Here is a 102,241-nt window from a genome sequence, read left to right as displayed (position 1 = left end):
AGTGTGGAACAGCAATATTGACTTTGTTTAGAGCTGTTCTAGGGAATTTAATCTAGGTTTTTGTCAGTCCTTGGTGGACATATATGATGGAGACCATTATGAAACAACCCTGAGAAGGATTTAAGCTAACCAATGGACTTTTCACGTGAGTCTGTCCAAGGCCTAGGCTCCTTGTCTGGAAATGGATGGTGGACTCATAGTAAATGAACCTCTGTGAGTCATTAATCGCTACTAAAACCTGTAATGGCACATGAAGCCAGAAAGCCTCAAAGGATAAGACAAGATCACAGCCAAGGACACCTGGATCTGATCTCAACTAGATAAAGATAATAGCCTCAGGCATCTCACTCAGGTGAATTAATTTAATCCTTATTAAGGATTAATTTAATGCCTTACTTGGAGAAGTCCTGAAGTAATTCTGTCCTTCTTGAATACTCTCCTCCTGTCTTTTGATAACCAAATAAATATGGGCCACCCAAAGAAGGTCTTGGTCTTAGTCCCAAGAACCCAGATTCTGTGAGAGGGTTTTGATCCTCCTGGAGCCCTGAAATCATTCCATTTGCATCTTTTTATTTAGCCTTCTCCATAAACTCATTTGGGAGATTGCAGACCTGATCAGCCCACAATAACTAAGGGATATTATTAACCTGATATATTGATATATATTTGCAGACACGAAATGAAATCAAACTTTCTTTGCTTTTGTTTCTTATCCTGTGAAGAAATGTAAGAATAGTGATCTCTTTAATATGGTGCCCTGGCATGGTGATTAAAGGAGTTTAGAGTACAGCAGATGTCCAAGAAGCCCTACTCTGACACCTCCTTGGCTGCTGAAGTCTAAAACAGCTGAAGAAAGAAATAGGCACCTCTAGTCTCTTCCCTGAGATTTCATGAGCTCAACTAATGTTGCAAAAATAAAAATCAAAATGTGTCAATACACCTGGGTAGACTTGTCATACACTATCATTTCTTATTTTAGTCCCTGTTTTCCAAAGATAATCCTTTGCAATCCATTGCTCTGTGGACCTGAAAGACTTGTTCTTGGCCACTGAATGTTTCTCCAAGTCCACTGAATTCCCCTAAGCATCATCTACTCTTCCACTCCAAACCATCTACACTGTCCTTTCTCCCCATCCCAAACAGAAAAGTGCTACACAAGCTTCTGAGTGGGTAGTGATACTTTGACTATTTTTGTGCATGTAACACATTTGTGTATCTTTCTGCCTATTTAAACTATTTCCAGCACACTCCAGCAAACCTTCACAGAAAAAATGGAAGTCTTTCCTTTTGTCCCTGTATATGACTATATAAAAATCCTCACAGTTGCTCAGTACTTAGGTTACTTGAAAATATTCCTCAATCACAGTTCTCAAGGATGAAGGGAGCTTAATTCTTAAAGCATTGATTCTGGAGGGATTAATATAAGTCACACTGGAAATTATTTTTTGAATTTTTGTTCTGAAAGACAAATTTTATTTTTATTCAATTTGTGAGACTGGATGCTCCCAACTCATCATTACCAGCTGAAAGACCTCTGCAGATTGTGAATAAGTATGTCTTTCTAATAAGTCTATGTTATTTCCTTGTTTCTTTCAAATATTGAGATGGGTTTTCTCTAAAATTACATATGTCAACTGCCAAAGGATGTTATAAGATTTTAGCAAATTTGAGAGTAAGGAAATTTCAAATTAGAGAAGTAAAACAAGAGTTAGATATGTAGGTACAATTCTGCCTAATTTCAAAAGACAACATTTTGGTGTTGTGCTTTCTATGATGTCATGGCCAGATAATGAATCAATCACCTAAAAACAGATGCTACAACCAACAAAATGCTTAAAGAACAATAATTTTTAAAAAGCAGAATTCCTGGTTTTCAGAATTCGAGAGGTTTGTAATAAACTAGAAGGAGATGAGGCATAGTCCACTTGGCTTCATAATTCTATGAATACGAGAAGGCTTATTTACTAATTATATTTTTCCCTTTCACACATGGTACAAAGAAATTAATCACAATTTAAGGCTCTAACTTTCCTTTCTGGAAACTCTCATTAAGCCAATTTATTCTGTGATACTCAAACGTTAGAATAAATGTGTTCTATCCTGTTAGATAAAGAATTATACAGATAAAATTTGCTATTGATTCTACATGACTTTTGCTATAACATTGTGTTCCTATAACTATACTCTCTCAGAGTTATAGTGCTAGAAAATTGTGCATTTTACATCAGTGCTGTTATTAAGTTGAACAGTCATGGAGACACATTCTGTCCTTAAAGAAGGTTCCTCTAACATTTCTTTATATTTGATATTTCCTGATTAAAATAAAATTAGTTCTATTTTTAACAGTGATATCCCTACACAAGAAGTTGACAAAACCTAAGCTACTGTATATAGATGGACATATGGACAGATGTACTTTTATTTATCATTAAAAATTATATAAATATGGAGAGGGGCAAAAGTTCAAGAGAAAGCAATGAGCAGGATATTATTTTATATACTGGCAGTGCAGATATAAGTAGAACAGATCTTAATCACTTGTATTTGTTGGCAGGAGACAGTAAAGACATGTAAGTAAAATATGAAATAGCACATGGTGGAAGTGCTATGGAGAAATATCAAGCAGGTAGTGATGGTGGAAGGGCAGGGAACGGAGGTGGTTTGCTGTTTGACTCATGAAGTTATTTCCCAGGAGGATGTACCTGTCTGACATTGTTTCTTATTACTTTATTACACCCTGTGTGTCCTTTCAAGTGGTGCTTAACACATGCTGAACCAATGGATGGAGAACTTGGTGACAAGCAAATCCCCCTTTAGCCTGATGTACTCTTTCTTGCCTTACAATTAGAATGTAACTTACTTTTTACTTAGTTTGTTGGTGATCATCTGCCTCATCCAGCTAGAAAGTAAACTGTACCAGGCTGAGCACTTTTATATTTTGCTCACTCACACACTCAGAACACTGATTCTTAAGGATAGCAGGATTCATTAAATAGTTGGTGAATGAAGAAATGAATTATATGATATAATTTGCCCTAAGAGGAAACAATGTAAGTATTGACTTATGAAATATGAATTTTCTTTGCTGGTTTTAGTAAATCAGCTTTTTGTTCTGCCAACAACACACATTCTGACTGCAACTCAAAAATTCACCATTTGTGTGCTTAAGAATGCCATATGTACACACTTAGGAAGCTAATCCTGATGCCAAATTCTGATACTTTGGAAAAGCAAATATTAAAGTATATTAACTGTATGATTATGAGCTACCAATGAACCAACTTAACCTTTATTCTTAAGATTTTTAAAGGGGTTCTAGCCAAGAAAACTATAATATTCATCAATTTTTAGAAAAATGAGGAAAGAATGAGCAAATGTAAATGAAATAATTTATTGAAGTAGACTTGAAAGATGAGTGGTAGACATTTTCACATGTTGAAAAGCAGCAACAATGTGGTTTTTGCTTTTAGCTGAAGAAAATATTTTTGTCCTTTCTCATCACAGACACATAACCACATCCACCAATTGTTTTCTGATAAATATGCCAGGAGTTTCTTTGGTTATTCAGAGAAAAGAGTAAGAACCCTCAAAAGGGACAGTTTGTACTTGAAATAGTCACAGACACAAGCATTGTAAGGATGCAGCTTAGTAGAAGGAAATTAGAGAATAAATGCCTAAGAGTAATGTCATTGTTGATTAGCGTATGAAAGTCAAGTGCATGGTGTTTTCCTTCTGGGCCATCTTGAAATGCTCAGTAATTTACTGACAACATTTTGGAAACATTTTTTCCTCTTTATTTATGTATGACTATTTTATTAGATTTTAGTTTCTTAAGAGAAAGGCAGTGAGACTTAAATCACAACCCACCCAAAGTTGCCTACAGGTGGAAGCTATGCTTTTAAACAGTGATCAATATCCCAAAAGCTATTTCAAGGTAGAAAATAATAGGCTGATTTATTCCATTGAGGAAATTATGGACATTTATGGACATCTTAAAAATCTCATTACAATAGGTAAAACCTGTTAGATTCTGATGTGAATTAGAATTAATTTTCATAAACTTACTTTGCCTGTCTGCCTTTTTGCGGTCTTACAATATTATTTACAATAACAATTTTTAAGTATTTTCTTTAGAATCCTACTCCAATTCAATAAGCTACAGCAAAGAGTTTTATGATAAAATACATAACAGTATAGTGTATAGAGTTTTCTTTCTGTCAGAGAGCTGTAAGGACAACCAGGATTTTAAAAGTCTTAGAAAGGCTGCATTGAAATGGTGCCTTTAACTTTGCTTAGAAGAACATTTCTTAAACTTATTTTCCATCAGAGCTCTTTTTTGGTGTAATGGTGAGTTTATTTTTTAATTTATATCATCTGTTGCAAGTCACAGTATTATTTTATATGGCATCAAAAAAGGAAACCAGTGACAGCATTCCTTTAAGACTAAACTTTAGGAAATGCTACTTAATATTATGTGATAGGGCTCTCCACCCTCTGTGCACCTGGTGCAGACAGGAGACCCTCACTCTGAAGGCTCAAGAACTGGCAACACTGAGAATGGTGTTTGGTCCCTCCTTGCACATGCCCTGCACCACCTGAGGTACTAGAGCAGGAGATCCATGAACAGCTAGCACCATGGTTTGCATCTGGACTTTACTTGCTCCCTGATGTCCTGGAGGTCACAGACACAGGCAGTCCATGATCACCACCAGTGCAGCCCTTGTCTGGCTCTTTTGCATACCAAGCTGACTGGAGATGTAGGATCAGGCAGTCTGTGACCCACTGATATCACAGTTAGAAGCTAAACACCCAGAGAACCAGGTATTTCCCATCTACTTCCTGGGGGTAGAACAGGCAACCCAGGACTACACCACCATTACATTCTGAGTCTCTGCCCTCCATGCACCTGTTGTAGACAGGAGATCCTCATTCAGAAGGCCCATGAGCTGCTAACACTAGGGTTCGCGTTTGGGCCCTCCTTGCATGTGTCCTGTGCCACCTGAGGTACTAGAGCAAGTCATCCACTAAATGTTAGCATTGTGGTTCTCGTCTGGGCTTTACTTGTGCTCTGACTCCCTGGGGGTCACAGACACAGGTGGTCTGTGATTACCACCACTGCAGCCCATGTCTAGCTCCTGTGCATGCCCTGAGCTGAATGGAGACATGGAATAAGGTGGTCTACAAATTGTTGACCCTGCAATTCATGTCTGGGTTCTGCTTGTGCCCTGAACTGCCTGGGGACACAGGACCACTGGTCCATGATTGTGATACCAGTGCAACATGCTTCTGGGTTAAACACATGCCCTGAGCTGCATGGGGACACTGGATCAGACAGTCTGCCATTGGCTGACTTCACAGTTCATGTCTGAGACCTGGGAGAACTAGGTGCACTTCACCCTCTGTCAGAAGGTTTCAGACTAACCAGTACATCTTGGCGCACACTGAGGGGCAAGCCTGACCATCAGGAAAACTAGGGACACTAGCGACATTTGCTGAACTGTCAGGGAAGAGGGAGACTGAGCATTCGGCTTCACGCATCAAACATGACAAGACGAAGAATTAAAATGCAATCTCAGAACTCCACCCCACTCAGAACAACTCCAGGAGATATCAACATAGGAGGACATGGTAAACATACACCTGAAACGATTGCAATGGAAATAAACAAACAACTCCATTAGGCCATAGAAAAGATCAGATTAGAAATAATCTCTCAGGCAAAACATGAAATGACAATAATAATGAAAGTATTGCTGAACACATCTAAAGAAGTAATACACACACACACACACATATATATATATATATATATATATATATATATATATATAATAGATGAATGTAGGCAATGGATGGAAACATTAAATGAACAATATAAAAATGAACTAGAATGCATGAAACAGGTTCAAAGTGACATCTAGGAAACCATAGCTTCCATTGAAAGCTGCCAAAACCGCTTGAATGAAGCTGAAGATAGAATTTCAGATTTTGAAAACAACATGGCAGCTACCAATTGTGAAAGAAAGGATCTCGTAAAATCAACAAAGAACCAGGAAAAATCAATTCCACAGTTGCACGATGAGGCAAAGAAGAATAATGTATGACTAACAAGAGTTAATGAAACAGCAGATGGCAACACAAACAACATAGAAAGAATATTTGCAGAGATAATAGCAGAAAATTTCCCCAGCATGCAAACAGAATCTGATACACAGATTAATGAGGCATGTAGAACTCCAACTAGCCATGACCAGAAAAACCTTCACCCAGACATATAATAATCAAGATTCCAGATCTGCAGCAAAAAAAGAGAATATTAAAAGCTGCTAGAGAAAAGAAGCAGGTCATCTATAAAGGAAAGCCCATCAGAATCACAGCAGACTTCTCAACACAAACCATCCAATCAGAAGAGGCTGGAGTGAAGTATTACAGGTCCTGAAACAAAACAGCTTCCAACCAAGACTGATGTACCCTGCCAAACTATCCTTCAAATTCAATGGAGAAATAAAATATTTCCACAACAGAGAACCACTGAAGAACTTCATGAGTGCCAAACCAGCCTTGCAAACCATACTAAAAGATATCCCACACAAAGAAAAAAAAAATGTCTGCAATTTCAAGAACAACAATAGGAAGGACCACTCAAGCAGAGCAAGCAATTAAACAGGTAGAAAAAGTAGGAAACCAACAGCAAGTAAATAACATGACAATGACAAGTCAGCACATGTTGGTTATATCCATAATGTAAATGGCCTCAATTCACCAGTTAAAAGAAACAGACTGGCAGACTGGATTAAGAAACAAATACAACAATATGCTGTACACAGGAAACACCTTCTACTCAAAAGGAAATCCATAGAATGAAAGTCAAAGGATGGAAAACAATCCTCCACACAACAGGAACCGAGAAGAAAGCAGGTGTAGCAATTACATTTGCAGACAATGTAAACTTCAAACTGACAACAATCAGAAGAGATAAAGAAGGGCACTACATACTTGCTAGGGGAAAACTGCAAGAGGAACAGATAAGAATCATAAAATGTATGCACCAAATATCAGAGCACCAAACTATATAAGACAAATATTAACAGACATGAACACCCATATTATTAATGATACTATTGTAATAGGGGACCCCAATACCCTTTGACACAAAGAGATAGGTCAACTGGACAAAAAATCAGCAAAGAAATAATAGATCTGAACCAAAGCTGTGAACAAATGGACTTAGTAGATGTTTACAGAGTGTTCCACCCCACAATATCAGAATACACATTTTTTCTCAGCTGCACATGGGACTTTCTCTAAAATAGACCATATTCTAGCCCATAGAACACACCTAACTAAATGGAAAAGCACTGAAATTACCCCATGCATATTATCTGACCACAGTGCAATGAAATTGGAAATTAATGACAAAAGGAACTCCAGAAAGTCCATAAACACTTGGAAGTTATACAAAAACATTCTGAAAAACCAATGGGTCACAGAAGAAACTAAAGAAGAAATTTTAAAAATACTTACAAACAATGATATTGCAAATATCACTTACCAGAATCTGTGGGATGCAATGAAAGCACTCTTTGGTGGGAAATTTATAGTGGTGAACTCACTCATAAGGAAAACAGAAAGAGAACAAGTAAATAGCCTAATGCTGCACCTCAAATGTTTAGAAAAAGAAGAACAAGTCAAGCCCAAAGCCCAAAGAAGGGAGGAGATTATAAAGATCAGGGAAGAAATAAATGCAATTAAGATGCAGAAAACCCTGCAAAACATAGATGAATCAAAGAGTTGGTTCTTTGAAAGAGTAAATAATTGATAAACCCCTAGTCAACCCTATTAAAGAAGAAAGAACAAAAATTCATGCAAGAAGGACTGAAAAGGACGAAATCACTATCTATTCTACTGAAATTCAGGAGATCATTAATACCTACTTTGAAAATCTTTACTCCCATAGTATAGAAAACTCAGAAATGGTCAGATTCCTAGATATGTACAAACTACCAAAGTTCAGTCAAGAAGATATAAAAATCCTGAACAACCCAATCTCTATTAAGGAGATTGACTATGTGATTAAAAACTTATCTACAAAGGAACACTGAAGCCCTGATGGATTCACAGCAGAATTTGACAAGAAATTCAGAGAAGATTTAATACCAACACTCCTCAAACTCTTCAATGAAATTGAAAAGGAAGCAATTCTCCCTACCTCATTTCTGGAGGCAAGTATCATACTCATACCAAAACCAGAGAAAGACCAAATGAAGAAAGAAAACTACAGACCAATCTCCCTAATGAATATAGATGCAAAGATACTCAATAAGGTACTAGCAAATAGAATGCAGGAAATTATCAAGAAAATCATACATCACAACCAAGTTGGAGTCATTCCAAGAATGCAAGGTTGGTTCAATATTCACAAATCTGTAAATGCTATATGCCATATCAATGAAGCCAAGGACAAAAACCACATGATCATCTCAATAGATGCAGAAAAAGCTTTCAACAAGGTCCAACATGCATTTATGATAAAATCTCTACAGAAAATGGAAATGGATGGTTGGTACCTTAACCTGATCAAAGCCATCCATGACAGTCCAACAGCCAACATCATTCTCAATGGACAAAAACTGAAAGCTTTTACTTTAAAATTGGGAACAAGACAAGGATGTCCACTGTCAAGACTCCTATTCAACATAGTTCTGGAAGCATTAGCCAGAGCAATTAGACAAGAGAGGGAAATAAAAGGAATAAGGACAGGAAAGGAAGAAGTAATATTATCACTATTTGCAGATGACATGATACTTTACATGAAAGACACCAAAATCTCCACAAAAGACTCCTTGAATTCATCAACAAATTCAGCAGTGTAGCTGGATAGAAAGTCAACACCCAAAAATCAATAGCATTCCTATACACAAACAACAAATAGACTGAAAGAGAAATTAAGGAAACCATACCTTTCACAATAGCATCCAAGAAACTGAAATATTTAGGGATCAATCTAACAAAAGAAGTAAAAGCTCTCTTCAATGAAAACTACAGTACTCTGAAAAAAGAGATTGAAGAGGATTTCAATAAATGCAAAAACATGCCTTGCTCCTGGATAGGAAGAGCCATCATTGTGAAAATGGCCATACTCGCAAAAATGCTGCACAGATTCAATGCCATTCCCATTGAGCTGCCATTAGCATACCTCACAGATATCGAGAAAACATGCTTTAAATTCATATGGAACCAGAAGAGACCCAGAATAGCGAAAGCAATCCTGGGCAACAAGGACAAGTCAGGTGGAATCACAATCCCTGACCTGAAATTATACTACAAAGCTATTATAATAAAATCAACTTGGCACTGACTGAAAAACAGAGCAGAGGATCACTAAAACAGACTGGAATAAACAGACAAAACCACAAAAACACTCTGCCACCTTATCTTTGCAAAGGGGCCAAACAAACTTACTGGAAGAATGATAGCCTGTTTAATAAATGGTGCTGGAAGAACTGGCTTGCCACCTGCCAAAGACTGAAAATAGACCCAAGTCTGTCACCATGCACCAAACTCAAGTCAAAATCGTTCACAGATCTCAGCATTAAAACAGAAACACTAAATGTATTGGAAGAGAAAGTAGGTAAAAACCTTGAAGACATAGGGGTAGGCAGAGAGTTCATCAACAAAAACTAAATTGCACGTGAAACACTTGAAAGAATCAACTGGGATCTCACCCTACTGAAAAGTTTCTGAACATCTATAGAAATCATCAGCAGAGTAAAAAAGAAAACCCACAAACTGGGAAAAAATTTTAGCTGACTGTCCCTCAGACAAAGGGCTTCTATCTAGAACATGTAAAGAATTAAAACATATCAGCCCCCCCCCAAATTCAAAGACCCAATCCAAAAATGGGCAGCTGAGATGAATACACACTTCTCAGATAAGGAGATACAAATGGCAAATAAATACATGAGAAAATATTCAACATCATTAGTCATTCAAGAAATGCAAATTAGAACAACACTGAGATTCCACTTTACCCCAGTAAGAATGGCTAGCATTAAGAAATCAACCAATAACAAATGCTGGCGAGGCTGTGGAGAAATAGGAACCCTTCTCCACTGCTGGTGGGAATGCAGACTGGTGAAACCACTGTGGAAATCAATTTGTAGATTCCTCAGCAAACTAGGCCTAGAGGTCCCCTTCAACCCAGCTATCCCCTGCTGGGTATTTTCCCAGAAGATCTGAAAGCATCATATCACAGCGATATATGTGCTTCCATGTTTACAGCAGCACAATCTGTAATTGCTAAATTGTGGAAACAACCCAAATGTCCATCCACTGAAGAATGGATGAAAAAATTGTGGTACTTTTATATAATGGAATATTACTCAGCTATAAAGAAAGACAAACTCGAGACTTTTACAGGGAAATGGTCACAAGTAGGGACCATACTCACAAGTGAAATAAACCAGACCTCCATGTGTAAGTAACATAGTGTCTCACTAGTGTAAGAACCTTAAAGAGTGAATAAAAATTAGAATGTATGACAGACATTGTGAAATGAAAGGAAAATGCTCAAAAAGGGCAACAGGGATGAGGGAACAGAGAAAAGAAAGAAGGGGAAATTACGTAGGTATGTATATAGAGGATAGCTAAGACAGTTGTACTACTGACTTCTATCACTTTACTGAAAGGAACAGTTAATGATTGTTTAATCAGTCTTTTACTTCTCTATTTGTTTTCCTGGGAAACCACTTTGAAGATACCAATACATAGTGCAACAACCATTGTTAATTTCCTGCCACTTTGTCTGTAACTCTGTGTTGCTTGTATTGTTCTTAATGCTATTTTGTAAATGGATGTCTTTTTGTTAATATGTTTTCCCTCTTTTATTTTTAAAATAAATTAAAGAAATTATGTGATAAAATGGTGCTATATATTCTAGAATTCTATATATTATAGAAACAAAATATGAAATTTAAAAAAAATAAATTATTTTGCTCACTTTAGTTAAAAATTTCAGTGAAACTTACAGGTTCCTTTATAGTTTTTCTGGAACTATGATGAACAGACCTTTGAGATGTAACATTTGCATATATAGGATGTTTTGCTGTCACATGGCCATGTACATCTTATTACAGTTGTAGACTCACAGGCTATGGTCCTTACTGTCTTTTACTCTTCTAACTGTGTTTGAGGAGTCTCTGCATTCAGAGGGCAAATCAACAAAAGTTCAGGGCCTGAACTTGCTCATTTATGGTCACTTGTGGCCTGTGATAAACTATATTAAAGATCATCTTTCAGTCTTCATAGTATTTGCATGTGTGAGTTCTATACTAGATTTTAACTACTGCAGACAAGATCTATATCTTTCATTTCTGTGTCTCCACTTTACCTACCATGTATAAAAGTAGGGCCATTATAAGTGTTATTAGACTTATCCTTGATTCAGTAGCCAGGTAGAAACATCTCGTTTGTAAAAGTCTCTGTTATATTACTGTGTTAGCAAACCATACCTTCAATTGTGTATTTGTCAGGATAATTACTTGCTGCAATAAATAATGTAGCTTTCTCTGGAAGTCTAGAAGCTAAAGCAGTGAAGACACACTATATTTGCTGGTGCCATAAAATAGATCATTTTAATAATTAATATACATAAATAGTTTATGGTAGAAACAATAAAGTTGTATCAACTGCACAAGCACTAAATTTCCAAGTAATCTTTAAGGAATATATTCTTAGTATTACATTCAAAATAGTAGCTGAACAATGATTACCATTTTTCTGAATAATTTCATTTTTATATTTTATAAATTTATTTTTCAATATTACAGTCATTTATGATACTACAGTGCTTGGTAATTTTAAAGAAATGGAAAAAGTTCTTGCAATTGTATGTAGAAAATAAAAATAAAATAAAGTATTTGTATAACTTTTATGAAAACAAAATATTTTTTCCATAAAAATAAATTATATATTTTATATTGAAATGTGATTTTATTAAAGTTTAGAAGCAGTTACATTCCTTTTTGGCAGTATACTTAGGCATTCTTATTTGCCTTTCCTTCATGCATGATAAAATGAGGTGCAAGTTGTTCACATGTGAGAAAAAACAGCTTATTTCCATAAGAAAGGAAATGATACATAAAGTAGAAATAATTTAAAAACCCGAGTGTCATGTGAGAAATACAAAATTCATGGAGAAAAAATACTTTTCAAGGCCATTGAGGTGACACAACCTGACCATATCAAAAGTAGTTTTGAATCCTAAGACCCTATAATGTCTATCACACTGGCTTGCTCATTGCTGGCAGGCTGAAGTCCTCTCTCATAATTTACAGTGCAGTGTTCAGTCAGTTGATGGAAGCACAGAAGGTGAGCCCCAGACTGACCACCTTTTATAAAGGACCAAGACCAGTCAACATTTCCAGTCTCCTCTGACTGTGGCTTCAAGAAGCATCACCTTTGGCACCAGGCAGACTGTTTGCATGTGGCAGCAGCGGGCTGATATCTGTGGCATGACACAACATGAATACAAGCCCAATGCTTAAGCAGTGATATTTCTCAGCCAAATTTGCTGGTTCACCTAGAAAACAGGTGAAAACTGGATTTCTGTGCAAGACTATTTAAGTAAATGTACTGAACACGTACCTAACCAGGTGTAATACCTGAATGGCAATTTGGGGATCAGAGCACTTTGGGCTGTTTCTTTTTTTTGGTCTTACTTTTCTTTTTCTTTTTTTCAGCTTTATTTTTGGTTGTCTTCTTTTTCTTGTTTTCCTCTTTGTACCATGGTCCCCATACTCCTCCATTGAGCCGAGGGTTACTCCTGGGGTCTTTGGGTGGATATCTGACAGGCACTGCGGTCTTGTTGAACTGGGAGAGCCTCTTCAGGAGCTTCTTCACAATGCCTGGATATCTGCTAGAGAGGTCCACCCTCTCGTATGGATCAGCTGTGATGTTGAAAAGCCATATGCTCTTACCAGTTGACAAGGTAATCCGTTCATTGTGCCACCTGTTTGGTCCCAGGTTGCTGAAAGCCTGAGGTGGAACCCAGTCACTGTAGCCCGGGTTTCCCGTGAGCAGCTTCCAGTGCTGCACCCTGATGGCTGACTGGATGGCTGTGTTCCAGATCCCATAGCCTGCTGCCCAGGAGCCATTTTTTGCCTTGGTATAGATGGGGTCAATGTTGTGCAAAATATCCACTCGAGGTGAACGAAAGCCTTCGCTGATGGTCTCCCAGACATCGTAACCATCGAGTTGAGTGTCTTCATCAATCTGTCCTTCAGCCAGTGAAATCAGGGTAGGGTACCAGTCAGTGATGTGCACAAGTTCCTTACATACAGTTCCCTTGTTTTTCAGAAGTGGACTGTGCACAAAGCCAACAGCCCTGATCCCCCCTTCCCAATATGTTCCTTTGCTACCTCTGAGAGGCCAATTGCTTCCTCCAGCAGTGGGCTGACCACCATTATCTGAAGAGTAAATTATAATGCTGTTGTTATAGAAACCATATGCCTTCAGGGCCAGGGTCACATTGTGGATTGCTTCATCCAAGCAGAAAAGCATGGCAGCATATCTGCGTCGATTTATGTTGATAATGGATCGGTAGTGTTCAAAGTACCTGCCTGGGGCTTGCAATGGTGAGTGGACAGCTTGGTAGGCAATATATAAAAATATAGGCTTTGTAGGGTTATGGGAAGCTAGTATTTGCTGCACTCTCTGTGTGTACATCTGTGTGGAGTATATGCCGTTGTCATGGTCCCAGGCAGCATTGTCGTTCTCATACAAGTCATAGCCACACATGCCAGGACTGTCACATTTGTAATGTGTATAATAATCACCACTGCCCAAAAGGGAACCAAAAAAGGTATCAAACCCTCTCTTGGTGGGCATGCACTCTTTCCTGTAAAACCCCAAGTGCCATTTTCCCACCATATGCGTTGAATATCCTACCTCCTTCAGCTTCTGAGGTAGGGTTGTGTTGTCCAGAGGTAAACAGTTGGGTTGGGTAGGTCTTATGATAGAATGTTGAAGGCCTGTGTGTATCTGGTACCTTAAAAAAACATAAAAATATTGTCAGGGCAGCGTCAAAGAGATACTCCACATAAAACAATGACTCCTGAATTAAATGTTTCTATAAATATAAATTAGGTAAACTTTACCCTGTTATGGCTTGTGTCTAGATGTCCCCACAAAGCCTCACGTAGTCATGAGGCTTTTTCAGAGGTGCCTGGATCTAGAGTGTGCAATGCTGGGATTAAGGGCGTGTGATTAGTAAATCAGTCCACTGGTTGGTTTGTCATAGTTTTGGCTAGGAGTCAGGGTGTGAGAGTACTTTACTGTGAATAGCCTGCAGACAACATGGGACAGAAAGAGTCTTGTCTACCCCTCGTTCCTTTTGCTGCCTTGTAGATGCCATGTGTCACCTGCCTTGGAGTCACCTGATTATGGACTGAAACCTCCACAAACTGTGAACTAAATAAAACTTCCCCCTTTAACTTTGGGTTTTGGGTATTTTATCCCAGCAATGAGAAAAGTAGCTAAGACAACCCCAAATGATGTATGACCTACCAGCATTTTCCCTTTGACTCAAAAGTTGCACTTTAATTAACTTCAATTTATTATTTGAAATTCATTTGAATACTCTAGATGAATATTTTTGGAAATAAGATTTTTCCTATTTATCTTAAAGTCTTTTTAAAGTCCAGTACTTTTAACAGAATGTATTCAAATAAATTTTAGTGTCTTAATTATATGACCCCCAACTAACAAGATCAGAGAAATGCTGTACAGAATTGGAATATTATTACCATTCATTCAATGAAGACCTCATATTAGTTTTTAAATAATTTCCTGAGATCATTTATTTCAAATTAACTCTTAAGTACAGAAAAAGCAAAATTAATACAAAAATCTCCTGGTTGATCATTAAACAATATTTTATACTTAGTGCCTAAACTTTTGCATCTTTGAGAAGAAATTGAGAAGGTTTCTGGCTACAGAATACTTATTATTGAGAAACCATTTTAGAATAGATGTTGTAGCTTGTGCTAAGAATATATTTTTCCATTAATAGCAGGAAATGAGTCCTTGGAAAAATGTCTTTGGAAAAAACAATGTTAAAAATTAACATTCACTCAACGTATAGAAAGGTTACCCTGTTTTCTTCGTTGAGATTACAAAGGACTATAATAAAAATAAGGGATAGAAGGAACACTATGGGAAACATAGGACTGTATTGGAGAAAAGGATAATAATCTCATATTTTAATGCCACTTGATGTAACACAGAAAATTTTCATTTACATGTTTTTCTGTGCCTTCTGAATCTGTTATGCTGTTATGGTTTGTATCCAAATGTTACCCCAAAGGCTTATGTGCTCCTGGGTGGGAGTGATCAGGTCCTGGGGGCTCACACTCATCAGTGGATTAGCCCACTGATGACTTCAAAGCTAAATGTGATGTTGAGAGGTGAAGCCCAGTCAGAGGCTGGGTCACTGCTGGCCTGGCCTTCTTCCTCCCTCCCTCACAGTCTGCTTCCTGTCTGCCATGCCACGAGCTGTTTCTTCTCTGTCATGTCCCTTTGCCTTGCCTCCCAGCCTTGGATCCAGCCAGCAATGGACTGAAACCTTTACAAACTGTGAGACATAAATAAACCTTTCCTCCTTTAATTTGTGAGTTTCAAGTATTGTGTCACATCAATAAAAAAGTAACTAAGACACCAACCAAAATAAAACAGTCCAAAATCTCTCAGATTCATATAGTGCAAGGTAAGTTTTACAGCTTATGTCCTGAAGGTCTATTCTGGATCCAGGTTTTTAGCTTTGCAGATTCTTTTGTGTTACACAAGTGACTAAGTAGCTAGACCCATTTAAATTTTGGATTAATTTTCATTAATCTTTGGTGTTTATTAACTTGTTAGTATTACTACATGTACTTTGACATCACCAGGTGAGCTGTACGTCAGATCCCAGTAGCCATGGGGAGTTCAAAGGCACTACTTCTCTGAGCCCTGGCATCATTTAGGAGGGAGACAGCACCTGACAACCTGTGCAGAGTAGAACTACTGGTTCTGTTGGTCCCCTCTCACCATAAGAATGCCAAAAATAGACATTGCATTTCAAGAAGAAGACGGTCGATATCAAGAGAAAAGCTCCCCGGTGTATGTGGCTTGAGAATGACTTTCACTTGACAGTAGCAACTGACTTGGAGAACAATAAGGCAATTATCCAAAATATACTATCAAATTTGGATTAACTGATTGAAGACTGATCTGGAAGACAGTTTCTGGGGCTGCACATCAGGACCTTTTCTTTGGCTTCAATTTATTGGTAAAATTTATCTATGACCTGAATATGGCAATAGAAGAGATGCCTATTATCAGGAGGAATAGCTGATATTAGAAGTGGCAGAATCAAGAGCCAAAGTGAATCTAAGTGACCTGAAAAGTTGAAACACAGGAGATTAAATATAGAAAACAAGAAATAGCTTGAAGGGAATATGTCAAAGGAATGTAGAAGCCTGAATGAAAAGGCTCTTTAGGGTCAAATCCAAGACAATTGGGCATCAGAATAAATAGAGATAGTAAAAAATTATATTCACAAGTAAAGTAGGAAATACTGAGACCATACTGATATAACTAAGTAAAAAGTGTGATATGAAATATGATACCCAGAGAGTCTCAAATTACCTCATAAAACACTTGTTAATTATGTAAGGAAAACAGAAATTGTGAAAGAAGCAACCTGAGAGACACCATTTTAATCAAGTTACCAAAGCTAGTATTATCAGTAGAGTGATAATACAAAATTGTGCAGGGCATAAAACTGAGAGGAAGGCAGTATAGTTTCTATGATGTTCCAGTCAAAAAACGTGACCTGAATTTAACCCTAAGATTCTGTCATTCAAAGGACTCTTCCAGTTTGAAATAGACTGGAGGGACACAACACTTAAATTCAATGTGTGACTCTGGGAGAACTGGGAGATGTTAAATGGAGCTTCGGGATTAAATTAAAATAGTAATTTTCATTTCCTGTTTTTGATGGCAGTTTTGTGATTCACACAGGAGAATACCCTACTTTGTAGAATATAAACAGTATTGAGGGCTGTGGATCCTCATGTTAGCAATTAACTTTCAAAATGGTTCAGGCAAAATTGCTAGTTTGCTGTAATTGTACTTTTTCTATAAACATGAGATTGTTTCAAAATTTACAAAAATGTATAAAAATAACTAAGATAAATGGAAGACATTTCAGTTTGAAAAATATCAATTGTTTAACCATTAGTTATATGAGTGTGTAAATAAATCTGAGAAGTTGGATATCTCAGATGATGAGTTTAATAAAAGAGCAAAAAATGAGAACTAAAATATTAATTATATAATATATTATATAGGCCACATGAAAATTCTGAGAATCCCATTCTGTGCTAATGAGAATGTATATAGAAAATAGTATTCAATATCTAAACCCCAGTTTATGTATATTTGTTTATGTTACACTCATGTGCTCTTAAATTAATTCATGATTATAAAACACACAAAATAGAAATTAAAATGCATGAGATAAACATTAAATATGAATAGAATCTATGACATTTCTTTTAGCAACTTAATGAATCATCTTGTGTTGCCCCAAGGTCAACGGACTCCACCCTGGATTGCACAGATGAGAACTGAAATGGCCATGGTGTAGAGGGTCGCACTGTTGCCTAGGGCTAAGATGATGATGGCTTGGACAACCATCTAGCGGTTGTGAAAATGGAAAGAAGTGGGTGGATCAAATGTATCCTTTGAATATAAATAAGATGGAGCTAAACCAGTGAGAGACAAATAGAGGAAGTGAGAAGAAAATCAAAAGATTGAGAATGATTCCCAGATTTGGAGTTTTTATTAACTTGGTGAACAGTCCAAATTATCTCTTGTTTTATTCTAGAATATAGAATTAGGGCTAATAGGTAATATTTCAAGGAGGCTGATTTTAACTCAATGCCCAAAAAGATATTTGAAGAAAGCAACAAGAAACAGTAAAAACAGGTTAGGAGATCAATTGTCAAAGATTCTGAACCACCTCCCACCAAAAAACAAAACAAAACAAAACAAATCCTTGAGCTGGAAAAGAAGTTCTAGATGACTGCTAAGATTCCTTCTGACCATATGAATCCATAGGTCACAAACAATAGCTCAGTGTTTCAATAAAGTCTTCCATAAAACTTCAGAACAACTTTACAAAAGCAAATTTGTAACATTATTTACATGTATTTGATAAAGAAATTTTTATAAGCACATCAACATATATTTAACTTTGGTTTCATAATGCAAAAAACATTTTAAATATTTTTTCACATAATATATTTTGAATCTTTGTATCATCTTGGCTAAAATAAAGAATTAATAGCTGTGAAATGGAGTAGACTTTTTTGTCATCATTTGGCTGTCTGTAAAGAAAATTTCATGGGAAAAATATGGAACCCAGCGTTGATGCCAAATTTGTTAACAGCAATGGGCATTGCTCTTTCTTCTGCCAATTTGGAGAAAAATGCTAAGTGGGCCTTTCAGCTTGGCATATGAATATATGAAGGCTTTTATAATCTTTTTGTATTAATCTGTATCAATTTGTATCACTAGGTGTTTGATGTTACAATTTATGAATTCTCATTTAAGAATATTATGTACAATACTGTTGATTTAATCTAATCACATATTTAGTGTACTCTTCTAGGTGGAATGAAGTATGAATCCTAACAGTTCTATGCAGATTTTAAAATCTAGGATGGTTAAAGAATGCAAAGTAGTGGAATATAAGTTGATTTTTTTGAAGGAAAAGAAACAGGAATAAAAGACTGCAGTTTACAGATCAAGTATCAGTAAGATATTCACAAGGCAGGAAAATGTAACTAATTTTACATATTCTGAAAGGTGTTTATTCATTCACTTCCTTCCAAAGAGACTCTTATCTCAAAGATGAATTCTATTTATAGGTCTTAATTTCATCTTTTAGCTGATTACATGTTCTGGAGGCAGGTGCAGCTCCAGGAGAGGTGTCACAAAAATACTGCCTACATTTGCATCTTGCAAACAAATGGATGACTGAATTACTCTTCTGACACTTACCCACTGACTGTGTGCTAGACACTGCTAGCTTTGGGGGTCACAAAGATGACTACAATGGGGCCTGTTATCAAGGAATTCAGTCCAGTGGAGAGAGAAGCCATTAAAGGACTTTAGCGATGGTAGGTAGTGCTACCAGCAAACAACCATAGAGTTTTACTGGAGTCTATACCAAAGTCAGGAAACCTCTCCTAAAGAAACATGCTACAGTCCTCAAGGTAACACACCCATGACATAATCAGGCACACCCAGAAATGTGCTTTACTAATTGCCTAGGCAATTAGTCAGTAGTGGCAAACTTGTGGCACTTGTGCTGCCATGGGTTGTTTGTGTCACTGAGAGCTCTAAAAGGTTCACCAACATTGATCTAGACTAACTGTCTCGGCAGGTATTGAAAGCAACTGAAAGAACATGGATGAAAGCAAGAGAATATGAATCCTGACAAAGTAACCAAAAACATACACTGGAGGAAAGATAACCGATTTAATAAATGGTGCTGGGAAAACTGGCTATCTACAAGCAGAAGATTGAATCTAGACACATATGTTACCAGGCAATGAAAACTTTTTAATTTGATATGATTACATTTGCTGATTCTTGGTACTACTTCTTGTGCAAGTGGGGTTTCATTCAGAAAGTTCTTGCCTACACCTATGACTTCAGGACTTTTATACCTATTTAATACCTGTTGTATCTTCCAGCAGGTTAAGTGTTTCTTTAACATTTAGATCTTCAACCTGTTTTGATTTTAGTTTGGTGCCTAGTAAGATATGTGCCTCTTCAGCTAGAGGTATCCATCAGATTTATCCATCTGGAGATGGAAAGGAAGTAAAATAAAAAACTGAAACCCATTAGCCTGTTACTCTTGGCTGAATTCATGAGACTGTACAAAGACATACAGAGAATATGGGCCAAAAATAAATACAATTTAGAAAAAGAGAAAAGTACTAGAAAAGATCGAGATGAAACAAGTACCATGTGAAACAGGGTAGTGGAGGAGAGCTTTAGAGATTTGACTGTATTGTGTACTACAAAGGAGCCAAGAAAAGAATTGAAAAGTATCAAGTGATTTTTGATAATCAGTATACATGAACCTAAATTATACTTTAATAGAGTGATGTGGAAAGAAGCTCAGAGTTCAGTGAGTTGAGATATGAATGAAAATGAACCAGTACAGATGGTGAGCATAGACTCTCAAGTGTTGGGACTACAAATGCTGATGTGGAGACGTGTTTATGAACCATTACTGAAGGAACATCTGGCGGGCAGAGTGCCTGCTGTATTTCAGTGGTACCTTGGCTCATGAACTTAATTCATTCCAGAATATTTTATCTTGACATGTCACCAATTCTGGGGAAGATGACTGCAGTCATGCCCATCTCCTGATGTGGAGTTTGAGAATGGATGCAAAATTTTGTGGAATGCTTCTGTTTGTGAACCAGACTGTTGACAGACAGAAGTGTTCGTGTATTAAATATGTGTAATAAAATGTGTAATTCCCATGGAGGCTGGAACTTTGTTCATTGTTATATCCACATCACCTAGAAAAATACCCGGCTCATGACAGCACATCAATAAATATTTGCTGAATGAATTAGATGTGTGTTCACAAGGAGAAGGAAAAAATTACAAGGATGTAAATTCAAATCTTTCACGATTATTTCCAGGGATAAAATAATTTTAGGAGAACAGAAACTTTTGTTGTGTGTTATATTTTATATATATATATATATATATATATATATATATATATATATAATGCATTCATGAATATAATTTAGATTACTAGATTTCAAAAACCTTACCTTATTCTATTCAGACTAATAACAGACTAATGTTATCAAGGCAACAAATTAATTTAAAATGAAAAAGATTAAATCTACCTGCCAAATTAATGTTGAAGTGTTTTTTCTAGTAAGTGCATTTACTGGGGAGACTAACTTCAGACAAGAAGAAAGGGATGGAATGAGCATCTTCTCAATGGCAAAGGAAAATGCTCCTTTCATTAAACAAGTAACTTTTAAATTCCTGCCTTTAGATAATTTTTCCTGATCAGTAGAACCTGCTGTTTTTCCTTGGAAATGCCTTGCTCATCCACAATATATTAACATTTATGGCATCAAAACTTTTTCTACATTAATTACAGTTTTTCTGTTCTCTATGGAAGCATGGCTGCAAATCACAATAGGTGATTTCTTCCTGGAAACGGTTCCCATCCAAAATGTATGTTTCTTCCTCACAGAAGGGTCTGTTCTTGGGTTCTTTTTACCACGTTCCTTTTCTTTTGCTTGCCCTTCTCCCCTCCCCTGCTTCTTTTCCTTCCCTTTCCCTTCTCCCTCTCCTCCTCCTTTTGTAGAGCTATTTCTTTGAAGATTCATACTCTAAACATGATTTAATATATAAACTACGGACTACCAAACTAAAATGAATCTTTAATTATATAATTAATGAATTCTTCATTTGTAAGAAAGAAGAAAGTTGAAAAAGAAACTTTGTGGGTGCGTTTAAAAATCACTTAAAGATTCTACTTCAAGGATATTATATATTATACATACATCCATATATGATATTACACATAAAATATATCTGCATTGCCAGCAAATATTTTTTCTTGTTATTTTCAATATTACTGCACAATATTTCGTATCACTTTTTAAAAATGTATGTGTTTCAGTCTCCTTTATTCTAAACAGAAAATACACTTATAGAAGATAGTTTAAATATTAAACTATGCCTTATACTATCACCATTGCCCAAGGGACAGATTGTATTAAGGAAAATGTCCTTACCTGAAATCCGAGTGATAATAGTTGGAATTTTCAAAGTAAGATATTGACTCCATGAGAAAAATTTAAATCTTTTGCATTACTTTGAAAATATAATCTCTCACTTTTACATGGATTGGTCCATCAAGATTTATTTATTACCCTAGAGAGAGGGCTGCCATATTGAAGAAATCCAACATATTGTTATAGTTGTGACTTTTACAAAAGAAAAATTATGAAATTTGACATTTATGTTCACCAGGTATCTTTTCTAGAAATAGCCAGTAAAAAGTTTCATTCTTGGGGCTGGGGATTTAGCTCAGAGGCACAGCGCCTGCCTGGCAAGCGCAAGGTCATGAGTTCAATTCCCGGTACTGGAAAAAAGAAAGTTTCATTCTTGAACAGAATTATTTTCTCTTAGACATTGTTAGAAAGTACTTGTCAAGTAACTGTCTTGCACCCGAAATTAGCTGTGCAGTAAGAAGGTATTTCATGCATGTGGGACACATCAGTGCTCTAGCTACAATCCATGTGAAACAGTGAATTTCAAGATGATCTAGTAGAGAAAGTGAGGCATTCTCCTCAGGGAGGGAGGGAGCCACAAATTTAGTTAGTAGAAACCCCACTTATTAAGTACCTATAGCATGCCAGGCAGTGTTCTGTGGGTGGCAGAAAAGGAAATAAGGGTTGATGACACATGTGCTATGGGAACTGTTGTGATATATTAAATATCACAAGGAGAGAATCATTTTTATGATTTAGAGAGCTGCAAGATAATGCATCTGCTTATACCTCAAGACAGCTGGGTTTATTACATTTTCTGTTTATTATTTTTAAAAGATATTTATAATTCTACATTAAGTCCAACTAAAGATAAATAAAATTATTGAGCAAAAAATTGCATTAATTTGTCTGACCAAAGCCTCAAGGATAGAGAAATTCACAGAGGCATTATTAGAATAGGATGTAGTCATCAATTAACATACTTTTTCCTAAAAGATAAATTCATAAACTTTAGTCTGACTGTGACTTTACCTTTCTATTAGTGCATTTTCTAAATTCTAAGAATGATGGTTATTGTTTTTATCCTCAGTACAATATTGAGCTATTTAAAATAGTTTAGGATTTACTACTAAAATGACCAAATTACTAACCAATTAGTGCCGATAGATAAAAATACATAATTGATATTCTACAGTCTGAAGTGTTGAACCTTGAAAGTAGCTATAACAGAAAGGGAGGAAATTTGAAAATTAAAATAGATTCCTTTCCGTAATGTTTCTTAGAGCTCATCATTTCCGTTCTGTGGTATGCACAACAGCATGGTCATAGCTGCTTTAATTTTGCATAGTATTTATTTTCTTTTAACCTTGTCCTTTATGTAGAAAAACTATGTAGGCTATTTCTTACATCCTTATTAAGACATTTTTAGTATGTTTGAAATATTTCATAGTAATAAAAATTTTAAAAGCCAGAAATGAAAAATAAGTATACTCAGAGATCTGTGGTAGATAAAACTCATTGCCTGGAAATACTTGAGGATAAAATCCACACACATACACCCCCACCTCATTCTCAGGATATCTTTATTGCAGTTACTCTCCATCCCTCAGGCTGCCATTCCTGAATATTAAAAGCAGATAGTCAGCCCTCTCTAGGAAAATAGAGATCATGTATTAGAAAAGCTCACTATATTAGAAACCAAAATGCCTGGATCTGAATCAAGCTCAGTAAATTTGAACAAGCCGCTTAACCTCAACTTAAGTTTCCTTTTGTAAAGGATATATTATTAGCAGACAATATGCTAACATCACAGGATTTGTTTCGGAAGGGGAAATATAGCATTAAATGATATAGAATACATTATAAACTGCACAAGTTTATTCAAATGCTAGTTGTAAATATTACATTTTCTCCCTTCTTTTGCCATCCTTGTCAACGATCGCTTCAACTTCTTATTCTTCCTGTTCCATTGTGCACAAATGAAGAAATTAAGACCAAATCAAAGGCAAGCACGGTACCATTGCTTGGGACTAGCTGAATGGTAACTTGCCCACTGACATTCTTCTGGTAGTTAGATTGGAATTTTCAAGAGATATTTAGCCATGGAGTTGTCTCCATCTCCCCACCAGCCTTTACTTGTCTATATGTCCATTAATATGTCTACAGATAAATGAAAAGAAGTAATTCTAAATTGCTGTAACTCCTACCAGGAAATCCAAGTTATTTTCCAGTAATTCAGTTTATTTTTACAAAATAATAAATATTGTGAATGGACACACCATTGTAAAAAGAACAGGTGTTGAATCTAATAGGGCTATTCACAGCATGCTGAGTTCTAATTGTTTATAAACAAAAACTGAACAATCTATTGGTCGTCTGAGCTAGACTTTTCATTATGAGTTTAATGTATGCATTTTGATATATTCCTGAAGTGGATATAAGTGAGCTCCCCAATTTAGATTGCTTCAATATTGTTCAGTAATGTTCAATTCATCCATCAGATTTCATGGGTAAATCTAAGATGAGATTTTCTATTTATTTTTTCTTATTGTTTGATTTTCACAATATTACCAATACTGCATCTATGACCTACTATTGACCATGGGTTTCTTGATCACTGTATCCTGGGGAGTTCCAAGTGGTGTTAAGAGGCCTTGTAAATGTGCTTTAAAGAGCTGCTTCTAGTGCCCATTATCCTTTTCCTATATCAAGGTGAATCATGTGTCCTGCAGTGCTTTGCCGGGTCCCTCCTTTCAAAATTTGTGTTATCCAAAATTGTCACCCCTTGTTCTTAAATTTTTACAACCATGAAAAGTGAGTGTTGTTTAGCTGTCTTTCTTCTAATATCTAAAACACAGCTTCTCAAAATCAGTTTAATGACATTTCGTAAAATTATAACAATATGTATACAAAAAGCACAATAATCAGCTAAAACTTATATACAGAAGCTATACCAGTGTGGTTCTTATATGTCCTATTTAGAGAAAATTATATTAGAAATACATGTATAAAAATAGATCACTCATAACAAAATGTTATTTGACCTCCTAATGGATAATTACGTTATATTATTTCCTTTATAATTTACCAGTATATCATTAGAGCTTTCAAAAGAACATAAGCTTACCAGTAACTCTGCAATCTCATTACACATCCTTTTCATTAAGCTTTTTGTTATTTTGAAGTTACTTTCCTGGAAAACTGTAGCTGAGGATTAAATGGCAAATTTACTTTCAAGGCTTCTATGTTTTTGTCTTTGCATAAAATGGGGTTAATAACCATACCATTCTCACTGAATTTCCATGAGGATTAGAAGAGTTAATATTTGTGAAGTGCTCAGAACAGTGCCTAGCACATGAAAACACAATTAGGAGAGTTATAAAATTCAGGCAAATGACACATTTTGTAGCCTAGTGATTGTTGGCAGGTCTTACCTAATAGTAATAGTCTCTAAGAAAGTACTGCGTGTCAATTTTAAATATAGTATCAAAGAAGAAGATCTAAAATTACCTGAAAATACAACTAAAATAAATCGTCCCTCCATTATGCACCTCTGTGAAGCTATAGTTTCTTTCCTATACCTCAACAGAAACAAAGACAGCAATGAGAAATCCAGTTGCCTTCAACCAGTGTAGATGAGGAAGAGACTAGCAAAAATGACAATAGTGTGATTTTTCTTACTACTTATATTTTGTTTTGCAAAATATATTTTTGTGCACTAAACATTTATATTAACATACAATCAGTTATTTGCAAATATTAAAATTTCTGTTCTAATATCTAGTATGGTATGAACCAATAGTTATAAATGATATAAGCAAATATTCTTTAGGATTTTCACATATTGCTAAGAGTACAAGAGTTCTGAACTCAAAAGTTTAAAACTGCTGATATCTGAAATTGCTGTAAATTATTCTATCATTAAAATTCTCTGAATGGATATGCCAACAAATGCAGATAAGCTGAAATTTCTCCTTTCAAATTTCAAACATTTCCCATTACCAAACCTAAAGAACAAACAATTTTATGAAAGAAGATGTAATAAATAGAACACGGATTTGGAGAAAAATATTTCAATACTGAATAAATTACTATCTTTGTAGTAGGATGCAAAAATTTTTTGTTAGCCCTTAGTGTTAGAAATATTACCATAGTCCCCCATTCTAAAATGGACATTTTTAATAACCTAATTCAAAATTGTGAAGTATTTTACAGTTATGTAATATTTACTGTGGGGTTAATGTTTGGAGTTCTCTGCTATTAATAAAATCTCACAATAAGTAAAATATGAAATATTATGTTCCTAGAGCAATTCACATGCTTCAACCTTACATTTCAAAATGATATAAAACTTTAAAAGCATCATAAGAAGGAAATTAAGCAGGAACATTGAGATGAACAGCCTGCATCAAAGATAGTTTGTCTTTATTGTACATCTATACTATAAAAGCTCAAACTTACATCCCTATCCTTCATATTATTCAGGGTTTTCACCACTTTTGTTTACTTAAGGGTGGAAGCAAAGACCCACCACTATTTGGTCTTCTTTAGTTCTATAGCAAAGTACCCCTTCCCCTTTCCCTGCTTTCCTCCCACTTTTGCGTTCATCCTTCCTTCGTTCTTCCCCAACAACATACTGCTAAAACACAAGTGAACAAGACGGAGTGCCTTATTTCAAGGAGCTTACATCCAAATAATAAGGATATAGTAAATGTACAGGTAACTTTATTTCAGTTAAGTGCTTAAATAGGGTTGATGTCAGAGTCATATGGGGATTCAGATATTTGGTCAAGGAAGTTCAAACAAATATTCTTTAAGGAAATATTGAAGATGAGAACTGAATGTGGAATAAAAAGGTCAACAAAGATTAGAAGGAACCTGTGAATTAGAAGCTAAATGATGTAAACAGGCACAATGCCAGGATTTTAAGTAGTTTAATTATACAGAAAAGAGCTGGGGATGGGGATATGGAGGAAGGGATGTGAAGGAAACGACTGGGTAGAACTGGCTAATTGGAGTGTCTGCTGACTTTGATAATTTTCACATTGTTCTGCCTTTCAGGAAACAACAGGAAGAGAGTATGCTTACTAACTATGAAAGGGAAATTAAAATTTTAAATAAAGCCTGCCAAGCATGCCCACCAAAACCAGATGGACATGTCTGGAAAAGCCTGATAGTGGGATGTTTCTTCCTTTGTGTAACCCATACTTGTTTAACTGATGGCCTTGCAATGTAACTTGAGATGTTAAAACTCCCTTAGCAACCCATGATGTCATCCAAATCTGCAATCACAACGCTCCAAATCTGCCTTTGTGCCTCCCCGCTTACTCTCTCTATAAAAGTCCTAAAACCCTGCCCAGTGAGGCTCTGACTTGTTGGGAGCGATACCAGTTAAGCCCACCAGGGTAAGTAACTGCCTCCCAAATCTTCTCAGTGCCATTTCTTATTCTGTTTGGTATTTTTCAATAACTAAACTCATGGATGGGCCAGATAATTGCTTTACTAAGAAAACTAAGCATTCATCATAACCATGATAAAGGTGCATATTACTAGTGAAGCCTAGGCTCTAGGGTATGGAAGGGAAATATGGGAGACAGGAAGTGACCCAAATATTCTGTGAAACTACAGATTTTCTCAGTAAATTGCTGACAAAGCAAATATGAATTCCTAGAACAACAGTATCAGCCTGATCTGATAAAACTTATAGAACCATTTCCTACTCAGGGTTTTCTATCACAAATGAAGAGTCAGCTTAACCCAACACACCTCTCAACTAGTTAGAAGTAAAGTTCCTTTTATCTCCATCTCTTCTAGAAATGATCTTTTCCTTTTTGGTACCACTGCAAACTGGCTCTCTGAAGGCCCTGCATGCCCCGTGGCTCTCCTCCAGTGGTGGCTTTGTTCAACACCTTCACACTGCTGAGCATAGAGCTGGGGTAGACATCAAACTTGCATTTACTATCACTTCCTAATGGTTCTTTTTCTCTTCTCTATAAACCCTAACTTTGATTCCCATGCTGTTAGACTATGTAATCTACAGCTTTTACTTGGATCTTGGTTAATTGTCACATGCTGTTCAATTTTGACCTCAGTAGTGACATGAAAAATTCTTCCAGTATCTTAGACTCTTAGTTTCCTGACTTCCCCTCTTCCTGTGATTCTGCCTTTCCAGTTACCAACTACTATGCTCATGTTGTAGAAGACTCAATCTCTACATTTATGGAAAGCATAAATCATAAGTTTAAGCACCTTATATCTAACCCCTGATTTTCTTTTCTGCAAAATATGAATCTACTGAGACTACTAATCTACTACTTTTACAAGACCCTTGGGTCTCCTTGCCAAGTTTAAACTCCATGCCCATCGTGATAATTACTTCCTGCACATGTATATCATTCTGTGTCATTCTCTCTCACTTTATCACATTCACTTAGTAAAACTTTAATTCTGCCTAAGTGCAGCTGTCTGCTGTTTTCTTAGAGAAAAATCTAAAATGATGCATACTGGTTGCTATGGTGCTCCTTCAAAATTTATATGATGGAATTCAACCCCCAAGTGTTAATTTCAAGAGATGTGTGCCTTCAGGAGGTGATTGACTTAGAGGTGGAGCACAAGAAGGAGGCAAGCGTCCTGATACAGGAGGTTGGAGCACAGTGTTCAAGCCTCCCGTCCCACTTCTGCCATGTTACAACTTAGCCAGAAGGTACCAGATTTGGTGCAGAGAGTAATCCCTTTCCAAATATTGAATCTTGACACCTTAATCTAGGACTGCTCAGCCTCTATAACTGTAAGAGATAATGTTTTATTATTTATAAATTACTTGGTCTAAGGTGTTTTGCTGGAATAGGCCTAAAGACTAATAATTTGGTTTCACTTTAAGGTCATGACCAAGTAGGACTTTTTTGGGTCGCCAACAATCCTACCCTAGTTCCCTTGTTTGTTGCCTCCTTCAGTTTCCTGGATAAACATTTTGTACCATGCTTTTCTTCTCAGACCTCTAACAACTCCTGTCTCATCTTCACTCTCAGCTGTGGAACTTGCTTCTTGTTTTGCAGAGGAAACAGAATTACTGAGCTTCTAATTTCTGTAAGAAATCATCCAAACCTACTACATATTTCTCTGTCTCTACATATATTCAATCTCCCTTTTTATGTTTATGGCCAAAATGCCCTCTCTAGTATCAGCAACTTTTTTCTCTCTAGTGAACAATTTCTAATGATTTATACATATGCTGTCTTCTATTTCATTTTACAAACCACCTCCCCTTGACTCTACTTCCCTCTTCACATACTGCCTTCCTTTTCACCTTTATGGCAAATCTCCTTTAAATACTTTTCAATGCTTGTCTCCACCCACTCCCTCCCATTCTCTCTTAAACATATCTACTACTCCACTAACAGATTGCCAGTGGTCTCCATGTTATCAAGTCCATTGGTCAGTTTTGTCTTCCTCTCACTTCATCCCTGAGAAGCCTTTAACAAGTTTCCATTGCCTCTCCTTTACGTGCTTTTTTCTCTTGGCTTTGGAATACACTCTTAGTTTTCCCCCAACCTTACTGCATGCTTTTATGGAGACGAAGATCATCCTCTCTTCAATAAACAGTGTTGGAAAAACTGGATATCCACATGCAGAAAAATGAAATTAGACCTGATTTCTTACCATGTAAAAATTACTAAAGACTTACAGGTAACACCCTAGACTATAACACTTCTAGAAGAAAGAACTCATGATCTTGGTCTGGAAAAGAAGTGTTTGGATAAGACCGCAAAAATAGACACATGCAGTTATATCAAACTGAAAGTCTGCAGAACAAAGGAAGCATTAAACACAGTGAAGAGACAATGCACAGAGTGGGAGAAAATATTTGCAAATTACATCTGCCAAGAAGTTAGTGTCTATTTCCTCATTTGATTGCTTGGCCATCTATTCCTCTATCTTGTAATTCATCCATTATTCTCAAACTTTCTCTAAAACAGAAATGAATAGTAGTTGGATTTCACATTATTTTCATTCTGAAAGTCAATCTCCATACAATCTTTAAATATATTTTAAATATTCCTTCTAAACTTAAATAATTAGTCAAGGGTAGTTGATTGAGGGAATGACATGTCAAAACTTCATTATTAGGCAGGTGCTGGCCATCAGATCCTTGACATAGTTTCCAATGTAAATAAATGCAAACTATAATGCTACAACATAAAAAAGCAATATGATCATGTAAGTATCATGGCTGATTTCATTTGGTCTTTTCCTCATTCACGTAATGTACATATATTGAGCAACTTCTACAGATGAGGCAGTTTTGGATGTTCTGAGGGACACCAGAACATATAAGAAATAAAGATCTCTGTAAAGAGGATAGCACTTGGAGAGAATGTATGCAAGCAGAAAGTTCCTCAGGTGCTCTAAAGAGGAGAAAACTAATTTTGGTTGTATGGACAGAAAGTTAAAGGATGGATGAAATGGAAAGACATCATATAGTTTATCATTTGCTGGAGTAAAGTCTGACTCTCATTCTGATTTTCCATTTTGACCAAATAGTCTGAAATATAAGTGTCACTTCAGAAGTTATTGAATGAATGAGTGCATAAAGCAGTGAAAATGCAAAGTTTATGTAGCCCATGGATCAGATTTTGACATTCAAAAGAAAAAAATAATATATCTGCTACCTTAAAAAGGAAGATATTTTCAAGTAATGGCAGCCAGCAGTGGGCCACACAAATGCACAGGGCAATTTGATCTGGCTGGGTGAAGAAGCAGTGGAGAACACTGGCAAAAACATCTATGACTCCAATAAGGAGCTACTTCACACATTTGCATTCAGGCACTTGAAGTCTGTAATTTCTGTTAGACACAACAGCTACTTAACAAATAAACAAATTGGATGAACCCATTGTCCAGTGAATCTACAATGTTAACTATTATTCTCTATAAAGTCAACCTGTTTATTTCCTGATTAACATAAGCTGAAGGAATGTCACTCACTGGGTTGTTATTTGTCCCATTCTCTACTCACTAGACTGTAAATTCTCCATAGACAAGGGCCTTTCCTCACTTGTTTATCACTTCAGTGTTGGTGCATTGCACAGTGACAAAGGGTGTGACAGGAATAGTGCAATTTATACATAAATTGATTGCCTTGCACTGAGCCACACCCTCTGATTTTTTTATTTTTAGACAGGGTTTTGCTAAGTTGCCAAGTTTGGGCTCTAACTTTTGATCTTCCTGCTTCAGCATTCCAGAATGCTGGGATTACAGGAGTGCACCACCCAATCCGGCTGATTTTTTTAAATGTATCGGTATGGCAGCAGAATGGAGAAGGTAATAACGTTATCTATTATAAATGAAAAATGTTGCCTTAAAAGTGGGCCATCAATAATATTAGATATTTGTTAAATATTCACTGCTCAAAATATAGCAATGGGCAGGATGCTATTTGGTATCTATCCACAAAAGACTGGTTTAGGAATATAAAAGGTTAAAGTTTCTGTTTTTAACCACTGATCACAAAATGAAGAAAACATGATCTTCCCCACTACAATGAATCAGCACAGAAAAACAATTTCTATTAAAAATATTGAAGTGATTAGACAATATTGCAATTTTTCTTTTTTGAAGACAAATTTTTAGTAGCTAGAATTAAAAACAGTAGACTCATTTTTTTAAAAACTAATTTTCTTTCTACTGTTTATACCTCACTGACATAATATCATCACAAAATAACTTATTAAAAAATTTTAAAAGGTACCATGCATTCTTTTAAAATCAGAACCAGATTCATGGTAGGCTTTACTTCATCTAAAAATAATTGGAAACATAACATCATTAATCATAGAGTTAAAGACATTTTATTATAGGGTGAATATCAAACCATTGTAATGTTACAGCTAGTGCAAGCAAAATAACAATGAATCAAAATGTAAAAAAAAATACTTCTAAGAATATAATAGTCATCTGGTTATTTCAGATAAAATATTAATGTTTTATCATCTTCTTTTCATATGTTGACATCTCTACTTTCACTTTTGTTGCATTTAAGTCTGAATACAAGAACATTTCTGCAATCCTAAGAGTACATAATCTTGAAAAGACTAACAGACACATCAAATGATTTTCAAAGAAAATTAAGCAACATAAAAAGTACATGTCATCATTGACCAGTGAATAACTATATTCAGTCAATAAGTAATATTCCCTGTCTATCAGTATATTCTAGGTGTAGTGTGATTTTAATGGTCTTAAGAAGATCCATTTCCTCTGATACATTCTCTTTGGAAATCCATCTTTCCACTGAGTTCTATGTCTGAACTTCTGTGAGTCTCACAGAGCCAGGAAAATGGTAAAAGCTATCTGAACATTTGCCCAGCCATTCTTTCAGTGGTATCTTTTCCACCTGTTTGTAGACATTCAAATTGTGCCAATGATTCTAGTGATACACAATGACATTAAGCAAAAATAAGGTTTTGCCAAATACCAGTTGCAACAAGGCCCTGAATACCCAGAAAGTATGGATAAAACAGATGTTACCTGCTTTAAATCTTTGCCTAGACTGGCTCAAAAATGGATTACCTTAAAGAGCAAATTCAATGGATTAAATATTTTAAATGAGAGAAAAATATTTTTTTCATGTTAAATTTAAGTGTTTTTCTAGGCAGCATTCATGCTCCTTGAATGTAGGTGTGTATTTTAAGTCAGGTTATTCGTGGGGTAAGGTTCTTATAGGTCCTTTACATGATTGATCTATTCTCTTCCAGTTTGTACAGAATCTTCTTTAAAGTAAACTTCCAGATTCCAGAGGAAAAGGAGACAGTTTGCCAGCTGAGTAGCTACAAAGCTTTATTAACAGAGAGCAAATACATCTTTCCATTGTATTCTACATCTGAACTTCTGTATGTCTCACAGAGCCAGAAATATTGCAAGGGCTATAAATATTTCTAGAAAGAATGAATACATTTTTTTTCTGTAAGTGTGATGAACACAGCAACATGAGAAAACACTTCACATTTTGAAAATAAGAAGAGCTGGCCAAAGTTTTTAAGGACATTCCAAATTATAAACAAAATGAGTACCTCTTAATTATATAAACGTGCAAGCCAAAGTGTAGTTCTTTGGCACAACAGGGAATTTTAAAGGATATGGGATTTACTCTCTTTTATTCATGATCTGGGTTAGAAAATGCCTGTTTGGTTCCTACCATATGAAAGAAAATCTGTGAAAGTTTAATAGAATAGTTTAAGGATGAGAAGGTACAACCTATATGCCTTCAAAGGAGTTGCATCTGGTACTGGTGTGTTTCCAGGAAGCCACAAATAACAAGTCAAGACAAATATGCTATTAAAAAGTATAAAATTCCACTAAATTAAACTTAATTGAAATTAAAACTATGAATTAAATGTCACATGTGTAAGGCATCACACCAAACTGTGTAGGAAATAAACATAAATACACATTTTACTTTCAATTAAATTATCTAGATAAAGTAATAATTCGTGTATTCAAATTACCATTAGCAAGACAAAATGCTAAATTGACAAGACCAAGTTAAAACTAAAACAATTGAAAAATAATAACATGAAAAATCTTTTCATTCATATGCTTAGCAAAAATCTGAGGTAGATACTTTGCTTATAACAGACTTAGCATGAGGGGGGTTTACAGAGGTAAGAACTGTGTGAAAGGCCATGTTTCTGAAAAGGAGAGCTGCAGGGAGAAGCGGAGGAGAAGGTTAGATAAAGTATCAAGAACCTCCCCTCCCTGAGCTATGAATTAGACTATAAAGACAGAGAGGAAGGGAGATGGGCTCTCCTCAGGTAAATGTGTGTGACCTGACAGAAACCAGAGGACAAAAACAGCACAGTTTAACCAGAACAGTTTTCCATGTTTTCCTAACATGGAAAAGTTAGAAAGGCAGGTGAAGGTCAGATCAAGGGAAGACGTGAACATGTCAGTTACAATAACAGCCATGTTGCCATTTCTCCTTACGTCTTCCCACATCTTTCTGCTCAAATTAATTTATCAAACAGCTTCCACATCAATATTGTATGAGTAAACCCAATGATACAATTCTGTGGCTAAAACAGTTACTTACAAAATGGCATATCCAAAGTATTGACATCTTATAATAAAGACTAGGTCCTTGATATTATGGCAGCAAGTTTTCACAAACTCAAGTTGCAAAGGTTCCCTCCTCATCTTTCTGAAGAAACCCTCAAAAACATCACTCCTGTGACTTTACTCAAGATGCATCTTTGTTCTGAAGCCAAGTTTATACATGAAGGCCCATTTCAGGCGATATATCTTTTATAGATTTTCTCCTTTCCCTTAAAGACAGTGTAGAATGCCATCAATTACCACTAGGGAATGTTTTTCCATCTTAGCAAGCAGTAGAAATTAGTGATCTTTCCATATTTCTGTCTTCATTTGGCATACGACAAGAAGCAGTGCTTCTAGAATTTGAGAGCTTTTTTTTTTAAAAGAATGAAAGTCAGAGTCTGTGCCTCCTCCATTCCTTCTGTGGGACAGTGGGGCCTGTAGGCCAGCAGAGTGAGTCCACACCAGCGATCTCTCCATTCTCTCTGTGGGATGGTGGAGCCTTCCAGCAGAGTGGGAGTGTATACTCTGTGCTTCCTCCATTGTCTCGGGGACGGTGGGACACACGCCTTTGTCAAGTAAACTGACAGGAACTGCAAAACCTGAGTCCCAGGACAACAGCCAGGTCTCAGGTGCAGGGGCACACACATGACTTTGGAGGGCAGAGCAACTGGCGAGACCAGCAGCGTAGAAGTGTCTGACGCAGCAGCAAGAGCCAGCTGTTGAACTCCGCGGAGAATTCCACCAGCAGAAGTTTGGTCCCAACACCCACATCTAGAGACCAAGATCAGCTCCATACCCAACACATTTCTGGGATTAAATACAGACACTATCACAGAACTATAAGCACCAGAGGTATTTTACTACTCTGATTCTCTCCTGTTTGTCTGCTTGGATATCCTTCTCCTGTCTGATTGGATATCATTTTATTTTCTTTTGTATTCAATAGTTATTATTGTATTTGAAGTTTTTATTTTTTCTTTTTCTGTTTTTCTCTCCTCTCTCTCCTCTCCTTTTTCTTTCTTTCTTTCCTTTGGTTCATTTTCATTCTCTTTCTCTTTTTCCTTTCTTTTTTCAATGCTTAGGTTTCTTACCTTTTTTTTCCATTTTCTTCTATGACTCACTTTCTCTCCTCAACTACTTCTTGAGTTTGAACTTTCAAGTGAGTAAACATTGTCTCTGCCCTTTCTAACTACTCTTCTGTATTCTACTTTATTGTATCCCTCCTGTGTCCTCCAGTTTCCCACTCGAGTGATCTTCCTTTAATTTCCAGCCCCGACTCTACTATACTTGATCTCATTCATCAATTTAGCCCATCCCCTAAACATCTTAACTCCCCTGCTCCTGATAGAAGCGTAAAATCACCTGACTAAGGGGAAAATCACTGTCTCCAAGTGCACAGTATATGTTTGATTTTGTTACATAATTTTAGGCTTTACTCACATGGTCAGAGGTAACAGGTTAATGGTTACCATAGTTTATCAATACTTAAGCTACACTTGAAACTATTGTTATTACTAACTGTACTATTTTAGGCAGGATGTCATACATGTTATAAACAATTTTTCTCCCCTATATGATAACATTACAACTGTATGAGATCATAATCATCACCATAGCCCAGTACCAAAGGATTAGGAGCTGAGCCAAATAGTAATTGTCTATTCTTTACAGACTGGGAAGCTAGGGCCTTGGGATAGCTATAAGAAACTACCTACATCCAGAAGGCGTCCCTGAAGAACAGACGCCCTCTAGGGAAAGCTAAATACTAGTGATAAAGCTACATATCATAAGAAACTGGCAAGTATCAACAGAAAAAACAAAATACAAAAGAGAAAATAGAAAATGACAAGATACAGAAGCAAATGCAATTCTAGACCCCCACCCCACACAGCACAAGCCCAGAACTCAAGGAGATAGAAGAAATTGGAAATAAAACATTGGAACTTTCTGAAATGATAGCAGAAGAAGTGAAAAAACAAGTGGAAGAGGCTATAGAGAAAATAATCTCTCAGGTACAGGAAGAAGTGATGCTTAAAATAAAAGATATTAGAGAAGACAAAAAAAAATAGATGAACTTAGAGAAATGATGGAAGCACATAATGCCCAGCATAGAGAAGAAATGGAATCCATGAGACAGATCCAAATAGAAATCCAAGGGGTTGGGGATTTAGCTCAGCAGCACAGTGCCTGACTGGTAAGCACAAGGTCATGAGATCGATTCCAGGTACTGGAAGAAAACACAAACAAAAACAAAACAAAAAAAAAGATTCAAATAGAAATCCAAGAGATTCAAATTTCCATTGAAAATATATGCAACAGGTTGAACAGAGAGGATTGGATTTCAGATTATGAAGACAGAATTACAGACAGTGATATTGAAAAGAAAGATATCTTAAAATTAGCAAGAGACCATGAAAAATCAATACAATAGCTACAAGATGAAGCAAAGAAGAATAACATAAGATTGGGGTCAATGAGAAAGCTGGAGACAGCACAAGTGACATAAAAAATTCTTCATAGAAATAATGGCAGAAAACCTCCTAAGTGTGGATAAAGAATTTAACATACAAATAAATGAAGCATTTAGAGCTACAAACATTCCTGACCAAAATAAAATTACACCAAGATATATAATAATGAAGATTTCAGAAATTCAGCACAAGAACAAAATATTAAAAGTTTTTAGAAAAAAGAAACCAATCACCTATGAAGGAAAGCCCACCAGAATCACAGCAGACTTCTCAGCACAGACCCTCAACCCAAGAAGAGCTTGGAATGAAGTATTTCAAGTCCTGAAAGAAAACAACTTCCAACACAGACTGAGGAACGCTGAAAAACTATCTTTCAATATTAATGGAGAAACAAGATACTTCCATGACAAAGAACAACTGAAGAGATTTATGAACAACAAACCAATGAAAGAGTGCTAAAAGATATTCTAGACTGAGATAAAAATGATCACAGTTCCAAGAACAATAACAGAAAGAAACCACCAGGCAGGGTAAGCAATTAAATAGAGGGGAAAACCAGGGAATCAACAGCAAAAATTACCCTGACCAAGATAAGTCAATACATATCAGTTATAACCACCAATGTAAATGGCCTCAATTCACCAATCAAGAGAAACAGATTGGCAGAGTGGATCAAGAAACACGATCCAACAATATACTGTATATAAGAAACATATTTAACACAAAAAGAAATTCATAGACTGAAAATCAAAGGATGGAAAACAATTTTCCACACAACAGGAATCCAGAAAAAAGAAGGGGTAGCTAGTCTTTGTGCAGACAATATCAATTTCAAACCAAGAATGATCAAAAGGGAAAAAGAAGGCCACTGCATACTTATTAGGGGGAAACTTCAAGAGGAACATGTTTAACAATTATAAACATGTATGCACCAACTACAGCAGCACCCAATATATGACAATTATTAATAGACATGAAAAGTCAAATAAGCAATAACAAAATTGTAACAGGAGACCTGAATACTCTATTGTCACAAAGAAATAGTTCGACTAGACAAAAAAATTAGCAAAGAGTGAGAACTGAATCAAACCTGTGAACAAACTGACTTAGTAGAGTTTTTAGGCTGTTCCACACAGCATCATCAGAAGACACATTCTTCTCAGCTGCACACATGGAAAGTTCTCTAAAATAGACCATATACTAAGAACCAGAACATGCTTAAGTAAATGCAAAGGAATAGAAATTATCCTATGCATAATATCTGACCATAGTGCAATGAAATTGGAAATTAGTGACAAAAGAAACTGCAAAAACTCCATAAACACATGGAAATTCAATAAAACCCTCCTAAACAAACAATGGGCCACAGATGAAATAATGGAAGAAATTAAACAATATCAACAATTAAATGAGAATGCAGACACAACATACTGGAACCTATGGGACATAATGAAAGCAGTCCTAAGAGGAAAATTTATAGCAGTGAATTCTCACATCAGGAAAACAGAGCAAGTACAAATACAAGTACAAATCTTGCATCTCAAGGTTACAGAAAAAGAAGAGCAAGACAAACCCAAAGCCCATAGAAGGGAGGAAATTAAATAGATCAGAGCAGAAATTAACACAATGGAGACCAAGAAAACAATACAAGAAATTAATGAATCAAAGAGTTGGTTCTTTGAGAAAATAAATAAAATTGATAAACCCTTAGCAAACCTTATCTAAAAAAGGAAAGAAAAGCTCAAATTCATGCACTGAGGAATGATGAAGGGTGAACTCATTACAGATCCTGTGGAAATCCAGTTCATCAATACCTACTTTGAAAAACTTTACTCTCATAGGATGGAAATCATACAAGAAATGCACAGATTCCTAGATACATTTGAATTACCAAAGCCGAATCAAGAAAATATAAAATTTCTGAATAACCCAATATCGGTTAATGAGGTAAAAATGTAATTAAAAAGTTATCAACAAAGAAAAGCCCTGTTTCTGATGGATTCACTGCGAATTTTAAAAGAAACTTAGAGAAGACCTAATGCCAATATTCTTCAAACTCTTTAATGAAGTTGAAATGGAAGCAAAACTCTCTATTTCATTCCTGCAGGCAAGTATTATCCTGAAACAAAACCAGAGAAAGACAGAACAAAAATGAACTACAGGCCAATCTCCCTAATGAACAAAGCTGCAAAAATTTTCAATAAGATACTAGCAAACAGAATTCAACAAATCATCAAGAAGATTACACAACATGACTAGGTGGTATTTATCCCAGGAATGCAGGGATGGTTCAACAGATGCAAATCAGTAAATGTAATAATCATGTCAACAGAGCCTGAGACAAAAATCACATGATCATCTCAATAGAAGCAGAAAAAGCTTTTAATAAAGTCCAGCACTCATTCATGAAAAAAACCTAACAGAAAATTGGAACAGATGATATTTATCTCAATCTGATAAAAGCCATCTATACCAAACCAATGACCAACATCATACTAAATGGACAAAAACTGAAAGCTTTCACTCTAAAATCAGGAACAAGACAAGGATGTCCACTATCAACACTCTTTTTCAACATAATTCTGGAAACATTAGCCAGAGCAATTAGACAAGAGAGAGAAATAAAAGGAATAAAGATAGGGAAGGAAGAAGTAAAATTATCATTGTTCACTGATGACATGATACTCCACATAGAAGACACCCAAAAGTCTACCAAAAGACTCCTAGAGTGAATAAACTAATTCAGGTGCATGGTTGGATACAAAGTTAGTACTCAAAAGTCAATAGCATTCTTGTACACAAACAACAAACTTACTGAGAGAGAAATTAGAGAAACCACACAATAGCATCCAAAAAATGAAATACAAATGAAATACTTAGGAATCAATCTAACAAAGGACATAAAAGATTCATATATTGAAATTATAGTATTCTAAAAAAGGAGATTGAAGAGGATATCAGAACATTGAAAGAGATCCCTTGCTCAAGGATAGGAAGAACTAACATAGTAAAAATGGTCGTACTTCCAAAATTGTTATACAGATTTATGAAACCCTGATCAGAATGTCATTAGCATACCTCACAGAAATAAAAAAAGCTATTCCTAAAATTCATCTAGAAACAGAAGAGACATACAGTAGCAAAGCCAATTCTGAGCAACAAAGACATGTTAGGAGGCATCACAATCTCTGACTTGAAATTATACTACAAAGCTACTGTGATAAAATCAGTATGATCCTGGCACAAAAAATAGACCCAAGGACCAGTGGAACAGATTAGAAGATGCAGACAGAACTATAAACACACTCAGTCACCTTATCTTTGACAAAGGGGCCAAACATGTTCATTGGAAGAAGATAGCCTCTTTAATAAATGGTGCTGGAAAAATTGACTCTCTACATGCTGAAGTCTAAAAGTAGACTCATTTCTATCGCCATGAACTAAACTAAAGTCAATACTCAACATTAATATTTAAATGCATCAATATTTAAATATTAAAGTAGAAACACTAAATCTACTCAAAGAGAAAGTAGGTCAAAATCTTGAAGACAGGGGGGCAGGTACAGTCTTCATAAACCAAGTCCAAAACACTTCAAAGAATCAACAACTCATCCTATTAAAATGCTACTGTACTTCAAAAGAAATCAGCAACAGAGTGAAAAGACAACCAACAGAGTGGGAAAATATTTTACCTAATTGTCCCTCAGAAAAAGGACTTATATCTAGGACATATAAAGAATTGAAAACACTCAGACCCCTCAAATTCAAAGACCCAATCCAAAAATGGGCATCTGAGATGAATACGCATCTCAGATGAAGAAATGCAACTGGCAAATAAATACATGAAAAAATGTTCAACATCTTTGGTCATTTGAAAGATGCAAATTAAAAAAACACTGAGATTTCATCTCACCCCAGAAAGAATGGCTATCATCAAGAAATCAACCAACAACAAATACTGGAGTGGGTGTGGGGAAAAAGCAACTCTTGTCTACTTTTGGTGGCAATGTAGATTGGTGCACCCAATTTGGAAATCAGTTTGGATTGGGTCTTTGAATTTGAGGGGTCTGAGTTTTTTCAGTTCCTCAAAAAACTAGCATTAGAGGTTCCCTTTAACTCAACTATTCCTCTTCTGTATATTTTCCCCCCAAATTAAAAACATACCATAGTAATATATGTGCACCCAAGTTCATAGCAGCACAATTTGTCATAGCAAAATTTTGGAAACAACCTAAATGCCCATCAACTGAGAAGTAGATAAGAAAATATGATATTTTTATACAATGGAACATTACTCAGCTATAAAGAAAGATAAACTTTAGGCTTTTATAGATAAATGGATGCAACTAGAGACCATACGCATAAGTGAAATAAATCAGACCTGTATGTGTAAACACGGTATTGTCTCCCTAGTGTAAGAACCTGAAAGAGTAAATAAAACTCTTTATTTGTGAAAGGGAAAGAAACTGCTTAAAAGGAAAGAACAACTGGCATGAGAGAAAGAAGAAAAGAAAGAAGGAAGGAAATATATACACACACACACACACAAGATAGCTAAGATAATTGTTTAAATTAGTCCTATTAATTTCTACTGGATTATTGAAAGGAACAGTTAATGTTTGTTTGATCAATCTTGCATACCTATCTTGTAATCTGTAACTACTTTGAAGATAACGGTAAGTAATACAACAACCATTGTTGATTTCCTATCATCTTGTTTTAAAATTCTGTACTGTTTTTATAGTTTCTATGTTGTTTTTTTACTTTGTTTTTGTTTTCTTTTTAAAATAAAAAATTTAAAAAGAATGAAAATCATAAACTCTGAAAATTTACCACATTAAATTATTAAGTAGCACCAAAAATGTGCATTCCATTATGACCTGGAATCACTCTTATCTCTTTGGTGCATCAAATGGATATATGTGAAGAAACTGTCTTCCTAAAGAGTCAGAAATTCATCTAGATATTAAAAAATAGAAACAACTAAGAGTGCAGCGCATCCTTCCACTAGGAATGACATGACAGTCATTCACGGAGGTAAAATTTGAATCTCTTTAATGGATTCCAATGTGTTATGAATCAAAGTTAAATTGGAGGCCACTAACCTCCTTTTGAGCCCATCACCGTGGACTCAATGTGACTCAGATGTCTTTAAAGAGAGGAGTCAGCATTCAACACCTGAAGATGAGATGAAGCCAGTTAAATCCAAGATGGGAAGGGAAATCATCTGAACAAAAGCCACAGTAAAGGCCCTGATCTAGGAATCAGACAGGTATGTCCATGAATAGCGAAAGTTATATACATCTTCTAGGGAAGAGGGTAGGAAATAAGACCAGACAGATTTGTGGGGGTCAGAACAGAGTGTGCTTCTCTGATAATGCCACGGAATCTGGATTCTCTTGTAATTAAAATGTCAAAGCCATTGGAAAGTGTTAAGCAGGGAAAGGTAAGACCTGATTCAAGTTTTTTCAAAATATCTCTGTCATTTTGGAGAATGCATTTAGGATGGCAAAGAAGAAACAATATTAGTGCTGCTGCAATAGTCCAGGAAATGATGCAGATGGCTTGGGGGCTAGGGCTTGCAACCAGGAGACTCTGAGATGTGATAGGAAATGATTTGCAGGCAGATCTGACAAGGTTAGACACGTGATGCATGTGTGCATGTGGAAGTGTATATATTTTAGGGAAGGGAAGGTGGATTGACAGGAACTAAAATGACATCTAGAATGAGAATTTAAGGAATGCCACCAAAGATGGGGGAAAAATTAAAAAATCAATAGTTTTGTCTTAAAATTTTCAGATTATTACATTAATTGCTTAGTTTCTTATAAGGTTAAGTATCTAATATTTTCAAAAGAAAATTGGTCTTGCAATTTTAGTATCACCTAACTACCAAAATGGATCTATTAACTAAAAAGAAAATTAAAACCAACATGTACAACGAAATTATGAATAGTGTCAATGAGCTATTGCCCAGCACCTGGAAAAAGACAAAAGAGATTTCAAGGTATTCTTTCAGAGGAATTCTGGAAGGTACAATGTTCTAGAAGATCCTCCAGGGACCTTCAATTCTGTACAACAGTGATGTGAAACTTTTGACTGATTTTCCCATTTTACAGCTTTGTAGGGGTAGAAGATAAGTGATAGAAAAATACAAATTATTTTTGCACATAGCATGTACATGAATTTTTTTCAGTGAAGATACAACTGATTTCTTCCCTAAGCAAAATATTCCTCCAAAAATTATGTTTCATAGACTATGTAGATTAACTTATTTTAAGCTCAGCAATAAATTCACCTTGACCTTTCTAATTGCATATTATATGTTTCTTCAAAGTTTCATTTGAAATAATATTGGTATTTTAACCATTCTTTTCTTAATTAATGACTTTAATAAAATCTTGAATATTCTTTTACTCTATGTTTAAATTAGGATAATATTTTTTAGCTTTTAAAATTACATGTTAATATGAATAACAATGCATTAAAAATCAAGTAACATCTCTGAAAGCAGGTAGAAGCACATATGTTATAATTATTCTTTGCTGGTCTCTTCAAATGTTCTTTTCTGGCAATGTAACAAAAAGAATAGAAATAAGTGAACTTTTTCTGATCATAACTGAGCAGAAAAATTATGAATAATGTCATTCATGTGGTTCAGTACATATGGAATTGATACTAAGTCATTCACATTATATGTAATTTGGGAGGGATGTCAATTTTTCAAAAAGTCATCACACATAACTATGAGAAAATTAATCACCATCATAAATCTCATTGCTCCATTTACATGCTAAAATCTTCAGTGCAGCCTATTTTTATGTGTTTCTTTCAGTAAACATGCAACTACTATTATTTAGAAGTATACAATATACTTGCATTTTGTTTATCCTTTGATTTCTTCTTACATCACTTTCAGATGAAAAGAAAAATAATCCTCTCAAGTAATTTCCACACAGACTCTTCTCTGACTTGAACTATCCATCTTGGTTGTCCACAGGATCCTTAGGGACTTAGAAATACCAATCTTCTTCCCCCTTAAGAACATTTTCCCCATTGGCATAAATATAATTTTCTTTTTGGTTATTTGAATGGTTAACTTACAGTAAAGGAGATGTAAGTCGCTTCAACTGGATTTCCTTGGTTTGGTGGAAGAAAAGAAAAAGTAAATCAGAGTTTATTCCTTGCCTTGATACAACGATACAGGTACACACAGAAATGCCACAAGAAGAAAACTCTTCTCCAGATCCAGTGACATTTTGGCAGCATAAACAACTATACTTGAAAGAAAAGAATGTTGAGATATTAAAGATAATTTAAATATGTGTTTTATGGTGGATCAGTGTCCCAAATTTTGCACATGGTTGCTACTGAATATGTTATAATAAAAAATAAATTTAGAAAGGTGATATTATATAAATACATGCAGTGCACTTATACACATGTGAGTAAATGTGATTTATATATTTAGTATGCTAAACTGCCCAAATTACACTCTATTTTCCATAAAAGTACACTGACCTCAATAATAGTAATAATAATGTATCCATAGTATTTTATATTTGCATAAATTATACAATTTATTTTCACTCACAATATTATAGTTGAGCTCAGTAAGTATCCTATGAGGAAACAAATGCTTTATTAAACTTATTTTGGTTATCTGAATTATAGTCACTTTATTTTCCTGTACATACAATGTTTTGTAGTTTCTTTCACTTATAAGTAACTTACAGCTTTTGTACACTTTCTTATTTATGTGAACTTGAGTAGGAAACTACTAGTTGAAATTTATATCCTATCACAAATGTGGACCAGTGAATCTAGATAGTTAAATCTCCCAGAAATTTGAGTCAGGAAAAACTTTAGAATTATTATTCTTTTCTTCCAAAGCTGTTAGAAATGATTGGCCATTCCTTGTAATTTTAAAGTTATATTAAATGCCAAACTTTAAAATATCTGGGTGGTTTTATTTATTAAAAAAGTACTTATATTTTATTTGTTTCGATCATAGTTGTAAGAATGTAGCATGCTAGGATTTTTTCCAAGTGTACTGCAAACCTAATCCTCATAGTTTGGAATTATTTATTATGCTAATTTTATTTATGTATGTCCAGGCAATCATATTTTATAACAAAACCCAAAATTGCATATTGGAGAACCTAACAATTACATTGCTGCAGGGTCAACCAGAGAATCATGTAGTTTTGTGCTCTGCAGAAGCTGGCTGTTGCAATTCCTGAGCTCTTCTGGGTTTCTCGGATAGTATCTAGCTTTGTTCTTAGAATTTTCTGTATGTCTTCATTGCAATAACTGCTCAAAGTATTTGTTTCTTAAATCCCACTAGTAAGAATTTGCTACCTCTTCTTTCACTTTTCTTGTTTTTGTTTGGCTACAGTTGGAGATATGGTGAATATTAGAGAACAATTTCTTTATGTTTGACTTTCATTAAAGGAAAAAAAAAGGAATATGGATAAAACACGAGGTCTGCCATTTCTGAAACAAAGTGAAGATCTACACATTCTGAACTGGGTCTGGTATTCAGTGGGCTGTCCTCATTCCTGGCGGACTGACTGATGGTTCCCTCAAGTTCCAACTTAAAACAGGAATCTCACTAATAGCAGAATGTTTGGTGGGATTTCCTGTGCTGAGGACTTTACCTCCATCATCTTTTCTTCTCACAATTTCACCATGGGCTGGACATATCAGCATCATCTTTAAATGTGAAAAAATCAAGGCAGAACAAGACAGAATTGATGATCTCATCCATGATAAGGCTCCTTTGAAATCCCATTAGCTCCTTACACCTCCCAACACTTCTGTGAAGTAGGTCATTGCTATGGCTCCCAGCTTCTCTGCCACTTGATTTTAAAAGGAAATTCTTCAGAGGGGGGAAATAAAATCAATTCTTCAGAGGAGGAAAAAATGAAGGGAATGGGGTTTTCATTCCTCTAGATTTTCTCTACTTCTAATCTGAGAAGAGTTACAAGGCTCTGTGAGCCCACAGACATGTGTGCTAACCAGATGCAAACTAAATTATTTCTCAGGAGACAGAAGAGACTTTGAATGAAGTGTAGTGAAAAGTGATTACACAGCACTAATAATATTAGGCTGTCTGAAAGGAGAAAGATGCTCCTAAAAGATCAGCTTCTTTGCCTTTGAAGTGATTTCAGCTGTCCGGGGCTGCCCTGAAAAAGATCTGCCCCAGAGAAGAAAAAAAATTTCCCCTTCCCAATTTCTTTCATGTTTCCCTGATACCTGCCTCTCCCTGCATCCTCACTGCAGCTTCATGGCCATCTGTGGAAAGGAAATGACTCTCCTAGCGCAGCAGAGGCAGGAAGAAGAAGCAGCAGCCAGATGTGCCCTGGAACTGGCAGTTGCTTTGGTTTGGTAATAAAAGAACAGCTCCAGAGAAAGCCAGGAAAGGGATGGGAGTCACTCCTCTGAGAATCACTATACAACAGCTTGAGGGTGGTGGTGTGGAAAATGAGAGGGGAGGGGAAAGAAAAAATGAGAATGAGAAAGGAGGAAGGTGAAGAAGGAAGATAAATACTGATTTTGCTCTTAAAAGATCTGCAAATTCTCAAGATTTATAAATTCTATTTGGATCTGTAATATGAATATCAAAATAATTCACATTAGTTTCTTATGTTTCTGCTAAAATGACTGTGTTCTCTTTATTTTTCCAGGCACCAACTGATAAAGGCTTGCACATTAAGAGGCTATGGTTTCCTGATTAGGCCACAACTAGCAGAGTAATGGGGTGATTTTCTTTGGAGTCTGCTCTGAAATATCATCCTACGTGGCCGTGGCATCTTGCTGTTCTCTTTAGAGCACTAAACAAGACCAAATCTGTACAAGATTTAGCCTAGGACTGGAGGGAAAGAAACTGAAGGTTTCTCATTTGTATTTGAATAAACAATGTAAAAGACAGAAAGGATACAGAATCATTAAGAGGTACAGATTTATGAGAAAAGCATTAGAAACCCAGAAAAGCAGTGATAAATAGCTACAGCTCTTTTATAGTCATACAGAACGCTTCCAGGGTGGAAATGTGGCTGACAGAGAGACACCCAGACAGCTCATTTTATTCCTTAAGTATTTACTAATAGAAGAATATTATTTGGATTCACCTGGGCTCAACTCATCTGGAACCTTAATATATGCAGAATCTCTTCCACATCACCATGCTTCAAATACACGAAGATAGTCACCATGCATCTGAGTTCAGCCAACCCTCATGCTGTGTGGTTGCCAGAGTTCCTCCCTGGCATGGACTTCAGTTTGTCAGTGTCCTTTTAAATGCTGGGTCTTTGAACTGAACATAATACTCCAGATGTGGTCTCCACAGTGCAAGGTTCAGAGGGACTATTGCCTTCCCTGATGTAAAGCCCACACTTTATTAGGACCCATGTTAGCTCACTTGACAGCACAGGATATGGTGAGCTTCCAGACAGCTAAAATCCCAAGATCTCTCTCTCCAGCTAAGCTCTTTTTAAGCCAGGTTTCCAGTATCTTGGAGAAAAGAAATTTCTTTGATGAACCTATAAAAAGAATTTCCCACTTCTTGATGTGTTCTCTCTTTCTGCTATTTAAAGCTTTAGAAGATAGTTGCTTTCCTCATACAACGTGTAGTTCTTTTTTTCCTGTTTATTTTCGTAAATATCTAAATTAGGTGTTAAAGAATTTGAGAGGGCAGAATGAAGCCTTCTAAATCATTCCTGGATATAGCCCTTGGCTTAACCTTCCCTTACTACTCAGCTCACACTGCATGCCACATTGAACTTAATGTATCATTCAGGCTCTTATTTTAATTTTAAAGGACTGTCTCTTCTATAAGTCTTGTTGAAACTGAGATAGAGTCCATGCTTAACTTTTTCTGATGTTGTTATGCAAGAACAAATTTAAATTATATTTTCTGACTTGATTTCTTCGCGAATAACCCAAGGCCACTTCTTATGATTACTCATTCCTTTAGTAACTTATTCAGTGATACAATAAGTTGTCCAGTGAAATAGAATTTTTAAGGTAAAGGCCTCACCACCACTTCACTGATTGATCTTCTTTCTAAAATCTATTCTTTTGTGGTTCCAGAAATCAAACCCAGGGCCTTTCACATACTTGGCAAGTGCTCTACCACTGAGCTACATCCCCAGGCCAAAGTTTTTTGACATTGAGATACCCATTCTTGTTTTTCATGATGTTTCAATGTCTGCTTTAAATATTTTCACACATGTATCATTGTTAAAAATACAATATGCGATTGCATCCCCCGAGGTTCTCAATTCAGCTAACAGTTCTCTCAGTCTGTGAACCTAGGTAACCAAGTGTTTCTGAACAAGGAGAAACCCTGGGAAAGGTGCTATGGAAAACTGTCACTAGAGGGCTACAGAGGGCCGAAAATTACGTACAGGATGGCGTGACCTGGTTGGTCCAGTAGGACCATTCTCTGTGGGCTAGAGTGCCAGCCCTCAGTAAGAAAGGTAAATCTCTTAGGCTTACCTCCAAATTCTAGGTTCAGTACAGTTCATATAAGAACTTGGATAAAACGGATATGATCAGCCAGTAAACACAGCTGAGTGACAGCAATGATGGAAAGTTTTAGGAAATTTGATATCAATGCCAGACAACAGACTTGACACTGGAGTCTTGGTTGAAGTCTGTACTCAAAAATAAGATCATAATATTAAACATTCAGCAATAATAGCTATAACATGTTGAGTGCCTACCACATGTCTAGCAAAGAGGCAATAATATCTCCCATTTTTGGAAGTCAGTAAAGCAACATTATCCTTATGTCACAATCAAGAAGCTGCATACCTTATTCTGGGTATAAGGGATTTAAGTGAGAAAAGTAGCATCTGGGAGGAGATCAGTTGAGGGGCAAAGTGTGTATTTGCCCTGCTGAAAAGCAGCAGAGTATACTGATTCAATAATTAGAACTCTAGGAAGAGAGCATAGGAAGAGGTTTTTGGTGACATGTTCCAAAGACCTGGCCTCCTTCCTCAGGGGCTCTGGAGGGTGGACACATCTTCCTATCTAGCTTAGGCTTCTTTATGCCACTCATATATTTCCTCAGTCTTTCACAATTTGAAATTCATTCTGCTTTTATAGACAATGCAAACAAAATACTGAATAATATGTTCTATTTTCTTTAGTCTTCAGGTAAATATATATTTTGTAAACATAATACATGGGATTTGTTTTAGTTCTATGAATTTAATACAATGAGCACACAGAAAATTCTTGGTAACAATTTGACTTTCAGGTAGAACCTGAACCTCATGGCCCATATATTGGGGACATAGTGTGGCACTATGTTGATTTAAAGGAAAGGCTATAAAGTAGTTAAGAGGAGGAAATGTTTCAAAGTATAATGGGAAGATTTTCAATTTTAGCATCTGTAAAACTAGCATCAGAGAGGTAGACAAGAGAATTTCAGGATAAAGTGATCAATGGCAGCCTAATAAAAAGATTTAAATAATACAGAATCTTAATTTACCAGTGAGTACAAAGCATTCTGAAAGAAGAGAATAAATTAAAAAGTAGCTCAAGAAATGATAAGGTCATTGATGTAGAAGATGCATGACATACTTTTAAATAGAATGGTTTCAGAACTCAGATTCAAAACTGCAAATATTTTTAATTAGACTGAAAGAATTTAGATCAAGGAATAAAACTACATAATGAGTATGGATCCTTATAGTTTTACTATTCTAGCTTTCCAATATCTTTCTCAGCAAAGAGGAAATTACAACAATAAATTACCACTAAAATCTATTATAAATTTTGTGAAGGGACTTCCTCTGATATCCTAATCACTGAAATTTCATTAAATATTCAAATACATATATCATATTTTATTGTATAAGAACCATTAATAGTCTCCTTTTTGCTTCTCTGCTTCCCAGTATATATGAATAAAAGATTCCTTGCAATTAATATGTTTTCCTTCAAATTTTTAGGCACTATTTTCTTAACAGATTTTTGTCATTCCAAAAAAACCACATAATTTTCAAGAAGTAGGAAACAGAAAAAATTTCAGGCTTATGAAACCTATAATCCATATTATTTGCTTATGTCTTTATTTTTATAATGTAGATTTTAAATAGCTGTAAAAACATAAAATGTTTCAGATTTTGCCTCAAACAAAAGATCTATATGTTTTAAGAAACTAAAATGTCTTCCTTCATTGAAGATTAAACATAGAAATATATTTGAAAAGCCCACCTCATATCCCTTAACTCTCACTGCACACATTGTCCTAAGGATAAAGATTTCTACAGCTGTTACAAGCATCACCCAAAGGTAGGGGTTTCTTTCATAGCAACGGGACAGATGAATCCAGCTCATACTGCAGCAGTCTGCCAACATCCTAGTGCTGAAAATAGGCCATACTTAATGTGGGGATCTTCCTAAAATGTCCATGGACACCTAGCATTTAAACCCCCAGGAGCTGGAGGTCTGGAACAGCTCAGAAAGATTTTCAATTTGTTCTAATTCAGAAATGCTTTTCTATTTGCTGTCTGTGAAAGTAGGAGGGAAATCATCATTAATGGTTTTTATACTTCAAGATATAACATATATATTCAAAGATTGAGGGAGATGTCAATTTCTTGACTTTTTTTAGCGTATGTGTGCATACTGCATCTGTTTCCAAGCCCATGCCAAGTGGAAAAAAATAAATTATTGAAAAAAATCTGAGGAAAAGGAGATCAAGGTCCTTCTACCACCGGCAAGAGATAATGAAAAGGTAAATTTAAAACATATGCACTAATTGCGAGGAATACAGCAAAGCTACTTCTCAGAGTTTCACCAGGCCCAACAGCAGTAAGCAAATCTAGTTTCAGAAGTTCCTTGAGCAGCTACTAAAGCTTTGGAACACTAACCTCCTCCTGCCCCACCACCGGGTTCTAAGTAAAAGCTGTCAGACAAAATGGCCAGCCTGGTTGTTACTTAAATATCACCTCTATGTCAGTTAATCAACTTTGCTTAGGTTCTAAATCTACAGGAAGTCATGATAACCTAAATGTACAACTAAATATTAAACGAGGGGGGAAAGGCTGCATGGAAATACTCAGAAGCCCAGCTTTTATGCCACCCTGTAAGACTGAGTTGTGACTTTTATTACAAAAAGAAACTGTTAGGATACAGTCAGCCTGGTATTTTCAAGCATCAAATTCACAAGAGTAAAGTTCAGCAAATACCATGCAAATTATAATGACTAACATCTGTGAAGTGCTTTTCCGGTCTACATGTTGCTTTGTTTAACCTGCATAGCTGTTGCAATCCTCATTTATGGCTCAGGAAACTGAGACTTAGAGAAGTAAAGGGATTTAGTGAAAGCACCTAGCAAAAAACAATGTTTTAAGCCATACATTTCAAGTCCAAATGATGTTTTCTGATTCCAAATCTAGTGTTATTTCTACTACACTGTGCTGAATATTCAAAAATGTTTAAATACAGTACACATTGTAGAAACAATATTGTTGAGATCATATCTTTTAGTATAACTTGAAGAAAATTTTGCTCTTTGGTATCTTCTGGCAATAGGAGTTATGATCTAATATTTTAGGAAGATATTTCTAATTCACTTACACTATGGAAACTGAATCCTTGAAAATGCTATTGAAATCCATTAAAACACTGTTATTTGGTTTTACTTGTTATAAAAAATATATACAAATATATTGTTTTGTTCTATGTTCTGAAGCCTATAGTTTGGGTAGACTGTAGCTATAAGGAAAAATAGACCCCTTCCCCCAGAACCCGAGGTTACTGACTTATGCCTTACACAGAAGAGCAATCAAGTCACAAACAATATAAGGCATTAAGAAAAACTTTCACATCAGACTTATCTTGAACACCTTTCCTGAAGATGTTGACCCAGTGCTCAGTTTTTTGAACTAAAGGATGCATATCATTCAGATGAGGGAAAACTATGACCTTGTCTTAGATAAAGCAATCTCTAAGATAGTTAACATGTTCTTATGCTAAACACATTTGGGCTCACACTATTTTTTAAAGGTCTGAAATCTTCCTACAGTGAAAATATTCAAGAAAAGTTAAAAGCAATTATCTCAAAATTTAAAGAAACTATGTTCAATCTTGCTCAGGGAAAAATATGGAAATATTTAGTTAAAATGGGAATAGTTTATAAAGTTCTGAATGTCTAAATTAAGAATCTTATTTTTTAAGCATTGCAAAATGACAATTTAGATCCATGACTTTAATAGAAACAAAGAATACAATTAGCAAGTACTGCTTTTGTAGATTTTAATGTTGTCCACCAGTGAAAATAAAGTGACTCTTCTCTTTGGTCTTCACATTAAGTAGCCATAAATAAAGAAACCAAATTATCCTTTATCCTGGAAGATACATTTTTTGTTGTTGTTGTTGTTCTGTGAGACAGTAATCTTCTGCCTCCAACAGTTTGACTAAAGTACTAAGATGTAGAATAACCATTTCAGAACATAACTTAAACATAACATCACACTTGCACAGCAAACCTTCCAGTGGCATCCCATTCCATTGCGCCATGGAATTTCAAAGATTTTACAGGGGCTTCCAGACCAGCTGGGATCTGGCCTCTCTGTTCTCTTTTCCTGCCACACTATGATCCCAGCCATCCTATGGGACCATTTTCCAAATGTGCCAAGCCAGCTCCATTCCTAGGACCTCTGCCCCAGTGCTCTGTCAGCCTGGACCCATTTTTGCCTACTGTATTCTTCATTTCGTTCAGGTCTCCAGTCTTCCTCTTCATAGATACTTCCCTCAAGGGCTCTTTAGGAAAAAGTAATTCCTCGCAGTCTTTTTTCCTTAAGTAGCTTTATTTTCCTTCATATTACTCTCTTGACACTGTATCATATTTTTATTAATATAAGACTCCAATACAAAAGTACCATTTTATAGCTTACAAACATCCAAACATCAGAAATTGAAATGATAACAACCATCTATTTATCTTCATTGATGTATATCACTTAAAGAATAAGTGAAAAAATGTCTTATAAATGTCCCCATCTTCCAGAGTGGAAAATACAAGACAGGTTGGCCTATTCTATCTGATTTTATCTATTCTGTTCTATTGTGCATATTGTACAAGCAGCAGTTATCATGAGCTTCCGTTTTTGTGTAACAACAATGTATTTGTTATGTACAAATTATAACTTTAACCTGTAGTATAGCTTATGAAAGCTATAGTGCTTCACTGATATTTATTTCACCTTGAGCTCTTACTTATAAACCAATCATGATAAAAGGAAAAAAGGTCCAAAAACAAAAAGGTCCAAAAACAAAAGATGAAGGAAATAAAGGCTAAGGAATAAGCTGAGTTATGAAAATGATAGTATATGGTAAGGGCTAAACCCACTGAGCAGAAGGGGCGCAGAAACAGTGTGACTGAAATTCAAAGTTGGTCATGAAGGGGAACTTTCCTAGTTATACGGTTGAGAATAATTTTGCACTACATACATTCCAGAACTATTTCACCTGATTCTTTTTTAAAATGGAAATTACCTATTGAAGATCATCTCCTCTAACAGCAGCTGAACATGATCAAGCGGACCATGTCTACAACAGAAGGAAACTCATTCCCTAATTGTTCAAGGATAACAATACATCATCTTACTTAACAGAAGACCAGTGAACCTCTGTTTATTTTTCTCTGATTTTAATCAGAATGCTAATATGTTAATGAAATAGGGAAAATAAAAATTCTTTCCATTTATAATAAGTAAAGATTAATGGGGTTTATTCAGTAAGCACAATTGTATGGCATGGAAGGATTTGATTGAAGACAAAAATATAACTTTTTCCATAAGACTGTACTAATATTCAAGTACAAGTGGATATAAAACATGTGGAAAACCTCACAGTGTATATTTATGTTCCCATGCCAACTATACTCAAATGGTACTTGCTGGGCATCCAGTCTGATGACAATTTCTCTTTCTCTCTCTGTTCTTATCATTATATTTTCAACTGGCTTGACTTGGATTACTCTTTAATTAGGTGGAAAAGGTATAATTTAAGCTAGACCCAGGCCCCATCTATTAACCAGCATGGGATGAGTAGGAAATGGACAATTTAACAGACATATTGAAATATAGTAATTTTGGAGCATTGGAGTTGAATATATATTTACTTATAGGTCTAAGCTGGAAAATTAAAATATCTCATGTAATTTCTTTGCCTAAAAATATGAAATATTGGGGAGAATAGTAATATGAAAACTACCTTATGAAAACATACATTTTTTAACAGTATAACAAAATGTATTTTCATAAGCAATTATGGGCCAATAATACAATTAAATTAAATACCATACTTCAAAGCATTCTGCATAGAGAATTTACAGACATTTATTTAAATATAAAATCTAGTTGTTTAACAAAATATGTTAAAAATTACAGTTTAATTTTCAAAAGTAAAGAACCAAAGTATTAAATAAATCACTTTATGGCACAAGACACCATAAACTTAGCTATGCAAACAGCAAGTAGATATCTGTGCTAGAAGAATGGAAAAAGAAATTAAACTAAGCCAAAACTTCACAGATTGGGAATTTAGAAATAGCTGGTCAACTGAGGCCTCATAGTGGCCTTTGAAAAATCAAGGTTTTTTTTTTTTTATAAAAAATTCCAAACATAGTATATTTATTCTTTAGTAAAACTTCTTTCCTTTGATAAGTGAAAATCTTGCCATTTTTTCATCAGACTTGTGAAAAATACCTGTTAATTTCTTAAAGTACTGTTGTGACCCTTTAGATGCAGATTCAGCTGCATTTCATGGCAGTTTTTTTCCCTCAGTGAAGCTGGGGCCCATAACAGTGAAGACAGTGAAACATGCTAAGATAAATATTGGTCTTAGAGAGATTTTATTCATGAATAAACTGGGAATTATTTATTGACTGTGTACATTTCCAGGGCTAAAAAGAACTAGATAGACAAAACCCCTGCTCTAGAGAGTGAACCATTTATGATACAGTAGGTCAAGCACTAATACTGAACCACTATGACCCCTCAATTACCTTTCAAGCTGTGTACAAATACTGATTTCCTCTGTAAACACAAATAAAATATTTTGTTATGGACACATTTTTTGAATACTCATAATAGGTACTTTTAAGTCTGTATGTGGACAAGAAATACACTTTTCTTTCTAAGACTATGTCAACTACTTTGTTTTCCATTTCAGGTTTTCTAACATACTCTCCACAGTTCTGTCCGACCCACTGGCATTCTCTGTGACACTTTGTGACAGAGTTCTATTTTTCATTCCTGCTGTCCTTGCCACGCATTCCTCTTTGTTACAGCCTGGTCATCTGGGCTTTTCCATCTCTGCTTGTTATGCACTTCCTCAAAAGTTAGATCTTCAATAAACATAACTCATTAGGATTTCTGATCAATCTTTCTCCTCTTTCCTTTATTTCCTTCCTTCTTTCTTTCTCTCTCTCCTTGCTTTCTTTAGCCAGCTTTATCAGAAAAAAAGAAAGAAAAGACTCAAATTCATGCATTGAGGAATGAAGGGTGAAAGCACTACAGATTCTGTGGAAATTCAGAAGTTCATCAGTACTACTTTGAAAAACTTTCCTGTCATAAGATGGAAACCATAGAAGAAACAGACAGATTCCTAGATACATATGAATTACATAAATTGAATCAAAAAGTATACAAATTCTAATTAATCCTATATCAGTTAAGGAGATTGAAAATGTAATTAAAACCTTACCAACAAAGAAAAGCCCAGATCCTGATGAATTCACTCCTCAATTCTACAAGAAATTTAGAGAAGACTTAACGCCAATATTCTTCAAACTCTTTAATGAAATTGAAATGGAAGCAAAACTTCCTAACTCATTCCTGGAGGCAACTAGTACCTTGATACCAAAGCCAGAGTAAGACCAAACCAAAAAAGAGAACTACAGACCCATTTCTCTAGTGAACATAGATGCAAAAATCCCCAATAAGTTACTAGCAAAAAGAATTCAACAAATCACCAAGATTATATACCATGAGCAGGTGGTATTTATCCCAGGAGTACAGGGGTGGTTCAACAGATGCAGATCAATAAATGTAATATACCATATCACAGAGCCAGAGTAAAAAAAATCACATGATCATCTCAATAGATGCAGAAAAAGTTTTTAATGAAGTCCAGCACTCACTCATGAGAAAAACCTAACAGAAAATTGGAACAGATGGAAAGCTTTCACTGTAAAATCACGAGCACAGGAAAACAACCACAAGTGTGCAAAGTGGGCTTTCTGATTCCAAGGGGATGATTCATTTGTCTGTTGAGCACAGCGATTTGCTTCTTTTGTGTTTCAGTTGTTTAAAAAGTAACTAACTTGCAAGAAAGACTACAAATTGCTTATGTGAGGAAAAACTTAAAAGTGAGCTAGAATTTCATGTATAAAGCTGAGATACCTCTCTATTTCATGATGCAATGCAGTCTTGAAATATTTATGAATAAGTGACTAACAGCACAAGCACAGAGACCTAGGACATCCTGTCTGTTAGCATCTTCTAAGTTAAAGTTTTTGTGATTACTATTCTATGTTCCATGCTGAGATGCTCAAGAAAAACAACTTCATATTGAGTGGCATATATAAGTGTGGCAAATCTTTTTAAATTTGCATGTTGTTTTTGAGAACCTTTTGGAAAGAGACTGTAACCCAGCATATGGAAAATTATAAATGCAGCCTTATTTTGCCTGCAATCTAATTAGGGATGCTATCCAGCTGTTGCTACTGCCAGAAGAGAGACTACTTCCTCCAATCACACTTTTCCAAGTGTACCATCGAAAATCAAGCTGAACACCAGACCTGCTGGTGCAACTTGGCGTTAGACAATCTGGTAAAAAAGAAGAAAAACTGGCCATCTTATGAATGTTCTTGAGCATAAAGTGTTGCCCTATAAAAATCCAGTCTACTTGATGAATGAGGTATAGAAGAAAAATTGGGGTTAAGAAATTATGTGCAATACCAGCAGCACACTGTCATCAGTTTCATGACTGTAGACAAGATGTGGTCTAATATTTACCTGGGTGTACAAAAATTAAGGACTACATTATTTTTCTATTTGTATTGTGTTCCCCATATCAGACACATGAGAATCATAGAAGATCTTTGAACTCTTAGCTTTGATAAGCACCAGGTCCTTACATCATGGATTGTCTACTTTTTTCTCTATGGATAGTAACTTTAATATTTTGTCCTTAGCAGTTACCTACATCCACAGGTACATGCAATATATTTTAAGGCACAAGGATCTGGAGTAGGACACTGTATTGATGTGGTGCTTCAAGGACAAGCACATTTCAAATAGGCTGAGAAGAGTGTTTTTTCATTTCTTTCATCTTTTGCTTTCCACGATTTACCTTACATGTTCTAATTTGCCTTCATCCATACCTTCAAGCCTGTCTATCTTGAAAATACTCTGCTTTTGAAGAGACTACTTTTTAACTTACTACAGAATTGCTCTCTTTTTTGTTTCATGACCAAATCCCTCCTACCAGTTACACCTCTTACCATTTCTACCCCACCACCAAACTTTCTTTCCATTTTTTCCCTTCCCTCTCCCTCCCTCCCTGTTCCCCCTTCCTCCCTCTCTCCCTTCCATCTTCCTTCCTACTGAGCTACAGCCTCCTCAGTCCTTTATTCTTTTAATATTATTTTGAGACAGGGTCTCACCAAGTTGCTGAAAGGCCCAGGCTGAGTTTGAATTTGTAATCCTCTTGCTTCAGCCTCCCACAGTACTAGGATTACAGGGATGCACCACCAGCCCTTTTGATAATCCTCTAGAATCAAAGCTATTTGTTTTTTATGAGTAGGGTGATAGAAATGATCTTTCTCCTTAAATTGAAATTAAAACCACAATAAAAAATTTCAAGAACTAGAATTGTCTGAAGAGAACATTTCTTTTTAGGCCAGTCTTGAGAAATTAAGTAATGTGCCTTTTGTTGCTATGGATTCTTTCCTGAACGGCTCACACAGAACATAAACCCTGCAATCCAGCAACACATTGTGGAAGGAAAAAATTTCTGTGCCCCTAGACCAATGTTCTGTCTCGTTAGCAGCTCTGCCTCTAAATATGCATGACATTTCCTTTCAAAAATCTTCTGTTTAATGTTTCAAATGCATGGACTCATTATGACTTCAGGACTCAAATTCCCTAATATTGAGTCATCTGGCCAAACATGAGTCATAATAAACTAATAAAACACTCTGAGCACTTAGCTATTTGAACCTCAGGGACCTATGTAAACCTGTGAACAATTTCCCAGTGTCAAGGGAGATGGAATTTTTAGCTGTTAGGAGGCACTGGGGGAAGAGAGAAATAGTACTTCATGGCTTTCATGTTTATTTTTTAATTTATAGTTATTAGGAGAGCCTCTGATCTATCATTTTTTATTTTAAAACGTTACAATGATCATGTGTAGCATTTAAACCAAAATTTCACAGGTAGTCACTGCTTTATTTCATGTTAATTTAATATGATTTTTAAAGATGCTTTGGCAACTCAAGCAAACATGGGATTAGCTGTTTCATCAGAATGTTTGCACTGTGGGTACTGTCACATGGTATTTGGTTTCTGAAAGATGGCATGAAATTATGCCGTAAAGTCAGAATAATACCTTGTATTTTGGCTACTGCCTATTTTGATTCATGTTACTGTGATCTACCAGCCATCCAAACAGAACTTTTACTGGAAGTTTTCCTCCATTTGAAGCATATGTTCATCGGAACATTAAGTCATGTTCCTCCTATCACTGTCTCTTGAATTTTTGTTCTCTTTTCCATTCTTATTGTTATCAATATTCTTTTCTTCTCAAACCCAATCACTTACTGATAATTTCTATGTTGTAGGGTTAGAGAAATGATAATGAGATACTGATAACATAATAAGGAGGCAATAATGTGAAAAGTGAGGAACTGAGAATCAATAGCAATAAGCATTTCACAAAATACACATGAATGGAGAACAATTCTAGTGGTAATTTTCTACATCTGTTTTGTAATACCCTTGTGTATGTATAACTTAGCCATTTAATAAAAGTTTCCTTGGACTCTTTCCTCACACTGGGTTACTGAAGTGCTACTTTATGACAAGAGAAAGACCTGAAAGTCTGACATTATCTACAAAATCTTTTGTACTTTCCAGAAATTGTTGGTTCACTATTATTTCCCACATACCTCCCTGCACCTTGACATCTCCATGGTAGCATGATAATGCCTTAAAATTATTATTACTGAACTGCACCTTCTTAGCAGCTGTACTTCATTCTGGTATAGGGTCCAGAATGAAAGCCATGCTTTGTGAAAGAATATAGTCAAAGCATTTATTTAAGAATTGAGTGACTTTTTTTGCTCTGGTTGTTGAGTCAACCATGTTATATTTTTTGACATGATGTCTGTCTTTTGAGCACAATGACATTATCAACATGGCACTCATTTGTTTCATTAAGTCAGCAATTTATCTTCCTTGATGGGGTGGACAAGAATCCTCAGAGTGGATTGAGGCCTGAGCATTTCATATGATGAGACAGCAGCCCCACAGCTTGGGCAGAAGTGCCCTGTGCCCCCTGGCAGGAAATGGGTGGTGCCGGAACTTTTCCAGCAGCTCTGCTTTTGTCTATTTTATATACCAGGTCATTTTTTCAAAGAAGTCAGTTGAGTGAAAAGTTCCACACTGAAAATGTATGTGTAAATCATAGAAGAAGTCTTAAGTCCAACAATGAAATAAGGCAGTTTACCAATGGCAGGAAAACATATGTGAATCTGCCAGCTTCTGTAAGTTAAAAATAAGCACTGAGGGAAAGAGACCCCAGTGCTGTTCCGTGTAGATTGCAGGAGTGTGACATTCAGGCGTAGAGCAGGCTCCTGCCCAGTGAAGTGAAATAACAGTTCCATGACAAGTGATCACAGCTTGCATGAAGTTTCACACAGATTTAAAATCAAGGAATTTAAGATTAAGAAAAACCCGCTGACAAAAGATCAATTTTTAGAACTTCACAGGGAGGGAGCCAGGTATGGTGTGCATGCCTTTAATTCCAGGACTCTGGAGGGCTGAGGTAGGAGGGTCACCAGTTCAAGCCTAGCCTAAGCAATTTAGTAGCTTGGTGAGACCCTGTCTCAAAATAAAACATGAAGGGTTGGAGTTGTAGCTCTGTGAAAAGGCCCTGGGTTCAATCACCAGAATACAAAACACAAATAGAGGGATTTGAAATTGTATATGATGTCTTAGACTCAGCATTCTTTAAGAAAGTAAGGAAAAATATTCTTTGGCATCAAAGGGAGACTTTTACAGTGCTTGTCCTTAAAATCTAAGAAAGAGAATATTTTGGATAATATGCTATACTGGGCAAAGGTTGGGCATCTTGATTTCCAAACTAGGTGTGGCAACTATGGTGAATTTATTGCAACAGATACTTATCTCAATGTAAATTTTCTCAATGTCTGCACAGCTGTTAACTTGGGCCCAAAAAACCACACCCAAAGACAGCAGTGATACAATTTTCTCAGTGGGGTTCATCAGTTATTCAACAAGGGTTTTGCTCCTGGTGAACAAAGGAAAGATCACCATGTGGGAAAGTTTAAGAAGACAGAGAAAGCGAGAGAGAGAGGGGAGAGAGTATTTTCTAAAAATAAAAGCAAATGATAACATTTTTAGCCATTTTCAAATAAGAAACAAAAGGATGTTGCTCATTTTAAAAAATCATGCCAGAAGTAAATCTCTAAAAATCATAACTCTCAAGTATCACTCAGATGCACAGCCAACCAGTAATTACTATATGGATTCTGAATCCACAACAAAGGAAGCAATGTGTGCAAGTGGACAATTTCACATTTAACACAGCCACCCCTCTGAAGTAGCAGTATCTGCATTTTAATGGAAGCTGGAATTTCATGTTTTGTATATCAGATCTCCTCATTGGTTTTTTTCTCCTCCCCAACCGTGACCATGAGCCTCAGGTGGAAAGGTGAGGAGAACAGCAAAGTCATGCAGTCAATGCCACCGTGGAACAGCCCCGAGGCCAGACAAGCGCCCTGAGCCCACACTTCCACTGTCTTCTTTTGAATTCTTAGTAAGTGGCTGAGTCAGAAATCAAATACAGACTCAACTACTAAGACCCATCTACTATGCTAATGAAAAGACATAGCCATAACCACAGCCCCTCAAACTATAAAACAAGAGTCAGGTTAAGGAGAGAGAAACAAAGCCTATTATTCTTTGGTGGGCTTCAGAATTCAGAATGTAATCATCACACTTATGACCAGTCGTAATGCTTGAGCAAGCACTTTTTTTTTTTTTTTTGCTAATAGTTGAATGAATGTCCTCTGTGCTTCCCTTTCTTCCTATCCCATTTGGTGTGCATCAAACACTCTCATGGGGTGTATCTGTGGCATATACTTAGAATCCACCCTTCCTATCACTTCACACCCCACTGTTTCTCATACAGGTCAATGTAAGGGGCTCTTTAACAAGTCTTCCTGCTGAAACTCTTAAGTCTATGATGATCCTTGACATAGCCACTAAAGCAATTGTTACGATTTAAATTATCTGAAGTCTCTCTTGTGAGCTAAGATCCCTAGAGGCTCACGTCTCACTGAGGGGAAAGCCCTTGCCTTGATCTGCATCACACAACAGACCTGGCTTGTGTAATTGCTTTGACTCCACTTCCTCTTACCCTCCCTGCCTGCTCTCTGGTCCAGCCTGGCAGCGCTGCCCTCTTAAAGGTGCAAGGAAACACCAGAGGTGATCCTATCACAGGGCTATGGGTTTACTGTGTCCCCTCTTGCCTCCTTTATTGACCTCCTTTCCTGACCTCCATACTATTGCCCTCTCTGTGCCTATGACTCTATATTCTTTCTCTTGCCTTAAATTCCTTTATGGAGTATACTATGTATTTTACTTATTTGTGTCTCCTTGCACTGGATTATAAATAGTAGAACAGGACTTTTTGTACTGTTTGCCAATTAATATATTCCTTAGTACTTAAGTTAGTAGCTAGTAAGAACAGGTGCTCAATACTGAATGATCATTGAGCAGGTGCTCAATACAAATGAATAAATGAATGAATGAATGAATGGATGGATGGATGGATGGATGAATTTTAGGAAAATAAACACAAGACCAATTAAATCAAGAAGCATTATTTCAGAAAACATTAGCTGGCAATGAAAAATTTCATGAAGACTCAGAATTAGTCAATGTATGATTTTCTTATAGAATTTGTAAGGATATCCATTTAATCTTTGGAATCTTTATAAAACTGAGAAATTATAATATTCACCACTGTCATAGGTTTGTGGTAAGAATTAAATGTCATAACATTAATATTGGTTGCAAAAACTTTATTTTAAATTACTTTTTTGTTGTTGCAAAAACTTTATTTTTAATTACTTTTTTTGTTGTTTTGAGATCTGGGATCATTCAGAAGTCCATCAGAGAAGAGATCCAAAAAAGTTCTATTCTTAGAAACAAATCAGTGAACAATTTTAGCAAATCTTAGATCCAATTAACCCTATTTATGGTCAGGAACTTCTTATCTAATTCAAATGGTGATAGCATTTAAAAATAATGTATATATATCCCCAAACCAATGAAAACTAGATCAAAGCCATAACATTCTGATTTAAATGAGACTCTTTACTTCAAGTTGGCATGGTGACAGAAAAGCTCAAAAGAGAAATATGCCAAATGTTTACATCCCTGGTTCCTTTAATTACATGACTGAGTTCTCAGAAATTCTGTTGCTTTTTGCTCTTGAACAACTGCTTTGTCCAAAAATGGACTCTTTTTATCACTCATATTATGAGAGAGCAGACACACTTTAATGGATACCTGTCTCTTCTGAGAGACGCAACTGTGAGACCTCCAGCAAGGCAGTGTTTGAGGCAGACACATGAGCCACTGACTTGCTGCCTGTACAGTACTTAGACAGTTATGTGCATATCACAGGTGTTAAATAAATGGCAGTAGAAAGATGAGAGATAAAGATGGTAATAAACAGCGATGAATACCAGAGACCAGATCTCTGTTGCAGAGTTAGGCAGTGTGAGCCCCAGGTCAGCAACTCTATCATCACCACAGTACTTAGTACAAATGCAAAATCGAAGGTCCCATTCCTGACTTTCTACACTAAAACTTCCAGAGTGGGAACAATAATGTTTTAATGAGTTCTCCCTGTGATTATTATGTCTTGCTTACAGTTCTAAATGTCTGATTGTTCATACTTAAACAGTTAAAATCAGTAAGATATATGTGGAAAGAATATTAAAACTTTTCAATGTCAGAATATTTTATAAGAAATGGATAACTGTTGCTTAAAAACAGCCACCAAGATAAAATTGAAAATCTAGTTTAAATACCTTATAAAACATACATTTGTTTAATGTTTAAGACAGTATGATAATAACATTAAAGCATTTAGTTACTCACTTTAAGAAAGTGTATTTTCTTAATGGTTTAAGAAATCTAAGAAATTCTGAAAGGTAAACTATTACTGTCATACCTGATTTGCATATGAAACAAATGAAGAGCAACAACTTACTTCAACTTTCCAAAATTGTATGGTAAAGCCAGTTTGAAAATGAATATCTGGCTTTCTAGAATGACTATACTTATTGTTGTTTGCTTCAATAACATTTATACTGCTTTCTACTCTAATAGTAAGCTGTTCAGATCTGCCAAACCCATTCTGTCAACTCAGTAATACAAAAATCACTGTGGAAATTAGAATCCTAGCTTCTCTGCTTACTGTGGGGCATTGGCTACCACACCAGACTTCTCTAAGCTTGAGTTTTTCAAGTGTAAAATGTGGATAAATAATGATTATCCCAGAATTCTGAGGTTTAAAGCTATATAGAGATACAGATGTAGATAAAGTCAATGGAAGATTATGTTACAAAGTAATATACATAAATATATTTCTTAGTACTTTAAATCCTTTGGCTAGAAAAATATGCAATTAGGTTTTACAGGTTAAAAAGACAACCAAACAGCAATCAAAGTAAAAAATTGATTTCAAGTGTTTGAATTTATACTTTCAAATGTGCTAAAATATCTACACCATATTAAAATTTAATTTGATGAGTCTGAGTTGCTCAATTCAAATACATTTAATATCATCTTACCCTTTTAAAAACCCACTGTCTTCAAATACTAGAATACATATTTAACTCTGAAGATAGTTTTAGAGACTAAATCAACAATAAAATTTTCTTTGACTCCTTCAGAATAAGGATTATGGGATTATCTTCTTATATATATCCAATTATCTTCTTATATATATATATATATCCAATGAATTCTAGATTCATTAAAACCATTGTATAGATTACTTGTGGTAGAAATTGAGTACAGAGGTTTACTATCAAATTTACATGAATGATTACTATGGTATAGGTTAATAAATGAAATGGGGTTAGCATGTGCAGATAACTCAAGAAATTTTGCTAGATACAAGTTGGGCCAAGTCTGGTGCTCACGTTCTTTTGGCTTATTTTTAGATAGAATGAATTGAAAATCACTTATGTACACACAGAAATGATTTGGTAGAGAACAAATATCAGTAACAAATGGGAGGGAAGGTAAAATAATATGGAAATTATGTCCCAGAAGACATAAGAAGGAGCTTAGGGAGGCTGGGTCTTTCACTGATGGACACACTTCAATACATTCTGGGAGGAGCAAGGCAGAAACACAGCTGGTAGGGTGGTAAAGTTGGCACTGGTAATACAAAAGAGAAAACTTTTTGTGATCTTTCAGTGGGATTCCAAAGTAAGGTAATGAGTGATGAGGGGATACTGGAAGTCTGAAGAGATGAGAAAAAATTGGAAATAATTCTGAAGAATGGAACATATAATAAAGGAAGGTAAAAGGACTGCTGAGCATTTCTGAATGTCTATTTTAGATTTATGGGCATGAATATAATTTCAAGTACTAGTTGCCACTCCAGATGTTGGGACTATATCCACCTGCTGGATGGACTTTCTTAGGTACTGAAGGTTTCCAAACAATACCTACCAAGCCTGTGGACCCTGTGCAGAGGACATTGGTCCTCCCCATACACACAAGGGCCAGTTCATTTCCATTCTCTTCCCAGCTCCTTTATGGTCTCCACCAGGCTTGAGGACAATCAAGTACTGAGAAAGCATAGCAGTGCATCTCCTCAGCAAGCGGACAATGACCTGGAGGTTATTTTCTGGCTTATTTCCCCACCAGGTCAAGTTTTTTAAAAAAATAATTTGGTTTCAGTAATACGGCAGAGACATTTTATTATTGATTCTGTTAGTGAGAGCAGGCTCCCAATCATTGTTATAAAATTGGAAAGAATGATAAGCACCATCTCTTTGAGCTATAATTCTCTCACTTATTTTTGTTGTCACAATTGTTACACTGAGGAAAAGGTGTGGGTTGCCTACCTATAGGTAAACCCAAAGGCTTGTCAGTGTTATCACAATTTCTAGTAAGGACTCTCCACATACCTATTTCAGAAAAAGTTTATAAAAGTAGCTGAAACTTTGGATTTTCTATTCACAATAAATCCCCAAAGAATTCAGTTAAACCTAAAACTAGAATGTATTGCTCATTTATTCTATGCCTAACAATGCTCCACTGACTTTTGCCAATCCAGTTTCATTTAATGAGGACCAGGCCAGGTGCTCGACTGTAATCCCAGCACTCAGGAGGCTGAGGCAGGAGGATAGTTGTGAGTCCGAGACCAGCCTGTGCTACAGAGTGAGCTCAAGGCCAGCCTGAACTGCATAGTGAGACCCTGTCTCAAAGACAAAAATTAAAATAAAATAAAGATAAAATAATACTACACCAGAAGGTAGCAGTCTGTTAAATTCTCATTCATCTCACTGGATGTGGGAACTCAGACTCTAACTCAAGGAAGGCTCACTGTGAGTGGGGAACTGGTAGCTATGCCCAGATATTTAATACAATACCCACTGCTTCCTCTGTATATGGTAGTTTCCAATTACACTTGAACATTTGTTAAGGTTGCTACCAATCTGAACATCTATGTTCACCTAATTCTTTTAAATATGGTAGGATAATATCTTAGTTGATGAGCAATGATATATGAAAATTGACCATTTTTTAGAAAGAAACCAAGGGTAAGGGGGCTGAGCTCTGTGGGAAAGGACAAGTTCCTTGGCAGCAATAACCTAAAGGGGGTGTTAGTGGAGAAGTCAGGAAAATTGTAGTGAAAGCTTATCAGAGGCTGAAATTTGCAGGACCTTACGGTCTTCTTAGGAATTAACCCAGGGTCTACAGAAAACGGAGGTTGCTAAAAATTTTAGGCAAGAGAGTGGCAAAATATGGACTGTGTTGTAGAAATCTCACTCAGGCCCCATTGCACAGTGTAAATGCAGATTTAGGTACCACTGTATCTTCACTTAGGAAGTCACTAAAATAGTAATCACAGAGCACATGAAGTCTTATTCACTTGAATCCTGGAACACTGCACTAATTCAAGACTATTTTTGTGTACCTACTTGGGGTGGTCCCTGGGGTGAGCTGGCACTCAGAGAGCAATGAGATATGCTGTTATTCAATAAAACATTTTAAAATTATTAATTGGAAGAATTTGAAGACTAATCACTGGCTTTTCCATTGTCCTATTTTCCATTCTTCTCATTGAGCATTATACTTTGAACATGACCATTTACATATTTCACTTGTCCCAGGCTCTGCAGGGTTCCAACAGGTTCTGGCAAGCATGACAAACAAAGACAATTAGAACAGTCTGCAAGTACACAAATTAAAAAAACAAAACAAAACAAAACAAAGCACTACCCCTAATCACCTTCCTGGACAGCTTAGAACTAACAGAATCATGTGGAAAAATTTGCCAGATAAAAACACTAAAATGAAAACATATAGGAAACAGTTTTAACTCTTTTTGTTGATGCTGGCTTCAGCAAAGAGATATTTGAGCTCACCAAAAGCTTTGCAAAAGCACAAATAAGCAGTTCTTGTAATATTCATATTAATTAAAAAGTATGGAGATATAGCTGTAACATAAAATCATTTTTATTTAAAATTATACAATATGTAAAAGTTCTCTAAGTATTTTCACGTATGTTTTCCTAGCTATCAGTGGAATAACTTTTAAGGTTGGAAAGGGAAATAATAGCATTTTTCTTTTTCTACGGAAGAAAACAATGTGTCTTAGAAAGATTAAATGACTTATTCAAGGTCACAGTCAGTCACCTGTTTGTTAAATCAACCCTGTAACTAATACTTCCTCACTATAAATTCTATGTCATTTCTGCTCTGTCACCTTGTCTGCTAGAGGGAAATAAAAAACCATTTATTCATCTATTCATTCATTCGTTGTTCACACACTTATTTAGTTCCTATTAGTGGAAAACATGGGATTGGGTACTGTTAGATTTATTGAGATCATAAATCCAAGTCTTGCTTCTCAGGGGACCAGTGAGGGAGGTAGACAGTTTAGTAAGAGCTATGAATACGTGAGAAATCATGCCTAATAAGGCAGTTAGAGAAAGAATTATGTAAGGTCGTCATTGAGATAAATTATTTCTGGCTAAGGAATGATGGAAAGCTGTATGAGACTGTGGTATTTTAGCTGTGTCTGATGACTGGCTGTCATTTAGGCAAAGAGAGAAACGGTGTGAATTCTAAGGAGTGGGGACAGTGTGAGAAAGAAAAGAGTCAAGATGTGTCACTGAAACTCCAAACTGTGCTCGATTATGGAGCACAGACTGAGAAGGTAAGAGGCTAAACTTTGAAGACAGGATAAACATGCTTACCATTTTTATAGGCAACACAACAAGTTTTGATGAAAACAGTAAGGGTTTTGTTGAAATTACGTAAGTTTACGTTCAAATATCCATTCTGCATCAGAGAAGCTGTATGATCTTTACCAATTCATAATCCCACTAAAATTTTTATATTCTATTCATGGAATGAGGGCATTTGTTAATATTTCATATATAATTTTCAAAATAATAAAAAATGTCTTACCTTCAGGGTGGATATGAAGATCAAATGACAGTATGTCTGAAAAGCAAGTGGCACATGAAGGACCTCAGTAAAACTTAATTTCTTTTCCCATTATTTGGTCATCAATAGGGGAGAAAGGAGGGTGTTTTCTGAGGGTGCTGAAGTAATGCGAGTCATGTTTCAGTAATGCAGTGTGTTGGGTGAATTGGAAGAGAGGGAGTAAAAGAACGAAGGTAGGAAGTCTTTTTAGAGCACAAAGGAGAAATAGATGCCTTAATGAAGTGACACTACTGGGAACACTTAATAATTAGTGTGCTAAAAGAATATGTCAACAAACTACATCAAAGTAAAATACAGGGAAAGATTAAATCAAAATTAATTCTAGAATACTGCTATAGGAAAAGAATAGAATGAAACCAAACTTTAAAAGAGCTTTCATACTGAACTCATATTAAAAGCTCTAAGGCTCTGGGTCCTCCATTTTGATCTCTGAGAAAAGTCACCGTATGAAACCAGATGTTCTCAGCCCTCTGCACTTGGATGCGTTTCTACCCTGGAGAACAGTTATTTAAGAAACTCAACAGTATTACCTGAACAGGGCTTCATTTCAAAGGGCACCTTTTTAAAAAGACTCACTTAACATTGGGGACTTTGATCATCAGGATGTGCCAATAGCTTACTTGACTACGATTCTACTGTCAGAAAACTCACAGGGTCAGACAGAAACAGGCACCTGTCTGTTGAATGATCTTGACCACTGAGCTATTCTTTATGAAATATGGTATATGCTGTAAAAACTGCCTTGTCCCCTTGTTATGTTAATTTTTGCAAAGTTGAAGTAAGGCTTGAAGGAAATGTCTAGTTCTTCTGAACATTTATTTTTCTAAATAAGTATTAATTATTTATAAATGAGTGAACTCTTAGCAACTTGTACTGAGTACTCTCTGGGTGTAGAATCCTACTTAAAACTAGACCTCGAATAAAAGAAATGTATGGAAGGAGGAGCATACTTGACCTTGACTTTATGAGCTGAGGGGAAATCTGTGTGGGGGGGGAGCGGGGGCGTGTACACAGACACAAAATGAACTCTCTAAACCTTGTTGCCCTAACCTTCACCTGACTCTTCCTTGTGAGATTTGTTAATCTCCAGAAACTAGTCATAATTAAAACCAAATCTTTGCTATTTCCTCTTGTGAAGAGCAAGGCAACAGTCAACAGACCAACTAGCTTTCCAGTTACAGTCTTCTAACCAATGCCAGGTCCTTCCCTGGTCCCTCATTCATAGATGACTCCAGCATCGGGCCACTGTTCTCTTCATAACTATCTTTCTCATAATTCTGAATATTAGAGATCTAGGAGAATGATCATCTAACACCACGTCCTTCTAATACCTTGCGTTCCTCATTTCAAAGGTGATTTCTTCCATCTTTCCTTGGCGCTTATTCTTTTCTCATTTCAACACTGTCCTACTTACAATATTTTGGTCACAAGCATATACTTCTCAATCACTATTATCTACCTTTTTAGGTTTCCAAATTTACTGTAGATTTCTCACATTACTCTAATCCACTTTTGATCCCCCCACAGTCTGCATTCAAATCTCTGTTCCGCCCTTCAATTCATTTGGGAAGCCCCCGCAAGCCAAACTAAGCCCACCTCTTGGCTATGCTTCACCTGCACACTAGCAACTGAGCCTGGCAGGAGCAAAGCAAATCAGTGGTGACTGTCTCTGTTAGAATTTAAGACCCTAAGTCTCAAGTGGGCTTTCATTAGTGCTCAGTGTATTTACCATATTTCTCTACTCAACTCACTTTGTCACTCTCCTAGAAAAGTATTTTGTATTGTCTCTCTCTTCATTCTCTGCTGATGATTTTACATATAGTACTTAGGAAAATAAGATAATTTAGAACAAAATTACCTTTTATAGCCCCCAAACCCAATCTTCCAAACTATTTGCATCTGCGCACTTGTATCTCTTCTTTCCTATTAAAATGAATAAACTGGCAAAGAACAGCCACAGCAATTTTGAAGAACAAGGAGGAGGGTATCCATTCTAGATATCAATGTTACAAAGCTGTAGTACCTAGAGGACTGTACTCTTGACACATGGATAGCCAATGGAACGAGATAGGCCCCGAAACAGCCCATACATGGATGGACGTTTATCAGATTCTTCAGATGTGGTACTGCAATTCACCTTCTTCATGACAGGGAAAACCAAAGAGATGTGCATTTGGAAAAGGTAGCTAACTCTGATTTACACCATACTAAAAAATTAATTTAAGATAAATTGAAGATAGAAATGTAAAAAGAAAATAATAAAAATTTTAGGGAAAAAAGACTATTGTCATGATGACTTATACTAAAATATCTTAAATAAAACATAAAATGAAAAAGAATGTAAACTGGATTATAATAAAGTTAAAACCTACTCACCAAAACCAAACCAAACCAAAACAATCACTATTAAAAATAAAAAAGAAACCACAGAATGGAAGAAGATACTCACAATACAAGTATCTGGCAAAGAAGTAGAATATTCAAATAATTACCACAAGTCTATAAGGAGAAGACAATCATTTAAAGAAGAAGCATGAAAAATATCTGAATAAATAGTTCTTAAGAGGGAACAGTGAAATGGTGCATAAAAATATAAAGACGTTCAACCACATTAGTTATCAGGGAAATGCAAATTTAAGCCAGTGTACAATGACCATAAACACTGACATGAAAAAAAAAATTTTTGGCAAGGATGCACAGCAAATGAAACTTTCCACACAATTGCTAGTGACAGCATAAACTGGTAGCATCACTTTGAGAATTGTTGGGCATTACCTGTAAAACCTGAACATAAACATCCCTACCATCCAGCAATTCCATTTCCTTCTAGATAGTCAATAGAAATGCATATACATGTCCACCCAGAACTTAGACAAGCCTGTTTATGCCAGCACTATTCATAACAGCCCAACAATGGAAACTACCCAAAGGTTCACCAACCTTAGAATGGATAAATAAATTACAGTATGTTTAAACAAAGGAACACTATCCAATAATGGAAAGGAACAAATTGTATCCCCAGGCAACAACTTGGAAAAATTTCACAAACACAATGTTGAAATAAGCTAGACAAAAAGAATAATTTCATTCATATAAAGTTCAGAAGTAGGAAAAATTTATTTCAATTATTGGAAATCAAGAGTGTTTATCTTTGGCAAGGAAGAGCAGTTAGGGGGTGCTTTAAATGAAATGAATTTGCCAAATATCTTATTACAAAAATGCATTATACAAGTAACCTTTGCATTTTTAAAAATGGTCAATATGGTTTTCAAGCGGAATAAATAAATGCATGTCCAAATTTTGCAAAACATTTTTTTCTGAAGCCTTAATTCAATGCTGTTATTAACATGTCATTAATGAGACACTTAAAAAACTAAGACTATTACCTTGAGGTAAATCAAACAAGGGCTGATCAAAAAGTAAGGTACATATTTAAATGTAAAAAATTATTATGGTATAAGACACATTGCCACTGATCACTCTCAAAATACTTACCCTTGCTTTAAATGCTCTTATCCCATTGGTATTGCCACTCTCTGAAGCAATTCTGGAAGTCCTCTTTCCTGAGTGTCTTTACAAGGTGTGATAAAATACATAGTGAATGGACTTCCCAGTGCCATTCAATGGAAAGGTAGGCTTTTAGGGACATTATGATTTGCCCTCATCCACCTTATTCATTGGATATGGTACCATGTGATTTCTGGGTCAACCTCAAAGTCAAAATGACCATGACAAGTAAATGTTTTGAACGGATTCAGGACACTGAGGCAGTCTAGAGAGCATAAAGAAAGACACTCAAGAAAGAAGACTTCCAGAACTGTTTCGGAAAGTGGCAAGAATGATGGGATAAGTGTGTTACAAGTGAGGGGGAGCATTTTGAGTGAGACGAGTGTACATGTGTCTTTTACTGTATTAACACTTTAAAAATTTAAACATTCACATATTTGTCCATGCACCTTCCTATCAACTTCTTATTTCACCAAGTCAACTTTGAATACCTAGGAGTGCTCTTTCTCCAAGTCAAGCAACTGGAATCTGCTATGTACAGCACATGCATGTAAAATAGGGGAAACACTACCAAGTAACACTTGGAACTGCACTAAGGATTCCGCGAGATAACACATGTCAAATACATCATCCAGGAACACAATGACTGTTCAGCAGGTGCCAGCATGTGTATTAATGCTCTTAATTTATTATTATTAGCACTCTAATCAGAATAACCTGACATACTCATTAAGTTACTAGTGATTTCTAGGCTCAAACTCAGACATTTTGAAGCTGAATAACTTGTTGAACACACAACTCTGTATGTTAACTAGTATTTTTGGTGCTTTGTCGCATACTCAAATTTGAGAACTACTATCTGGAGAAAGGGCCGTCTTATTTATTCCTCAGCTTTTGTACAAGATTCTGCATACAAATGCTGATTGGCTGATTAATACACAATAGTGCCAGGCTAAAAGATTAAAGGAGTCTGGAATGTATTACAGATTTGTGCAGCAGAAAATAAAGATAAACTTTTAAATTTGACTCCAGCAAAGCATGGAGGTAGTACTGTTTAGTTAGTAGTATCAAAAGTAAATTCATCTTTGATCATTTAAATTTTTTTTGGTCAGGTAAAGATATTTGAGTACTCTCACATAACCTCTTTCACATAACCTATTTTCCCCCTTCAAATAATTCAGTCCACTTGGGATTTTATTGCTTCCTTTTTTACTCAGAGGATCCAGAAAGCCTAGACATGTTCTCATAGAGAGGATAAATAACCATATTCTTTGGGCTCCACAGTGTTAATAGTAAGCCTGGAACTAGGTTTCAATAACCACTTTCTTTCTTACATCTGTGTTCATTTAAAGGAAAGTTCCAGCAATTTGTCTGAAAGGGGAACTACAAGTGAAACGTCTTCAGCACTTTAATTCAAATAGAAATTTAAATCAAATCACAGTAGCTACTTGAACTTTTTGGCTATAAAACAGTTGTGCAACTTGCTGTGCTGAGTAGAAAATTTTAATATGGAAAGAAATATTCTCATTAAATGTTTGATCACATGGAAAGTACAGAAGACTCAATCTTTCACCAAAGATAAAAAAAGGGAATTATTTCCAGCTTAGTTTTCTTTCATCTTACTAAGTAATATAAAGATTAAAAGATAAAAACTAGATATCTCAACAGTGCAAGACGTTTCAGAACTAAATTTTCTTGTTTGGTGAATACACTTGTTTGACTATACACTGTACTGTGAAAAATAAATTCACATCATTCAGTCACAAATTTTCAATCACAGTTGGCCATCTGTGCAAATCTTATTTCTATAAATTAGTTGAAGCAGTCTAGTGAGACTTCAGACACATTTGTTTTACGAGACAAATATAAGCATGGCTGGGATTAGGCATAAAGAACTTGACCTCCAGGCCACCAGATGGACCTTTTATTTTCCAGTCAACAATCTGCTCTTTTATAATCAAATCCTCTTGACTTAAAAATGCCACAATTAACCTTCAAGATCAGTCTGTATATGGGGTACTTTTTCTCTTTCTTTCCTCTTTTAGTTTAGAGTGATGCTAAATTTTGAGTTTGCTAGCAGTGGAAATTATGCTGTAAGCAAAAGTCTCAGCAAGACAGAGATTTCTACAAAATACTGTAGTCTTTACTTTTCCAAAGGATGCTGGCTACTCTGAAGAGATCCAGTTCCAAGAACAACTTAACCAAAGCAAAGGTTCCCTGTCCTGCAACTGAAATCCAGGCAAGGTCCACAGGTTGAAGCTTCTCTTCTACCTCTGTCTAGGAGCAACTTGACCCCAGCCTTCCTTCTTTATCTTAAATCCAGACTCAATTTGGACCCTGAAGTCAATTACCGTCACCCATCTTCTGATAGGATAGTGTAAAATAGAAAAGAAGTGAACAGAAGTGAATCACTTCAGTAGAAGATTTAGCTATGTAGCAAAGTGATGACAACATTAAAAACACTTCCCTTAAGCAGCCAGATAATCTGAATTTTGCCAGTTGCTCAGATTTCCAGACAGGAGAGGAGCAGTAAACTTCAGATGAAATCTAACCCCTGCCCACCATTACCACTGAATTTCCCTGCATTTTGAGAATTGTCTCACTAATTAAGTCTGTCTTCATTCATGATACCATAAGATAAAATCATCCATTGAAGACCCAAGCAGTGTCCTGTATACAACACATATATTTTACATTACCTTCCATTTGTGTTTAAGGTCTCTTTCTCTCTGAGATGACCCGGTGCTTTGATCATTCAGTTCTAAACTTAAGAACAACCCAAAAGTTGCAGAAAAGCCACACCTGAAACAAGATCTGAGTGTTCAGGAGGCAGAATAAATTTGGAATAGGAGACTTCTAGAATTCCTCCGGTTGGTGGAATAATGTTAACAGGTCCTGACCTCATTCAAAATCTCACAGGTGGTTCAGAGCATAAAGCAAAACTAGATGAGTAGAAACTACATTGTCTAGTAATTAAGACATTCATTTTAATAAGCTAACACCATACATCATTCATTCATTCACCATATTTTCTTTTAATCCCTTAAAAACAGAAGCTGGATTGTAATTAAAAGATTTCTCCAAGGCATGAATATAAGAAGCAGTAACTCTTACCTTCCAGTAATAAACTGACTCCTGGACGGCGTGCAAATGGGCTGGACATAGTAGTTCTCCAGTTTAACTCCTTGGGCAGCCAGCCTGTCCAGAGTGGGCGTCCTTATCTCAGAGCCGTGGTAGCCCACATCTCTAAATCCCTGATCATCCGCGAGGATGAAGATGAGGTGCGGCTGCGCGGGCCCGGGACTCTCAGCAGCTTGAGCTCGCCGGGACCCTTCCTCTTCCTTGTCCTCTAGGCCCTGGCCCCAGGACAGGTACGCGTAGGCCAGGAGGCTCAGGACCCAGCAGCCGGCCAGGGCGCCCATAGCTACGGCTCTTGCAGACCGGCCCGCGCCCGCGCAGTGGGCGGCGGGGGCGGGGGTCCCCCCCGGGCGGCCATGCACGAGGTCTCCCCGAGGCCCGGCGGCAGAGCCCGCGCCCCGCGCCCCGCACATGCACGCGGAGGGCGGGCCCGGCGAAGCTGCGCCCCGGAGAGCGAGCACGGCCGGGCGTCACCTGGGCCAGGGCCGCAGCTGCTGGACGGACGCTTGCCCGCCGGCCCGGGCCGAGGGAGGCGCTGCCGTCGCTCCTGCCCCCGGCGCCCTTCCCGCCCAGCAGAGCAGTTTCCGCACAGCGCAGACGTGAGTCGGTCCCCCCAAAACTTCTCTGAAGAACTAAGAAGCAAGTGAGGTCGCGGGTCCCGGGCGGGGAGCGTGGTGGCCTCCAGGCTGGGGGCCGGGCGTCCCGGGAGCGCGGCGGGCTCGTCGGGTCTGGTCCGCGCTCTGCGCTTCCAGGGTCCCTCGGGGTCCGGGTGCTCCAGGCGTTCGCGGACCCCGTACACCCTCCAGGCGGCCCAGTGAGCAAAAAAGCGCCTCCTAACCCTAACTAACTAACATAGCGCTCCCTCCGGCTGAGAACCCCGCTTCCCAGGACCCGGGGCGGGCGCGTGGGCCACCGCGGGGTCCCGCAGGCCGTGCGGTCGCCGCGGACTCAGCCCAGGCCCCGCGCCGCCTCCTGCCCGGGAGTCTCAGCCCCGCTCGCGCTCAGCTCCCCAGGAGGAGGCGGGCCGCGGGCGCCGCAGCCCTGCTCTCCGGACAGGCCGGGCGGGAGGGGGCCCTGCCTTCGCCTCCCCGAGAGGGGACCGTGGCGCCCGGGCGTCGCTGGTCTGGAGACCGAGCGTCCTCGCCCACCCCGGAACTTTCCTCGCTTCTGGAGGGAGTGGGGAGCGAGCAGGCACGTGGAGAAAGCCATAGCATACTTTCACCTTCCTCCTCTTGTGCCCGCACCCCACCCCACCCCATTTTCCTGCTCCTTTTCCACCCGCCTCTATTTTTGTTTAACAGTCCTAACTACAACTTTTAAAGTTGAATCACTTTGTCCAAAACCTGACAGTCATGGTCTGACTTACTCATTAGCTTCTTCCTAAGCAAAGATATTAAAATTGCTGCCCTTGCGCTCCTCTCTCCAGACCAACCCACAGCGGTCTCTACTCCAAGAACTCAAAGAGGCACCCTTTGCCTCCAAAACTGCTGCGTTCCTGCAGTGAAGAAACTGCCACTTCCTAGCCAGTGATTTGGGGACCTTCATCTTTTCTCATTTATCTTCCTTCCTCCTTCCCTCCCTTCCTTTCTTCCTTCCTTCCTTCCTTCCTTCCTTCCTTCCTTCCTTCCTTCGTCGCTCCCTCCCTCCCTCCCTCTCTTCATCCCTCCCTCCCTCTCTTCATCCCTCCCTCCCTCTCTTCATCCCTCCCTCTCTTCATCCCTCCCTCTCTTCCACCCTCTCTCCTCAATTCCTTCCTTGATTTTCTTTTCCCTCTTTTCGTCTCCCTCCTCCCTTTCTCCCCTCGTCTCATAAAACCATCCTAAGAGCTTGTTGGTTGAGAAGATCCGCCTGTTTTTACTAGAATCCTACAGTTTTAAAGCACTGCTAACAGGCAAGATGGGGATTTATGACATCTATGTAGAAGAGATGATCAAGGGCAAGAGACACTGAGACATGCTGTTCTTTCCTCCAGAGTTTTCAAGTTGTTTATCAAACACGTTCCTTGAGCTCCACATAACGTGTCAGACTGCTTCAATGGACTGAAGCATAAATCTAGGTTTCATGAGTCATTATTTTTAACTCTCTCCGTTACTAAAGTGCCTGTTAAGCCTCTAGGCAAACTTTGTACACTGGAAGATTCACTTTGGAAGACAAGATGGTGCGCCAGAGGATTCGTTTTTCCTAACACGTGGCCCTCTGGCTCTCTGTTTTTCCCCAAAGCATTTTGGTTGGTAGAGGGAGACGTGGTGAGTTTTAGACTTATTTAGAAATGTGAGTTTGTCAATTTTGTCAGTTTAAACCTCTAAATATAGAATGAGAGCACTGGGTATTTGGGAACTGAAGAGTCCTGAGAGGTAGGGTGCCAGGCTTGGCCTCAGGGATATGCTTGAGTAGAAAACATTACTCCAGTAAGTCTGGTGCTTTTAGTTGGGAAACAAAGTGAGCAACGTAGCAGAGTAAGTGTCTACATTGCTGCTCAAGAAAGATTTTTCCAGTTTACATTTCAAGGAAGGGTTAAAAACGTCAATATTTATGGAATAGTTACCATGTGCTAACCACAGTATTCAGTGCACACTCATGAACACCCACTTACATATATGTGCTTTACAGTATTTTTTTTTTTTTTTTTTTTTTTTTTTTTGGTTTTTTCTCCGGTACGGGGAACCGAACTCACGACCTTGCGCTTGCCAGGCAGGCGCTTTGCCGCTGAGCTAAATCCCCAGCCCCCATGCTTTACAGTATTTATAGACTATTTTATATATTTATTTCCTTTTGTTCTCCACCAACCCTACAGTTATTCTTATATTCTGCATTATTTAAGGAGTAGAGTCAGTGATGAGGCTGACAACAATGCTAAACTATACCAGACCCACCATCAGCTCTGGTAGAACCCACCCAGTAGTGAGAAAAAATGCACTGATCCCTCAGAAACCCCAGTGTATTCTGTGAGATGCGTGTTTTGAGACAAAGAACACAGTCCAAGTACATTTTAAAACAAAGGGTCCTGATTTAGACTGAGTATGGTGAGTGGATGAGGTAGGTCAAGGAAGCAACCTTTAAACTGATGGGATGTTCTTTTTGTTTGCTATCTTTTTTAAGGGAAATTTAGACTTAGTTATTTATCTAACTTTAAGGCTGGACTTTTCAAAAGATACTCTTCCTACAAATGTGCTGGGAATCTTTTCCAGCCATAAAGCACAGAGCAAACACAGTTGGCCCTGAGGATCCTACCTCACAGTAGGCTACAGCTCCTCCATGCTGGGGTAGAAGAGCAGAACTGTAGACTAAGAAGCTCTTTCTGGAGTAAACAAGACCAACATGAGTGGAGCCCAACAACTACTTTAGCTTTATTAAAAGAGCCAAGAAATGAGAATCATCATGCAGGGCAGACCAAATGAGATGACTCAAAAGAGGAAAATCAAGGTCAGCTGGGGCCTTGGTACAGTAGGTTATGGTTATTTCAATGCCCATAAGAATGACACAGAGTATGAAATATGAGGCTGTTGAGAGGCCTATGTTTTACTGCATATGTATTGGGATTTTGAGTACATAAAGCTTTCATTTTTCATTGTATTGTTTAAATTCATGCATGGTAGGTGAGAGTTTTACTGTCCTCATGAAAACTCAATTAAGGAGCCTCTATAGTTTAGAAGTACACAAATCAGCATTTTGGTGTGCAGGTATCAGCTGCTTCTGCAGAATTTCACCTTAGGTTTATTTGAACTTGGATTGCTCACATTACAAACAAGTTCTTTTGTTTGGACTGGTAATATAAAAGTAAAGGAAATATTCGATTCAGGAAAAAAAGAATTGCTTAGAGATAAAATTAGTGATGCTTAACTGCCAGATGTCTTGGTTACTTTTCTCTCTCCTTGGTGAGACAAAATACCTGACACCCAAGTAAAAGAGGGAAAGGTTTATTTAACTCACAGTTTGTGAAGGTTTCAGTCCACACTCCACAGACTGCAAGGCAGAGTGGCACATGGCAGAGGGCAATAGTTCATGGCACATAGTGGCAGAAAAACAGCAAAACAAGAGCAAAAAGGGAGGGGCAGCGAACAAGCTTTTTTCCCTCCCTTACATTGTATGCAAGTTACCCACCTCAAGGTGAATGTAGCACTCACACCCATAATCCCAGCACCGGAACGTGAATTAATCACAAACTCTAGAAGCCCACCCCATGACTGCATGAGGCTTTGTTGGGGGGGGGGGAGGAGGGCGATATCTAGGCATAAACTGTAACAGGTGAGACTGAAAATTTACTCCTTAAAGTATAATTGCCATTTGGGAAGAAGTCATAGGATGGGCATTTGAGGTAAAATAAGAGAAGACCAGCTGAAGACATGCTTGAATTGGCGGAGTATGAGAAAAATGTTAGGAAGTTTGGGTAAAATCAGATATTGAAGGAATTTGGAAAGTCAGGAAGATCTGGAACTTGATTCTGGGGACATTAGAAGTAAAGAAGCCCTACGGGTAGGAGATAACATGCAGTATTCCACCAGTCTCATTTCCAAGAGAGGTATATAGGGACAGATGCAATGAGTGGGCTGTTCAGCCCATTGAAGTGTGAAGAGTTGTCATTTTATTCAGGACTGAATCTAATGAAGTCTTTTGATTAAAACAAGACATAATGAATATATAAAATGAGAAATCCCAGGGCATTTTAAAGGAGAGATTTGAGGAAGAATAGAATTGCAGAATTACCCATGTCTGAAATTTGTATAGCAATACATTCAAGTTAAAAGATCTGTGCTACTGTGCTACCTGATTGGGGAGGGTCATGCATGAAAAGCTTAAAAAACAATTCATCAACTTAGAGACATAAAGATATCAAAAGAATAAAGGATCTAAAGCAGACCTTGTTTGATTGGATAATAGAAAAAGAAAGAGTAGGGTGATTTGGGGGAGTGGTTGCCACCTGAAAACAATGATCTGAATAAAGCACCTCATGGTAGACTGACTGAGGCTTCCCTGGGTGAGGCTTCCCCTAGGGTGCCCAGCAGAGAAGAGTTAAAAAGCTGACAAAATCAAACAGAAAACAGAAAAGCTGAGAAAATCGTAGACAAGTAGTAAGATGCATAGTTGAACAATATTTCTTTGAAACATTTATGTGAAATCTCACCATAAAAATGACATTTCCCACAGCCCTCCAGTACCCATGGATAGAATTGCCTTAGCTTACCAACTGTACACCTGAAAGTGTTTTTAAAGGAGACCGAATAAGACACCATGTCTGCTGTACTATTCTCCTTTATTTTCAACTAAACAAATGCTTAGATGTTTAAAAGAGAGCAGATTTATAAATGTAGGCTTGAAAAAATGAGAAAACAGTTCAGGGATTCACAGATAGTAAAAAGATTGTAGTAATTTAAAGGTTTTAGTATTTTAAAAATTGCTGCTTGGTTGGGTTTATAAGTACATTAAATACTTAAAACATGAAAGAATGTCACCAAGTGTCAATTAACACACATCAAAAATGGATATTTGCTCTTATATGTATTGACATGGACTTCCTGTAATAAACTCTTTATTAGGCTATGGAAACATTCTGCTACCTTAAGCCATGTAATAATTGTAAGTAACATGGGCTTTCAGGATCAGACCAAGTAGAATGATTTAATAGTTATTAGGTTTCAGTAGCTTCCTTTTTGGGGGAAGTTTGTTGGGTACAAACTATAATAATTTGTAAAGAAAAAAATGATAGGGGAGACATTACAGTTTCTCTCCTATATATAGAATCACCAAAAAATGAATTTCTTAACATAAGAGACTCAAAAAATATGAACTGTCAAAGGAAATACCTTTCTTTCAACAAACATCTTTATCTGAAAGCTAACTTTTCAATAAAAATTTTAAAGAAAATTAATAATCTATATAATTTTATAATCTATTCCCACTGCTTAAATTGTAAATAAAATCTTGTACTATTTGCATAGGAAATCTCAGTTTAGAAAAATCATTTTCTGAACCTGACTGCCCATCAGAATCCCTCAGGGATTTTTATTTTAAGGAAAGTCCCAGCTCCACTGAAGATCTCAAGCAGAGTATCCAGCTTCTGGGAATATTTATGTTACAAAAACCTCTCCAGATGATTCTGTGTATATTGAGGTTTAAAAAGTGTATTGCATGATTTAAAATCTAAAGCATCAAAAGCATTCAGTGGGATTGCTTAGCAGATATGGTTGATGCCGTTCACTAAATACAATATAGTAAACGTTGCTGGAAAACAAAAGGATTAAGTCTAGAGTTTGTTAAAATAGGCTTAGTGAGGGCTCCTGACTGTCACATTATTCCCCCCAGGTGTTTGCAAATTCAAAATATAGTCACGTCACCAGGTCCAAGAGCGAAAGAAGAGATTTAAGACCTATGTGGGTGAGGGTCAAAGGCAAAGATCTACAGGTATTGCTAGATCCAGATACATCCAAAGAAGACCAGTGGAACAACTAACGCTTGTATCTAGCTGCTCTATAGTGATGTCTTCTGGCAGGATTCCTGATATTCTGGCAGAGGCATGGGACAATGGTAGGGGGTATTGATTTCTCGAGTTTGAAAGGGGCTTGTGTTTAGTCCTAGTGGAGCTAGACAGATGTGAAATCCAGGATCAAGATTAATCAGTGAAAGTAAGGGATTAATGTGGCTCCCAGAAGGTAGTGAAAAGTTATATGAATATTTAAGGGGTTCTGTTACAAAATCAATAGAAGTTGGTGATTGGAGAATAAGAATGAGGGGAGAATAAGTGATTATGTCTAGTGTCTGGTTTGGGCCAATGAATATATAGCAGTTCATATATAATGGTAGAAGTTGTGGAAAGACTAAAAGGTTTGGAGAATAAATGGGGAAAACCTATTTTGTTACTATTGAAGTTGGGCTTTAGTAGATTGCGGTAAATAGATATGTGGGTCTGGACCTCAGGGGAGGGTAGGATGTGAAATTTTATCACTTCTAGATGGGCCATGTAGAATTCTCCAGGTGAGAGGGAGAATGAGGTGTGAGAAGAGATTCAGGACAGAACTCTTTGAAAATAAGGAAGATGAAATGGGTACAAGGATACTAAGAAGAAATAATGAGAGAAGTATAACTGCAAAGAAGGAAGCATTTATTGAGCATAACTGAATAATGGTACGGTACCAGTACTATGCTAAATGAGATTTATATGCATTATCCCATATATCTTCACAACTACCCTATGCAAGTAAGTACATGAGAAATAAAAGTTGTACAAAGGGGTTAGAAGCAAGAAAGAAATACCAAAGGGCATGAGATATCAGGTATATAGTACAAAGATAAAAAGTTTAAAAAGCAGAACACCAGGAGGTGAGGCAGGTTGACAGAGCCAGGAGTGCAATGAGAACCAACACTAAAGGCATATAGCAGGTATCAGTTTATAAGAATAGTTTTGGGACTTAATGCTTTCTTTTCTTATCTGTGAGTTCAGAGTGTTAGAGTTCTAAAGTGTTGAAATATTGATGAAATAGCTTAAAAAATAGGGCTTTGACTCAGAATCATCAAAAAGTTGATAATCAACAAATGGCATAAATGATAGAATGTTAGACGTGTAGAGCATTTAAAAAGTATGTGTTTATAGTGGGATATGGAAACAATTAAATAAATGAATTTGAATAAACTTTTTTTTCAAAACAAAAGACTAAATATTATAAAGGCGGATAAAAGCATAGATTTTGGAACCACACTGAACATTTGCTAGCTAGTAAGTCATTTGATTTTTCTTTGCCTCATTTTTGTGCATGTAAAATAGACATAATAATATCACTTACTTTTTAATGCAGCATATTTATTAGCTATGGACAACTAGTAGTGTTTAACAAATCACCCAAGACTCAACAGTTTAAAGAACAACAATTTATTCTTATAAATCTGAGCAATGGGCCAGATCTGCTCCAAATGATCTCCTGGGGTCAGTGAAATAGACACATGGCATGGCAACTGCTGAAGCACAAAAGAGATTATCTGCTTATATCCAGTTGGGCAGTCCATATCATATGACCAAGCCCAAAGTCAAAGAGTAAGATATACAAGAGGGAGTGATATCAAAGCTGTAGGTACAGCAAGAAGTGAACAATTGCAGCTGATAATTGAGTCTACCATAATTGTTTTGAAAATTACATGTTAATGTTTGAAAAGCACATAGAATAATTCTGGGTCCATTGTAATAGCTATTAATTTTTTGTTTTTTGTTGTGTTGCTGAACATTAAACCCAAGGCTTTGTGAGTGGTACGCAATCATTCTATTGCTGAATTACACCTCTGATCCTAATGTTTTTTAAATTTGCCATTCCTATTGTAATTGTTCCCCCATTAATTATACTTTAATGTCATTCCAATCAAAACTTCAATGCAGTGATGATAATTCAAAACTTAATGTGCAATAATCTCAAGAAGAAAAGCAGCAAGAAGGTACCAGCCTTACTTAGTCTAATGTATTCACAAATGTTGTATGAGAAAACAGTATATAAAAATAAGGTTTTCAGAATAAAAGGATAAATTTTCAAAGTGATGAATATTTTGATAATTATGTAACTACACTAAAAATTAACCCACATTTTATAGTGCATGCCAAAAGAAAACTTGCCTATTTAAAATTGGAGTACCAAATGAAAAAAATATTTATATTAAAGAGATGCTAACAGAAGATTTAGTCGACAGAAATGTGGTGAAATTATTCCATGTTCAGTTTTTAAATGAAAATTGGAATTTCAGTAGCAAATGATTGGTATGAATAAATTTAACAGATGAATAAATCAGAAGTTTCGGGTGAGACACCCATATTCAAAGCTGTGACTTCTTAAAGAGGTGTGTTAGAACAAGATGCCAGTTTTTAGAGATTACTGAAAACCGGTTGGACAACTCTTAAAATTCTTACCTAAACAACATAATAAAAGGGTCACACTGTGTGGATATCGAAGAGGATTTGTTATGAGACATTGTAAAAAAGGTTCACAGTGTGCCTGAGTATACCTACATAAGCCCACATGGTCTAGTGTGGGAGCAGCCAATTGCCTGCCATTGAAGTGGTCTGGTGCCTGGCTTTCCTCTATGAGGACCTTAGGATTTGTTGCTGGCACAACAGAGAGAGAGAGGAGACTACAGAAGCTAGGTGGGTTGCCTTTAGTTTGTCAGGGCAAAGGATGCCGTGCACTTCCTGGAAACAGGCTGGACTATGTATGAAAGCAAGCTGGGCTGGGTGGCTGTAGGACCTTCTTCAGGCTCCAGGGGAGCTCCATAGAAAGAATTGAGGGTCAGCTTCTCACCCTGAGGGCTCACTCTCTAGAATATGCTTGGAGATGCTTGATCCCATTTCAAGGGAATGGCAGAGAAGAGATCCTCACAGTTGCTAGGCATCCATCTAAAGCTTTGGAATAACTGCCAGGCTCAGAGTGCACCACACTGGTCAGTAAATAATTTACTCCACTTCCTAGTGTTTCCTCGCTCTCTAGACACTGATCCTGGAGAAGTTAGGGCCACCAAGCTGGGAGAAAAGTAGCAATACTAGACAGGGAAAGAGAGTCAAACTCTCAGATTCCAGGCTGAAGACATACTGAGCTTGGGGAAAACCATAGATTTGCTATAACTGAAGTCCAATGTTTTCATAATTACATATTTCTGGCCATCTTACTTCTGAATGGAGATCAAGTTTTGTGGTACACAGAAACTACATGACTACTTGTTAGATGAGTGGCTCTACAAATCTTAGGGCCAAGAAAAGTAAGGCTCCCAGAATGTAAAGGGATGTTGACAAATCACAACACATTTGCCTAAACTGGTAGGTGTACTTGTCCAATGTAAAAGTTAGACGTGATATTTTCAGTGGTATACAAATTTAACTGCAAAACTAAATGTACAAGAACTGAGAAACTATTTTCAGTAATACATAAACAGTAAGATATAACACATTTCATAGAAAGAGTTCATCCAAATTTATAAGAAAATTATCCACCAATAATAAATGTGCGAATAGTTTGGGCAACAACTAATGCAACTAGAAATGTATGTAAAGAAAGTAGAAGTATCTTATTACTAGCAAAGGAATGTAAAACAAGCAAACATAGCATGTATTTATACCTAATGTGTTAGCAAAAATAAGTACCTTTGATACGTAATATTAATAAGGCTGTGAATCTGGCAGTCTTTTGGGAACATTGGTTTGATACATTCCTTATAAGAATGATACAGAGAGATTCACAAACAGTACAGGTGCTTCTACACAGCAATTCAGTAATATCATTCTTTGACATTTACACTAAGAAGTTAATTCAACAGAGTAAAAAGATGTGTTTATGAAAATGGTCATAGTAGCACTAGCTGTCATAGAAACATGGAAATAGTCTTTATATTAAATAATAGGAAAGTGAGTTAAATACTAGGTCTGATCAAAATAGATGGTGAATGTTTAAATTAAAAAATGTATTACACATTGCCGTTAATCCCTCTCAGAATCCTCCCCCTCACTTCAGACACATTCATCCCGTTATCCTTGCCACCTTCTGAAGCAATTCTCTTTCATGAAGGTCTTCATGACATGTAATAAAAAGTTCAACAAATACTGCTGCTGAGCACCATCCAATGGGAAGGTAGGCTCATAAACACATCACAGTGTCCTCATCCACCTTATTCACTGGATCTGGAACCAGAGGACCTCTGTTTCTTCCCAAAGTCAAAATGACATGAAAGGTAAATTACTTGAATTCATCCAGGACATTGAAGTGGTCACAACAGTGCAACAGAAGACACTAAGGTGAGAACTTCCAGAATTGCTTCAGAAAGAACAATGGGCTAAGTGTGTTCAAAGTGAGTGAGAATTTTGACGGGGATTAATAGCAATGTGTCTTTTACTGTAAGTTTTGAATTAAACACATATATTTTTCTGTCACACATTGTATATACATATATCTCATTCACAGTTTAAATTAGCAGTTTTGAATAATTGAGCAATGACAGTGTTCAGATGAAAAGAGGATGGTAAGAAAATGAAGGAAGTTCAAAATTAACTGGAGGAAGTGAAAAGTGTTTCACAGGACACAGGGAGAAGGGAAGCCTCAGAGTACTAAACCTGATAAGGCTTCATGGCCTGTGTTCCTCCTATTGCTGTGATTTATAGGACAATTCACTTCACTTTTCCCCAAATAAATACAAAGCATTAGATGAATTGCAGCTCTAAAATTATATCCTTCGTTTCTCTGTTATATTCCTTTGCTCACTCCTTCATATGAAAAGTGCAGGATTTCTAGGGCAGAAGCCAGCTGGACACTGGCAACAGTGTTGAAGTCAGATTTCCAACCAAGGACAACCAGGGAGTTTATGGTGTTTCAAAGATGCCCAACTGCTCCAGCTTGTCATGCTGAAATTGTGCATATGTTTTCAGGGTAGGTTTGCATGTCTTGTTTAACAACAACATTCAAATTTTATAAATATAGCATTTATAGAAAATCAAAGGATTGTTGAAAACTAGGTTTAAATTCCATTTTTATGTACCAGCTCTTTGCATTTCAATTTTCTAGACTGTTCAGAGGGTAAAGAATATCTCTTCTATGTCTTTTTATAGGGATTTTCTAAGGATAAAGTAGAGGTTTTATATATGAAAATGTCTTAGAATTGTCCGGCAGACATGCAAACTCTTAATCTTTAACGAATTTTCTCCAGTTTTCTAGCTGCAGAAAATTTCTTGCCTAAAAGACTCATTAATTGAATGACTCAGTTTCCTTCTAAAAAGTGGAGCCTGACACCTAAAGGTAGGTAACTGGGAAATAGTCTGTTTAAGCAGCCGAGACCAACTCACGGTGGGAGGAGTCTGTTCAGAGTCACAGCTTTCAACTAGAAGAAAAACGACCTGTTAGGCCAGTTCTAACACAGCAGGGCTGGACCAGTTTTAAAATGTGGAAAATTAACATTGATAAATGCATGTTTACAGTTACAAATCAAGCTAATAAATTATTAAGTAAATATCTTACTCGGCTTCTGTTTGAAATCTCTTTAATTTCATCAGTTTGACTGATCTTCAACTGCTTTCTACCCTGGAATTCTTGCATTTTCTTTGATTAAAAGGAAATAAAAGGAATATACATAGAAAATAAAGATATACACTAGGACAGGTATGGTACCCTTACCTTTGACATGATCTGGAAGCCTGACTGAAGATTAGAGTTCTTGGACTTGGCAGCATTCCATGTCATGAGTTGGTGATTCGCTGGGCTCCAGCCCATGCTTCCTGCTCGTTTTCCTGTTAGCACTCACTGAATGGCTTCTGGGTGCCAGGCATTGCTCTTGTGCTGTGTATATTAACACATTTATTCCTTGTACAAACCCTCTGAATAGGTAGCATCTGCTATTTATAATTAAGGAATCTGAGCCAGAGTTGAGTAAAGTAATTAATAACACAGCTAACATATTGCAAGAGGGATTTGAAACTTTTTTCTGGCTTCCAAGTCACCTCTCTAAAACCACCCATTTTTTTCAAGCACTTCTTATTTCAAGAATTTTGGTAAGGTTTTAGAAGTAAAATAATTCTCATAATTTCTCTTGAGTACCATTATCTGTATTTTACAGTAGGTGCTCAGAATGAGCTAGTTTTGGCATTCCTCCCTGTTTTTTCTGTCCCTTCCCCATCTTCCCTCTCTGCTTCTAGTCTGGAGCAGGACCTGCTCCCTGGTGCTAGGCCCACTGCATGCTGTCACCTGAGCTGCCTGGCTCCAGCCCTGGTGGTGTCTGACTTGGGTGTGAAGCCTTCGGGCAGAGCTGGTCTCTGCAGTACCAGGCTCAGCCAGGCCATTCTGGAACATACTTACTAATGCGGAAGACCTCAAACAGGCTGAAGGTCTGCAAACAGCTGGCTTCTAGTACTGCGGTTCTCCTTCACAGATAAGTAAAGGCAGGTTCAGAGGTGTTACCTTACTTTAAGATCAAATAGCAAATAAAAATATCAGTGACTAAATGGCAATAAAAATATCAGCTTCTCTCTTATGCCTCTGTGGTTTTTTTTTTTTGATATATCACTTTTATTTACAGCTATATCTTCCTTCTTTATAAATTAAACCCCAAAAGAATTTAATATGCAAAAAACATAGCACTGTATAACTAAAGTATAAATGAAGTCAGATCTAACACTCAATTAAGATAGAATTTCATTCTTTAATAAATGAATTTGGCAATGAATATGCTTTTGGATTATGGTGGAAGTTTTGGGCAATGCCTCTCTTTCCTCCTCAGCCTCTGTGATGGTTACTCTTGGCTGTCAACTTGACTGGGGTGGCAGACACCTAGGAAGCTGATAAAGTACACTTCTGGGTGTGTCTTGAGGGCATTTCAAGTGATGATTGGCATGGGAGGACCCTCTCTGAGTGTAAGTGGCACCGCCTGATAGGCTGGAATGAGGAAGCTTATGCATGTGTAGACCTGACCCTCCTTGAGTTGCTGCTATTGTCCATGTTTATTGAACTCCACGTTCTTTGGCCTTAAAAATGTGGGCTCAGCAAGCTCCTAGCCCTTTTGCTCTGAATGGGGAGACATCGTTGGTCTCTCTTTCAATTTTTTTTTTTTTTTTTTTTTTGGTCTTTTTGAGATAAAGTCTCGCTATGCAGTTCAGGCTGGCCTTGAGCTCACTTTGTAGCCCAGGCTGGTCTCAAACTTGCAATGATCCTCCTGCCTCAGCCTCCTTAGCCTGGGATTACAGGTATGTGCCACCATGCCCAGCTCTCTGTTGTTCTGAGCCTTTTGGATTTTGGACTGAGCAGCTACTGGTTTCCCCGGTCTTTAGCCTGTGGATGGTCATTGCAGAAGCCAGTGTAACCTGGCCCCTCTTCTATACAAACTTTGTTGGTCCTTCTGGAAAACCCTAACACCCCCCTCAAGGAAGCATTTGTTTTTAAGTCACTTTGTTAACTTAAGTAATAAAACTTTCATTTTGCAAAACTAAGTTGTTAAACACTGAAACAAATTTGAACATTTTGGACTAGCTCTTGTGCAAAATAGAGAATGCTTATTTTGCTGATTAAAATATTAAGGCTACATTGTAGAACAATAATTCACATTTTAAAATATTATCTGTCAGATTTTCATGGTAAAAAAATCTTATGAAGAATATGTTGTACATTTCAATAGTATACAAATTTCTTTAATTAGTATGTCTTCTTGATATCAAAGATATGGCTCATAAAATAATATTTTACCGGAAATAGTTCCTCTTATGATTATCTTGTATTTTGCTACAATAAATAAGAAAATAGATTTTCTGCAGGTGCTTCTATTAGCATATTGAGTATTCTGAGCTACACGTATGCACCTCTAAAACCCTTCAAATAAATTGAAAGTATTTAGTCAGCTTTTTGAATATAATGCCATATGGAAAGTAGTTTTGTAATGTCCACAAATTTCTTTTTCTATCAATTAATTTTAAAATCTGTGCTTTATACTGATAATTTAACAGTTCTGGCCAAAAAATTGCCTATATATATATATAGGCACCACATAGTGGCTCCATGGTCTCATTTTATTAATCTACATGTATTTGAATTCAACATAAAATGGGCAGTAGTTATATGTGTGCAGGTAGTGTGATGGCAACTTCTCTAATTCACAGTTATTGAGTAGAAGATAATTCTGATTTGTGCTCATCCTCCCTCCCACTATAAACTTTGATATTGTTTGAAATGAAGGAATTTCTCAATCATAGTCACTGCTGTGGTTTACACACAGTTTGAGTGTGCTTTCCAATGTGTCCTGTGTTGAAATTTAATCCTCACTGTGAGATTAAATGGTGAAAACAATCCATCTATCGTGTTTAGAGTTAATGGAGAAATGGAGAGGATTAGATAAAATCATTAGGGTAGATATTTCAATTGCATCCTGGTGTCTTTAGAGTATAAAATAGAGGTCCAAAGAGGCACCTGTTCCCTTTCTCTTGCCATCCAATGTTGTGTGTTATCTCGAGACCAGCAAGAAGGCCCAAACCAGATGTGGCCCCATGATCTTGCACCTCCAGGACTATGAGATAAAGCGATTCTCTTTTATTTATAAGCCACTAAGTCTGTGGTATTTTTTTTGGAACAGAAAATAGATGAAATCACCTTATGAAGCAGTAAAGGTCAATATTAAAGAAAAAGAAGCACAGTCTTTATAGTGGTAGAAACCTCTGACAATTTTATTGGGTATGATTTAGATCAAAATTGTTCCACAAAATCTCCTGTGTTCAGAGATTTGGAGGTGCTTAGATTGTGATGATGTTATACTTCTCAGTGGATTAATCCATAGATAAATTCATGCTGAATATCGTACTAAGAGGGGCCTGGTTGGAGGTAGGTCACAGGAGTGTGACCTGGGAGAGTGGATTCTTGTTCCTGGCTCCTCCCTTCTTTCTTTCTGCTTCCTGGCTGCCACAAATTGAGCAGCTTTCCTCTGCTATGATCTTTCTAAATCAGAGTCAGTGGACCAAGGACAGAATCCCCGAACCAGGAACCAAATTAAACCTCTCCTTCTGTAAGCTGTGGGTCTCAGTATTGTGTCCCAGCAATGCAGACACTGATTAATACAGATAGCATATGGGAAGAATAGAGTGGTGTTTACAGAATTATAGGTTAAATGTAAAAAGGTAAAAGAGGGATATTGGGATAACAGTGGCAATTCTAAAGACTATACACAAAAATATGGAGTGATAAAAATGAGAGAGTTACTACAATGGTACACATTTTGAAATGTAGTTTATTTAAATCACCTTAAAAAAATAACACTTTTCTGTACTATTATGATGTTAACATGTCTATTAGCTGAATTTCTTAAGCCAATGTTAATTTTGGAAATAACTAGGTGAATCTAGTAAAAATAAGCTATTTTGTTTTACTTTTTCTTTTAGGGCTTCATATTTTTGGCCTAATACTTTGATTCAGAAATAAAAAAGAAAAAAACTAGCTGAATCTGGTCCCATTGCTAAGTGTATTTTGGAGCAAATGATTAGAACACATTTTAACAAAGGGTATTTACTTGCCGCCCACTCAGACACTGCACTAGTTAAAACATACATGAAAAGAAGACACAATAAAACATCAAAAGCACCACAAGCATAAAGAAATTTGACCTAAATATTGCCATATTTGTAAGTTTTCCCATATAGAATATCAGGTTTCTTTTATAAAGTTCCATACAAGTGCACACAAAGTAAAGTTCCTTTTATATTTTTATTAACTTAATATAAAAGCAGTTCCCTTGCAGCATGACATCAGAACATTATACTCCTTACTGAATAATTATTTGCCTTTTCTCCAGTTGATCTCCACCCAATAATTACATTTTAAAACTCAGTGATCGTGGATCAGTTCTATCCTACACCAACCTTATGTTTGTTTTCTTCAAAATACTAAGTTAAGAAAGGTGATGTGGACTTTCGATTAATTCTGGCTCCCTAAACACATACAATGGGGTAGAAAACAGGTCATTTTTGTTCACCATTCCAGTCCATTTTTGTTCACCATTCTAGTCCAGGGCTAAGCAATGCCTGTTCCACAACAAGTACTTAATAGACATCAGCAGAATGGGAAAATCCATGGAAATGGATGTTGCATGAAACAGAAGTCGTCCTACATTGTATCTAATTATCTTCAGAGAATATATAAATCCTAGAATGTTTCAACTGAGTCATTGGCTTCCAAAATTCTAAATTCTAAAATACCTCAATGAGCACTCTGTTCTTTCAGTTTGGGGAACAAGAAGTAAATTGGTAAACTCTTGATGTTACTGCTTTTAAACACCATCTAATATGCAGCTGGAAAATAATTGCTGTTATTCTTAGAGGCACACTGAGTTAACTTATACATTTATTGTTATTTTTCCTTTTCCATTCAAAAATATTTAAGAAGTATGTCACTGTCATACTATCTACTAGAATAGAAACTAATGGAATTTCACTATTTATGCAAGTCCTTTTTCACCACTGGCAATGCCGTATTAGACTGCCATGCCTGTTGGTCACTTGCCTTGCTTGAAGTTTCTTTCACTGGGGATCTGTATTATCTTTCTATAAAGTGCAGGTTGAAAAACCAATGTGAATTTTTATCTTGCAGATGTATTTTCTTCTTGAGGAACATCGAGTTCAAATTGATGACCAAAACAATATACAACATGTGTGCTTCTATTTTCTTGTGGAAATTTAAAATGAAGTCCTGCTCATACCTACTTCATGAAAAAGAGTGTCTGTGTTTCTTTCCTGTTGCACTTTGCAAGCAAGATGCTAAGTACTGGGCCCCAACAGACAAGCTTCCCATCAGATATATCAGAACTAACAATAAAAATGGAAGCTGGAAGGCTGAAGATAAACAAACCTTACAGCTGTAGAGATTGAGGAGTTACTAGAGTTAGTAATTAAAAGTGGAGAGGGGGGTGAGATGTGAAATCTTCAATTATGTGACAAGAATATAACAATAGCAGTGAGAAGAAAAAAATTGAAAGAAGGTACAGAAGAAAAGCTATTTTTTACAAGTATATAAAACATCATCAGAAGAGGAATCATTCAAGAAAGAACAATCTAAGCTTTTTGGAGAATTCTAATACTATAGGAAGCATATCCAACACTGGAGGATATAAGGAAATCTGCTGGTCCTATAGGAAACAAACATTTCAAATTAGCTGATGATATCTCAAAGGGCCCGTTTGAGCTGGGTGTGGTAGCCCATACCTATAAACTCCGCTACTTAGAGGCTGAGGTAGCAGTATCACAAGTTTTAAGCCAGCCTGGGCAATCTAGTGAGCTTCTGCTTTGAAAAAAAATTAAAAGTGGGCTCAGGAAATTGCTCAGTGGAAAAGCATTTGCCTACCATGAAACCTCCAGTATCTTACCTTCCAAAATAAAAAGTGTCACCTTGAAAGATTTGTATTGCCTTCTTTCAATATATCTTTTTAAAGGGGGAATAGTACCTCTGAAACAAGGCAGTTCTGAATTAGGTAAACATGTATACTAACTTTTTCTTGAATATTGTGCTTTTTAATGATTTGAATTTGTCTCCCAAAATTCACATGTTGAAACCTTTAGCCTTAGTATGGTGGTTTGGAGGTTGACCCTTTGGGAACTGATAAGTGTTACATGAAGTCATGAAAATGGAGCCCTGATGATGGTATCAGTGTCCTTATATGAGAAAGAGACTAAAGTTAACACTCTCTTTCTGTGAAAACTAGGAAGAGATCCTTGTCAGGATCCCTAGCAGGCCACCAAATTCTTGTCAGGGCACTAGAAGTGCTGGCACCTTGTTTGTGATATTAATGGCCTCCAGAATGGAGACGAAGATACTTCTACTGTTTAAGATGCCATATTTTGTGAGCTAAGAGTATGCTTACCCTATCAAAATGTCTGTCTTAGTTAATGTAGACTGATAAAACCAGTAATTTATAAGGAACGAAAATGTATTTCACATAGTTCTAAGAGCTGGAAGTCCAAGATCAAGATACTGGCAGGTTTAGTGTATATTGAGGACCTGGTCTATGCTTCCAAGATGGTATGTTGATCCTGTATCCTAACATAGCAGGAGGTGGAGAATCCAAGAAAGAGAAGACCTCACCAGCTGACCATCTACCAAAAGTTTCATCTTTTTATACTATAGCACTGGGATTTTGACATGAATTTTGAAGTGCACATAAATCTGAAAACCATTGTGGAGTCCTGGGCCTTTTATTTATGATTGAGGTAATAATAATTCCTTCACATAGTTGTAAGGATTGTAGGAAACACTTGGTATATTGCAGGAACTTCAGTCCAATAAAATTTGATTATTGGATGTCTTAGTCATTGTTGTCACTGGACAAAATACTCAACACCTGCAACTTAAAGGAGGAAGGGTTTTTTCTTACTCATGATTACTCCACGGACAACTGACACCAATACAGAAATGGCATGGTGAAAGAGCCTGCTGTGGAGAAAAGCTGCTCATGTTATGGAGGCCAGGAATCAGAGAGAAAAGTGAATAAACAGGTAGGGAGATGCACCCTTTCAGTCCAGGCCCAATGACCCACCTCTTTCAGCCAGACTCCACTTCCCAACAGCACACTCAGCTATGAGCTGTAATCCAAGCACCTTCCTAAAGCTCTGTTTACTGTAGCTGAAGTTGGGAGCCAGGTAGAAAACCTACAGGGCCCCAGTGAAGTTTCTTAAATAAAGAGTTAAACTCCTGCTAGAAATAGAATAGCTAAAAAACCCAGAACTCATAAGGCTGGCCTGGCTCACTTCATGCCAAGACATAACTCCCTCCTCCTTATGTCTTCAATTAAGTGCGCGCGCGCGCGCGCACACACACACACACACACACACACACACACAACCAAAGTGGACAGGGTGAGGTTTATATCATAAAACCTCAATATATAACATATACACTGCTGTGGTTAGCTCTTGTTTTGCTATTCTCTGCTGGCCATGAACTGTTTCTCCTTTGTGATGCTTATCTGCCATGCCACCCTGCCTTGAAGCCAGCTGATTATGGACTGAAACTTCTACAACCTAAGAGCTAGGTAGACCTTTCCTCTTTTAACACTAGATATTAAAGATTTTTTTTCTCAGCAACAAGAAAAAGAACTAAGCATTTGGTATAGAGAGAAGTGGGAATTTTGCTCTGACTATACCTGACCATGTGGCTCAGGGGTCAGTGGGACTGGCTTGTGGGAGGAGTTTGGAAAGTTTCAAAGATGCCAGCTGATAAAGAGCTGGAACACCTTATGTTGTACTTGATGGTAGATTCTGATCAGAGACTAGAAGACCAGGCTCAGGAGGTTTCTGCTGGGAAGGACTGCAGTGTCTGTTGGATCCCAGATGGTGTGTGGTATGGCTTGGCAGACAGCTTGTCTGCATTTTTGTTGTGTCCAGAGAATTTCCCTGAGACTGACATTAGGTGTCTGACTAATAATCCTTGCAGAAGAAATTTCAAGACAGTCTAATGTTGGGGCAGTGGCATGGCTACTGTTGGGTTTTTTTTAGCAAGCTCTATACTGAGAATCAAGAGCAAAGAGGCCAACAAAATGATTTAAAACATTGAATTTGACCAAAAAGGAAGCACCAGTAAAGCTGTGAACTGCAAAGATAGAGCAGAGGAGATCTTAATCACTGGGAAGGAACAGAAGAATAGAAAAGATGACCTGGGAACGTCACATGAAACAGCAGGACTCCAGCAGGACTCCAGCCACTGCAGGCTTAAAGTCACAAAAGTGAAAGACTTTTGAGCAGAGAGCCCTAGAGTACTATGTTCCAGAATGGTAGTGGCATAGGGAAGTTGTTGTTCTGGTTTGGTTCATAGACACTCAACCCCTACAGTCAAGAGAGAAGCCTGGCTACTGCTCCAGGTGGCAGCATACTTTGGCATCATCTGTATGGTGCTGGTTTTAGGTCCATGCCGAACGCAAGAGTTGTGGAGTCAGAAAGGATTCCACCAAGATTTCATACAAAAACGTGGGAATCAAGCAGTGTGCCCCTGAGAGGGCAGCATGTGAAGCTGTGAGTGTGAAGCCAAAGGTGCTGTGGAGACCCCAGAAATTTGGAGAACCCAAGACTGTGGATCATCTGAAGAAAAATGCAAGGAGGGAGCACAGACAGCCCAAGAGAGACCATGTGAGCTACAACCACTAAAAGTGGCCTAAGAGTGGAGACACAAAAGCCCTTTGGAGTTTACAACTTGCCACAGATTGCTGGGAATGCTGGAAGTGGAACTGTGGGATTTAATGTTTGTCGTGCTGGATTTTGGTCTCACTTTATACCCATTCCTTGCTATCCTGTTTGTACCTTTTGTAATGGGGTATTTACCATGTGCAATTTTCTGTTGGAAGTGTTTAACTTTCTTTTCATTTGTACAGAGGCTTGTAGCTAAGAGTTTGCCTTAAATCTCAGAGGAGACTTTGGACTTGGACTTTTTAGCACTGCTGAAACTGTTAGGACTTCGGCAATTTGTATATATGGACTAAATATCTTTTTATAAAGGGATGTGCATGAGTATTTTAGGGGGCCAGGAATAGTATGGCTTGTGTCTAGATGTTTCCCCAAAGCCTCATGCAGTCACAGATGGAGCTTTTTTCATGGTGGCTGGGTCTTGGGTGTGTGATGCTGGGATTAATTCATGGTGCAACGTTAGGCTCAATGGTACTAGGTTTAAGGGTGTGAGTGCTACTCACCCTAAGTAGACTTGATAAGATATAAGGGAGAGATAGAACTGTAGTTGTCTCTTGTTATGTTGCTACCTTCTGCCTATCATGAACTGTCTCTCCTCTGTGATGACCATCTGCCATACCACTCTGCCCTGGAGCTAGCTGATTATGAACTGAAACCTCTACAAACTATGAACTAAATAAAACTTTCTTCCTTTAGCTTTGGATGTTGGGAATTTTGTCCCAGTAAAGAGGAAAGTAACTAAGGCATTAACACCTGAACACACACTCATATATATAAGTACATATATATTTTATTATTCTCACCATATTAATGCATTAAGATGCACAAGTATCCTTGTTATTAACTTGGTCTTGAATGTAACTTGCTATAAATCTCATAAGGTAAGCACCTATACAGCACAAAGAGATAAAAAAGTGCTTATCCAAAAATGCATGCCTAGGCAATAAAAGGGGTAATGGCCAAATCAGGAGTCCCAGAGCCCAAAATAGCCAATCACATTATAACAACTCTCAGGGGTAGAGCCCTCTCTAGCCATGTAGTAAAATAAGCTTAGGACAAAGACCCCAAGTGCCAGATCTGGTTCCCTACTTTACTCCAACAAGGTAGCTATCTACTTATTTTCTCTCTATTTTTGAATAAAATAATTTTGCTTCCCCATTTCTCTTCCCTTTTCAATAAAGTGATTTTTGTTTCTCCTTCTAAAAATATACATCTAATCCTTTTACTGATGTAGGATTTTTTTTTTTTTACAGATCCTGGATAAAAACCTACCCTCATAACATGTAATAGTATGAGCACATGAGGCCTCCAGGGGACATTCATTATATAAATTGCAACGATGGGTTAACATGTTAAATCTATCCTCCTAGAATTTTTTTAAAGTACACAACTACTATGAACTCCTATAGTTCATGGGAGGATTATTTTTGGGTAGGAAAGTAAAAGTTTTGGTCAGAGTTGATGTTTATACTCCTTCCTTCTGAAAGTTGAATCTGTCAATTAAGATGGATTATTTCATCATGAATATGATGTGACAAGTAGGCTTTTGAGATGGGCTCTTCACTTATAGTTAGGCATAAAGCACTGTCCAAAAAGATGTATTGTAGACAGCAATGACCTTCAAAGGGTTTTTTAAAGAAAGAGACCTCTGAATGTCCACCCTTTGTCGTTTTATCACAGGTAGGTCAGGTCTTGGGCATGGGTGGTTTTCTTGCTCTTCCCTAGGATTATTGCTTCACATTTAAGAAAGATTCAGGGCACAGGAAGGTTTTGTTCCTCTCTTCCAGCAGCAGGACCTGAAACTTGGGTAGACTTCTCTAGTCTTCCTGTTTTTCCCTCAGACTTTAGCGGGCACAGTTATTCCTTGGCATCCACAGGGGATTAATTCCAGGGATTTGGCAGACATCAAAATGTGTGAATATTCAAGTCTCTTATATGAAAAGATGAAGTATTTGTGTGTAATTGAAGCATGTCCTCCCATGTATTTTATTATTTTTTTTTTTTATTATTTTTGTTTTTTCTCCGGTACCGGGAACTGAACTCACGACCTTGCGCTTGCCAGGCAAGCGCTTTTGCCGCTGAGCTAAATCCCCAGCCCCCCTCCCATGTATTTTAAATCATCTTTGGATTACTTGTATCTAAGACAATGTAAATGCTATGTAAACAACTTTCATATTGTATTATTTAGAAAAAGAATCTAAACACGTCTAGTAGTGATGCAATTTTTTGTTTTGTTATATTTATTTTTTGAAAAATTTTATTTTATGAATTTAAATTGTACAGCATTTTTTCACTTTTATTAATACATTTTCAGTACATAATGATTACACTGTAATGATTTCACTGTAGGGGATTGGTTCTTGTACATAGCACATTTCAATTTCCATTTTTTTCTCAATACCTGCACCTCCTTTTATTTTTCCAGCATCAGATTCATTTATTTGTCTTATAAGATTTATAATGCTAATTAGCATATATACAGATTTTGTTACATTTCTGATCCATGGGTGGTGGAACTTGTGGCTGTGAAACCTGTAGGTGCAGAACTCAGGAAAGCTTACTGTGCTGTACATTTGGCCACCAAGGTGGGTCTCAAGTCTCTGTCTTGTCTCAGTTTTCCTTCAGAAGACCTGGAGGAGGCTTGTGGGACGAACAGTTGGATGTGGGCTCCCCTTGAGCCTTGGTCTCCCAGCGACTCTAATTGGTCATGGTAGCCAATCCTCAAGCATGCCTGTTTGGTTCATCAATACCAAAATTGTATCACTGCTAATAACTCATTTCCTTGGTAGTAAGTAGGCCTTGGGTTATACTAAACCAAGTGATTATTTATAATTTTTTTTTTTTTTTTTTTTTGGTTTTGGTTTTTCTCCGGTACCAGGAACTGAACTCACGACCTTGCGCTTGCCAGGCAGGCGCTTTTGCTGCTGAGCTAAATCCCCAGCCCCGATTATTTATAATTTTTGCTTAAGTTTTCTTATGTGTTTTTGTAGCTGTCTCCTCTTTTTCCTGTGCTATGCCAAAGGTAAATATAGTTCATATGTCCTGGGTTTTCTTTTTTCTTTTCCTTAAGAGGGGTTTGACATTTTTGAGAATTTACTTCACCTAATTGCCTTGAGATTTAAACATTTGAGGAAATAAGGTGACTATTATGTAGGTTAGTCAGGGTTTTCTTATGTTAGGTTGAGCATGCATGATGGGTGCACCTCTGAGGAGCTTTAGTGGAAATCCAGTCTCACACCTTCATCTCCAGTGATTCTGTTCTGCCCTCTGGCAAAATACATTTAGTATGCCCAAATTGTACCCCATCTCCAGCTAAAAGTAAAGCTTCCACCAGAAGATACTGATCCTTGCCACCCAGGAATCTCCATTTTGCATTTCCTCAAAATACAGTTAGTATTGATCAGAGTTTGTTTCTTTAAGTAATGTCCATGGTCTATTGTAGGCAATCAGTGTCAACCAAGAGATTAGCAAACTGACTCCAACATTCTTGTCCTTTCTATACTCCTTACTGAGAAATGATTGGGGAATTCTATAGATTTTCTTGGTTTAGCACAACCCAAGGACTATTTACTATCAACAAAATGAATTGCTAACAGTGATACAAGTTGGTATTCACAAACCAAACTGGCAGGATTTTTACTAGAGATAACTGCGGATTCTAATTTAATGTTTTATATTGATGCCTATAGCTGATAGCTATATAGCATAAACTATTACTCCAAAACTTAGTGTCTTAAAATAAGGAGCACTTATTGTATTATAATCCCAATGTCTACAAAATCCAGGCCTGTGTTGCCTGATTGCTTGTAGATCATGATTTTTCAAGATGTTACAGTCTTTTGAGATTATAGTCTCCCCTAAGGTGAAGCCTGGGCAGAGACCTGCTTCTAAGCCTTGTCAAGTGGTTCTTGGCAATATTTTCCTCCTTTCACAGTGCCAAATCATGATGTGACAGTTTCCCAGAAAGGGTGATCTAGGAGAGAGCAAGAGAAACAGTGCCTACAAGACAGTCTAAGACTACGTTGTGGAAGTGATAACTCACTGTGTACCATACAGTAGCTGTTGGAAGAGAGTCAATAAGTGCAGTTGTTCTTCACTCAAGTGTGAATGGTGGAAGGTGGGATCACTGTGTACTATCATAGAGACTTCCAACCACATTAGTTGAGTTTCTACTCTCCACACATCCATGAACATAGCTGGAATTGCTCACATTTCCAGGAAGGTTTTTGTTGCTTAAAATGTAATGTTGCCTTGAGCTAATTATGACGTTTGCTCAAATATATGTACTGTTAATCTATTTGTATACTTGACATTAAATTTCATTTATTGATCTTTTATGTATTTATTTCCTTTTGACTATTTTAATGGCATTCTGTTTTTAAAACTTTTTTGTTGTCACTGGAGTTCTTCCTACCTCCCTTTGAACAAAGACCCATAAAAATGCTTGAGAACTACTGGCCAAAAAAGGAAAATAAGAACAGAGGATTTAGTTCATTATTCACCTTAGAGCCGTGAATAATAAACTACAGTTCAAATCTCAAGTGTCTCTTCTTAGTCTAACTTTGAAAATACATTTGGTCAGGATTAGGGTAAAGTCCCTTCCTTCCCAATTCTATAAATTTTTATTGTAATGGGGCAATTTAACAGAGCAAGGACATTAATTTTCTAAGTTTCTCCTGCAGATAAGATTTTAAATTAATAGTAAAATCAATGTTGATAGCTACAAGGAATATCTTAGAGATGATTTACTGGCTCTCTCAATTTATACTGAAAATGAATCTCTAAAAGCTTCAGTTTCAATGTTATAGTTAAAGATTTTATGAACTTTAACAGTGATTGAGCATCCTAAATATGAAAATCCTAAACCTGAAAGGCCTCAAACTCTAAAACTCTTCAATGCTGGCATGATATCACAAGTCAGGTAGCTCAAGAAACACAAATTTCTTTCATGTATGTAATTATTAATATATTGTATAAAATTAACCTTGAGCTATGTGTATAAGATATGTTGCAATGTGAGTGAATTTCTTGTTTAGGCTTGAATCCCATCTTTAAGGTATCTCGTTGTGTATATGCATATATTTCAAAGTCTGAAAAAATCTGAACTGCAAAACACTTCTGGTCCCAAGCACTTCAGAGAAGGGGTATTCAAACATGTTGTGTGAAACCAAACTGATGATCTTTCCTTGCAAAATGCTACCCCTTCCAATCAGTGACAAGATACAAATCCATGTGACATTCCTGTCCATCTGTCCATCCCTCATGAAGTCTTATTCCATTCATTATACTTAAAGTGATTCTTGGGATCTACTGACTTTTCTCTCTTCCTACTGCCACTTTTCAGGTCCATATTGGCTAGAGTCTACATTATAAAGTTCTCTTTCTTGTTGCTATTCTTGTTCCTTTATATTCTAAACTGATTAGGCACAGAAATTCTTCTGAATTTCAAATCTGATAACTTCAGTTCACTCCCCTCAAATTGCTTTTGGTATTAAGAACAAAATCATAGACAAATCTCACAAGGTTCTGCAAGATCTGGCCTCTCCTTTTACATATGGAACATTTCTTTCTCATATCTAAGGGAAAGTCCTTAACTTTAAAGAACTCTTGTTATCTCAGGGTCTTTCCTTTAAATCTTCCTTCTACCTGGACCAACTTTCCCTGAATGTCATGCCACAGGTCTGTTATCACTCCTATGAGGAATCATCCTTTACCTCTTTAACACAGTCAAGTCCTCCTACATTCTAATGCACTGGTCACATTTTATCATTGTGTTCTTATTTGTTCATTTGATTGGCTCTTTCCTTCCCCACCAGATGATTGGTGTCATGAGGTCAGGGACAGTGAGTGTATTGCGCATGCTATTATTTCAGTATCTGGCACAAAATTTGAGTTGTGGAATGACACCCTGGGAAATAAATGAATCCTTGGACTTTAGATTCAGGTCTTTTACCCTCTGGTGTAGTGTAATTTGTATCACATTTTATTGCCATTTCCTTTCCTGTTAAATGAACATGTTTGACTTTTAATTTTAAAAAAATGAAAGGAACATTCAAATTTTAACTTCACATTTTTAAAATAAAGATGAGTGATAACTGAAATGAAAAAACAAGGTCAATTGTTCAAAATGCAATTCTATAAATGAAAAAATTAAGCATATGTAAGTCTCATAGCAAAAACATATGTCTTGGGAACCACTGGAGCTGGAAATTGATCATATGTGTTATGGCAGGCCAGAGCCAGAGTGCCTCAAGCAGTCAAGCTACCTCAGTCTTGAGAAAGACATCCTGCCTAGATAATTACAGTGATTAGTTGCTAGGCAACATTGTCCCTCATGATACTGATTTTGCAAAATTATGAAATAAATGTCCCTACCGTTGAAGTCAGTCCTCTTGCCTATCAAGTAAGAAGTAACTCCACCTGACCCCAGCTATTACCTTTTGTCTTTATATTCTAAATCTTCTCACTGTTTTCTCCCAGGGACCACAAAGAGACCACTGAGTCCTAGACATATGGAAGAATGTAGAAGCACCAAGGGTGAAAATCAAGGATGTTGACAAAATGAAAGTAAAGACTACATGTTAGCTGGGCCTGGTGGTGTACACCTGTAACCCCAGTGCTTTGGAGGCTGACACATGAGGATCACCATGGCTTTGAGGCCAGGCTGGGCTACATGGTGAATTCAAAGTCAGCCTGCACTACAGGTGAGACCCTGTCTCAAAACAAAAATAAAAACAAAACAAAAACAAAAACAAAAACACTACACATTATGTTGTAAGTTGGCCCAGTGAAATACACATGTTACAGGGAGACAGAGGACATAAAGAAAGCACTTCAGTCACTAGTGTTGGCAGCATCCCTGAAGAGAGAAAGAGTTCTAAAATGTAATTCATGGACTTGTCACTTTTTCCTGTCTTAAAAATTATAGAAAAATTCATTTTGTTGACACTTGATTATGGCATCCCCCCCCCCCATATAAAGAGTAGCTGAAAGTAAGGACAAATAATTTCCTTGAACTACTAACCTAGTTAGGTTATTGGAGTCCACTTTTGGCCATGAAATAGTTTCCTATGATTCGCATTTAACTGGAATAAATATTTTATCACTTTTTTGACAAATGATAAAACATCCTACCTTTAAAGTTATGAATACATGGGATTCTGCTTTTCCCTGTAGAAACAAATAAAAAAGACTGCCCCAAAACGCTTGGAAAGAATGGAGTCCAAGCTCTTTTTAGAAAATGATTGAGTTCTGCAGCCCACACCTGGGTGGAGGCATGTATTTTAGTAATATCTTGAGTAAAATTGTGCTCTTTTAAGCTTCATAAAGGAAAGCCTTGCCTAGATTATGTCTAGTTGTGTAATGCTAACGGAAGGCAATTGCTCAGCCAACAATAATTATTATTATGCAAATGTTTATAGGTACCAATTCAATACACTCGGGAATCTATAGAGGAGTAATGTCAACAGATATATA

General features: G+C 36.8%; 1 protein-coding gene across 1 annotated transcript; it reads right to left on the bottom strand.

Annotated features, from left to right (window-relative positions):
* Positions 1–11,969: 11,969 nt before the first annotated feature.
* Arsj (arylsulfatase family, member J) lies at positions 11,970–74,557 on the bottom strand. The gene is made up of 2 exons (XM_005386815.2): positions 74,101–74,557; positions 11,970–14,047 (listed from the first exon to the last, which is right to left on the bottom strand). The coding sequence occupies exons 1-2, from the start codon at positions 74,535–74,537 to the stop codon at positions 12,682–12,684; spliced, it is 1,803 nt and encodes a 600-aa protein (XP_005386872.2). The 5' UTR covers positions 74,538–74,557; the 3' UTR covers positions 11,970–12,681.
* Positions 74,558–102,241: the final 27,684 nt, after the last annotated feature.

This window comes from Chinchilla lanigera, unplaced genomic scaffold (assembly GCF_000276665.1).
Source record: "Chinchilla lanigera isolate Chin_1 unplaced genomic scaffold, ChiLan1.0 scaffold00027, whole genome shotgun sequence".
Taxonomy (NCBI): Eukaryota; Metazoa; Chordata; class Mammalia; order Rodentia; family Chinchillidae; genus Chinchilla; species Chinchilla lanigera.
The sequence above is the reverse complement of the archived record's forward strand: the minus strand, read 5'-3'. Positions and strand labels throughout refer to the sequence as shown.

Bases quoted from the DNA above. Each gene is read 5' to 3' on its own strand.
- Arsj (XM_005386815.2), bottom strand. From the start codon at position 74,537: ATGTGCGGGGCGCGGGGCGCGGGCTCTGCCGCCGGGCCTCGGGGAGAC. The intron at 14,048-74,100 runs GTAAGAGTTACT...TGTTTTTTTAAG, and splicing joins AGTCAGTTTATTACTGGAAG to GTACCAGATACACACAGGCC.